This window comes from Megalobrama amblycephala, linkage group LG22, assembly GCF_018812025.1.
Source record: "Megalobrama amblycephala isolate DHTTF-2021 linkage group LG22, ASM1881202v1, whole genome shotgun sequence".
NCBI classification, from domain to species: domain Eukaryota; kingdom Metazoa; phylum Chordata; class Actinopteri; order Cypriniformes; family Xenocyprididae; genus Megalobrama; species Megalobrama amblycephala.
The window spans coordinates 23,650,968-23,795,146 of record NC_063065.1 but is presented as its reverse complement, the minus strand read 5'-3'; the positions used below and the strand labels follow the sequence as shown (position 1 = coordinate 23,795,146).

Sequence of the window (144,179 nt, the reverse complement as noted above, 5' to 3'; positions counted from 1 at the left end):
GGGTATTAACCCTCTACTTCACACATGTTGTTGACACATGAAAAAAAAAAAAAAAAAAAAAAAAAAAATTTTTTATATATATATATATATATATATATATATATATATATATATATATATATATATATATATATATATATATATATATATATATATATATATATATATATATATATGCCACATCATTTTTTTGGTTCATTTGGGAACATTTTATTGATAAAAAAGATGTGTCCTCCCCCAACCCCAAAATATGTTTTCGTTGCTTCAGGGCAACGTTGTGCGACAATGGTACAGAATCATAGAGAAAATTATCATCAAAATCAAAAAAATAAAAAATTCAAGAAATCATTAAGTAAAATGGGAAAAACACTTGAAAGACATTGATATATTGAATTTGATACATGCATAGGTCTGTATCGTGTAGTGTGCTATGCCATATACAGTGGCATGAAAAAGTATGTGAGCCCCTTGCAGAATCTGTGAAAATGAGAATTATTTTAATAAAATAACCATTGATTCTCAATACTGTGTGTGGTTACCTGATGATCCACGACTGTTTTTTTTTTGTTTTGTGATGGTTGTTCATGAGTCTCTTGTTTGTCCTGAGCAGTTAAACTGAGCTCTGTTCTTCAGAAAAATCCTCCAGCTCCTGCAGATTCATCAGTTTTCAAACATTTTTGCATATTTGAACCCTTTCCAGCAGTGACTGTATGATTTTGAGATCTGTGTTTTCATACTGAGGACAACTGAGGGACTCAAACTCAACTATTAAAAAAGGTTCAAACATTCACTGATGCTCCAGAAGGTAACACGATGCATTAAGAGTTGGGGTGTGAAAACTTTTGAACAGGATGAAGATGTCACAATTTTTCTTATTTTGTTTAAATATCATTGTTTTTCATTTAGTACTGCCCTTCGGAACCAACAGAAGATACTTGCATGTTTCCCGGCAGAAAAATTAAGTACAATTTACCTTGATATTTGAATTCAAAAGTTTTCACCCCTCGGCTCTTAATGCATTGTGTTTCCTTCTGGAGCATCAGTGAATGTTTGAACCTTTTTTAATAGTTGTGTTTGAGTCCCTCAGTTGTCCTCAGTGTGAAAAGATGAATCTCAAAATCATACAGCCACTGCTGGAAAGGGTTCAAATATGCAAAAATGCTTGAAAACTGATGAATCTGCAGGAGCTGGAGAATTTTTCTGAAGAGCAGAGCTCAGTTTAACTGCTCAGAACACACAAGGGACTCATGAACAACCATCACAAAACACAAAAACAGTCGTGGATCATCAGGTAACCACACACAGTATTGAGAATCAATGGTTCACATACTTATGAATGAGGTTATTTTAATAAATTCAGCTATTGTTTTGTCTTGTGAACTAAATGCAAACATCTTTTATGTACAATATCTTACTCAGGACAGTACTAAACAAAAAATAACATGCATTTTTTATTATCCCTCTTATTTTATTAAAATAATTCTCATTTTCACAGATTCTGCAAGGGGTTCACATACTTTTTCATGCCACTGTAATGTACTTCATGTAATGAGATTTCACTCTGTACGAAACCTCAAAAAACAGTTTTTCTCTGCTGTGAAATAGTGGTGTATGTTACAATTTTTGCACATCACTTTGCGTGTTTCTGCACACCCAGGAACCCTGCATCTTCCCTTCTTATATTACATTATAGCCAATGTGAGGTATTGTTCAAAACATCCTCGAAAAGTACCCCTTATCGCACAATGTTGCCCTGAGGCAACAAAAAAAGAAACTGAATTTCTGAACATGCAAAATAAAAAAAACTTCATAAAACCTGACTTCTCTAAGGCTTCTCTATACCTTCATACACACACAAATATTTTTTTATGTACAGTTCATGTCATTTTAAATAAGATTACTAAAGCAAATAATCTTGCCTTCTTCTCACACCATGTGCTCCTGTGACCATGTGTCAGAACAGGACATCCCACCTTCAAATGCTGCTTGATAGTGAGTCCCACACCTCACTGGACTGTTCTTTGGTACTTTCTCAACCTTTCTAATCGGTTGTAATCATTTAAAGAAAAACGTACAAAACATAGGGCTTAAGAAAACTTTCCATTGCCTGAGGGCAACGCTGTGCTGTATGAGTTTTCAAAGTTGGAAAGCTATGGACAGACTGCTGATAAACAGGAATTATTGATATGAAAGTTAGTCCAACATTAGCTATGCCTATTATACAGTGATGGTTATATCCCAATACTTCAGTTGATCTTCAGTTGAAAAACGTAATCCTGGATAAACAAAAGATGTGTAAAGGAGATGGCAGTGAGGCAATATTTGGACCTGAAATACAATCACTGTTTACAAATATATTTGGCTCAAAAGATTCAGATTCTGGACGAACAGCTTCAGCAGTGGTCATTTCTAAATTGAAATAAACAATAAGTAAAAGTAAAACAAATAATTTATCTGTGTACGCGGCAGAAATTATCGCAATTTTGTTAGCTATTCAGAGGGTGGAAGACATGAATCAGCTGAATATGGTAATCTGCTTAGACTCCATTTCTGTGTTAGTAAATCAACTTTTGGAGCCTTGCATGTGGCTATGCAGAGATTGTGGCTCTTCTCGCACATCCAGATCAAAGCTTTTAAGACACTTCAGGTTGGTACATGGACACTATGGCCACAGACACACATCCATGTGCATGTTCTTACAGTCCATGCACTTTTAAAACCTGTAATGCCCTGCAGTCCCACTTATGCAGATGACATATCAGTGAGCGGCAACCTGAACAACAAAATTCTAGTGAAGGAATTTGGAATTACATACAATAACTATCCAAATAATTAATCACAGCTTTTACATCACATTTTAACAAGGGAACAATGAAAACACAAGAGGTACAAAGGATATCTGATGACATTCTTTCAAACAAAGAACCGGATACACTTATGTTAGAGGAAGATTCCAATAGTACATACAGGAGAGATTCCAGAGAACTTCCCAAAGTTTGTAGAGCATAAATTTGCTTCCTTGCTATTAAAGCTGGAGAATCACTACCATGCCCCAGGCACAACTGTCAATGAGTTGTTGTTGGACTTTACTTACTGAGTGATGCTTCTTTCCCTTTGTCTTACAGAATAATTGTAGACAAATGCACTTGAATGACAAGGATGAGTTGCTAGTTAAAGATCTTGCTACATCTTTACTGAGCAAGAGCTAATGTCAGCTGTGATTAATTATTTGGATAGCTGTTGTATGCAATTCCAAATTATGAACTGAAGTCTTTTACATGTAATTCAGGGGCCGTATTCACAAAACATTTTATCTTACCACTAAATGTTCTCCTAAATAGCAGTAAAAGTTCTTAGCTAAGAGTTTTCTCTTAAAACCTATTCACAAAGCTGATGAGAAAGACTTTTAATAAGGAATAGAGAGAAGTCTTAAGCTAAGTGTAAGGGCGGGGTTGACCTCGTTGCTATGGTGTATATACACAGTGATTGGCTGATGGGGAGGAGTCAGTGATTTAATCATAGAAATATTGTAGAATGAGGTGTCATGTTTCCATATTAAAATAAAGGTTTTAAAATACAAATGTTGCCCTATTCAAATAAATATTTTTAAAGGTGCCCTAGATTCAAAATTTGAATTTCCCTTGGCATAGTTGAATAACAAGAGTTCAGTACATGGAAAAGACATACACCGAGTTTCAAACTCCATTGCTTTCTCTTTCTTATGTAAATCTCATTTGTTTAAAAGACTTCCGGAAAACACGCGGATCTCAACATAACACCGACTGTTACGTAACAGTCGGGGTGTACGCCCCAATATTTGCATATGCCAGCTAGGGCTGTGTATCACCAACAATGTCACGATACGATACGCATCACGATACTAAAGCCATGATACGATACGTATCACGATATGGTTCAATTTAGAATTTAAATTTATTTTGAGCAGAGTTTAGTAACAGTAATATGTGTTTATTGAATAACCAGTGTTATAACAGTCGTGATAACTGAAAAACTATTTTGTTTTTGTCATTAAAAAAAAAAACAATGATTTAAATTAAATATAAAAAAATTGTCACAAAAAAGCTTCTTTTAAAAGCTTGCTTTTAAAGTCACTCCCTCAGTAACTGAATTGACAATTATAGTGACACTGAAGCATATCAACAAAGCTCAATGACTAATTTCACTTGCAACAGTAAGTTGACTGTAAGAAAACTAAGTTGGTTAATTATATCGGCTATAATATTATAATAATGTCTATACTGCCTGTTTTTTTCCATCTGTAAAAATGATTTTTTTGGATATCAACTCAAAATATGTTCTAGAACAACATTTTTTTTATTAACGTGGTCTACAAAATATGGGCTACATGAGTTTACAATACACACTCAACAATAAGGTTCATTTATTAAACATCAGATAATGTATTAACATGAACTAACCATGAGCAATACATACTGTATTAGTTCATCTTTGTTAATGTTAGTTATTAAAAAATACAGTTGTTGATTGTTTGTTCATGTTGGTTTACAGTGCATTAACTAATGTTAACAAGATGATGCGATGTGACTGCAAAGGGCACTTTCACTTTCACGATCAAAGTGCACGCCACTGATAAGCATTGTAAATGCAGTATTACAGTATACACATACCAATGAAATGCGCAGGTCTCCTCTCGTGCGTCCTCCCCACTGGACGAGGCCAATATCACTTTCGTTTCACTTTCAGATATCTCTATTATATATGTCATCACTGCTTTTACCTTTCTAGATGTAATTACCGAAATCAAAACAATCCATAAACTATATCCTCACGAAAACTTAAGTCAAGCCAGCTCGCGCGTCAACCTGAGAGATCGGCCTCCAAATTTCTCGGTTTCTAAATGAACGGTTTGGCTTGATTGACAAACGCTAACGTTCGGGCATGATTTATATACCATCGACCTGTCCTAAAACGTTAGCAAGCTTTGATCGATGATTTGGAGATCGCGTGTTTCTCCGTTCGAGAGCGCATTTCCTGTTCACATTCGCGACAAAACAGCTGATTATTTACGAATGAAAGCTCACAGAAACGTGAATGTCTGCTTGCATTGCTTGCTAGCGTCAATTGACATCACGTGATTGGCTAGATTTAAAAGCAAGACAGACTCGATACGGCAGCTGCTGTATCGATACGCGCATCGTCAGGAGTTCATGACGATGTATCGTTGTATCGATATTCTGAGCACAGCCCTAATGCCAGCCCATGTTCCCAACATTATGAAAGGCATTAGACAAGGGCAGCCAGTAACGTCTGGATGTGCACAGGTGAATCAACAGACTAGGTAAGCAAGAACAACAGCGAAAATGGCAGATGGAGCAATAATAACTGACATGATCCATGATAGCATGATATTTTTAGTGATATTTGTAAATTGTCTTTCTAAATGTTTCGTTAGCATGTTGCTAATGTACTGTTAAATGAGGTTAAAGTTACCATCGTTTCTTACTGAATTCACGGAGACAAGAGCCGTCGCTATTTTCATTATTAAACACTTGCAGTCTGTATAATTCATAAACACAACTTCATTCTTTATAAATCTCTCCAACAGTGTAGCATTAGCCGTTAGCCACGGAGCACAGCCTCAAACTCATAGAGAATCAAATATAAACATCAAAATAAATACTTTACTCACATAATTCGAAGCATGCATGACGAACATCTTGTAAAGATCCATTTGAGGGTTATATTAGCTGTGTGAACTTTGTAAATGTGCTGTAATATAATCGAGAGCTCGTGTGGCAGGGAGCACGCGAATTAAAGGGGCGGCGCGCTGAAAAAAATCAGTGCATAGTTAATGATGCCCCAAAATAGGCAGTTAAAAAAATTAATTTAAAAAAATCTATGGGGTATTTTGAGCTGAAACTTTACAGACACATTCAGGGGACACCTTAGACTTATATTACATCTTTTGAAAAAGCATTCTTGGGCACCTTTAATAAAAATGTTGCCATATTCAAATAAAGGTTTTAAAATGTAGGCTAAGTGTCACTAATTAAACTAGTATATACAGTCTGCCTCTTGGATGTCTGCATCTCAAGAGAATGCAGAATTCAAGTGACATATTTATGTTTTATAAACAAAGTTTGGGAGGAACACATTCAAACAGTCTAATCAGCTTGAGAGGAGGAATATATACACAGATGAGAGCCGACTCGCCTGTAGTTACTTCAACAGTTTTCTGCATCGCCCCGCCACCCCGCTCCTCACTCTCGGCTGGGGATACGGGGAGAACTTTGGGTTTGAGCTAACTTGGGTTTGGGCTAACTCTTAGCTCAGAGCCCTCGATCCCCTTGGACAGCACAACAAATATGCTTAATTTTACATTTTTTTTTTTTTTCAACTATTCAATCATTTGTAAATGTGAACTCATGAAAACCACTGCCACAGGTATTGTCCATCAGACAATATTATTTATTTGTTAAAGATTTATTTTTGGCACCTCATTGTAGATTCAAATTTATAAATCAAAATGTATTGCATTTATGAAGAAAAAGTTGAGCACCTAAGGCTTTATCGCTATTGCCTCAATGGTGTTCAGTGTCTTTGGGTGGATTAGGACTGTTTGTGATTTGGTCTTAGTGACTTAGGAGTCCTCTTGACTACTCCTAACGTTTCACAGATTTAGGAGCTAGTTTTAGTGCTAAAATGCTTTGTGAAATACTCTTAGAGCAAAAATTTAGGACTCCTAAAATTAGGACTGACACGCACATTATTTTTAAGAGTTTCTACTAAATCGGCAATTTAGGAGCTACTTTTAGCCTTAAGATGTTTTGTGAATACGGCCCCAGGTTTATGTTCATTTGTAACTATGTTGTATGTCATCTGTAAGTGCTGATAAAGAAAAACTGTAAGTGTAAGTGTTGGTGTATGATAATATTGTTAGGGATGTCACAAAATGATCAACAACCAACCTGATTTGTTCTTTTTAAACTATTTGTTCTGTGGAATTCAAAATAATTACAACAATCCCTTTGGTGTTTAAATTTATGGGTCTGTTTGATCATTTCTCAACCCAGCTCCTCAGAATTTTCAAAGAGAAAAGAGGGAACAGCGACACAGAAGATCGCAAGCATCCTGTCAGTTATGATTCAGGTATGTTCTGCTTAATTCATCAGCATTTTAAATATGACATTAATTCACAATAGATTAAATTCAGCATAAGAAAATTCAGTTATCATTCCCTCAGACACAATGTTCTTCGAAAAAAGTTGTAAAAAGGCACAAGTTAGGAGGAGGATACAAAAACATTTAGAAGACTTTAGCTATCCCTCTGAGTACTGTTCAGATCATCATTAAGAAGTGGAAAGCATATTGCACCAACACATTGCTTAGATCAGGCCGTCCGTCCAAGCTGGATGACATTGATCAGAGAGGCTAACAAGAGGCCAAAGGCAACTTTGAAGAACTTACAAGGCTTTATGGCTGGGACTGGTCGGTCAAGTATCTTACAAGCTCTGCACAAAGCTGGCCTGTATGGCACGGTGGCAAGAAAGAAGCCTTTTCTGAAAAAGTACCACACTTCACCACACTACCACACCACACAGTCTTGTTTGCGCTATGCAAAAACACAACTGGAAGACTCTGATGCCATCTGGCAAAGGGTGCTATATTCTGATGAGACCAAAATTGACCTTTTTGAACTCCAAGCGCTATGTTTGGCTAAAAGCAAACAGACACACCAAAACACACCATACCAACTGTGAAGCATGGAGGTGGCAGCATTGTGTTATGGGGGTGAATTCTGACTTAAATCCAATAGAAAATTTGTGGATGGACTTGAAGAGAGCATCCATGCCACTCACCACAGAATTTTACTGAAGTTGAGCAATTCTGCAATGAAGAATGGGCAAATATTCCCAAATCTTGGTGTGAAAAGCTACAGGCATATCCACAAAGACTAATGGCTTATTAAATCAGGGTTTTGACTTTTCCAACACTGTTATTGTAGTTTTTCATTTTTTTTTAAATTTTTTTTATGATTATTATTTTTATTAATTTTCAGAACTGTTGCTTTTTTTTCTTTTCTTTTTTTGTGAGGCAAAATTTGTAAATAAAGCTGGAAAAGGTTTTTTTTTTTTTTTTTTGCAATGGGTTTTGATTTCAGGCTGTACTATATAAAAGGGGTATGATGATTTTCTATAGGCACTATATATACAGTATAAAGAAAACGTATAACAGATAAACGTAATAACAATTTATCCAAACATGTTATAAAGCAGTACCAAAGTAGTCCAAAGTAGTGAATAAAGGTTTAAATATATGGGACTGTTTCTCACACAAAGCAATAACATAAATTCCGAAAATATGGATTACAGCGCACAAATGAAATACTTTAATGCTCATTTTATAGTGTGTTTATGGTGTATTTTATGGTCATTTTTGAGCCACAGCATGTCCTACGGCATCCTAAATATTGCATGACAATTAATGGTTAAATGATTACAGAAAGTTGAATCATTTTAACATTTTGAAGTGCAGTCTTCTTTAAAATTATGAATGATCTTTGAACGAAAAGTTATCATTTGAAATTAAGTAAATCATTCAACTGCGTTCAATTATTCTGTTATTCAATTATGCATTCACTTATCAATTACTCTCAGTATATTTGCTAACAAGAAATTAATTTTGGAATTCTTTAAAAAATCTATTTCAAATGTGGCCCAAGGTCACAAGCCTGATTTGGGTCACATGATTAATGGACTGATCTTGGCCCACACACCTCCCACCAGCAATCGGTCCTCACGTTGTTTGCCATCATCCATGCTGTGCCATCATTGCCACACATGGCCCAGCTAAGTTTAGGGCACATTTTGGCCATCTCAGATGTCCACAGTGCATGAAGCAGAGTTTACTTCCAAACATGGTTTGTGAACAAAAAGTGCCCAGAGTTAGCTTTATTCTCACATTAGTAAACTTCCCAATATATTTGTCTGTTACAGGCTACAATTCAAAACAAATGGCATGCAGCGTCACACCATGTACTGTATAGAACAAGTGCAATCATGTGAATCATGACTATTCGGCACTTCCTTAGTTGCCGGTATAGTCAGCTATTCGCTGCAAACCCTGCATTTTTTAGAAAAACATTAGTTGTCCTGTCATTAGGATGAAGACCTGTTTTGTATACCAGCTGCTACGGCTAATGCAGTCAGTATTCCGTATTTGTTGCCGTTTTCTAAACACTCAATAAGGACTGTGTGACAGACTGCAGAAAATGCAATCATTTTATTGCCATCTCTGCACTTTTACACACTTTTTCAATCATAACTTCAGAGACCAGAGCTGAAAAAGCAAGTTGAGGCAGAAATGCATATACGGCATATCAGCTCATTAAGAGGGAGGGATTGAAACACTGTTAAAAGCTATGAATTGATGCTGGCAAATATCAGAGAAATGGCATTATTACATTACCAGTGGCCTCAGCACACTTCCAAAGGGTTTGCAAGATCGCTTAAATGGTTTATCATTCAAAAAAGTAAATAAAGGAGTTCCGGTAATGGCACGCGAGGAGTAGATAGCTGCAAACTTCTTCTTTTTTTTTTTTTTTTTTTTATGTTTAACCCTTAAAGCCTCGCAATTTACAATATCTTCTGCACTTGATTTCTTATTGACCAGTGACCTCACAAAAGGCTTGGGATGTCGAAGGGGAAAAGAAAACAGACTGATAAAGACCGAGAAGTTTCTCCTCAATCCGCGGCTAACGTTACGCTATAGCTGAAATTAGCCTATTACACGAAGAACATAAAGCTTTTACTTGCTGCAGATTTTTATAACATACAATCCAGTCTCAGACCTTGCTCAAAAGGTGAACTCTTTAGAATCCAACGCTGCTGAAGTTGATCGACACTTCGTGCAACTGGAGTCTTTGTGTTCATCACTACAGAGAGATAATGAATGGCCGAAGACTAAAGTCACTGACTTGGAAAGGCGCAGCTCCTCTTCGACATTCTGGGATCTCAGGTTCTCTCTTCGTCTCCTGAACTAGATAGAGCTCATTGGAGCCTGGCACCCAAACCAGAACAAAAACCACTCGTACACCAAGGTCACAAATTTTGCGTTTACAAGGACTATTGCTCTGATGTTCTGAAGTTGTGCGAAAAATTTAAAGGGGCCATGTCCTCAACGGGGCTTCAAACCTGCTCTTCTCTAGCCGGCCAAGTTGAGTATCATAACTTCCGAATGGAGAGAAGAAGCTGTTTGTAATGTCTGCTGTATTGTCTCAAATGAAGAAGGGCGACGATCTAAATGCAAGCAGTTTATTCCACCTTAAAACAGTCACATGAATACAAACTTGGTTCCAGGCATGACAAAGTAATCCACAGATTAGCAAGGCATGAATCCAGGCATGGCAATAACATGAACTCCAGACAAGACAAGGCATGAACACCATGGGAGAACAACACACAAACACTAAGTTGAGGAACTCAAACAATAACCAACCAACTTAGACAGAATCAGGGATCTATTTATACAGAGGCAGACTAACAAGATAACGAGGAAACGAGGGGCGTGGATAATCGTCAGGGAAACTAACAAAGGTAACTATGCCTGCGTCTCAATGTGCATACTATCCATCCTAAATAGTATGTGACACTAGTAATATTCAATACTATTTAGAGCGGATAGGGTGGATAGTATGCACATTGGGATGCAGGGTATGACAATAAACAAGGCAGTGAAAGCAGGCACATGGTGAAGACAATGAACTTCAACATAAAAGTCCTGAACATTTGACAGTTACCCAGTCTTAAGTTGCTGATGTGTGATTTTGTTTTGTGATTACTAAGACCCAATGGGCCGTTATTTTACGGCTTACCTGTTTGGTTTGGCTTGGCTTAGCTTAATTTAGTTATTTAATTCTTTTTTTTTTTCCTTTAGTTTCTGATTATATATAATGGTTTATCAAAAAAGTCAATAAATTAAAAAAAAAAAAAAAAAAACCTTTAGGTTAAAGGGTTAGTTCAAAAAAGACATAAACAAACGCACTCCGTCTGAGGTGCAGGTCAAGAGAGATAAATCTAAATATATATATATGAGATATGACTGCACACTCACTTGCAGAAAGTTTTTATTGACCAACGTTTCGGCACAAAGCCTTTGACAATAAAAGTCAATAAAAACTTTCTGCAAGTGAGTGTGCAGTCAAACTGAAGGTTTAGTTCAACCAAAAATGAAAGTTCTGTCATTAATTACTCACCCTCATTTCGTTCCACGCCCGTAAGACCTTCATTCATCTTCGGAACACAAATTAAGGTATTTTTGAATATTTAAATATCTTAATTAATGACAAAATTTATTTGGGTGAAATAACCCTTTAACAGCATCAAATCAAGATGTAACTGACATATTTATCTTATTTTACTTCGCTATCTCAACAACTGTCATTTTTATCTACAAAATAGGGGTCCAATGGTCTTAGAAAACGAGGATATGAGGGAATTTTACAAGTATGATTTCCATATGAAGTGTATGAAGTGCCATAATTAATATAATATTAAAAAGACATGAAGATTTCCATAATGGATTCTTTTTCTAGTTTTGTCAAGCTCTAAAACATTTTATTACGTAGAAACTTGCAATTTCAAATCTATTTTTGAGGACAAAATATTTTGACCATGAGTTAAGAAGTTCCTACAGGCTTGCTACCATATTTTCCAGGAGTAAAAGTTGAACTGGATAAAAATTGCATTGTTGAGAGGAAAACACACATACACACACAGGTTTGTTTCGCTATCAAAGTGAGGACATTCCATAGGCGTAATGGTTTTTATACTGTACAAACTGTACATTCTATCCCCCTACACTACCTACCCCTAAACCTACCCATGACAGAAAACATTCTGCACTTTTACATTTTTAATAAAACATTGTTTAGTATGTTTTTAATGAAATGTCCTCATATTTCATGTTTATGTTGTAATACCAGTGTAATACCTATGTCATTATACAAATTAGTGTCCTCATAAATCACAAAAACATGCACACACGCACACACAAATAAGTTGTAGTGTATAAATCATAATTTATTATTACATTCACAAATAATGAAAAAACATTTTGCAAACATTATAATTCAGTATTTATTCATTCCCTCATTTTAGTTAAAGGTGCCGTAGAACGTCTTTTTAAAAGATGTAATATAAGTCTAAGGTGTCCCCTGAATGTGTCTGTGAAGTTTCAGCTCAAAATACCCCATAGATTTTTTTTTTTTAATTAATTTTTTTAATTGCCTATTTTGGGGCATCATTAAATATGAGCCAATTTAGGCTGCGGCCCCTTTAAATGCTCACGCTCCCCGCCCACGGAGCTCGCGCTTGCCTTTAACAGCATAAACAAAGTTCAAAAAACTAATTTAACCCTCAAAATTGTTCTTTACAAAGTGTTTGTCATGCAGCATGTCTAATCGTGCAAGTATCGTATTTATTGGGATGTTTACATTTGATTCTGAATGAGTTTGATGGTGCTCCGTGGCTAAAGCTAACATTACACACTGTTGGAGAGATTTATAAAGAATGAAGTTGTGTTGAATTATAAGTTGTGTATTAATTATACAGACTGCAAGTGTTTAAAAATGAAAATAACGACAGTCTTGTCTCTGTGAATACAGTAAGAAACGACGGTAACTTTAACCACATTTAACAGTACATTAACAACATGCTAACAAAACATTTAGAAAGACAATTCACAAATATCACTAAAAATATCATGATATCATGGATCATGTCAGTTATTATTGCTCCGTCTGCCATTTTTCGCTGTTGTCCTTGCTTGCTTACCTAGTCTGATGATTCAGCTGTGCACATCCAGACGTCCTGCCCTTGTCTAATGCTTGAACGTGAGCTGGCATATGCAAATATTGGGGGCGTACACCCCGACAGTCAGTGTTATGTTGAGATTCGCCTGTTCATCGGAGGTCTTTTAAACAAATGAGATTTATATAAGAAGGAGGAAACAATGGTGTTTGAGACTCACTGTATGTCATTTCCATGTACTGAACTCTTGTTATTTAACTATGCCAAGATAAATTAAATTTTTAATTCCAGGGCACCTTTAAATCATTACCATGTTGTACAGCTTTGTTCCCTTGTTAAATCAGTACAACGTGGCCACAATTTAACTAAAACAAGGGAACAAATTAGCATAGTATGGTCATGAATTTGTCATTGCAGAAGATGTACTGTATAAGAAAAATCTAATCTAGTCCACATATGAGGGGCCTTTGGATATTGTCTAGGACAAAGGTTGAGAAAACTGCTTTATACAACAACTTGCCAAACCAGTCAGGGTTATGAAGCTTTGTAAAATTGAACTGCTAATAAACAGAGCAGACAGCATCAGCAATGGCTGTGCAAACGCTAAAAGCTTTAAAATTGCCATCCAAGGCCAAGTAGCACCAGTGTTTGATACTAGGCATTTTACTATACAATGTCCTCCTCCTTAACAACCGTTTCATTTGGATTCATGGGAGGGGCTTGGACAACCACATTAGCTCTGCATTAGAAATAACCATTAGCAAGAGATCATCCTCACATCCAATTTGCCATCGAAAAATAGAGCCACTATACGCAATAGCCTATGAAGAGCTAATGAGCCACATCAAACTCTATTAGCCCTAATGGCAATGTGTCATTTTGGTTTAGAACTAAAAGATGACTGGATTTCCTGCCAGTGAGCACAAAATAATTGAAAGCTGAACAGAAGTTTGCTAAAAAAAATGTCCATGTGAGATGAACGGTATGTGGTATAATAGCATCTGTCAGCAAACACTGGCAACAAAGGCGAGAGCTAGACAAAGATCACAAGCACACTTGAAGGAAAAGCAGACAGTGGGCGAAGAGACCAAGAGCAAAGAGGCAGCGAGGTGAGCGATCTTGCTCAGGGAAAAGCAGAACGGACCGGGTGATGTGGCAGCGTTTTAGCAGGTTAAAGCTGATCTTTAAAAGTGGGGAGAGCAGAAGGTCACGTACCTCTGACAGCTCGGCCTCAGCAGTCTGATGTTTGATTAAATGCCGCGTTGACCTTTCAGAAGACTCTGGGGTTGGATATGTCTTTACCCGCAGGCTACAGTCAAGGTCTTTTAACAGTGAACATATCTATCAATCTGAAGGTCTTCACCGCATCTCAAGTGCTAAATAAGTGATCTATGAAATACTGGGATGAGAAGTATTTTATACAGAGGCAGATGTTACACGTTTTAGAAAAATAAAGATATCTGAAATTGCAACAGTGTCCTTGATGTTCAGATGTGGAAAACTAACAGACTGCAAGATCTGGCAAGATTCGGCTGACATGGCCAGCTCAAATCTGACTCACTATCTGACTCGCTACTTTGTTTTCTGTGCAATCTTGAATGTTCAGTGTGCACAGGTTTTTATACTGACAGGAAACAATACGTGGAGGTTGAGATGCAAGAACTGCTGGATTTGATGAGTTTTGTTGAGTAAACAAAACAAATCCCTTTATTTACTTAAAGGGATAGTTCACCCAAAAATGAAAATTATCCCATGATTTACTCACCCTATGTGTATATGACTATATTCTTTCAGACAAACACAATCTGAGTTATATTAAAAAATATCCTGGCTTTTCCAAGCTTTATAATGGTAGTGAATTGCGCTCACAATTTTGAAGCCCAAAAAAGTGCATCCATCCATCATAAAAGCAATCCACACGGCTCCAGGAGGTTACCAATGGCCTTCTGAAGAGAAGTGATGGGTTTTTGTAAGAACAATATCCATATTTACAACTTTAAACTATAATAACCAGCTTCCGTCGAACATCCGTACGCAAGTCGATTTACGGCGGAAGCGTAACTTCTGATGCGATGCGTGACTTGTTGACAAACGCAGAAGCGCAGAGGATAGAGCAAAACAAAACACCAGTAACGAATTAGAAGTCTAAAATGAGAATTTTTAAATAAATAGAAATGTCAAAGGATTTCGATATAACACTAGAGGAGCTTGATTTTGTTGCCCAGCCCTATTTGCGAGAGGTATCTACTCTCACCTACTCCTACGTCATACATCGCGTCAGAAGTTACGCTTCCGCCGTAAGTCGACTTGGGTACGGATGTTTGCCAGAAGCTGGTTATTATAGTTTAAAGTTATAAATATGGATATTTTTCTTACAAAAACCCAATGCTTCGCTGGAGAAGGCCTTTGATAACCTCCTGGAGCCGTGTGGATTGCTTTTATGATGGATGGATGCACTTTTTGGGGCTTTCACTACCATTATAAAGCTTGGAAGAGCCAGGATATTTTTTTATACAACTTAGATTGTGTTTGTCTAAAAGAATATAGTCATATACACATAAGGTGAGTAAATCATGGGATAATTTTCATTTTTGGGTGAACTATCCCTTTAAGTAAATAAAGGGATTTGTTTTGTTTACTCAACAAAACTCTCACCTACTCCTACGTCATACATCACGTCAGAGGTTACGGTTCCGCCGTAAGTCAACTTTTCGTATGGATGTTTGCTGGAAGCTGGTTATTATAGTTAATAAAGTTGTAAACATTGATATTTTCCTTACACTGTAAACCCAAACAGTACTACTAACTTATAAAGATTGAGTATGCTGCAAAAGTATGCTGTTAAATCATTGATGGAACTTAAAACAATTACATTTTCTGAATGAGGAGTTTCGTTTTATTTTTGTGTAGCTCAACATTGTTGAGTAAACCGTTATACTTAAATTATTATTTTTAAGTTTACTGAGCGACATAAAGTGACGTCATCCATGTCACTTCATTGCCGATGTTACAGATGTAACCGAAGTTATCGAAAGAGTCCATTCAACATTAAACTGGGTTAGAGCAGATTTCAAGTTCCCAGCATGCTTTGTGTCACACTCTGTAAGAGAGAATAAATGTTGAAATTGTGTGTTATATTGTGTGTTTTACACAAGATTAATACAGGGGAAGATGTTTTATTGTTTAATGTTCTGTTATTTTGGTTTTCAAATGTGTTTCTGTGATGCTGAAGTTTTTAGGGTTACCATCATGGTGAAGAGTAGTGCCTGTGGTTAGGTTGAGAATGGGCTGCAAAACTTCAAGGCATGTTGATTAACAGTTCATGCAAGTAAATAGTGAGTCTCTTTGATGGTTGCATTAGTGCATGCTGGTGCTAACTAACACTTAACTGTAAAGATTAGGTGTTAGTTTATTCAATATTTCAATTAAAGTATAATTACTGAATTTGTGAAGTATACTTTTTTTTGTTTTGTTTACTTAACCCTTAAATGCATACCTCGGGTCTTTAGTGACCCGGGACATCATTCACTACCCTCCTCCTCTTTCATTTTTTAAAGTTAGACATCAACCTTCTTGGTATTCCTCAATCAATTCATTATAAAGAATATAACAAGAAAAAAATCATAAAATTATAAAAGAATGCCTATTTTTGTATTCATTTTTTGAAAATTGTATAGGGTCGCAAACGACCCGAGCTGTGTATGAGTGTACATATATTTTTTTCTGCACAACAATAATCTAATCTTAGATGACAGAATCAGTGCAATTCACCTTTATTCCACAAGGTGGCAATGTCTGATACACAATGCTGAAGTGACGACTCATTTAGACAGAAAATGAAATAATAAGAGAAACATGAAATGGCTCAGCGATTTACTGCAGAGCAAGTACTGAACGCAATCAAATATGACTAACTGTCAATGGATCTGGTGAAGCTCTTAGTGATCGAAATATTGATTTTGAAGATGTTGAAAATTATATAGTTCTGAGAATATGTTTGAGATCCCGAATGGGCTCATATTAGTGACCGCAAACATAAAACTAGCCCATTATTTGCTGAATTTACTGGGAAATGAGCTTTGACGAGGAAAGTGATGATGGCATAAAACATCTGCTCAAACGGAGCCCTTTCAAGCTCCAAAAGGTAACAAAATACGATTTATTTTATTCTTCTGTAATTGTTACTCTAATATCAGAGGAGTTTTATATTATCACGACAGGTAGAGATCCTTCCATGTTAATTATAGATCCGGGTCGATAAAGACCCAAATATGTAAGAATGATTGGCGAAACAGTCATGTCAACTCAATTTATTGGGTTTTACAACCACTGCATCAAAATTGAAAAATAAACAACATTACGTATGGTCCAGTGAATCTCAACCTTTTTTGAGTAATGGACCCCTGTCAGATTTGGAACCATCCTCAAGGACCCCAGAATAAAATTTGCTTATTGGTATCATTAATTTCTTTGTGACAACCATATGCAATAAAGTATAATTTACTACTACGTTAGTTGACTTGGCCTATATTTAGTCATATCGTCAGTTATTATACACATATATTTTCTTCTTCTTTCACGTCAAAACATACAAAAATTCATATTCAGATAAGTGATATAAGGACCCTCTGGCATTATGTCAAGGACCACTAGAGGTCCATGGACTCCTGGTTGAGAAACACTGTAGTAAACAATAGTTTTAAAGGTGCCCAAGAACGTTCTTTCACAAGATGTAATATAAGTCTAAGGTGTCCCCTGAATGTGTCTGAAGTTTCAGCTCAAAATACCCCATAGATTTTTTTAAATTAATTTTTTTAACTGCCTATTTTGGGGCATCATTAACAATGCACTGATTTACACTCGGCGCCGCCCCCCTTAAATCGCGTGCTCCCTGCCACACCAGCTGTCGACTATATTACAACGCATTTACAAAGTTCACACAGCTAATATAACCCTCAAATGGATCTTTACAAGATGTTCGTCATGCATGCTGCATGCATGCTTCGAATTATGTGAGTAAAGTATTTATTTGGATGTTAAAGTTTTATTCTGAGTGAATTTGAGGCTGTCCTCCGTGGCTAACGGCTATTGCTACACTGTTGGAGAGATTTATAAAGAATGAAGTTGTGTTTATGCATTATACAGACTGCAACTGTTTAAAAAATGAAAATAGTGACGGCTCTTGTCTCCGTGAATACAGTAAGAAACGATGTTAACTTTAACCTCATTTAACAGTACATTAGCAACATGCTAACGAAACTTTTAGAAAGACAATTTACAAATATCAGTAAAAATATCATGCTATCATGGATTATGTCAGTTATTATTGCTCCATCTGCCATTTTTCGCTGTTGTTCTTGCTTACCTAGTCTGATGATTCGGCTGTGTGCAGCTCCAGACGTTAACTGGCTGCCCTTGTCTAATGCCTTTTATAATGTTGGGAACATCATGGGCTGGCATTATGCAAATATTGGGGCGTACACCCCGACTGTTACGTAACAGTCGGTGTTATGTTGAGATTCGCCTGTTCTTCGGAGGTCGTTTAAACAAATGAGATTTATATAAGGAGGAGGAAACAATGGGGTTTGAGACTCACTGTATGTCATTTCCATGTACTGAACACTTGTTATTTAACTATGCCAAGGTAAATTCAATTTTTGAATCAAGGGCACCTTTAAGTACAGTGGACTTAAACATTAAATAAAACTAAAATTAAAAAAATTCAGTTTGACTTAATTGTTATTTATAATTATTCTTTACTTAAAAGATTTGAGTTGCTTTACTTACATTTTGTGAGGTAATTGGTGTCTACAATAATTTTGAGTACTCTGAACTTATCGGGTTTTACAGTGTACAAGAACCCATCGCTTCACTTCAGAACACCTTTATTAAGCCCCTGGAGCCATGTGGAATACTTTTATGATGGATGGAAGCACTTTTTGGGGGCTTCAAAAAGTAAACACACACAAAACAAATATTTAGTTCAATTCCTTTCAATGTACAGTGCATTTCACTTTTTTTTTTTTTTTTTTTTTTTCACTAAGCTACGTATTTATTTTTTTTTTTGTTTGTTTTGTTTTGTTTTATTATTATTTCTTATTTGACATTAAAATGACTAATCCCTGACTGAGACGGTCCCTTCCTGTCTAAGGTCTTGCGTTTTGGCTGGAAGAAGCTGCAATGTGGACAAAATGTTATGCTGATAATAAAAGGTTTGGGAATGCGAGGCTACACCCGACAATGGATCACAACATTTAAACTTATCTAAAGGCAAATCTGCAGCACACACCATTCTATTCATTGTCCCCATCAGTTTGTTGGGACTACTAGACAACAATAAAGTCACTCGTGGCAACTGCACAAAGTCACAAATATTTTAAAAGGTCATCTGTCATGTAATCCAAAGCAACTGTAAGCAATTTGAGTCTTTATATGTACTTTTGTACTTTATATGTTGGATTGTATACATAGGGTGAGGCTGTTGCTAGACTTGGTTTAATTGCTTGACTCAATCTCAAACGTACAGTATGTACCACTATACAGTGGTGTGAAAAAGTGTTTGCCCCCTTCCTGATTTGTCACACTTTAATGTTTCAGATCATCAAACAAATTTAAATATTAATCAAAGATAACACAAGTAAACACAACATGCAGTTTTTAAATGAATGTTTTTATTACGAAGGGAAAACAAAATCCAAACCCACATGGCCCTGTGTGAAAAAGTGCTTGCCCCATTAAAACAAAACTTAACTGTGGTTTATCACACCTGTGTTCAGTTTCTCTAGCCACACCCAGGCCTGATTACTGCAACACCTGTTCGCAATCAAAAAATAACTTAAATAGGACATGCCTGACAAAGTGAAGTAGACCAAAAGATCATCAAAAGCTACACATCATGTTGAGATCCAAAGAAATTCAGGAACAAATGAGAAAGAAAATAATTGAGATCTATTAGTCTGGAAAAGGTTATAAAGCCATTTCTAAAGCTTTGGGACTCCAGCGAACCACAGTGAGAGCCATTATCCACAAATGGTGAAAACATGGAACAGTGGTGAATCTTCCCAGGAGTGGCCGGCCGACCAAAATTACCCCAAGAGCGCAGCGACGACTCATCCAAGAGGTCACAAAACACCCCACTACAACATCCAAAGAAATGCAGGCCTCACTTGCCTCAGTTAGGTCAGTGTTCATGACTCCACCATAAGAAAGCGACTGGGCAAAAATGGCCTGCATGGCAGAGTTCCAAGACAAAAACTGCTGCTGAGCAAAAAGAACATAAAGGCTTGTCTCAGTTTTGCCAGAAAACATCTCGATGATCCCCAAGACTTTTGGGAAAATACTCTGTGGATAGACGAGACAAAGGTTGAACTTTTTGGATGGTGTGTGTCCCATAATGTCTGGCGTAAAAGTAACACAGCATTTCAGAAAAAGAACATCATACCAACAGTAAAATATGGTGGTGGCAGTGCGATAGTCTGGGGCTGTTTTGCTGCTTCAGGACCTGGAAGACTTGCTGTAATAAATGGAACCATGAATTCTGCTGTCTACCAAAAAAATCCTGAAGGACAATGTCTGGCCATCTGTTCGTGACCTCAAGCTGAAGCAAACTTGGGTTCTGCAGCAGGACAATGATCCAAAACACACCAGCAAGTCCACCTCTGAATGGCTGAAGAAAAACAAAATGAAGACTTTGGAATGGCCTAGTCAAAGTCCTGACCTCAATCCTATTGAGATGCTGTGGCATGACCTTAAAAAGGCGGTTCATGCTCGAAAACCCTCCAATGTGGCTGAATTACAACAATTCTGCAAAGATGAGTGGGCCAAAATTCCTCCATAGCGCTGTAACAGACTCATTGCAAGTTATCGCAAATGCTTGATTGCAGTTGTTGCTGCAAAGGGTGGCCCAACCAGTTATTAGGTTTAGGCGGCAAGCCCTTTTTCACACATGGCCATGTGGGTTTGGATTTTGTTTTTCCTTCATAATAAAAACCTTCATTTAAAAACTGCATGTTGTGTTTACTTGTGTTATCTTTGATTAATATTTAAATTTGTTTGATGATCTGAAACATTAAAGTGTGACAAACATGCAAAAAAATAAATAAAAAAAATCAGAAAGGGGGAAAACACTTTCTTACACCACTGTATGTACTTGCAACTGCATTTTCATGCAGATTCTGTGTGACTCTTAGGTGTTCAGAAAACAGCTTTTACGCAAACCAAATTTAGAACTCAAGTCTGCAGTGGCCTAAAATATGTCACCACATGGGTAACATATGAACTGAGCAAACATGCAAATAATGAGTTCCATTGCTGCTCAGTAACTGTACAACAGAAAAATAAGTCTCCATCGCAAACAACAAAGCCACTACAGAGGAACATTTGGTGCCTTTCTAAATCCACTCCCACTTGTCAAGTGCCAGCTTTGTGCACTCTCCAACACTGCCATTTCCTATGAAACTCTGAGTGCCAAAAGTTCTTCTGAGAGACTGTCACTTCAGAGCATCTCAGACAAGACGAGTTGGAACGGAGACGTACCCATCTCCTCTCCTAAAACCTGCTTCCTGTTTGAGGAAACCTAATTAATAGGTGTGTGCCAGAGGCTCATCGACTGCCAAGGAGCATCTGCCCAAACGGTTGGATTTGGAAAGGCAGAGCGAGACGCCACAGCCTGCCATTAAGCAAGCATCAGTGGCTCCATGTGCACCCAGCACTTTAGGTGAGCGCGGCCGCTCGCAGACGCCATGCTACGGCCCAATATGGCCCGGGCTCTTCCGTACACACTTCCTGTGCTCAGATCCCTCGCCAAAGCAGACTTCAAACAGAGATGCTTTCGATATCAATCAGTCAAAGCATGCATAAACAGTCACTGTCGCCCCTCTATGGCTTTTACAAAGATTTCTTTCAAATAAAACCCTTTGAAAGTGTTTTAAGGTCAGTAACTGAGCTTGCTCGGGTGGCGGTTGAGATATTGCATGCCTGACGAGTCTGACAAACAGAACAGAAGACATTTGGAAGTCATGACTCTCACCTTCACCCTCCTCTCCTTATTATGTGCATATGATTGGCAAGGCATTAGATATCTCCAGCACTCTGGAGGGGGCCCAATGCCAATTGAAATGTAGCACACATTCAGGCTTCAATCATACAGATGAATATGAAACAACTGAATGCTTCGGCAGAGAGGACCCGTCTCACCTCTCGCCACTGATCCATAATGCGCCCTCTGCGATCATTTAGTCCCATCTCTCCATTGACCATACTTTGTTTCAGTGAGATGCATTAAAATAGTTCACCCGACATTGACTATTCTGTCATTATTTACTCACCCTCAAGACATTCCAAACCAGGACTGTTACTAACGATTATTTTGGTAATCAATTGATTATTTTGCAGATTAATCGAGTAGTCACATTTTTTTTTTTTTTTTTGTGGTACTGAAAATAGACCTAAGTGAACAATACCCTTTAAAATACATTTAATACCATTAAGGCAATAATAATTGGTTCAAATAAGTATCAAAAGCAAGTAATCATATGGTTTTATTGAACAACACTGCTAAAATACATAATGTGATACACATAATATAAACAGTCAACTTATGTCCATTATGTGTTACAACAAATGCCTGCAGAGGGCGTCAACAGCCTGGTGATTGTTGTTGTTACTCCTTACAGCATGATCAACAGTGTTGCCATGTCTGCGGTTTTCCCATGGAATTGGGCTACTTTAACACTGTTGCCGCGGGTTGTTTATCATGTCTGTGGGTTGAAGCGACCCCAAATAACACGATATTTAGTCTCTCGAATGCAAATTTTACCAGGGGAACCCCGCCAAAAACACAGATTTTACCCCCTGAATGCAATTTTTACCGAGGACCCCTCCTGAAACGTGATCGGGATAGTTTTGGGCTAGTTTTGAGCAGCAATTGGGCAGGTTTTGTTGTGAAAACCTGGCAAACCTAAAGATGAAATCCTTGTTTAATAATGGCCAAACAACTTTTCATTCAAATGTCGACTCAATATTTAATATTGGGCCACTTATTTATGATAGAAATGCTACTGCCACTGTAATTTCTTGAACAAGAATATGTGGACATCAAAACATGCAAACTCAATGAGGGTTTAAACTTTTATTTTGAAATTGCAATGAATAGTTAGCATATTTAGAAATATATTGATGCATTTTCCTGTGTTGGCATAGGTTTATACATTATTTACCTTACAACTGTTCATGTGTTCATGTGGAGCAGCATATACTGTGAACGGAGCCGCTCTGAGAAACATGTAATCTGAATGTAATTAATACATATATTTTAATATATATTTTTTAAATGTAATACAGCCTTTGTGAATTCACAATAGCATATACTGTGTTATGATTTTTAAATTGTTTTAATATATTGTCCAGTCTTTGAAAATATATGTGGTTCATTCTTTTGTGGAATGTGACACTTATTTTTCCGGTTAATCGAAACGGGTAAATTGCAATTGAGGATTAGTCGTTTGAGAGTACTCAAATTTAATTGAGGAATCGTAACAGACCTATTCCAAACCCACTTGCTTTTATTTTTCCTCTGTTTAACACTTAAGGAAAATGCTTGAACAATTCTTCTTGTAGCTCTTTTCCATACAGTTGTACAGTTCATACAGTAGTGACACTATGAATTGGTGGTAAATTTGTATGATTTAATTTTTTTTTTTTTTTTTTTTTTTTAAATAGTGAAGGTCCACACCTAAACCTCGGCAGGGAGTATGCAGAAGAGATCATACAAATTCACCACCAATTCGCCAAAATGTCAAAATAGTTACGAATTGCAATGAGAGTGTGTTGGTCCATACAACTTATGCTCTATATTCCAACTGTTCTAAAGCCATACATTAGCTTTGTGTAAAGAAAAGCCAAAAAATGAACCTGTTTTTTTTTTTTCTCTTCCCAAAATCTAGTAATCTAGTAATTTTAAAATATATTAAAATGCACTTTATACATACAATGACTTGAATACACCTCTTCTATGATGAGCATGTAATTAATGTTAATACTAGGTAACACTTTACTAATTATTATTATTTTTATTTATTTTTTTTAACTGTTCAATGATCGTAATGAAGAAAATGTCTCATTAAAAGGAAATATCATGTATTGCGGAACAAAAGCATATGATAGAAAAGAAATTGAGCCTGTTTTTTTTTCTATTCAAGACTAATTGTCCCAAAGTTTCAGCAATACTTTTAGAGCATTTTGAGCCCAGTCCTCAAAGACCATTTTTGTTAAACAGTCATTTTGTTTCATGGCCAAGTTCTAAGTTCAGTCCCTGACCATGCTCTGAACATGGATGAAACACACCCCAGGGAACCTTTATGGGACTGGACTTCAAAACCAGGACATCAATCTTGTGTATGCGACCCTCAACAAGGGCCTAATTTTCATTCCCATTATCTTTTAAGCCTCTTGAGTGAATTCCTTAAGCAACAACAGACACTAAATGGCAGCGTGGCTGAAATGCAAGGCGCTGCCATGCATTTATAAGTTAATTTAGATGTAGTGAGTGCTCCCATGATAAAGCGCTCTCATAATGGCCGGGGAATATTCTGTTCAGGGTCTAACAGGTGTTATTTAATTTTCTGTCTGACCGCCATGCAAGATCTCATTAAAATTTTATCCTGAAAGAGTGAGGCCTTATAGAGACAAACATTATATGCAAACAAAATAGTCATGTTGCATGGTCTGTTAAAGTTTAATGTTATTGCTGAAATCCAGTTATTTTAGTGCTTGCAAGGCAGCGCTGTATTGAAATTCCTCCTCCTTTAATTCTTTTTTTTTTTTTTTTTTTTTTTCAGTTCTCCTGAATTAATTCAGCTTAAAGTGCTTAACATACAGACCCCATTTAAACTTTGTTTTGTAATCATTTAAGCAGTTGGTGAGCATTTTAAGAATTAAAGTTTGAAAAATCCCTAGTGAGTTAAATATTCACTCTGACAAAATAATTTGCATACTTAAAAATGATTAGGGTCAATGACAAAAAAGAATGTCTAAGATGAAGAAAAATAGTTTAAAACACGTGACACTTTATTTTCTTAAAAATGTTGGTTTCATATGGGGGCTTGATTGTGAATGTGAAAGGGCTCTTTGCTGTCGCATGGCGTTGCCCCTGCGTGTTAATTCTAATACCTGATATGATTTGTAATGATTCGTGTACGGTCAGATGTTCTTTGTCTATGTGTCAGTAAATCAAACCAGTGACTAAACGCTCAACTTCACATTGTTTCTCTTAGTAGGATGAAAATAATCTGTATTTAAATTGTGAATAAAATATATATAGAAAGTGATCAAAGTATGCTCCTTTTACAGTCGGTGGAGCTGTCAATCAAACAGTGACTGAGTTCGGGACTCGTGCCAAAACTCACATTTTATTCAACAAATCTCTTAGTTAGTTATGATGAAAGCATTTGTTAGTGTGCAGAAATTGAGTTGCAATGATGAGATCACTGCTTTCATACGCTCAACAACATGTCTGTGATTGGCTACAAAGTTCATCACCGCAATCTTTCAAGCCACAGTCTAAATATAATCCCACAGATCTAAATGTAATGCTATAATCAACACTTTTCATGATTAGTTAACCCTGCATTTTCGAGAGAGTAATACTTAGCTATTTCGGTAACACTTTATTTTACCGTCTTTTAACTAGTTGCTTATTACCATGCATATTGATATTGGCTATTTATTAATACTTATTAAGCACATATTAATGCCTTATTCTGCATGTCCATATTCTACATTCTTAACAACTCTACATAACTTAACAACTACCTTACTAACTATTAATAAGCAGTTAATTAGGAGTTTATTGAGGGAAAAGTAGTTGATAGTTTATATGTGTTTCTTATTCTAAAGTTTGACCGCTATTTCATATGCAAATATGTTAGCCAATCACAGCAGTGGGCGTTTACACTGAAGTCTCACAGCAGTCGCGCCCCTTAAAGGATTAGTTCACTTTCAAATAAAATTTTCCTGATAATTTACTCACCCCCATGTCATCCAAGATGTTCATGTCTATCTTTCTTCAGTCGAAAAGAAATTAAGGTTTTTGATGAAAACATTCCAGGATTATTCTCCTTATAGTGGACTTCAGTGGCCTCCAAACGGATGAAGGTCAAAATTATAGTTTCAGTGCAGCTTCACAGGGCTTTAAATGATACCAGATGGATAAGGAGCTTATGCTGTATGTAAAATGGGGATGGCGTAGGACATACAGCGTAAGCTTTTTGAAGAATACAAAAGTGCGGTTTTGGCGGAAACACTTGAATTTTTTTTTTTTCATTTAATTTAAAAAAAATTAAAAATAAAAATTCTTACTGACCCCAAACTTTTGAACGGTAGTGTACATAACATACAAATGTTACAAAAGCTTTGTATTTTAGATAAATGCTGTTCTTTTGAACTTTCTGTTCATAAAGGAATCCTGAAAAAAAGTACACAACTGTTTTCAACATTGATAATAATAATAACAAATATTTCTTGAGGAACTAATCATCATATTAGAATGATTTCTGAAGGATCATGTGACACTGAAGACTGGAGTAATGATGCTGAAAATTCAGCTTTGCCAACATGAGAATAAATTATTTTGTAAAATATATTCAAATAGAAAACAGTTATTTTAAATTGTATAATTTTTCACAATATTACTGTTTTTATTGTATTTTTAATTAAATAAATTAAGCCTTGGTGAGCAGACAAAACTTCTTTTAAAAACATTAAAAATCTTACCGATCCCAAACTTTTGAGCGGTAGTGTACATTCAATTGTATTTTTTTCGAAAATGACTGATCGTTTAACTAGATAAGACCCTTATTCCTCGTCTGGTATCGTTTAAATCCCTTTGAAGCTGCACTGAAACTATAATTTTGACCTTTAACCGTTTGGAGGCCATTAAAGTCCACTATAAGGAGAATAATTTTGGAATGTTTTCTTCAAAAACCTTAATTTCTTTTCGACTAACGAAAGAAAGACATGAACATCGTGGATGACATGGGGGTGAGTAAATTATCAGGAAAATTTTATTTGAAAGTGAACTAATCCTTTAAAACGGATTGTTCAAATAAGAGGTCTAAAATCAGGGTAGGAAAAATGCCTTTTATTTCGAAAAATATGAAAATTTTTGATGTAAAAATATTCTAACAAATTGCTGTCTATTTAGAAGGTCAAATACCTCTCGGATTTCATCAAAAATATCCTGATTTGTGTTCCAAAGATGAGCGAAGGTCTTACAGCTGTGGAACGACATGAGGGTGAATAATTAATGACAGATTTTTCATTTTTGGGAGAGCTAACCCTTTAAAAGCTTGAAATTCATTATTATTTTTAAAAAAGTAAATATATTTGATTATGTATAAATTAATAAATATATGAATTAATACATTTACATTAAAAAGCAAACACACAGCGTTATATATCCTGAACTAACCTATACATGTCATAAGATATTTAAAGAAATACTTATATATAATAATAAAAGATTATGCTAAACTACTTCAGTTTTTATTTCATACCCTAAGATGGTGTTGTGTGTTGATATTCTCATGACAGGAGGCTCTGATGCAACATTTCCTTTATAGAGGATAAAACCTAAACTACCTAAAAAACGTTCTTTGGCTGCCTTGCAGGCAATACTATTTCCTTTAGGACATGCTAGTCACAGCGCTAATAAAACACATTGTGACATTTCAAATCAACATGAAACACTTTGCTATACTTCAGAAAGCATTTCAAAGTTCAACAATATTTTTTAATGAGAAAAATGTAGAACAGGACCTGACTTTGTGCAATGGGAATTGATTGGATAATGAACAAATCAGTGCATACCAGAATGGAGTCAGGTGGTTGGAGGGGAGGGGTTGAAAAATGAGAGGAGGAACAAGTTATTAGAATATGGTCCAAGATTGCAACGAAAAACATTTTTTCTTTGAAATAATTTGCTCCCATGAATCACAATATGACTAAGAACATGTACTATGAAAGTAAAGAGGGTCAATTTTGATTTCTCTTTGCCTTGCCTAGCTCTCTTAAAAAAAAAAAAAAAAAAAAAAAAAAAAAAACCCTGTTAAAAGCTTTAAAATGGTTTTCCTCAGCTCAGTATGACTATCCACAATGCCTAGCTCTGGGGGAGACACAAATGAAGAGTTCCATTAAAAGAGTTATATATCACAGAGAGACTTTCCCAGAACTTCACTCACTCAGAGACAAAATGGTGTGTATGAAAAATGGTGTGAATCTGCTGGCTGAAATGCGTGTGTGCATCTGAAAAGTGTGTGTGTGTGTGTGTGTGTGTGACAGAGAGAGATGGAAAGTTAAGGAAGAGGAATGGCACAGTGGCTGAGCTTTTAACTCCACACTTCTTTCTACTAAGATGCCTATGAAGAGACCAAAAGACGGAAAGAGAGAGAGAGAGAGAGAGAGAGAGAGAGATGACAGGCTGACGTGTTGATTCAGGAGAAAGTGTCATCACATTAGTGAGCATCACAATACACTTCAGAAATTCTGCAATTGTGCAAACCGTCAGCAATGTGAAAGCATGTTTCAAGAAGTTCTTTGCAGTTAGTTTGAATCAGCAATAGTTGCAAAAAGTTCAAGTCAAGTAAATTAACTTTCCGAAGGACGTAGTTTTCATTAACGCAAAGCAAAAGACAATGAAGTCAGAAACAAGGAGGAGGAGGATAAATACCAAAGATCCCACAGTGCTCTAGCATCTCAACTGCTGATTAGGAAGATGAACAGCGATATCCGTGATCAAGGTTTTTGGCTTGCAAAGGCATTATTTGAATGCCAGTTGAAGGTTAATGAGGAAAATACCAGTGCCAGCCGCCAGTAACAGAGAGACACAAAAAAGTAGTGTGACAATGTGTAGCATGTTATTGTCAATGTGATGGAGCGTGTTGGAATGTTATTTTGTTTTTTTCTTATTACATAGCTGCATGCAATGCTTGATTGTGATTGTGAAGTCATGTAATGACTGCTGAACTGTACACTTGTTTGTTATTTCATGTCTCTCGTATCACTTCACGCTCACTTATGCGCTCTCTATCCTCACACATAAAATTTACATTTAAATCAATGTAATTTCATGTCCATATATTTATTATGTGTTAAAGGTCCCGTTTTTCGTGGTTTTTTGAAGCTTTGATTGTGTTTATAGTGTGCAATATAACATGTGTTCATGTTTCGCGTGTAAAAAAACACAGTATTTTTAACATAATTTACTTATCTGTATACCGCTGTTTCCACTGTCATAAAAACGGGCTGATGACTTCCTTGTTCTATGAAGTCCCTCCTTCAGAAATACGTAACGAGTTCTGATTGTGCCAGCGGTTCCTGTGTTGTGATTCGACAGCAGTTTAGCGCATCTTGCCCGGAAAGGTCACGCCTCTTACCATAACGTGGAGATGCACGCGCTCAGTGTTATTGTAAACATGTCTTTAATTTTACCCTATTAATTTGAGCCGGAATCAGACCCGGTGATTGGACTGCGGGATGAAAATAACAGCGTTTCGACGACATGGCGACAAACACACTCTACAAACGCAACTCTTGTGTATTCCTGTGGGCGGAGGTTAGACAAAAAACTGTTTTAGTGACGTCATTAAAGAAGGAAGTAGAGGGATGTAGTCCAAACTGGCCGTTCGATGTAGGCGACTTCTGTTAAATAAAATATCTCGCTTGGCATTGAACTTTGAGCTTTAAAATTTTACAGATTTTATTTATACTCTAACAACAACATTACACACTAACTAAAGTTTGAAACATGGGATCACGAAGAACGGGACCTTTAAGTAAAACGTAATAAGTAGGATATTGTACGGTCAGTCTGTTATTATTGCAAAATATTTGGTGTCAAAAAGACATTAATGTAAAGCCTAAAAATAACCTTATCCAACAACAACGCTTTAGTTTCAGAGTGTGTGGAGTCTCTCTCCTGCACATGTCACTCAATACCCACATCTCATTGGCACATTTAGCGTTTTACTCTGCTGTCACTCACAATCCGTCCCTACTGACTGAGATGTACAGCCTGATCTGGTGGCTCCTGCATTGTGCTGTGGAGATTACACACAATAAGCACCTCTGGCTTTATCATTCAGTAGGCATAGGCCAGACTATGAAAAACAATTACACTCAATGGTATGAGTGAGTGGTAGAGGGGAGCTTATGACAGCAGATTCCTAATGAGCATAGCAGAGGGAAATCATCATTAATGCTACTCGCAAAAGCAATTTCTTCATCATAAAGCTGGACTCCACCCCCTTCGCTTTCTGTGTTAATGCAACACCGCAAAATGGGGAACCAAATATACTTGAATTAAAGGATGAAGGCTTGGTAGGGTTTCCTACAGTATATCTTGTGTACTTCAATTCTTAAAAGTATATATATATATATATATATATATATATATATATATATACAGTGGCATGAAAAAGTATGTGAACCCCTTGCAGAATCTGTGAAAATGAGAATTATTTTAATAAAATAAGGGATAATAAAAAATTCATGTTATTTTTTGTTTAGTACTGTCCTGAGTAAGATATTTTACATAAAAGATGTTTGCATTTAGTTCACAAGACAAAACAATAGCTGAATTTATTAAAATAACCCCATTCATAAGTATGTGAACCATTGATTCTCAATACTGTGTGTGGTTATCTGATGATCCACGACTGTTTTTTGTGTTTTGTGATGGTTGTTCATGAGTCTCTTGTTTGTCCTGAGCAGTTAAACTGAGCTCTGTTCTTCAGAAAAAATCCTCCAGCTCCTGCAGATTCATCAGTTTTCAAGCATTTTTGCATATTTGAACCCTTTCCAGCAGTGACTGTAGGATTTTGAGATCTGTGTTTTCATACTGAGGACAGTTGAGGGACTCAAACTCAACTATTAAAAAAGGTTCAAACATTCACTGATGCTCCAGAAGGTAACACGATGCATTAAGAGTCGGGGTGTGAAAACTTTTGAACAGGATGAAGATGTCACAATTTTTCTTATTTTGTTTAAATATCATTGTTTTTCATTTAGTACTGCCCTTCGGAACCAACAGAAGATACTTGCATGTTTCCCGGCAGAAAAATTAAGTACAATTTACCTTGATATTTGAATTCAAAAGTTTTCACCCCTCGGCTCTTAATGCATCGTGTTTCCTTCTGGAGCATCAGTGAATGTTTGAACCTTTTTTAATAGTTGTGTTTGAGTCCCTCAGTTGTCCTCAGTGTGAAAAGATGAATCTCAAAATCATACAGCCACTGCTGGAAAGGGTTCAAACATGCAAAAATGCTTGAAAACTGATGAATCTGCAGGAGCTGGAGGATTTTTCTGAAGAACAGAGCTCAGTTTAACTGCTCAGAACACACAAGGGACTCATGAACAACCATCACAAAACATAAAAACAGTCGTGGATCATCAGGTAACCACACACAGTATTGAGAATCAATGGTTCACATACTTATGAATGAGGTTATTTTAATAAATTCAGCTATTGTTTTGTCTTGTGAACTAAATGCAAACATCTTTTATGTACAATATCTTACTCAGGACAGTACTAAACAAAAAATAACATGCATTTTTTATTATCCCTCTTATTTTATTAAAATAATTCTCATTTTCACAGATTCTGCAAGGGGTTCACATACTTTTTCATGCCACTGTATATATATATATATATATATATATAAAAAACACTGTACTTAATATTAATGATGTAACATTAAAGAAATAAAAGTCCATATTTAGAGTACATTTCTATGACTATGTTTCTTAACACACTAAAGTACACATTAAATGGTTAGTTCACCCAAAAATGAAAATTCAGTCATTAATTTCTCACCCTCATGTCGTTCCACACCCGTAAGACCTTTGTTCATCTTCGGAACACAAATTAAGATATTTTTGATAAAATCCGATGGCTCAGTGAGGCCTCCATTAACAGCAAGATAATTTACACTTTAAATGCCCAGAAAGGTTACTAAAGACATATTTAAAACAGTTAATGTGACTACAGTGTTTCAATCTTAGACGAGAATACTTATTGTGCGACAAAAAACAAAATAATTACTTTATTCAACAATATCTAGTGATGGCCGATTTCGAAACACTGCTTTATGAAGCTTCAAAGCTTTACGAATCTTTTGTTTTGAATCAGTGGTTCAGAGCGTTTATCAAACTGCCAAAGTCACATGACTTCAGTAAACGAGGCTTCGTTACGTCATAGTGTTTCGAAAAGTTTTGAAATTTCAATGGTCTACCACTGAGGGGCAAAGATCTCTGTGCAAACCCATTAATCAAGTCTATATGTTTTACCTGATCTCTGATCAGTTTTATACATTTGTAGACGTTTTAATTAAACATTAGTAGGCCTATAATTAAAAAGAATAATAGTAGTTAATAGTCTCTTATTGGCCTGTTTAGCTGAGCCATCCATGGAACAAACAAAACAATCTCTGAGAATTGATAAAAGAGGCATTTTATACATACACTTCATATTCAATCTTTTTATATGATTTATAGATTTAACTTTCAATAAAACATTTGCAATGGGTTTGTAAAAGGTGTTTATTTGCATGAGTTTTATAGAAAAACACCAGGATTCAAACCCAGTCGAGAACACTCCACTCCCCACACACTTCCTTGTTTGGCAAAACCACATGCACGTTATAATTCATCAACGCTTGTCTGAATCGCTGTCAAGGTTATTTCAGATCAACACGTGCAAGTGACCACTAAAAGTGTCACTGTGGAGACGGGTGTCGGATTGTTTCAAAGCCTCGGCACAATTTGGCTCATTTGCTTTAACTGTTTCAGTGTTTCAAGAAGCCTCGCTCTCGCCATCACTAGTTCACAGAGATCAGGTGAACCACTGAAATTTCAAAAAGTTTCGAAACACTTATGACATAATGAAATCATGTGACTTTGGCAGTTGGATACACGCTCCGAACCACTGATTCAAAACAAAAGATTCGTAAAGCTTTGAAGCCCCGTAAGACCTCCGTTCATCTTCGGAACGCAGTTTAAGATATTTTAGATTTAGTCCGAGAGCTTTCTGTCCCTCCATTGAAAATCTATGTACGGTATACTGTCCATGTCCAGAAAGGTAATAAAAACATTATCAAAGTAGTCCATGTGACATCAGTGGGTTAGTTAGAAGTTTTTGAAGCATCGAAAATACATTTTGGTCCAAAAATAACAAAAACGACTTTATTCAGCATTGCCTTCTCTTCCGGAATCCTTTCCATTGAATTGATTCCATTGAATCCTTTCATCTGTCAGCTTTGGTAATGCACTTTTACATCGTTGTTTTTGTCGATTAGGACATCCGCGACATGCACACTTATGCACCATTTTAAAAAATATAGCAATACCAAAATACAAACAATGTAGAATAGCTTGAATACAGCGTGCGTCTCCCTCAGATTGTAAATGAAGCTCTGGCGCACCAGATAACACGTCAGCAGCGTCACTGCGGAGTCGTGAACCCGGATTGACAACAGACCCGGAAGAGAATACAATGCTGAATAAAGTTGTAGTTTTTGTTATTTTTGGACCAAAATGTATTTTTAATGCTTCAACAAATTCTAACTAACCCACTGATGTCACATGGACTACTTTGATGATGTTTTTATTACCTTTCTGGACATGGACAGTCTACCGTACAAACATTTTCAATGGAGAGACAGAAAGCTCTCGGACTAAATCTAAAATATCTTAAACTGTGTTCCGAAGATGAACGGAGGTCTTACGGGTTTGGAACGACATGAGGGTGAGTCATTAATGACATAATTTTCATTTCTGGGTGAACTAGCCCTTTAACATTTTCATATCCCTTACCATGCTAAAAATCTTCAGAGTTGTCATGATAGAAATTACATTAGTATGTATGCTAAAGTGTACTTCTTTTTCATAAGGACAAGCCATAACAAATTCTTCATCATCCTGGTTTGTATTTATGCATTACCTCATGTTTCTTTATTGTTCTCATGTGTACTAAATAAATAGCTAAATGTCCATCAGCCATTTCACAGATTGTATGTACAGTCATGCCGCCAAACCTAACACACACTAGTGAGCTTTTTCTTGAAAACATTTATATTTCCCTGTGTATACATTATGTCATCACACACCCTAATAGCTTCCTGCCAAATTAGCTTTACTATATAGGCTTCATTTTTTGACCGGGTAAGCAAACCTAAAAAAGTAAATAATAGAAAATAATGAAAATTACATAAAATTGCAGACTTGTATAATGGTTATTTTTGAATGCTACTAGACATCACACATTAGAAATGGAAAATCACAATAGCAATGCATTAATATACAGCATACATAATATACTGTATGTGCAGTCACATGTATATAGTGATTTAATAATGTCTTCAAACATGATTCACTGATTCATTCATTAATACTGATCTTTTGTATGCCATAGAAAATAACTTGATACTTCTTCAGCTTTTTCTGGATAATCTTATTTTGAGTTGTTTGATTAACTTTTAACTAACTTTAATAAACTATTGTGTATTTTCTTCCCTCACACCAGATGTTGTGAAAAAGGACTACAACCTAAAATTGCATTATCAGTGTCAGTGGCATCCGTTACAGATGTTTAGATAAACTAGTATGCATTACCACTAAATACCAAATGGCATGAGGAATTCATTTTAGCAAAGCCTCAAGCCATTTGAATCAATTATAATGTATTACTAGTATCAGCTCATCTAATCTGTGTGTGAACATAAAGGCACAGGGTGAGGCAAAAGGCATGATGAAATATTCATCTATTGTAAACTCATTATTTTGCTTGCAGACTGGCCCACAGTTGTCTTGGTGAGTGGTGATGGATGGCTTTGGACCAGAGAGCATTGGAACAGACAGAAATGGTTGGCATGGGAAAAGAAATGCCTTTATATGAGCAGGATTCTGTGCATGGCACAACATCCATCCAATCCGAATACCTCAAGCAGGAGAGCAAAATCACCGCACAGAGAAAAAACATCTTCCTCAGTCAGCTTTTTACATGAAAAACAAGGAAACACTTTAAAAAGTCATGTTTTTTAGAACAATGTGTGTTGATGAAAAATATATTTTCTTCATGACAGGTGATGATACAACTTTAAAGATTCGCTTCAGAGTTTCAGAGCCATTGAAACAACACACATTTGCAGGAAACATAAATCACAAATGAGATCTCAGTTGTTACTCCTAGACAGCAATGCTTTTCAGATCAATCAATCAAACGTAAGAGATCTCAGCATGAACAGCATTTTTCATCAAGTTACGCTATCCAAATGAATTGTATTCAACTCTATAACAATTTATTATTCTAATTCCTATTTTTAAGAGAAACATCTGAGACAAAGTTGATAGTCAAATGAAACACTGCTGGAAACTCAATTAGATCTCCTGAGCTATGAAAGAGCAACATCTGAGCAATAAATGTTGAAAGGACCACTTCCTTTTAACTTTCAGCCAACTATTCCGGTATATGCTTTCTCCAGCTAGACTGCCCCAAAAACTTAATGCTTTAATCTCAGTTTCCCTTCATATTCAAATTAAGTAAAGCTGGCAAAGTATGCAAAGATACATGCACCTTCATGGTGTGCAATAGAAGGCAGCACAATATCTCCCGACATAACTTTCAGCATATGAAATTTGGTTATGAGACTGTTGAAATTTGCATTTGCTTTTATAGCAAATGCTTTCTTGTCTCTCGTACAAGAATCATTTCGGTGAAGTTAGTTACATTTGTGGATGGGAACAGGTTTTAGGAAGATAAACATCCAAATATGCACCTCACCAACTCTGTTTGCTAATCTTGTTTGAAGTGATGGTCTCAACAGACTGGTGCTTCAAACATGTTTGGCTATATTTTCCAGGCCCACAATGTCATGATGATGTCAGTTGAAATTAAAAGTTGTTTCCGAGACAGAGGAAGTAATTCTGGTGGAAGATCTCTTATTTGGAATAATGTGCACCAATTTTTATAATCTGTCAGTGTTAGCAATGTTACAGCCCATAGCATGTGAATGGTGAGGAGTGAAAGTGGAGTGGGAAATGGAGCTGTGTGATTTTGCCTGGAGCAAAGAAAAAAATATTAGTGTTTTCACTTGCTTCAGGAACGCTCAGAGCAGGGTTCTCACTATTGAGTACAGAGTGGTAAATTGAAAACCTGGAGTGACATACTGAGTTCCACTCACATTCTGTGTCCCTGGCCGGCTTTGCGAAACCCAAACTTTGATGCCTTTTTCTTTTATTGCAACAGTTTTATTGGTTGAGAAAAAATAGACCTACAGCCAAATCACAGCTATGCTATTGCTACACTCTAAAAAATGCTGGATTAAAAACTGGACGAACCCAGAGATTGGGTTGTTTTGACCCAGCAGTTGGGTTAAATGTTTGCCCAATGTGCTGGGCAGTTTTGTTTAACACAACTACTGTTTAATAATTGCTATATGGCTAAATTAAAAAGTTAACCCAAAATTGATTGGGTAATAAATGTTTATATAATTATTATTCATTAAACTTATTAATAAACGTTCATTTTAAGCAAGCAATACAGTAATTTTAAACAATAGCTGAGTTAAATAAAACTACCCAGCAGGTTGGGCAAACATTTAAAGATGCCGTATATTACATCTTTTTAAAAGTCTAAGGTGTCCTCTTCCTCTGAATGTGTCTGTGAAGTTTCAGCTCAAAATACCACATAGATTTTTTTTTTTATTAATTTTTTTAACTGCCTATTTTGGGGCATCATTAAATATGAGCCGATTTAGGCTGCGGCCCCTTTAAATGCTCACGCTCGCCTTAAACAGCATAAACAAAGTTCACACAGCTAATATTACCCTCAAAATGGCTCTTTACAAAGTGTTCTAATCGCTTAAAGTATGGTATTTATTTGGATGTTTACATTTGATTCTGAATGAGTTTGATAGTGCTCCGTGGCTAAAGCTAACATTACACACTGTTGGAGAGATTTATAAAGAATGAAGTTGTGTTTATGAATTATACAGACTGCAAGTGTTTAAAAAAATGAAAATAACGACGGCTCTTGTCTCCGTGAATACAGTAAGAAACGATGGTAACTTTAAACACATTTAACAGTACTTTAGCAACATGCTAACGAAACATTTAGAAAGACAATTCACAAATATCACTAAAAATATCATGATATCATGGATCATGTCAGTTATTATTGCTCCATCTGCCATTTTTTGCTGTTTTCCTTGCTTGCTTACCTAGTCTGATGATTCAGCTCTGCAAAGATCCAGACGTTAATACTGCCTGCCCTTGTCTAATGCTTGAACATGGGCTGGCATATGCAAATATTGGGTTCATACATATTAATGATCCCAACTGTTCCGTAACAGTCAGTGTTATGCTGAGATTCGCCTGTTCGTCGGAGGTCTTTTAAACAAATGAGATTTATATAAGAAGGAGGAAACAATGGAGTTTGAGACTCACTGTATGCCATTTCCATGTACTGAACTCTTGCTATTTAACTATGCCCAGATAAATTACATTTTTAATTCTATGGCACCTTTAACTCAACCGCTGGGTTAAAACAACTTAATTTGACAACAAACAACTTGTTTTTAACCCACCAGAATGTATTAAGTTACTGCTTAATTCATTACTAAACTAAAACTAAGTAATGATTTTTTACTTCAAAAACAAATATTTTTGAGTTGGCTCATGTTGCCAGCTGTAATAATGTGGATTTTGATTGGAATGAGAATGATGAAAAAGCTTTGCGATGCTACTAGTACGAAAGTGAGAAATATGACTTTTATGACTGTCTAAGAATGTTAGAAAGTATAAAAATCTCTCTGACAGTAAATGACTGTGTGTTCATGCATAAAAGTCTGATGGCCGTGGAAAATAACTTGATATTTACGTGCACATGTACCTCTTTAAATTGCATGCAGCATTGCATTGAGAAAAACATTACAGATGATGGATTCCAGCAGGCCTAATGAAACGCTGCGGATGCCAGATCCAGATTTGAGAAACGACGGCCCACTTAAAGGTCACTATAAATCACGGACCTCTTTCCCTGGTTGTGCGCTGCACTCGTCCAGCGGGCCAACCCCAATCAAATAAACCGCTCCGCGGAGCCCAGCCGTATGCAAGCCTGCATTTACCAGCGTGAACATGCCACTTTATCTGGGCTTGTCGACAGACAATCATGTATGTTCTTCTCATATTTATGTGTGACTTTGACTGACGCAGACATGTCACATATCCAACTCCAATCACGCTGGTTAATGATCAATCAATCCTGGAGCAGGCATATAGTTGTTAAAAAAAAAAAAAAAAAAAAAAGCGTTTCTCTTCTATATAATTATGCCAATATGCCTCCATTTTATCCTCTTTGCCACTAAGTAACCAAAGTTCCCATAAGAGGCCACTACAATGCTTCAATTACAGTAATCAAAGCAAAGTGCTGCATTACCACCAAGTTTGTTCAATATGAGGAAAATCGGACTCCAAAGACAAATGACCAGTGGATATATGACCACAAAAGCACTCTTGACTCTTAAGGGAATATTGGACTCTCAGAACCTATGAATTCATGCTTGAAGTCAAATTCAAGCCATATACCAATCCACTGGCATTCACATTCATCTCAATGGCAGTTGCTTTGATGGCACATGCAGTATGCAATTTAAATATTACTTTGCTCATGTGCAGAAAAAATTACATCATGACAACACTAACTCAAAAACATCAGACATGATTTCAACATGAGTGCTCAAAAATATCAGACAAAATTAATCCACAAAACAAAAAAGAACTCATCCGTTAACTTCATATATACTCTAGAGTAGACAGTCCTTCAGTCTAGGAATAAAATCTAAATGCTATTTTTAAAGAGAGCAACTTATATACATTTATTCCTCACACATTTATTCAAAAGATTCTTAGCATATGTAATTAACTTCCTATTTCAAGAGCAAATGCATTGAAATCTACGAATCAAAGTTGTGATCAAACAATCAATCAGTGAAAAACAGTTGAGGTCAGTCAGGAAGGTTTGTATCTTTAACCATCACCATTGATCAGACATCTCTTTAAATCAAGCTGAGGGTCTTTGTCTGAGAACACAGTGTAAGCTTGAGAAATTCAACCACCTCGAACTCATGAGGATAACAAAAGCAGACAGGTTGTCAGATAGGTACAAGGCTCAAACTGACATTTCTCATGGTTTGCTGGACAAGGATCTTGTTCCTACATGAAGGGTAGAATTGCGCATCTAGTGGTAAAAGTGTATTAGTGTACGACTCAGTGGAGGACACTCTTTAACATTCTGTGTTTTACAATAATAAAAACAGCATTTTTCTCTTAACAGTAAACTTACAAACATTACACCAAAAAGTATTTTAGCAGGCTATCTTTTATATTAGTTTTAAAGTCCTGTTTGTTTGTTGTAATATAATGAAAGACTCAAGTTCAGGCACTTTCAGAGTACATTCTGTAAATCTTTTTCTTCTTCATTTTAAAGAAGGCAAATACTTCTATTTCTCTGGTCTGATTCATTGCAGAGTTAAGTTATTTTCAGCCTTTGGTATCAGAACAGTCTAAGTTTCAACTGAATGAAGCCTGACGGACCGTGAGGTTTGTGTCTGGACCTCAGTCTTTGCAGGTCACTGACACATCGAGCCTGGAGCTGTAACATCCCAATATCCCACTGTGCTTTAGGTGCGATCAAATTTTAATGAATTCTTTCTCATCTGAACCCCGGACACTAAAGGTCACCTCTGCGTTTAATGCAGGCTAAAGCCCTAACATAAATAAGATCCCACGTGTACTGCTTGAAACGTGTTTAAATGTATATCCTACAACAATTATTAAAGTTTTCAATTATTTCTTATCTGGCTACAGAATCACTTGCTATTATTATAAAGAATAACTTAGAAACAAAAATGATATATATTATAAATGTAAGTTCCTGCAGCTCAATGAGCACCAGCAATACCACTGTAATGGGTTTAATTCGCAGGACACAAGAAATTTATATTAGAAACAGCACTAACAAAACCTACGATAGTGCTGTGTGTTTTAGGCATTATATATATATATATATATATATATATATATATATATATATATATATATATATATATATATATATATAAAATGGCGTGCAAATACTGTTTTTTTTAGCAAGATACCAAGTTATCAGTAAGTTTGGACATGGTAATATCAATGTTTATTTATTTTTTTTTTCAAGTTTATTTGTTATTATAGTAATATCGTGTGTTAACAATGGCAGTGCCATGTTTTTATTGATTGATTGATTGTAATCATAGTAATACGATGGTATTCTTTGAATCACCTTGGAGTACCACATGGTAGGCTATGGTTGTAATATGTTAATCATTAGATCATATCATCAATCATGGTATATCATGGTATTAGGACTTTTTTATTACAGAGTGTAAAGTAAACACTGTTCTTGCGTTTGCTCGTGAGGAAAAAACAAAAAAACAACGCCAAACAACAAATCTGTTATTCACAGAAAGTCACTTTCAGTAGGCTCTGAAACGCACACGTCTGGTAATAAATATGTTCCGCTTACCATCATGTTTCCCTGCATTTTGGCAGTTTCGATTAAATTCTTCTCCTTCATTTGGTTTCTTCGGTGTGATGGATGTGTGTGTCAGTGTCGGTGTCTCGGCTGGTTCCGCCCGGTCCGGTTCTTCTTTCTCAGCACCCTGTTGAGCGCTCCGAGACTAAACTGCTTCTACAGTCATTCACCGTCGGCTGTTTTAGACGCAAGCAGCGGACGTTAGTTCTCAGAAACACTCCACTGTGGCTCAGGACGGCTGTTTGGTCGTTTCAGAGATGGATTAGCGGGTGATGGTTTCTATCGCTCTCCGTGAACTCGACGCGAGTGAGAGTGAAGCTGCACATGACAATCCCGCTGCTGTGAGAGGAACAGCCCTCGCGCCTGTTACGGGCTCTATTGCTTCAACTTTACTGTTGAGGTCGTATCTTTGTGTTATTCCGTTGCATATTATGAATTATTAAGCGATTTTAAATCTGAGGATCTTGTTTAAATGCTGTATCTCTGTTGAAACGACCTGTAGGCTATTGCTGCTATTGCTGTAGGCAAGATTATTCTGGTTGACCAGCATTTTTATTGGTGAATAATATGGCTGTGCTGGTCCACAGTGGTTTAAACTGGTCTAAGGTCTCAAAAGGACTAAATAAGCGTCATAAAAGTTCCTGTCAAATACCATTCAAGCTTTATTCACGTCAAAAGTATTTAAACTTTTTTTCTGTCAATGAAATGATAAAATCAAAGTGTTCACAAGCATCACTATTTCTGATATCCCTGTTGAATCATGAAATGAAAGCCTCTGTTAGATGACCCAAAGTGGCCACTGTGGTGTTGCCAAATCTTTTAAGGTCAAATAAAATCTGTTGCATGGAGGGTTTACTTGCTGTAGGCTTTTATTTATTTACTTGTTTATTGATATTTCAACCTGATTTCATGAGAATGTATAAGTGTTGTACAAGCTGACGATGTTATATGAAGTTGTGACTTGATATATGACTTTATGTTAAATGTCACCTTGAAGGTTCACTCCTACCCGAAGAAAACACTTTTATTAGGTGGTGATTTTGTATGAAACGGTACAATGTGATTTGTACAGAAAAAATACATAGGCATGCATCTAAACCCAACCTCTAAACCTAACCGTCAGTGTGGCATAAGGAGATAACAAATCAGATCATACAAATTCATAGAAATTTGCCACCAATTAGCCAAAACATAAAATAGTTATGAATTGCTATGAGAGTGTGTTGCCTAAACCCTCAGAGAGTTTTGAGAAAAATGTACAAAAACACACAAATGAGGTACAAATTAGTTGTATATTGTATATTTATATGATTTTTTTTTATTTCTTATTTTTTTAATGAATTAGCATGAGAGTGTTGGATATTTAGAGAGATGGTGGCTGATATAATGTTGACAATAATACAGTAATACAAATTGAGATGCACAAAATAATAATAAAACAAAAAATATTTAAATATTTTAATAAGGCTATTGGCTGATCTCCAATTGGTTACATTCAAATGTCTGTGTTATTAATGTGTTATTATCCTGGTATTACACATGTCAACCTTAAACTTCCTCAGTGAGCTTCTCTTCAAACTATTTCTCTGAGTGCAATGGCAGCAGATGACCTGATAGTAGACGGTTATAGCTTATACTAATGCCCACTATAGTTCCTTTCACGGCAATGCTGAAAAGTTCAACGTATAGGCTTATAAACTGCAGTTAGACTAAATGTATAAAATCAGGCTTGTGTAAGTGTTACCTTCAGGTTCAGTTTCCCTTCTGGCTATCTAACACTGTAGTCTTTACAGAGGATAGGCAACTTTCTCAAGCAAAGAAGATGTTCCCACCACAAACAGACTTTAGCTGGTTACAGTCAGTTGCTCCAGCAAAATTTATTACTACTAATAAGTAAGAGTTTTTCCAGTCCATCCACCAGACTGCATAGTCAGCTGTGCTGGGTCAGAAACTGGGCCACCTGCTCAAAAATACAACCTGTAAAGCTGAAGTGTGTAATTTCTGGGTCACTAGCAACACCATATTGAATTGCAAAAATAACCAGTTTTCAAACAGTTGAGTCAGGTGTGTTAGATTCAGGAGACATCTAAAATGTGCAGTTCTTTCAAGTTCCATTTTAAACTGCTGTATAAATATGAATTTAAAGGAAACAAATAATCAACATTCCTTGTAGGGCGAGCAGACACGTACTGTATGAAAATGAGCCATTGGCCATTTGTATTAGTGTACGACAATAAATTGCAGACTGAACATAAGGAGCTATAAAACAAAATATAAGGGAAAAACAGCTTGGAGGACGCACTACCCTGAATAAATAAACTGTTGTTAACAAGGCTGTTATGCTAATTTAAGAATTGAGGGACACAATCAATATATGGCAACATTGTGGAATGACTCCCTCAAGGACATTAATTATGTCTGCATACACAAAATAGAGTTCGCTACATGGTGGGAAAAAAAAAACAAGGAGAAGGACAATGATTTAAGGACATCATTTTTTAAATGTTTCACTAAATTTCATGGTGACAAGCAAAAATTGACTAGTAATATTAAGGTTTCTTCTGCAACAAAGTATGTTGAATCTACAGTGCGCTGGAATCCAACTGGAATTTCTGATCTTCAAGATAACTGTTGTCAGTGGAATAATGGTACATTCATTGCATTGCAGTATGTATGGATTGCTTCAACATTAAAAGCAAATGAATTCTACTCTATCTTGGTTTGGTTCAAAGCAGTAGACTTTTGATGTAATTCACATCATATTTCAAACATTTTGGTCATAATTTTAAAAAAATGCCAGTTTTATTGTCCCTCAAGTGAAAATGGTAAGTTATTGGTTAGAAAAGTAATAGCATGCCTCTCCTCAACAAGCTGTACAGTTTAAGGTATAATGTCTGTAGCACAAAACATCTGATTAAAAGCAACGCATCCATTTACAGACTTTTTCAAGGCACTATTTCAATTAAGGCACATCATTGTGTTTTCAACTCCAGGTGTTTCCATTAATTAAATATTTCCTCAAAGCTCAAATTACTCAATTCATAGCATGTGCACTTATACACACATGTGTGATGCGCATAAAGATAAAGCACTTCATCATTTGAGCAGTCAACATTAGGATTCCAGTCATATGAGCGCTCAAATTTGATGGCTGTCTCTGCACTGTTGATTAATCGGCTGATGTGTAACTTCTTGCGGGGTTCTTCAGGAGTACTTTGTAAGTAGAGCCGGGGTAATTTAGAAGAGTCAGTAGCGCTGACCTTCCGTGCCGTGCCCTGTCAGATGTAGAAATAATTACTTTAGTTAATGAAGACAGGTGCAGACGAAATGTGTAGAACGAACGTGACATCATAGTGCTCAAATATGTGGTCCACGAGTGATTTTTTAAAGAGTGCTTTGTTACTCTTATTTGAACATATTGGGCCCTGTTTTAATTATCTAAGTGCATGGCGCAGGTGCACTTAGGGCGTGTTCGAATTCACTTTTGCTAGTTTAATGACAGAAAAAATGGTTGGCACGCCAAGTGCATGATCCAAAATGGTTGTACCTAGTCTCTTAAAGGAACACTTGAACAGTTGAGTTTTACCCGTGGTACAGCAGCAAGGTTCCTTGATTATTACACCAGAATGAGAGTATAGTTCCTAGCCATATCGGCCTAGAAAATCACAACTTTTCATTTTCCGTCGGTCTTAGTACACGATGTAACTGCAGAAGAGTAGTTTTAAACAGGAAAAATATCGAAACTCTTTGGTCATTTTTGAGCGAGATGCTAATGGTCTAATCAGTTTCAATGAAGTATGCTAATCTATGCTAAAAGTGGTACCGCCAGACCCGGAGATCGGCTGAATGGATTAGAAAACGGTAAAATTCAACTGTAGGGGAGTAGGAAAAGAAAATGTTCTTTTAAAGAGTCATGGGTGTGTTTTCGGCGTAACACGCAATAAACCAATCAGAGTCTCATCTCTCATTCCCTTTAAAAGCCAGGTGTGCTAGCACCATGGCGGATTGCTATTTACATGGCAGAATATAGTCACCCTCAATCTGACGAGTCAGTTTAAATACGTGTGTATTTCCACGATTGGTCAAACAATTAGCCAATGTTTGTATGCTGCTGCATGTCCCTTTGTGTGTAACAAGCAGAATGTACACGCATTGTGTACCAGCTGCATATTATTAACGCACCCTTTAAATAACAAAAAAATAAATAAATACTGCGCTATTGACTTCAGACCAGTTTTTTGTTGGTCAATAGTGCAGTTGTATTCAGTTGTCTCAAAATAGCAACACGCCAACAATGCGCCTGAATACACCTCTTTTTCAGACCAGCACACCTATGGGTGAACAGATGGGCACGAGTGCATTTGCTATTTAAACAAAGTGGGCACTGGACATGAAAATGATAACTGCGTCGGGCTGAAACTAGCAAAAAACACTTACATCGGGTGTTTGATAGGGGCCATTGGATCTAAAACTGCCAATCATATTTTGCCATGACAAAAAACCCTTATCTCTTTAAAACTGAAATTGTAATCAAGACAAAACGAAGAGTTGAAACACTATTCTGTGAAACTACTCAAAGTCCATGCACTATTTATGATTTAATGAGAGAAAGAATGAATAAGTCTTAAGCAATTACCAGTCTTTTAAGACACAGCCTGTTCTTTTGAAAGCAAAGCGCTCTGCATATCTGAATATTAATGGAAGAGTTTCCTGGGAACAGCAGACATATGCCATAAACGCATATTAAATCCATCATTTTAACCTGCTTTGCTGGGGAGATGAATGATGAGGTGAACTTTCAGAGCAGATGTTTTTCTACCTCTGGGCCAGGCTGACAGGAGAGAAGAACTTAAGGAAATGTTCCAGAAAAGTTGCCCACCCCAGAGCGGAGTCAGAACGGATGGCAGGGGAGGTCGTCAGGTGCTGCACGCTTGATAAGGAAAGATGCAGCAGTTGGAGAGCTCATACAACAGCACTTGTGTTTCAGTGTTAAACTGGTTTCAAGTTAAACTCACCAAAGATAATACCTAGAGAATGTTATCAGATTTTATTCATTTCAATCACATTTTCTTGGCTGGTGCATTCCTCATCAGAAGTGTGCAACCTGCATACTGTCACATGTGCTAAAAGCTGCTCAATTGTGGACACAGTTGATTTATTTATTTAGTTTTTTTTTTTCAATCACCCAAGTCTTAAATGCTATGCCATCATGTCATGAAAATGCTGACTCGCTGGTGGCAACACAAGAACACACAGTCCCAAACTCTGTAACCTCAAAGGCTGCAGACAGGGAAAATTTAGGTCAATTTCAAGCTTTTTATAATCTCCAAAAAATCTGACACTGGTAAATCATAATGAAATACACTATAGCTCAAAAGGTCTTGTTTATTTGGTTTGTTTTTAGAAAGAAATTAATACTTATTTAGCAAGAACTTGTCGAATGATGAAAAGTCACAGTCAACAGTTGACAGTTAACTCTTTCAACATAGATAATGTTTCTTAAGCATCAAATCTGCATATTAGAATGATTTCTGAAGGATCATGTGATGCTGAAGGATCATGTGATGCAGTCTTGCTGTGCATAAGAAATTTTAAAAATATATAAAAATCTTAAATGACCCCAAATGTTTGAATAGTAGTGTTCTTGTGACTTATATTAGGCATGCAAGAAAATACTGGTACCTAATCAAACAAGTAAAAAGGTGTAACAGTTCCATTTTGTTTGGACTTCATCTTTACCTTGTTTTCACTGTCTCCCTGCCTGAGTTAGCTTGTTAATTTGTCACCATGGTTACTAATTTGATTAGTCATTGTTTTCAGCTGTTGTACAGCACCAACGATCACCCTGGAGCCAAAGCCCAACTGTGAGTTTGACCAGGGGTGTGAGCCGGCAACATCTGTGCCAGTGGGAGTCTTGGTGGAGCTTGACACTGAAGACTGGCTGATCGATTAGGACACTGAGGTATTGCTTCCTAGCATGACTCGCCCTGAATCATCTGTATCTTCATCACTGCTGGTCCTGCCCAGCATAAATACTGTTTCATCACCCTATATTGAGACTGTATCATTACTGCTAGTTTTACCCAGCCTAGAGACTGTTTTATGACCAGTGATCCTGCCCAGCCTCCCTCTGCCACCTCCATTGCAAGATTCAAGTCATTCAGCCCCGTCTCAGCCGGTTCCCTTCAGCCCCTCATCTTCTCCCCTAACACCTTGCTGTGTGGACAAGCCTCAGGTCTTACAGTCACCAGCTTTGCCCAAGCAGGTGGATCCCCCGGCTGCTGAACTCCACCTCGGCCTGTTAACCTGTTGGTTCCTCCTTAGCTCCTCCCTCCATTGCCTCCACCAGAGACCCTCGGCCTTGTGGCTTCACCAGGCTCCTCATCCTTCAGGCTCCACCTTGGTCAGCCTTCACCCTGCCTGTGTCATGGATTTTCAAGCCATCCGCTGCGCTCCGTCTTTCCACCCCTTCGGCTCCGCTGGGCTCCGGCTTCCCTCTGGCTTCACCTTGGTCCTCAGTCGCATTGGCTTCGCCTCAGTCCTCGAGTACTCTGTTTTCACCTTGGTCGCTCGTCGCCACAGCTCCACCTAGGTCTCCAGTGCCATCGGTGTCGCTAGGACCCACTGGCTCTCCGTCTGTGCCTAGAACTCCTCTGACAATGACGTCATCTCCGTCATTCATCCCCAGGTTGTCGTCTACCAAGTCTCCATCATGGCCCCTCCCTCCATCGACTCCGACTCATCTGTCGTCCTGGCTGCACTCTGGGTCAACACCACCTGGCCACTCCTTCCCATCATCTCCTCCATGGCTGCCACCTCCATCTACTCCTTCTTGGTCTGTGCTGCCTGCCCATCTGCCATCTCCTCATCCACCTCCTTCACCTGCTCCTCGTCCACCTCCAAAGACCCCACCCTCCCTCCCTTATCTCTTGTGGAGCATGGCTGCGCCTTCCGGGAAGGGGGCGTATTCTAGCGGTTCCACACCCGTAAGACCTTCATTCATCTTCGGAACACAAATGAATATATTTTTAATGAAATCCGAGAGTTCTCTGACTCCTCAACAGACACCAATTTAACCACCACTTTCAAATTACAGAAAGGTAATAAAGACATCGTTAAAATAGTCGACGTGACTGCAGTGGTTCATCTTTAATTTTATGAAGCGAATGAGAACAAAACAAAAACAAAACAAAAATAATGACTTTATTCAACAATATCTTCTCTTCTGTGTCATTCTCCTACAGTTATGTGATGCTGATGCAGGAGCCTGTGAAAGTGGTGGTTAAATTGCTTTCTACTGAGGAGTCAGAGAGCTCTCGGATTTCATCAAAAATATTTTAATTTGTGTTCCGAAGATGAACAAAGGTCTTACAGGTGTGGAACGACATAAGGGTGAGTAATTGATGACAGAATTTTCATTTTTGGGTGAACTAACCCTTTAAGTGAACTATATTAGTGGACTAATATAGAGAATAATGAATGATCCTGAACAGCTGGTTGAGATGTATTTGATAAAATTTGGAGCTAAACTCTGCAGGACAGTGGGTCCCCAGGAGCAGGGTTGAAGACCTCTGGCTTACATCTAACATTAGCTTAAACCATTTAGGGCTCCTACTGTTACAAATGAAAGCCTCTGTGTATCCAGTGTTCAAAATGTCTCAAAGCTTGTATGGGACCCCCTTGAGTTAAAAAATAAAAATAAAATAAAAAATAAGACAGCAATCTGATTTATTTTTTTCTTTTCTTTTTACTAGTACCTTTTTACTTGTTTACACAGATCCACAGAAAACAATGTACATATATTTTTAGTTGATTTCCTAACCTAATTTAAATGTGGTCAATGCATCATATTTTGTTTCTTAAATGTAATAAATACAATTCAGTTAGAAAAATAAAACACTATGGGGTTGTTACCAATCAGATTAAATCTGTAACAGCAAGCACCAGGTACACAAGGCACAGAAGCTGCATTTGAAGTGCCATTAGATGTATTTACACTGTGCAGCTCAAAGGTAGTATGAAAGCACTTACATTTCAATTACAACTAATAACAAAGAACCAAATAAATTATATGAGATTAATGCTTTAAAAATAAAAATTTGGTCATACTTTATTTTAGGTGTCCTTAACTACTATGTACTTGCATCAAAACATAAGTGCACTGTACTTATTGTGTTCATATTGTATTGTAAAACATTTTTGCTGCTATTGAGGAGGGATACTGCTAAGTTTAGGGACAAGTTTGGTGGTATAGTTAGGTTTAAGGGAGGGTTAAAATGTAAGGGAAGGGTCAACACTGTGATTATATCTGTAATTACAGAAATGAATTACAGCTGTAATTACATGAAGGTATTTTTTTTAAATAAAAAGTACAATTAATAATCATGTACACACAAGGGCGTAGATTTGGTTTCAACTTGGGGGAGGTTGAACATTGGTATGGTTGCATTGTATTGGGGGGGTTGTAACTGATGGCTTTGAATATTGCCCCCCATCCCCCCCACAAACTACGCCCCTGTGTACACAAGTGCATTGTATCAAATTATTAATTTGAATATTAGTTCATAGTAGTTAAAGATTTGTTTGGAACTATTTATGTTGGCAAAATGACAAAATATTGGATATTGGCTGCCTTCAGATATTCTATTAACATGACATTCTCTCATTACCGATCCAGACAGCTGGTCTAGGATTAAACTTCACATCCCCACCTGAAAGATGTAGTGTTGAAGAAAATATGCTTTATGGGCTGTTACTGGGAAGATATACAGCTCATAAATGATCCTCAAGGTGGTTTCTGGGGCGACTGAAAAGAGCATCAATCTATTCGTGTAATCTCATGGACAGTGCTTTGCGAATGCAAATTATCGTCACCTTTACCAATGCTTATCCAAGAGCCATACTTATTTCAAAGGTCTCGTAAATAATTAAGCATCCAGCTATAGGTGTCGAGGGTGAAGTGGACTGTTTAAAAAGGCTTTCTAAGACAAATCCACCCAAACAGCAAGAAGTTGAGGAAAGACTCCACATCTCAAGTGAAAAAAACAAATGCTGCTAGAGCACAGAACTAATTCTGCTTTTCTAAGCTGTTTTTTGCAATGACTTCAAGGCAACTGGTTTCAAGGTGATTTTTATTGGACGTATGAAGATAACTTCAAATAAAATCCACTCAAATTCAGACCAAGAGGGTTTATAATACCTGGAAAAACCATTAGCATTCCCTTTCATCTCTAAACATCTGGGTATACTTTATTTTCTGCATTCCGCTCAGTCTCATGCACAGTCCTGTCCACGCAGCTTTCAAAGTATACTCTACCATGGATGACCAAGGATAGATGAGCTCAACACATAGCAGCACTTTGTCGTGTCATACACAGGACATTCGCTCAGAAGGATAGAAGAAAAGTATTCACCATTGCATGCAAAGTTTAGAAGAAAAACCAAAACAAGAACGATGGAGAACAATATGCTGCTTTGTTTACTGGTTCTTGGAAGAGTGTGTTGTTTTGTATCACGCTTTCTGCACTTTTCTTCGACTACTGCATATCACAACTGTGAATTGTCACCTAGTGGACTCTTGTGTCTCAATATTCACCTTGTGCATGTGGGAGTGAGGTTTAGGGGGGGTGAGTGTAACAGACACCAGCTAGTAAAGAGCTATGCAGGTAACCTCACTCCCATGTCCTCAAGAGGTGTGCTACCGACTGACACTAAAGGCTGCGGTCTTTAGTGTCCTTGTTAGCGTGCCCGCCTCCATTGCTGCAAAACGCCGGTTTGAATCCCGCTCGGAGTGGAGCTAGTAGAACTGGAGGGGTTACGTTGGTGCCGTGACCCGCACTGGAGTGAGGTTTAGAGGGATGAGTGTAACAGATGCCAGCTAGTAAACAGCTGTGTAGGTAAACCTCACTCCCCTCCCCTCAAGAGGTGCGCTAGCAACTGACACTAGAGGCTGCGGTCTTTAGTGGCCTTGTTAACGTGCCCGCCTCCCATGCTGAAAAACGCCGGTTTGAATCCCGCTCGGAGTGGTGCTAGTAGAACTGGAGGGGTTACATTGGTGCCGTGACCCGCACTGGAGTGAGGTTTAGAGAAATGAGTGTAACAAATGCCAGCTAGTAAATAGCTGTGTAGGTAAACCTCACTCCCCTGTCCTCAAGAGTTGCACTAGCAACTGACACTAGAGGCTGCAGTCTTTAGTGTCCTTGTTAACGTTCCTGCCTCCCATGCTGCAAAACGCAGTTTGAATCCCGCTCGGAGTGGTGCTAGTAGAACTGGAGGGGTTACATTGGCACTGTGACCCAGATTGGAGTGAGGTTTAGGGGGATGAGTGTAACAGATACCAGCTAGTAAATAGCTGTGCAGGTAAACCTCACTCCCCTCCCCTCAAGAGGTGCGCTAGCAACTGACACTAGAGGCTGCGGTTTTTAGTGTCCGTGTTAGCGTTCCCGCCTCCCATGCTGCAAAACGCCGGTTTGAATCCCGCTCGGAGTGGTGCTAGTAGAACTGGAGGGGTTACATTGGTGCCGTGACCCGCACTGGAGTGAGGTTTAGAGAAATGAGTGTAACAAATGCCAGCTAATAAATAGCTGTGTAGGTAAACCTCACTCCCCTGTCCTCAAGAGGTGCGCTAGTGACTGAAACTAGAGGGTGCAGTCTTTAGTATCCTTGTTAGCGTGCCCGCCTCCCATGCTGGAAACCCCGGTTTGAATCCCGCTCGGAGTGGTGCTAGTAGAACTGGAGGGGTTACATTGGTGCCATGACCCGGATTGGAGTTAGATTTAGGGGGGTGAGTGTAAGGGAGGCCCGCTAGTAAAGAAGCAGGAGGAGTTACACATGCACTGTTGTTTGCGCACCGTGCAGACACAAAAATTGAGGCTGCACGCTGACAGCTTGTGAGGATGTCCACTCCTGATGTGAAAATTATGTTGTGCGGAACATGGGCGGCCGAGGTATACTTTGGGCTTAAGGCAGCTGCTTGGCTGGTGTGTGATTCTCAGAAGCATGAGGTTTGAAATTTACCATTATAATTACTATTACTCTGAAAAAAAAAAGATTTTTAGTATAGGTACTCAGCATTTTATATATATATATATATAACAAATATTTTTGCCTAATGTAATGTCCAAGTATTGTTTGGGGCCACTGTATATTTCTAATGTACAACTGAAACACAAATAGAAGACATTTACAGAGAAGTTAGACGATTTCACTGACATAGATTGATCAATGAATAAAATTTATGCTGCAAACCCCCAGGATCTGTGGTGACATAGATAAAATGCTTCTTCACATATGATAGAGTGTCAATTGCTCAGGAGCGAACACCTGTCTCATTATTCTCGAGATGACAAAGCTCTCTTTGAGTTTTATTATATTCTTCACAATAGTTGTGCGTTGACTAAATCAAGGCATTGACATCTAGCTCCGTAAGGTCTAACACCTGCTCCAGTATGACATTTAAAATCACCAGAGAAGACTCTTTTCTACATTATTTATTTAATAACTTCCTTATTTTATAATAAAGAATGTGTTATATAATCAGTTTATATGGAATGCTAGCAAGTGAGAAATCCAAGAAAAAGAAGACACATGGTAAAAATGAAAACAAACTGAAAGTCCATGAAACCGAAACTAACTGAAGATAAATCAAGCGTTAGCGTTAGTTCTGGCAGGTCAAACTCGCATCAGCTGACAACACTCAGTTGATTCACATTGACCTATAGGAATACGACAATTAATACCGCATTCGTATATATATGATCCATTTAGTATTATCAGCAGCTTAATCGCATTGCTCAGGAGCAAATTAAATGGCGAATTTGGCAGGCAAGACCACTATGAATTGGGTAATCAGGACTTTAGCAAATTCTTGAACAAACACACAAATTCGCCGCATTTTAAGCTGCTCGATTTGGAAGTGACCTGAAACAATGTTCAGATGAGATCTGCACTCATCACATAAAAGGGAAGGATTTTAAGAAGGAGATAAAGAATCCACATCACAGCTTGCTGTATTTCACCCTCCATAAATCTCAATGTCTTCACAAAGCAAAGTTTCCTTTTCAAGCTCTTTGAGTGCCTCCTGCACTTTGTGGATGGGAAAACATAGATTGCGATACCTGATGTGATTACATTTCAAAAGGCTATAATTTCATGCATATGCTGCACGTTTCAAAGTTAAATGTGGCGCTGTTGCGTGTTCTACCTGCTCAAGCAGCGCTCAAGACTCCTCTAAGTGGTTCGCAATCAATGTATAGTGGTGCCTGTTCATGCCAAGCGATTGCTTATGCTGATATGACTTATGCTGTATTGACAACAGTTTACTTATGGTATTGTAAAATATTGTAAACGGTTGTAAGAATGTATATTTTTATCTACCTCATCTAACTTGAATGAGCAGCCCGCAATAGTAAGTATACACATCTCAAAATAAGAGTCAGAGTGTATTTGGGTCTTGTTGATAAATAAGTCACTAAAAATCTATACTCCCCCCTGGTTATTATTTGTTTACACAAACTGTATTTAATTTGATTGAAATTCAATTAATTTATATTAACTTCATTTAATTTCTCTTTAATTCAAAGTTAACTATTGGAGATTCTGACCATTTTTTTGTGCTGTGGGTAGAAGGATTTTCCATACAGCTACAAGTATTTAAAATCTGCAGTTTTGCTGACTGCTATCAGGTTATTGACAACATGATTTTTGAGGCATCTGTTTCTTAAGGTTATCCAGCTTGTTCCTTAAAGGGTTAGTTCACCCAAAAATGAAAATTACGTCATTAATGACTCACCCTCATGACGTTCCAAACCTGTAAGACCTCCGTTCGTCTTCGGAACACAGTTTAAGATATTTTAGATTTAGTCCGAGAGCTTTCTTTCCCTCCATTGAAAATGTATGTATGGTATACTGTCCATGTCCAGAAAGGTAATAAAAACATCATCAAAGTAGTCCATGTGACATCAGTGGGTTAGTTAGAATTTGTTGAAGCATCGAAAATACATTTTGGTCCAAAAATAACAAAAACTACGACTTTATTCACCATTGTCTTCTCTTCTGGAATCCTTTCCATTGAATTGATTCCACTGAATTGATTCCATTGAATCCTTTCATCTGTCAGCGTTGGTAATGCACTTTTACGTTGCCGTGGTTGTTTTTGGCGATTAGGACATCCGCGACATTTTGAAGCATCGAAAATACATTTTGGTCCAAAAATAACAAAAACTACGACTTTATTCAGCATTGTATTCTCTTCCGGGTCTGTTGTCAATCTGCATTCACGACTCCCCTTCTTCTTTCCTGTTTTACGGTGGTTGGCATCCAGCTTATTGGTGCATTACCGCCCCCTTCTGCTGTGTGGTTCACGACTCCACAGTGACGCTGCTGACGTGTTATCTGGTGCGCCAGAGCTTCGTTTACAGTCTGAGGAAGACGCACGCTGTATTCAAGCTATTCTACATTGTTTGTATTTTGGTATTGCTATATTTTTTAAAATGGTGCGTAAACGTGCATGTCGCGGATGTCCTAATCGCCAAAAACAACCACGCTGACGTAAAAGTGCATTACCAATGCCAACAGATGAAAGGATTCAATGGAATCAATTCAATGGAATCAATTCAATGGAAAGGATTCCGGAAGAGAATACAATGCTGAATAAAGTCGTAGTTTTTGTTATTTTTGGACCAAAATGTTTTTTCGATGCTTCAAAAAACTGACCCACTGATGTCACATGGACTACTTTGATGATGTTTTTATTACCTTTCTGGACATGGACAGTCTACCATACATACATTTTCAACGGAGGGACAGAAAGCTCTCGGACTAAATCTAAAATATCTTAAACTGTGTTCCGAAGATGAACGGAGGTCTTACAGGTGTGGAACGACATGAGGGTGAGTCATTAATGACATAATTTTCATTTTTGGGTGAACTAGCCCTTTAAGCTTTTGGGTATTGGCCACAAGATGTTGTCTTAAGCTCATTCAGGTAACTGCTTTTAAAGGGGCGTGCTGCTCTCCTCAGCTGCTTGTAAGAAAAGCACCCCTCGCTGCTACTCTCCGTCTGTAAGGGGCATGCTGCTCTTCTCAGAAGCTTGTAACAGAAAGAGCACCCCTTCGCTGCTACTTCCCTCCTGTAAGGGGCATGCTGCCTCCAGTTTCCTATTCAGAGGGATATGCTGCTCCTTTCCATTATGTCCATTGTTTTCTGTCTGCCAGTATACTATTTTCATTCAGATTTCACAGTCAGTTTGTGGTTGGCAGGTTGTCAGCATATGGTTTTGTTTTGGGGGGTTATCACTGCTCACCCTGCTCTTATCCATGCTAGGCTGCATGGATGGGAGGGAGTTTTTGCCCAGAACAGATCCATACCGCCAATCCAAAACTGTATGCTAACTGCCAGTCATCTTTGACAATGCCGATCCTGACAGAACTGTGACATTCATGATGTTTACATTTTACCACTGTCAAACTCAGTAGTTCAACTTTGATTTTTTTCTTTGTTTTCTTGTTTGTTTGTTTTGGAATAAAGCATAAGAGTAACTGTAAATAATGCCATGTAATGATATTTACTAGATAAAACAGTCATTTTACATTTTGACATTATTTGACACACTGACCTTCAACCCTGTAACATTCAACCCCAAAACATCAGAAGAAGTGTAACATGTTTAGTACAATTTATACATTGGTTACAAAAGTACATTCACCCCATGAAACGTGATTTTATTTTATTTTTTCAGCAGCAGCAGTAGTTTATGACATACATATATTTATTGGGACGTTGTAAAATCTGTAGAAATTCAAAGAAAATGCAAATTAATAAAACATCAGTAAACACCAAGTCCATTTAAAATTCTATACCCTAATTCTTATGCACCATGACCCATTACTTTTTAGCTGTTTGTGCTTTTGTAACCACACAAATGTTCCTTGGGGCAATCATTCAATGAAGGAATGTCAGTGAATGATTTAAAATCGTCTGATTGGGACGATTCTACACCTATAAAACCTTCTTTATGTTCCAGCACGTGGCATTCCTTGTCACATCCAAACGACTGCTCATTTGCACTCTTGTACGACATGAGTGAGGTTTAAGTGTGGTTCATACTCAACAAATCATTTCTTTTAACGGCCACGGCCATGTGGGCTGTCTCGGCCCGCACAGCGGGTTATTTGCCAGTCATTTTCAAATAGTCAATAAAACACTCAGCTGCAGTTATAGGAAGATGGCAACACTGTGCATTTCAATGAAAGGATTACTGTTCCAAATACTAAGCTGAGGAAACACTTGGGGAATGATATTTGAGGTGAGACCAGGGGACTGTATTGTGTGAACGTACTCTCCAAATATTTAAGGAGAAATTGCATCCGATATTCCTAGTGTGCATAGGTCAAAGGGGTTGTTACTGAGGCATAATGCATTCAGTGTGCCTGTTTAGGCTGGCTTATGTGCTGTGTGAGTGTATATAAATGGTTAACAGTTTCACTTTGAGCACTGCCTGGAACAGTTGGGTGTATGACTGGCTATATTTATTAGTAGATGGGAGCTTTTCTAAGACTATACCTCTTGTTTATCAGTCACTTCAAATCCAGGTTGGCTTTTAATTTTCACAAAGAAGGATCAGAGAAACAGAAAAATATATCTTTGATCTTTTTTTCTTTTTCTTTTTAAATCAAAAGACAGGATGATTAAAGACTTGATTAAAAATGGTTCTTAGACTAATTAGATACTAAGGCTGTACCTAGTTGTTTTGAACCAAAGAAAACTTAAAAAAAAATGTAAAATTACATCAAGAAAGACAAATATTGGATATGATACATTATATTTTGATTATATAATTACTGGCTTCTTCATTAGCATATATTTGCTAAATGACTACAGTATATAGAGTATGTACTCCATGTAAACATCTGAATGCTTTAGGATTTGGCAAACCCCTGTAAGCATTTTAAAGAAACTAAGTAATGGTAATAGTCTGTAAGTTGAAAAATGTGTCTGTCCTTCTAAATGTGACTTGTAGCACAGCAGTGAGTTCCTCTCCTCGAGCTGGCGTCAACTTGAGAGTGTGTGAAATCACTGGCAGACAGACTGTCATGACCTCGGCGTTTAGAGGAGACGGCCGTTTACTCAGAGGGCAGAGAGATCTGTGTGACTCATAACACTCCTGCTGTCAATCACCTTCACATTGAAAACACTGTGAAATCAAATTAAAACCACAAACATTGACATGTGGATAGATAGATGAACAGGCAGATGGATGGATGGATGGATGGATGGACACAGGTGACTGAAAGAAAGACAAACAAACAGACAGAAAGATAGATACAGTAGATCAGTGGTTCCCAAACTGGGGTACGCATACCCCTGGGGGTACGTGAGGTGACAAAAGAGGGTACGCGAACAAAATGCTGAGTAGTTAATTTAATTCTACCTTAAAGTAATATTAAAATAGAGCATGTATTTCTAACTGCCAAAATGTCGTAAATCTAGTACATTTAATCAAATTACCTCATCATTTGCAGTCAAAAATGACTGTATCCACACAAGCAGCATGCATATGATAGATAGCGTGCAGAATCTGCTGCCTTAAATCGCGCTAAATTACTGTCATTCTCGACAATGCACCTTTGTAAAAGTGGAGATTTAGCACTTACTCGCATGAAGAACAAATATAGACACAGATAATGGATTAATTTCGATTTAAGACTCAAACTTTCTCCGATACAAAAACATACCTTGTGTGAGTTCTTGTATTTAATGATGATTACAAGCAAGAACGCAATTGTTCCCAAAATCCACATGACTGCAAACGTGACATTATTATACAACAGGTCAAAAAACAAAACGTACATTTTAAACAGAGTACTGTCAGTATTTACTCTATTTTGCAATGAAATAATAGTTCTAACGAAACCCACAGCAGAACTACAACACACGTCTGTTTCGCGAACAATTCTGCGGCTTTGAACGAATCGTGAGAGTCAGTGATTCAATGATTCATTCACAGCCACTTGCTTCGTTACTGAATGAATGACTCGATGACTCACTCATAAAAACAGTGACTTGCCGCATCCTACTGGCGGTTTTAGTTTAATATTTAAATGTTTTACTTAGTTTTACCATCATTGCATATTTCTCTATTGAACATTTTTATTTAAAACATTATTTATTTTATGAAGTTATTCATAAAGGTAAAAACATGCACTGGAAAATCAATTTAGGGGGCAAATATTGTCCCTTAATGGTAAAGGTGTGACTGCAGTCGAAGTGGAAGAGAAGGGGCACGCGGAAGGATGGTAATCCCTTCAGGGGGTACTCCAAGCTAAAAAGTTTGGGAACCACTGCAGTAGATGATTGTCAGACAGACGAAGACAGTTAGACAAACAGACAAATAGACAGATACATAGATAGAGATGGGTTAATGGACAGACAGATGGATGGACGGACAGAGAGACAGACATACAGACAGATGGAGACAGGTTAATGGGCTGACAGACAGTTGATAGAAATACAGTTATAACAGATAGATAGATAGATAGATAGATAGATAGATAGATAGATAGATAGATAGATAGATAGATAGATAGATAGATAGATAGATAGATAGATAGATAGATAGATAGAGATGGGTTAATGGATGGACGGACAGACAGACAGACAAGACAGACAGACAGACAGATAGAGATAGGTTAATGGGCAAACAGACAGATAAATGTGTTAATGGGCAGACAGACAGTTGATAGAGAGACAGACATGGACGAATGGACAGATAGAAAGATAGAGCTGGATTAATGGATGGACGGACGGACGAACGGACAGACAGACATACAGATAGAGATGGTTTAATGAATGGATGGACAGACAGATAGATAGAGATGGGTTAATGGATGGATAGATGGACAGTTAGACAGAGATGGGCTAGTGAACGGACAGACGGACAGATAGAGACGGGTTAATGGATGGACAGACAGTTGATAGACAGACAGACAGATTCACGGACTGACAGACAGACAGAAAGAGACAGGTTAATGTGCAGACAGACAAACAAATAAATAGGTTAATGGGCAGACAGTTGATAGAGAGACAGACACAGACGAATGGGAAGACAGACAGAAAGACAGATAGTGTTTTCTATTTATGCTTATTGAAGAGTGATTTTGCTCATTTGGCCGGAGCACCTGTTCTATGCTTTATTACAGTATAGGGCCAGAGCTAAACCACAGCAGCTGATCAAATAGTTCACAGAACTGCTGTTGCAGCACAATCTGCAGCCAGCAATGCACACACACAATAAATCACATCGTCCGTCTAGTGGTTTTACGACAACATCGTCCCAGCGGCAGTCCACCACAGCAGCGATGCTTCTCATCTGCTCCTCTCTGCTCTTTCTCTTGAATAAGTATCACCTCCATCACCCTCTCTCCCCAGCAGCGATCCGCATTAGCTTACAAAAGTGTCACTAATCACTATTAATATGAGGCAGAGGTGGAGGAACGTCGGGCAGGAATTTATTAAGCAGAGTTTATGCAGCCGATCCGCTGGGTTTGAGGCCTCAATCAGTCGTGTTTGTCAGCCTGTGGTAAAAGCAGTGAGCTGGTGTGTGACACAACAACCTCTAGTAATTAAAAGCTGCCTTCCTCTGTCTGAGTCAAAGCCAGAGACTGTGAACCCAACCTGAGCCTGGCCTGACCCAAAATTCCTTCTAAATAGCCACATACAGCCATAGTCATAACTTTTATTTCTTCAGCGCAACATAAAAGAAGAATTTTTCAAAGATGTCCATCACTGTGGTTTATTGTTGTTTTGGACCCCATTGGCTTTTATTGTATGGACAAAATCAATCATTTTTCTTTGAATACATTGGCACTAACCATAGAAAACCATAGGCACTACTAGGGACTTGATCCTCCCTTTGCTTGAATTTGAAATTGAATTTAAGACATTTTTAATTACGGAGTGTCTATTTACACTAAGTGCAAATAGTGTCCCTTGTTGGCAAATGCTATTTACACTACCTCCGCCCACCAATGTCTGGTTGGACCACTCAAGTTTTAAAGGTGCCCTAGATTCAAAAATTGAATTTACCTTGGCATAGTTGAATAACAAGAGTTCAATACATGGAAATGACATACAGTGAGTCTCAAACCCCATTGTTTCCTCCTTCTTATATAAATCTCATTTGTTTAAACGACCTCCGAAGAACAGGCGAATCTCAACATAACACCGACTGTTACGTAACAGTCGGGGTGTACGCCCCCAATATTTGCATAATGCCAGCCCATGTTCAAGGGATTACATAAGCCAGTATTAACGTCTGGAGCTGCACAGCCGAATCATCAGACTATAAGCAAGAATAACAGCGAAAAATGGCAGATAGAGCGATAATAACTGACATAATCCATGATAGCATGATATTTTTACTGATATTTGTAAATTGTCTTTCTAAATGTTTCGTTAGCATGTTGCTAATGTACTGTTAAATGTGGTTAAAGTTACCATCGTTTATTACTGTATTCACGGAGACAAGAGCCGTCGCTATTTTCATTTTTTAAACACTTGCAGTCTGTATAATGCATAAACACAACTTCATTCTTTATAAATCTCTCCAACAGTGTAGCATTAGCCGTTAGCCACAGAGGACAGCCTCAAATAAATACTTTACTCACATAATTCGAAGCATGCATACAGCATGCATGACGAACATCTTGTAAAGATCCATTTGAGGGTTATATTAGCTGTGTGAACTTTGTAAATGCGCTGTAATATAGTCGAGAGCTCGTGTGGCAGGGAGCACGCAAATTAAAGGGGCGGCGCGCTGAAAAAAATCAGTGCATAGTTAATGATGCCCCAAAATAGGCAGTTAAAAAAATGAATTAAAAAAAATCTATGGGGTATTTTGAGCTGAAACTTCACAGACACATTCAGGGGACACCTTAGACTTATATTACATCTTGTAAAAAAACGTTCGATGGCACCTTTAAAACAGAACAGAATTAAACATCTTCAGTGGCGCAGCAGTAGCGAGTATTTTAACACAATCGACGTGAGTTCGAATCCGCCTTTTAACGAGATTGCATTTATTTTCAATAAAAATGAAAATAATCTTCTAAAAGTGGAAATAAACTTAAATAATATTAAAAGTGTTTATCTGGTAGGGTTAGGGGAAGGTGAAGGGAGGGTTTTTATTCTCCCAATAAGGCAACATCCATAATAATTTTATACATTTACACTCTATGATATTATTGCATCCTGTTAATACTGAGGTCAAATAGTATCTGCCAAAATAGATAGCATCTAATAACTATTTACTCTTATTGTAAAGAACTGATACTTTTACATGGTGTAAATAGAATCTATCGCTATTTTCACTTAGTGTAAATAGCATGTTGCTAATAGCCACTGCCTTTTAATTATAATCTCATCAAGTAATTTAGAATACTGATTGAGACTATTAATACTGCAGTTATATCATTCCATGAACATTTGATTCTAATGCATATAATATGATATTGGGGAATGGTTTGTTCATTTGCATTTATTTGAACTGTTGGGGGCTTGACAGATATTTAAATGTAAAAATAAAACATGTTATTAGTTGCACATTTTCTAAACTAAAAATTAAAAGAAAATACACATAATCATGTCTTTTATTGCAAATTATTGAGCAGGAACTATTAGCTATCATTTAAATGTAAAATATTAAGCAAAAAGCATATTTTTTCCCTTAGCAGCCATTCAAAACCTGCCAGGAATTCTGACTGCATATTTCAATATTTTATTGTACTATAATTTATAGTAATTGTTTTACCAGCAATGCAAATGCAAATCTCGGTAGAAATAGAAACCATGTGACAAAACGTCCTGTTCCTCATCACTTATCATGGTTGTGGCTGATAAGGACAAAAACTCAGACTTATATGGGAAAGATAGCTTTTATCGCTTGTCGCTTCATCAGGTCACGTCTGGTTAGAACACAGTGTTAGTTGACATGCAGAAAGATGCTTCACTAATTAAGTGTCTGAGCTTGTGAATTATAAATGGTCTTCTCTGTATCTTGCTGTGTCTCTACTCAAGGTCTAATTCCCTAAGTTATCCATGTCTGTGACTCAGTGCTTTCCAGCCTTTGATAAACTCATTCTTAAGGGTCGGTCACAATTACCATTGCTCGGTGAAATTTCAGCCATTTCAATACAAATCATTTTGCTTAAGGGCCAAAAAGGTTTCCCACACAGATTTTGCTCATGTTCACAGCAACCCTTTTTTGGCATTAAAAAGTACTGTCAGGATTAATAAAAGCACGCAGTGAAAAATTACCAATGAAAAGGCATGGATGCAGTTATTTTTGCGGCGGACCTTATCGCATATGCATTTGTAGGGGTTTGCCTTTCAGATGCAAAATGAACAGGAGGAGAATTGTTAAATATGTCATGCAACATGAATGAATTACTAAGGTTTGTGGTAGTAAAAAAAAGTTTTTTTTTTTTTTTTTTTTTATAGGTTTAAAAGGTGCAGTATGTAGGATTTCTGTCCGCTAGAGGCCTATTCAAAACAAAGGCGTAGCTTGATGACACCAAGTTTGGAATCTTGGGAATAGGGATAGAACTCGGGAAGAAATCATGTTAATGGATGTGATTATTAACGTTACTGTAGTATGAAGCAGAGCAGGAGCGAGTGTTGTGGGAGCTGAACGAGGCCGCTGGAGCGATTGCGCAACACACGCCTCACGAGCAGCAGAATTTTTATTATGCCGCTTCCGCTTTTCTGGTCATGAGTATGAGGTAACGCAGCTCTGTTTATCATATTAGATACATTTGAGAGTGCTGAAAATGATGTTATAACGTTACTCTGTGCGTTTGTTCGCTCGGTGGCTGCTGTGAGACACTTGTTTGAGACACACTGCAGTAAGCTAGATCGATTTTGAATATCATATTAAATGCTGGATGGCTTGTGTTGATAAATGGCATGCAGTTAATCTTGCTATGTTAGCTACTTCACAAAATAGTGTTTTTCTCTGAGGCATGGTAAAGCATGGTATTTGCAAAAAATCAAGAAAATTAGATTTAAACAATAAGACTAAACATGTTGAGCTATATAACAAGAATTAGTATTCTGTCTATAAATATATCAAAACTGTTGTTCCCTTGCCTATTAAAACGTGTAATACATTAAAGCGTTTTTGGTGTTTCCATGGTTTCTACAAAATAAAACCAGAAACCGAGGATAACGCGGGTATGACGTAATTGATGGCGACTCCTCACACGTTGGTTAAAATTGCAATTTTCTCACGATTTACAAATAGTTGGAAACATTTGGGATATTGTAAGTACTCAAGTGAACAAAATATATAACACTGGCCTAGTGGTGTTTGGATATTTTACTGCAAAAATCTTACATATTTCACCTTTAAGGGAAAGCTAAATTTTAAAACTTCTAGCTTTAACTAACATATATTCTGCTAATATTTTATTAAGGCATGAGTCAGACAGCTTTACTGAGCATTGCATTAGGTTGATGATGTGGTTTCCCCTCTCCAGTCATTAAATAAAAGACTTAGGTAATGAGTATGAAAACACTTCAAAAGCAATAATTAGGCACATTGCAAACAATAAATTAAGTACTCCACCCCAACGCAGACTGCTCTCTCAAATCAATGCTTATTTCAATAAGTTGTGCTATGGAACCTCCAGTGATAACTATAGATTGGAGCAGACTGAGTAATGAATTAACGCTCGATAGCTGGCACGTTTGAATGAGCTCATTGCTGCGCAGTTGGCTAATCTTGCCACTGTAATTATGGGATACACTTCAATGCAAAACACAGCGTGACTACCATCACCTCTGAGCCTGGGTCAAGTCCTTACTTTCAGTTTAGGTTAGTAGATTAGTTAGAAGATTAAAAATAAAATTAGATTAGAATAAATTTTTCCTCTTTTTTTTTTTCAAAATTAGCCTTTAAAAAATTCAGAAAGTCCAATACTGCTTCTTTTACTGATTACAGAACTATTACTATGTATTTAAATAATAAAAATAATAATAATGATAATGCATGTATATCAGTGAATAGCAATGTTTTAATCATATCCCAAAATAGAGAGACAAAATGAAACATGTATTATTTAATTATCATTTCAGGATAAAAGCTTCTCTCCACTCTCTCTCACACATGACTTTAGAGTAAACAAACTTGGCTGATGATGGGCCAGAGGAAATGATGATAATAGTGTATGGACTGCTTTTTACAGAAATTGGTGAAAAAAAAAGAAAAAGGTTTGGATGAAGTCATGTTATGCTTCCATCTTCCTTTAGCTCGCTTTCTGACTGCGTATCGTTTCGTTCCACGTGACAATCTATAGCGTGTGTGCATTTGTCCTCTGTGGGTTCCCCTACACAACAGGATTTCTGATTTGAGATTGGTGCAGTCCAGACGTTCTTCCGAGCAGATTCAATCACTCTTAACACACATCACACCAAAGGGAAATCTGATCAAATTATCTGTAGAACCATCCAGATAATCTGGACATTACTTAGGATTGTGAGAGATTTGGGCCCAAAATGGGTCCAATTATGTTGTAGTGTGTGAGTGCTTAAAGGGATAGTTCACCCAAAAATGAAAATTACCCCATGATTTACTTACCCTCAAGCCATCCAATGTGTATATGATGCATAACCTGATATTGCTGAGTTCAACACGTTCCTGGGTCAACATTTTTGTTGATCCTGGAACAACATTCAAATCAACCAATCAGATTTGAGGGACAAGTTTACAGATTATGTTAAGTTTAGGCTTAAAATCATGAATTGGTGCTTCTACATCAGTGTTATTCATCTATCATCCCCCATTGGGATAACTTATGGGTAGGGTTAGGTTTAGGGGTAGGAATAGGGTTAAGACTAAATTTTCAGACTAGAATGTTGTTCCAGGATGAACAAAATATGTTGACCCAGGAACGCATCTAACTCCGCAATATCAGGACGTGCTGTATATGACTATCTTCTTTCAGACGAATACAATCTTTGATATATTTCAAAAATATCCTGGCTCTTCCAAGCTACGTATATAATGATAGTAAATGGGGTGCCTGATTTTAAAGCTAAAAAATTCATTGTATTCATCGTAAAAGTGGGCCAAAGTAAAAGATTTAAACAAGCAGGGCTGTGCAACAAATTCAAGCTCCTATTCTCTTAAGCCCTGAACTTCACATACTTTTGAAAATCCAGCATTTAGTTGATCCTAGTAAGCGCTCGTTGTCACAGTTGTAAACACAACAGCGTTTTTCTTCCACAAGGGGGTTTGGAGTCACGGCATTTGTTTTTAGGCGGACCGTTAAAGAACACGACACGCGCGTCTCCGGACGTCCTATAGAATTCAACCAACCAGATGACGACTTCGAAAATCCTGAAGTGTTAAGTGTGCCATATTCATCAGACATGCAGCCAACGGTCCATGGGCGTGACGCGTGAGGCTGAGACTATATACACCAAGGATAGCTTGAGGGTGAGTAAATCATGGGATCATTTTCATGTTTGGGTCAAATAACACTTTAACTCTAGTCGGCCATCATCTGTTATTTAGATGTATTCATCATCCTCCAGGACTTTTGTGATTTGTGTTCTCTATGGAATAAAACAACTCTTTCATTGCACTCAGTGTTTGGGTTCTGTCTGTTTACAGAGTGGCACTATTAATATTGCTCATATGGCCAGTGATATGAACAAACATTCTGCACCATTTCTGCTACAGACATGAATGATTACTAACATCATGCAGCTTTTTGAGGTTGTTTGATGCATTACTTTTCAAAGAAACTAGATATAAGATTCTCAAAAATATATTGGGTGCAGAAATCCCATAGACTTACATTAAGGGAGGGACTTGAGCCATATCCAGAGACAAGAATATCATAATAGAAACTTAAAGGTGGGCTCTCAACCACTCAAAAGCACTCAAAACATCCTGGCAACTGCATAGCAAAATGCCTACAACCACTCAGGATACATTAGCAAGGCAAATAGCATAGCACAACTAACATTTTCTATAGAAAAATGCAAAATCTAGGTATATTTTAGTCACGGTAAAAACCTGGTAAAAGCCTTCCATCTCTGATTGTCACGACTGGCTGTTTTACTAAAAGCGCATGATGAAGAACTCAAAAAAAGAACAGTCTTTAATCCAATAATACATAATGGATTACACAGGAGCACGGAACAATGAAAGATAACACGGGGGTAAATGAGGAAACTAAATGAACGACAGGTGAACTTAATTAGTGACTAACAGGCACGCTAGGAAACTAGGTCAACATACAAATGGTAAGGAACAGGAACAGGAACAGGAACAGGACAGAATCAAACCAAAACACAATGAACTCAAACATAACCCTTACACTGACAGGGTAAAAACAGATTTCTTTGTATGGAGAAATGCAAATCAGCCTTTCTCACAAACAGCATGTAAATTCTATTTTACACAGTCTATTTAGTGAGTCGTCTCACTTATACCAGGTGTCAGTAGACACCAAAGGAAATTGCTGGTGTTATTTAGGTCAGGAACTGTCCAGCACTTCAGCACCAGGACTCAGCAGCACCATGGACAGTGCCATAGAACCTACATCAAAGCATTAGAGGTCCTCCTGAAGGAAATGCTATGGTATTTGCCCTTGCTAATTCACTGTCACAATACAAGTGTGTTGCTATATGGTTGCTAGTGTGTTCTGGATGGTTAATAGGTGATTGCTTTCAGTTACTAACCTCTAGTTTCACAGACAAGGCTTAAGCCTAGTCCCAGACTAAAATGCATGTTTGAGCTGTTTTAACTGAAAGCAACTTGCACTGATATATTTTAAAGCATTAGTTCACTCAAAAATGAAAATGAAAATATATTCTGTCATTAATTACTCACCCTCATGATATTTTTAATGAAATCCATGAGCTATCATGGCCTCTGATAGACTGCAACACAAATCACTTTCAAGGCCCAGAAAGGTAAAGACATCATTAAAATAGTCCATGTGACTACAGTGGTCCAATCTTAAAGAGTCAGTTCATCAAAAAATGAAATTTCTGTCATTAAGTAGTCACCTTTATGTCGTTCCAAACTCTTAAGACATTTGTCTTTAACTTTAAAGACATGGAAGTGCTGAACTGCTTTCACTGCGTAAACTGAGTAAGAGTCTAACATGGTAGTGAAGAAATTGTTGAATAAAGTTGCTATTTTTGTTTTGTTTTTGTGCACAAAAGTATTCTCATCAACATTAAGGTTGAACCACTGTAATTACGTTGACTATTTTAATGTCTTTAGTACTTTCCTGGACCTTGAATGACAGTAATTACATTGCTTTTGGAAATTGCATTGGATTTCATCAAAAATATCTTAATTTGTGTTCCGAACATGAACAAAGGTCTTATGGGTTTGGAACAACATGAAGGTAATTAATGACAGAAATTTCATTTTTAGGTGAAATTACCTTTTAATATTATGAAAAGGTGAGAATAAATTTTTTTGTGCAAAAAACAAACAAAAATAACTTTATTTTGGTTCACAGCGCTTCCGGGTTCTACGTCAGAATGCCGGCTCATTATTGGCCAATTCCTGCGTCAGCATCATACGCATGCGTCGTGCTGCTCACGTGAACAGCGTCAGCCAATACCGAGCCAGTGTTCTGATGTAGAACCTGGAAGCTCTGGACTGTGTTTAATGATGTCTTTACTACTTTTCGGTGGTCGTTGTGTTGCAGTCTATCGCTCACGGATTTCAAAAATATCTTAATTTGTGTTCCAAAGATGGATGAAGGTCTTACGGATTTAGAGTGACATAAGGGTGAGTAATTAATGACAGAATTTTCATTTTTGGGTGAACTAACTCTTTAAAACGTGTCAGTGCCATTGTTTCGTCTCAAGATGCACACCAGTAATGTTTTTTTTTTTCTTTTCTTTTTTTCTCTAAGGCACGTTTATAAAAACTAAGGCCTAAGCCTGGCTTAATCTAAGCCCTGTCTATAAAACCAGGCCTAAGAATTCAACCCTAAGTCTATAATATTCTGGTCTCCTCTTTCAAGGAAAGTAGTTTTGATAGAGATTTTTAGACTGTTTTATTGCCTAAAATCATAAATCTCTGAATTTGAAAAGCCTCTGAACATGCCATGAGTTGAGGTATCCTTCAAGTATAATTATTACACATTTACTCTGTGAAAACAACAAACTCTTCTACTAGCCACCACTTTCATATGTTTTTCTGTAAGCAGTGAAGCATTCCGACGCTTCCAATCTCTGAATGTAATCAGGAAACTATGACATAGCCTCATGGTGAATATACAGTACAACTCTTGTGTGAACTTGCCTCCAGGTAAAAATGAAAAATGAAACTAACTGTGTGTCTTTCCAGGGAGAGTAAAGCAAGAACCACTCAGGTTTACAACCACAATCATTTAGCAGATGTTGGGAAAGTCATGGGAGACTCAGATTTCCTCCAAGCAGGTGTTCTTTAGTGCTTGTTTTAAAAGTTTTGGAAAAGTTTGGAGAGCACTTGGGGCCACTTCTTTCTCATAACAGCGGGTGTTGTTTGTTCTTGGTCTTACTTTCAAAGGAAACTGTCTAGACATACACTAACAAGTGAGCACGGTACCACAGCAAAGATACCCTATGCTTATTTGTTGAGATGCTTTCCTCCGACGCAATAAACATGTTCCTCCTCAGCCCTATTTTAAAGTTAAGCTTAGCCTTATAGCTCAATATATGCGCAGTCATGTACAATGTTTACTTCAGTGAACTGCTGTAATTCTGCCTGCACATAATCAAATAAGCATCTACAGCTCTTTATCTGTGTTTTTATGTACATCGGGCTCAATTGATGGCATACATTCACAACCGTTTTCTTATTAAACTGTCACATCCGATAAGCAAAATCAGCATATGCTGCAAAACCATGTCCCAAATGTACAGTACCAAACCTTTCCCTATATGAATGTATTACAATAGGGACCTCTAGTGGTTAACTGCTGCTACAGCTTGCCAGCAGGGGAAAAAAAAAAAAAAAAAAAAAAAAAAAAAAAAGTACAAGCTATTATCAAGCAAAGTGCAGAATAGCTTACCTTCTTTCCAGGTAATGCAAATGTGACTGAACTGTTTTCACCAAACTACGTTTTTGTATTTTTACAAAATCATAAAAAAGGAAAAAAAAGAAAAATAATAATAAGAAAAAAAGAATGAAAACCACACTGAGGAACACTATGTTATTTTGCTTTGCCCATGGGTTAATTAGCTTTCTTCCTACTGAAGAGATGTTTCATAGATTTTGCCACATTATTCACAAAAGTATCCGGTTTCACCAATGAGTTTCCACAACTTTTCCAGTCATTTCCTGGAAAAAGATTTTGAAAATAAATTTGACTGATTAAATATATTTTAGAATATAAATAGAATCTAGTGGGGGGAAAAAAACTATTTATGAAATAAATCCATTCCATGGCTTTTCTATGATTTTTTTTCCAATGAATTTTTCACAGACAATATTCCCTGTTATTTCCAGTTTTCATGAATCCCTGCAACTACTGAAAAAAGCATGAAAAATGACCTCAATAAATTGATCCAGACCTCAATGCAAACAGAGTATAAAAACTGTACCTCTTTCACACACAGAGAAATGTTTTCTTCCTGCTTTACTAAACCAGGCAAACCTCATGGGTGAGCCAATGGTCCTGACCCAAACATAACTCACACGTATCCATGAGATCAAAGGTTGACCCGTGAGTGATAGACCATATATTGTCCAGACTGAGGGCAGATTATTGATTAACAAAGACTTATTTTTGCGTGGTTCCTTGCACAATACTATGACCTCAAATTACTTTTACCACAGCGCATGATTTTTAAACTGATAGCCTAAATTTTGGATGTGTGCATCACATAACCAGCTGCATGTGTAGCCCTATGCCTTTTCTGATGCAATAAACTTTCTCAGTAGCTCATCTGGTACAGCATTGTGATGCAGAGCACTTGGGATTGAGTCTCGCTAAAAGTCATGATAAAAGAGAAAGACTTGTAGAAGCAATATAAAATGGCACGGTTGCTTCAGCCAATGCGTTTTTATCTCATGTTAAAACATACCCTAAACCTAACTGATAGTGTTGACAAAGGGTTAGTTCACCCAAAAATGAAAATTTTGTTATTTATTACTCACCCTCATGTCGTTCCACACCCGTAAGACCTTCATTCACACTACGACTACAGTGGTTCAACCCTGAGAGCGTTGAGAATACTTTTTGTAAAACACTGCTTCATGAAGCTTCAAAGTTTTACGAATCTTATGTTTTGAATCAGTGGTTCGGAGTGTGTATCAAACTGCCAAAGTCACGCCACCCCATCCCCCAATCCCCCCTCCCCAGTGGTGAACCATTGAAATTTCGCAACACTTATGACATAACGAAGCCTTGTTTACTGAAATAACGTGACTTTGTCAGTTTGTTACACGCTCCGAACCACTGATTCAAAACTAGAGATTCGTAAAGCTTTGAAGCTTCGTGAAGCAGTGTTTTGAAATCGCCCATCACTAGATATTGTTGAATAAAGTCATTTTTTTTTTTGTTTTTTTTTTTTGGTGCACAAAAAGTATTCTCATCGCTTCATAACATTAAGGTTGAACCACTGTAGTCACATGAACTGATTTAAATAGTCTTTAGTATCTTTCTGGACATTATCTTGCTGTCAATGGAGCCCTCACTGAGCCATCGGATTTTATCAAAAATATCTCAATTTGTGTTCCGAAGATGAATGAAGGTCTTACGAGAATGAGTATTTAATGACAGAATTTTAATTTTGGTTGAACTAACCCTTTAATGTAGAGGGTGTGTTATTTTCAAATGCGCTAGAGCATGCAACGTCAACTGGCGGCCCGTGGGCCAAATCCGGCCCGCCAGAGATTTCCATCCGGCCCCCAGAATAATACTGAATTCAGGAATAGCCTTGTAAGAGGAAAAAAGTTTAGGGCTGGTCCGAATACCATTTTTTGAGCTTCGAAGCTTCGGTAGTAATGAACGTATTTTTCTCTCTAATAAAGGCAGGAATCTGTGTCTGTATGTCCGTTTGCATTTTTATTATTTCGAGAACCGTTCATCCAATCGACTTCACAAGGCAGTGCAGTGTCGCATTTGGTGCAATATAGATGGACACGTGAGACGCGACACATTCAGAATTAATAAACTTTTAGTAAACTACAGTCAGAACAGCGCGAGCGGGAAGCGGCGCACCTCATGCGGGCAGGGCTTATGCTCCGAGAACGGACACTGCACTAGTGATATAAAACGCACACACACAGGTCTGTTAAATTAAGCAATACTTTTAAGGTAGTCTAATATTTTTCTGACTAACAAATTGGCACAGTAAGGGTAGATTTAAATAAAGAAAAACGAAATTTAAATAAAGAAAAAACGAAATTTAAATAAAGAAAAAACGAAATTTAAATAAAGAAAAAACGAAATTTATATAAACAAAAACGAAATTTAAATAAAGAAAAAACTAAATTTAAATAAAGAAAAATGAAATTTAAATAAAGAAAAACGAAATTAAGTTAAATTAAAAACAAGATTAATTTAGATTGATAATAACGGGTAAAAATGCTAATACATTTTGTTTCTATTATTGTATTTTCCACAGTGTCAAAGCAACAAAACACAAGCTCAGACATGCACTTCGGTCCATACAAACTCCGCTGTTCTGAACACTCCCGTTGCTGGAACACGCGTCGGTTCTATTTCTAGCATGCACGCGTTTTCCGTGTCTCAGTGTGCAAACTCCAACCTGTTAAATATGGGAGCCGAAATAAAAACGGACATGCCACGCAGCTGAGACGCTCACGCAGCCAGTGTGTCGCCGGCCTTATTCAAGGGGAATGAGAATCGTTTCGCGGGGGATCCCAGGTGTGCAAAAAATGAAAATAAAAAAATATTCGAATGTCAAATTTTCAAATCGAATACCAACCCACCGAACGAATATTTCAATATTCGGGTCCGTTCCATATTTATTTATTTTTAAATCTAACGAAAAAAAAAGCCTTCTGAAAAGTAGCTTGTGCCATAGCCTGCCTTCAGTCAAGAATGACGATAAACGCGTTGCTCTCATTGAACATCTTTTATTGTTTCACATGCTCATTTTTTCACAAATGTCAAAATTTTCCTTGCCTGGGATTAGCGCACAATTGCGTGACAGTGATGGACAGCTTGACAGCCTCACAAATATGAAGCCTAAAATATCGCTATCGCCCCCTGGTGGCTTGCTGCAGTACAGGTAATATGTAAAAAATAAAATACATTTGGAATTAGAATTAGTATATCAAATAATAACATATTAGGATACAATTCGAATTTTATTTTTTATTACGAGTATCTGGCCCTTACAGTGTCTGCAGAGAAAAATTCTGGCCCTTGGACAAATATAGTTGATGACCCCTGCGCTAGAGCATATAGTGCCTCTCACCCGACATTTCATTTCTGAACTGCCAAGATACGTACCAATAACTATCGTAATCAAGCTTGTTTCCACCATATTTTTTTTATTGCATAATTCTGACTTTTTTCCCCTCGCAAGAGTAATAAATTCATAAATGCGAGAAATAAAGTCAGAATTATGAGATATAAACTCGTAATTGTGAGTAAAAAGGACCTCACAATTCTGACTTTTTCTCAGAATTGTGAGATATATGCTTGGAATTATATTAAAAGAAGTCACAACAGTGAAAAATAAACTCGCAATTGTGAGGGAAAAAAGTCAGAATTGTAAGATAATAAGTTGCAGTTATGTTTTTTAATTGCAAGTTTATATCTCACAATTCTGACTTTTTTTCTTACAATTCCGAGTTTTTATATCACAGTCTTGAGAATAGTCAGAATTGTGAGACTTTTTTTTCTCATAATTGTGAGATATAAACTTGGTAAAAACTAAATTTACGGTAAATAAATAAATACTGACAGCTGGGGTTGCCAGAAATTTACCATAAAAAATATGGTAGCAACACTTTAGGTTTTACAGATTTAACTTAAATTTACAGTAAAAGAAAAAAAAAAGTATTTCATGATATAATGTTAATTTACCAGTCTATTGAAGAACTAATATCTGTTTTGTACCTTTGTAATACACTAACAACCTCCAAACACAGTTGGTGATGAGAGTCACATGATGAATCAAAGCTCATCACAGGCAGCTCTTCCACAAGCTGAGAAAGTAAATTCTAATATATAGAAGGCGCACATTGTCATTCACACAAACACTAAACACCATCATAGTAACACACGACATTAAAAATTGCAATAAACATTAATTTAAAAACATCAGATGTAACATAAAACCCTAATGTACACAACTGATTAGAGAAAAACTTAGAAGAAACAACTATTTCATTGAAAATACAATAAATATGAAGTGTCACGCAGAATGTCAATTTACATTTTTTACACTGTGAATTATACAATTATGTTCTTTTTTACTTTCAAAAACTGTAAATTTAATGGTATTTTACTGTAAAATTACATTAAATGTAGAGTTAGATCTATTACAGTTATTTACCCTATATAGTATGGAAACTTTCTGTAAACAAATTAAAGGTGCCATCGAATTAAAAATTTAATTTACCTCGGCATAGATGAATAACAAGAGTTCAGTACATGGAAATGACATACAGTGAATCTCAAACACCATTGTTTCCTCCTTCTTGTGTAAATCTCATTTGTTTAAAAGACCTCCGAAAAACAGGCGAATCTCAACATAACGCCGACTGTTACGTAACAGTCGGGATCATTAATATGCACGCCCCCAATATTTGCATATACCAGCCCATGATCAAGGCATTAGACAAGGGCAGTCAGTATTAACGTCTGGACCAGCACAGCTGAATCATCAGACTAGGTAAGCAAGCAAGGACAACAGCGAAAAATGGCAGATGGAGCAATAATACCTGACATGATCCATGATATCATGATATTTTTAGTGATATTTGTAAATTGTCTTTCTAAATGTTTCGTTAGCATGTTGCTAATGTACTGTTAAATGTGGTTAAAGTTACCATTGTTTATTACTGTTTTCACGGAGACAAGAGCCATCACTATTTTCATTATTAAACACTTGCAGTCTGTATAATTCATAAACAACTTCATTCTTTATAAATCTCTACAACAGTGTGTAATGTTAGCTTTAGCCATGGAGCACTATCAAACTCATTCAGAATCAAATGTAAATATCCAAATAAATACCATACTCACAGGAATCGATGCATGCATGCAGCATGAATGACGAACACTTTGTAAAGATCCATTTTGAGGGTTATATTAGCGGTGTGAACTTTGTTTATGCTGGTTAAGGCAGTCGCGAGCTCGGGGCGGGGGATTGTGAGATTTAAAGGGGCTGCGCGCTAAATCGGTGCATATATAATTATGGCTCAAAATAGGCAGTTAAAAAAATGTATTAAAAAAAATCTATGGGGTATTTTGAGCTGAAACTTCACAGACACATTCAGGGGACACCTTAGACTTATATTACATCTTTTGAAAAGGGGTTCTAGGGCACCTTTATACAGTTTTTACCATAGAATTTTTACAGTCTTTTTCCATTAAAATCACGATCATTTTATAGGCTCCTACCCAGAGGATAAATAAATCCTGTTGTTTTCTGCAGACAAACAAGGCCCTTACAAGTTCATGTGTCTGTCAAATATTCTCTCATTAATCCTGCGTCTCCTTTGTATAGATGCTTTCTGCTCCAGCATAGTGTCATGAGATGTTTCCTACTGAACAATTCGTCAAACTCCTCTTGAGCCTCAGTTGAGAGGACACAAAACCCACACAATGTGACACTCTCCACATCTGTCCACATGATACACTGAATCCTCAAAGGCTTCAGAGATAATACAGGTTTCCCTTAACACCTCTGTGTTCCTGTCATTGTCACACCTTGTCAAAAAGATAATAATACCATGATGTGTGTCCTACCTTAGGGACAAAACTGATGGTGTTGTCCTTACATATACCTCATTACACTGTGAGGAACAGTGGCCAAGGCTGCCATCAACCAATAAACACAACGGTCACGGCAGTTACAGACATAAACAGTCCTGTAGACCTCAGGCGTCAGGTAGAAGAAGTCAAGAACTTGATGTTAGGCTGTTCAAAGACTACTGTAAGGCCTACAAAATAACATTCAATCATTCATACAGCTAAATCACTACCTACTGCACATATTCAAAACTCATCACACAGTCGGCTAAACAGCAGCGTCTGTCAGCAGAGGATCTTTTTAATTGCTTTGCAAAAGCATTCAATAACCATATCCATCAAAACACATGCCATTTTTCTTTTTCAAACTGAATCATTAGCAAAAATCCAAGCATCTACTACAGCTCATTTTTCAAAAATTTTAATTTATGTACAAAAACTGAATCGGAGAGCAATGTGGTTGATATGTACAGTAATTCTGCATTTCTGCAAGAATATTCAATATCTACAAAAAAAAAAAAATCTATTCTTGTGAAAACGTGCTTAATAGAATTCAATGTGAACTTGTAGTGTACTTCACATCTTATAAGTATAAAATGTGCTTGCAAATAATATAAAATTAATGAAATAAAAGATACTTTTGTATAAAGTGTATTTAAAAAGAATATATGTACACACAATACATGTTTCTTAACACACTTAAAGGGATAGTTCACCCAAAAATGAAAATTATGTCATCATTTACACTGTAAAAAGTAATACGCTGCATCTACTCCGCACAATTTTGGCAACAGATTACAAGCAATATGATTAATTAAATTCAACAAATAGAATCAAGATAGAATTAATCAAATTAATTCCTTAAATGTCAACCATTTAAAACGAGTAAAATTTAAGTCAAATTTAAACAAAATATCTGAATAACAGACGGACGTCAAAGATGAATTAAGGACTCTTTATTTTTTATTGCCAATATTGAAGACACCTGATGATAACAAGCAGAATCACTGAAGGAAAGAGAAACACAACAATTAACAGAGGTTTAGATGTTGATTTTATTGAAAATGTGTGGTCATCATCATGGTGATCGGTGTTTTGTTTGGCAGTTTGACTCTTTGCTTTTTATGTCAGTTTGTGGTTTTTGTAATGGTGTTTGTTAATTTTACACATTTTAAATTGTTGACTTTTAAGGAATTTGTTTGATTAATTCTAACTCAATTCTTATATGCTGAATTTAATTAGTAAAATTGCTTGTAATCTGTTGCCACAATTTTATTGAGTAGCTAGAGCATATTACTAAGTTGTTTCAAACCTGTATGAGTTTCTTTGTTCTTCTGAAGGAAGTTTGTAATCAGGCTGCTTTGGGGCACCACTGACTTCCATAGTAGGATCAATGTGCCCCAGAACTGTTCAGTTTCCCACATTCTTCAAAATATCTTCTTTTGTGTTCAACAGAACAAAGAAATATATACATGTTTGGAACAACCGAGGGGGTGAGTAAATGATGACAGAATTTTAAATTTGGGGTGAACTATCCCTTTGAGTATGTGCACTTTAATAATAATGGGCCTGTCCAAATACCCACACTTGCCGTCTTTGCATTTGTCTACTTACATTATGTCCTTTATTTGGCCCAAGTGTTCAAGTGGGAGAGAAGACCGCAAATGTGTGTAGAACTTTTGATTATCCAATGGGACGCACTTATAGTGTTGTAAAAATGCAAGTGTTTACAGAGATTTATTTTAATTTTTAATACTTTGCATTTTAAAATAAACTTCTAAATGTCTGTTCATTGGTCCCAATGTAACAGAAGACACAATTTAGTAATTGTGGTGCTTCCAATTAAGTGATGAAAAGCAGTTGCAAATGTTGTACAAAATACACATACACACCTCTTTGCAACAATAAAATGTGCAACACATGCTTTACTACCAAATAATATGTAATACAGTGCCCTCCACAATTATTGGCACCCTTAGTAATTATGAGCAAAAGCAGCTGTGAAAATAAATATGCATTGTTTATCCTTTTGATCTTTCATTAAAAAAATTCACAAAATTATAACCTTTCATTGAAGGAAAAGAATTGAAAGTGGAGGGGAAACTCACATTATGAAATAAATGTTTTTCTCCAAAACACATTGGCCACAATTTTCGCACCCTTGTATTCAAAACGTTTTGCAAACCTCCTTTTGCCAAGATAACATCTCTGAGTCTTCACCTATAATGCCTGATGAGTTTGAAGAACACCTGACAAGAAATCAGAGACCATTCCTTCATGCAGAATCTCTCCAGATCCATCAGATTCCCAGCTCCATGTTGGTGCTTCTTCTCTTCAGTTCACTCCACTCGTTTTCTCTCAGTGACACATTTTTGTGTTGGTTTTGATGTTTGTTTTGGATCATTGTCATGATGGAAGATCCAACCACGACCCATTATAAGATTTCTAGCAGAAGCGGTCAGGTTTTGATTTTTTATCTGTTGGTATTTGATAGAGTCCATGATACCATGAATCTGAACAAGATGTCCAGGACCTCCAGCAGAAAAATAGGCCCACAACATTAAAGATCCAGCAGTATATTTAACCGTGGGCATGGGGCACTTTTTATCCATGTGTGCACCAAATCCATCTGGTGGGTTTGCTGCCAAAAAGCTCTTTTTTTAGTTTCATCTGACCATAGAAGCCGGTCACGTTTGACGTTCCAGTCGTGTCTGACAACTGAATATGCTGGAGATTGTTTCTGGATGAGAGCAGAGGATTTTACTTGAAACCCTCCCGAAAAACTTGTGGATGTAGGTGCTGTTTGATCATTTTTTTAGGCTTTCTGAGACTCAAGACTCAACTAATCTCTGCAATTCTTCAGCTGTGATCCTTAGAGAGTCTTTGTCCACTCAAACTTTCCTCCTTACTTCACATTAGGATGGTTTAGACACACGTCCTCTTCCAGGCAGATTTGTAACATCTTTAGTTGATTGGAACTTCTTAATTATTGCCCTGATAGTGGAAATGGGGATTTTCAATGTTTTAGGTATTTTCTTACAGCCACTTTCTATTTTGTGAAGCTCAACAATCTTTTGCTGCACATCAGAACTATATTCTTTGTTTTTACTCATTGTGATGAATGATTAAGGGAATTTGGCATTTGTGTTTCCTCATGTTTATACTCCTGTGGAACAGGAAGTCATGGCTGGACAATTTCATGCTCCTAGTCACCCTGGTGTGCTAAAAAATGTAAATATGAATGGGAATATACTTCAGAGATATTTTACTCATAAGAATTTCTAGGGCTGCCAATAATTGTGGCCAACATGTATTGGAGAAAAACATTTATTTCATAATGTGAGTTTCCCCCCACTTTCAACTGTTTTACTTCAATGAAAGGTTATAATTTTGCGAATTTTTTGAATGAAAGATCAAAAGGATAAACAATGCAGATTTATTTTCACATCCATCTTTGCTCATATTTACTAAGGGTGCCAATAATTGTGGAGGGCACTGTATCTAATAAATTTAACTTAGGGTACATTTACACAACAGCAATGTACTAAACACAGAAAAGTTTTTAGCTTTTTCATGTACAGGTGACAACATTGTCAAAATGATCCCTGTCATGGATCTGTGAAAAGGACTAAAAACAGTGTATTTTGCATGCCAGGCCAGTAGTTGCCGATGTCACATTGTAAAGAAACACTACTTGCCTATAGACTGAACATGTAATATGCATGTGAATGACATCAGTTTTTACAAATTCGCATTTTTGTAGTTAACACAAAGACAATAAAAGTATCATATTCAAAAACTTGCACTTTGAACCAGTTTTCAAACGTTTACGTTTTTAGGCCCCCAAAACGCCATTGTTGTGTAAATGAATGCCCAAAACGCATAAAAAGTTTTCCCTTTTTAGTTGAAATCAGTGTCTTGTAAACATCCCTTACACAATGGAATGTTGTCCTCTACATCTTGTGATTTTGGGTCACGCGAGTTCCTGAACATGATGCATGATGGGATACGCTCCGAAGAGAAATATGAGATAGTGTGGGTTTAATGTGCATTAAAGGCACATTTGGACAGGACAGGACCAATGTCATATTGTCACAACCCCTGCTCGGGACTCGTTTTGTGTTTCTGTTTTGTTCCCGTTTCCTGTTTAGCTTGTAGTCTGTTTGTAGTTTTCTTTGTTGATTTGTTTCATTGATTGTACCCAGGTGTTTCTTGTTATGCTTGTTTGCCCTTCATCCCTGTCTGTGTTTAAGTCTTTGTGTATTCCTTGATCAGTGTCTGGTGTTGACCTGGTGTGTGTTGTTTTCAGTTCTGTTTTTGTCCTGCCTCTCCCCTAGTTTGGATTTACTCTTGTTTTTTTGCCCGTGTTTCTCCTTGCTTGGATTTACTTTTTCCCTATACTGCATTTGGATCCTACTCTCTGTTATCCCTGAATCAACCAGCATTACATAAGTTTTTCTTTAAAGTACATTTCAAAATCAATATGTTTTAATGATCTTTTGTCATGCTTTAAATAAGAACACTTATTTTGTTTACTAACATAAATACATGAGTAACATACTACATGAGTACTTGATTATAATTTTAACTGTAACTTGTTATTCAATATTACATTTAAAGTTAATATATTTTAAATGTACTATACTGCAACAAGTTGCAATAGAAGTGACATTTTAGTTTACCATGAATGCTTGTCAGTACGTGTTAACCATATTTCAAAGACACTAAGTAATCATGAAATTGAATATAATAAAGATGTTGGTTAAAAGGTTAGTTCACCCAAAAATGAAAATTCTGTCATTTATTACTCACTCGTGTCGTTCCACATCCGTAAGACCTTCGTTAATCTTCGGAACACAAATTAAGATCTTTTTGATTAAGTCTGAGAGGTTTCTGTCCCTCCTTAGAGATCCAACGCAACTACCACTCCAAGGTCAAGAAAGGTAGGAAAAATACAAAATTAATTTACTCCATTTGACTTAAACTCAATTTTATGAAGCAACGCGAGTGCTTTGTTTGTGCAAAAAACATAATTTACCACTTTATTTACAAAATAATATTATCCAAAGTGTGTTCACACAACATCAAACCCTCACATGAACACAAAATCCATGTGTCGTGAAGCTCTCGTGAACACGCGTTACAGATCAATATAAATTGGTAAGTAAAGTGGTAAATTATGATTTTTTGTGTGCAAACAAAGCACTCACATTACTTCATTAAATTGAGGTTAAACCACTGGAGTCACATGGAGTACTTTAATGATGCCATTCCTACCTTAAAAATGTGGTACAGTAGTTGTGTTGGATCTCTATGGAGGGACAGAAAGCTCTCAGACTTCATCAAAAAGATCTTAATTTTTGAACAAATGTCTTACGGATGTGGAACGGTAGGAGGGTGAGTAATACATGACAGATTTTTCATTTTTGGGTGAACTAGCCCTTTAAGGGTAACTGTTCAGACTGATTCCATTCATTTGCCACTATCAGACAAACAATGACAAAAAAATGATGTTCATAGCAGGACAGTAAGTAGGAAGCCTCTGTTCTAATGCTCGCCAAAACATTTCCAAAGACTATGTGATTTAATCAGAACCGTAATAATGTTTTGAACAAAGAACAAATCCAAAATAGTACTTTTTGATTTAATAAAGAAATGCTACACCTCTGCATTCAATAATAGGAACTTCCTCTCAAAACTTTAGCAATATAATAGTTTGGAGCTACTTTGCTGCCTCTAAACCAGGACGTTTATCATTATTGATGGAAATATGAACTCTACATTATACCAGAAACTTCTAGAGGAGAACACTGAATGATTGTGAAGCATGAACTATAGGTGATCCTGCAGAAAGACAAGTATTTACATATATAAACAAATACTCTTAGAATATTTGTGTGTTGCTTGTTTGATTTTCAATGCGACAGATCTTTTTTTTTTAGAAGACAGAGATGTCTTCTAATGTCTTTTACATCACACTGAAGAAAATTGAAGATTTAATCTCAATGTAGTTTAAATATATGCACAGAATTTTAAAAATGTTCCTAACAGTACTATACTTGTATCTGTCTCTGCTTATTTAAAAAAAAAAAAAAAAAAAGTATTTTAACTTCAAAAAAATAGGAGCTTTAAATTTAGTCATTTTCTTGCAGTTAATTACATCTTGACTTCAGCCAAGATGTCATGTTTACCTGAATCCTGTCGCTCCCAATGTCATTATCGAAATCGGCTGAGAAAATGTCACAGACACAAACACGCTTATTAATTTGATCCAAATGAAACATGACAGTTTCTCTCTCAGTATCAGACGGGCATCTCTCAGCAGCGCATACCTCACATACTCTCGTTCAATCAGTGACCTTTCAGAGCATATGCAAAGCAAGAGTGGCATGTATGCAAATTAATAAGCAATTTTGGGGATACTGCATCAATAAATAAACCATTTGAATAAATTATTTCAGCTTCATGATACTAAATCTGTTTGGGGAACCAGCTCTAGTACAGAATAAGTGTTGGTTGAGAGTGTTTAGCATACTAGAAAGGCAGGAAAGATCAAGATCAATAAACACATATCTTATTCTGCACTGCAGCGCACATAGCAGAAATTCTGTTTTAACTACAACAGCGATCATCTGAGTGGTGGTGCATCAATCAATAAGAAAGAATGAAAGATGAGAATTGTTCCACATTTATAGCCATGTCTAGCAAAAGTAAAATTCGCTTCAATCACTCACCATCCAGTTTCATCATCAAACCAAATTTATTGTCAGTAAAGTTCTGGGAATACTAAGAGAACAGAGTGAATTCCCAAAGCACTGCGGCTCTTTTGGGAACTCCAGCAGAGAATTCTGATAGCCTGAGGGGGAAACATACTGTACATGCAACATTCCATTGATACAACACTCTATTTGAATATTTGCTATCAAACTTCAGGGGGAAAAAAATCTATACGCACATTTACAGGAGCAGGAGTGACAACTGTGAGGTGCAGATGTGCTGCATGTTCTGTACTGTTGTATGCAGCTGTTAACAGCTTTGAATGATAATATGCAATTCCTTCTTACCCTGTCAGAAGACCATCCATATTGTCTCTATTTACTGTAGGTTACACTGTGTCTGTGAATGGTACTGGATGAAATGATGTGTTGTACTGCATTATATATTTAAAACATGTGTGATCTACAGAAATTCAGATAAATCAAATAACTTGAATAGCTCAACCCAAATGAAACTTGGTATTGATCCCAACTCATGCTGTTTTTCCCCCCATGGAACAAAGAGGAGAAATTGCCCATACAACAATAGTTCATAGTGATTATAGCTATCAAGCTCCTAAAAAGAAAAAGAAAACTCATCATAAAAGTAGTACACATGACTTGTATACCATGTGACTCATACGTTATATTCTTCTGAAGTCACACAGCAAAATCTCAGAGTACATATGGTCCCTCTCTAAATAGTGTTAAAATAACACTGAAGCAGAGTTACAAGTTAATGAAGATAATTAAGCAATTAATTACGTGAATGATTGTACATTAATGATGAACACCTGCTGTTAACAAGCAGAATCACTAAAGAAACACAAAACAGCCTTATTAATTGCTTAATTATCTTATTAACTTTAACTCTGTTTCAGTGTTACTTTAACACTATTTAGAGAGGGACCAAATGTACTCTGAGCAGAGTTGATTTAACTCTGGGGATTTTACTGTGCAGCTTTGTGTGAGGAACAGACAAAATGTCATCATTCACTGATAATCTTTGCCTTCCAATGCAATTTGCAAATGGCACTGTCTGTTTTTGCATACTGAAATTGCAAATCTATTGTTTGACCCCAGAACTCCTAGAATATAATGCATCATATGAACTATTTTTATCATGTTTTGAACTGTTGTAAGAAAACAAAATGGAAGCCACATCATTCAGAACAGCTAATTGTCCTTTTTTGATAGAGGCATCAGCAGAAATTATTTAGCATACTCTTGGACTGGCATGGGGGGAAAAAAAGACTTTTTAGCAATATTTTAGCTAAAGAAGCTAAATTTATGATAGTATTTTTGCAAGCATATATATTTGTAAACTTGCAGATCCACATAGGCTTACCTGCGGATCCACAAAGCCACAGGTTGACCTTTTAAAGCTGCATGGTTTGCTTTGTTGCAGGGAAGTTATATTTTTAGCATTGGTATATTTTATATTTATTATATTAGGTTTTATCGTTTATTAAAACGTTACATACTGGGGGGTATTCCAGAAAGCAAGGTTAACTTATCGTCACATATACCCTGAACTCTCGGTTGATTTAACCCAAACTTTGCTTTACTTCGAGGTATGCTGGTTCCAAAAACATGAGTATGTTCCACAACCCAGACAAGACGTTCTCAACCAAGCGACGAATCGATGATTCACCATGGAAACAGATGCTAAGAAAAAGCGTGCCATTCTACTTCCTTCTTCTTCTTTTGTTTAATGGTGATCTGCATAACCTACTTAGTGCATGTCTCCACCTATTGGGTGGTTGTGCAGTCATTTTTTTCTAATCTTTTTATTTAATAAGTAATCTTTATTCACTGAGAATAAGAATTATAATGTTTGTTTGATGCTAAGATATCACATATGTATTTTATTATAGAAATTATAGCATAGAAAACGCCCTGTTACAAAAAGGATAAAAAGCAGATCCATGTGTGAGATGACAATAAAAAAATACATATATTAGAATTGAATAAACATTTAAACATTACAACTTTATACTAGTGCTTTATTATACAGTGCTCAGCGTAAATGAGTAAATCCACTTTGAAAAGTAACATTTTAAACAGTATCTCAAGGAACAAAATGACAATTTCCAAAATGTTGACAAGACTAAGTTTTATATAACATCTGTTTAACTTATAACATGAAAGTAAGGTTAATAATATAACTTAGATTACACATTTTTCAGTTTTACTCAAATTGGGGTGATGCAAAATTGAGTACACCCCACAACAAAAACTACTACATCTAGTACTATGTATGGCCTCCATGATTTTTAATGACAGCACCAAGTCTTCTAGGCATGGAATGAACAAGTTGGCGACATTTTGCAACATCAATCTTTTTCCATTCTTCAAGAATGACCTCTTTTAGAGACTGGATGCTGGATGGAGAGTGATGCTCAACTTGTCTCTTCAGAATTCCCCATAGGTGTTCGATTGGGTTCAGATCAGGAGCCACTGAATCACTTTCACCCTGTTCTTCATAAATCCAACAGTGGCCTTAGATGTGTGTTTAGGATCATTGTCATGTTGGAAAAGTGCACGACGACCAAGGGCATGGAGTGAAGGTAGCATCTTCTCTTTCAGTATAGAGAAGCTCCCCAACACCAGCAGCACTCATGCAGCCCCACATAAGGACACTGCCACCACCATGTTTCACTGTAGACACCATGCATTTTTCTTTGTATTCCTCACCTTTGCAACACCATACAGGTTTGAAGCCATCAGTTCCAAAAACATTTATCTTGGTCTCATCACTCCAGAGTATAGAGTCCCAGTAGTATTCATCTTTGTCAGCATGGGCCCTGGCAAACTCTAAGCAGGCTTTTTTGTGCTTGGGCTTTAGGAAAGACTTCTTTTGTGGACGGCACCCATGCACGCCATTCCTCTGCAGTGTATGCCGTATTGTGTCACGGGAAACAGTCACCCCAGTTTGGCTTTATACTTCTTTAGATAACTGCAGTGAACTTGCATGCCAATTTTCTTCAACCTTTCGACCTGGACACGTCTGTGAGATGGTTGCAGTTCCATCTTTTTTAAATTTTTGTACCACTTTTGCTACAGTATTCTGAAGTAAAGCTTTGCTGAACTTCTTGTAGCCATCAGCTTTCTGGTGTAAAGAAATTATTTTCTTTCTCGGTTCTTGTGACATTTCTCTTCCATGTGGTGCCATTGCTGACAGCATGAAATGGGACAGGGTTTTAACTCCCTTTTATAGTCAACTGTCTGCTGGACACCTGTGTAATGAATAATTAGACTCACCTGTGGTTGAATTCTTGTTAAATTAGACATTTGTAGTCTAAAATTTAGCTTTGCTCCAGAGACTTTCAGTGGGGTGTACTCAGTTTTGCATCTCCCTAATTTGAAGTAAAACTGAAAATTTTGTTCTCTAAGTTATATTATTAACCTTCAATTTGCAATTTCAGTATGCAAAAACAGACAGTGCCATTTGCAAATTGCATTGGAGGCAAAGATTATCAGTGAATGATGACGTTATAAGTTAATTGTTTTTGTGTTCATTGAGATATTGTTTAAAATGTTACTTTTCAAAGGGGGTGTACTCATTTATGCTGAGCACTGTATATATACAGTACAGTCCAAAAGTTTGGAACCACTAAGATTTTTAATGTTTTTAAAAGAAGTTTCGTCTGCTCACCAAGGCTACATTTATTTAATTAAAAATACAGTAAAAAACAGTAATATTGTGAAATATTATTACAATTTAGAATAACTGTGTACTATTTAAATATATTTGACAAAGTAATTTATTCCTGTGATGCAAAGCTGAATTTTCAGCATTGTTACTCCAGTCTTCAGTGTCACATGATCCTTCAGAAATCATTCTAATATGCTGATTTGCTGCTCAATAAACATTTATGATTATTTTCAATGTTGAAAACAGTTGTGTACTTTTTTTTTTTTTCAGGATTCCTTGATGAATAGAAAGTTCAAAAGAACAGCATTTATCTGAAATACAAAGCTTCTGTAGCATTATACACTACCGTTCAAAAGTTTGGGCTCAGTAAGAATTTTTATTTTAATTTTTTTGAAAAGAAATTAAAGAAATGAATACTTTTATTCAGCAAGGATGCATTAAATCAATCAAAAGTGGCAGTAAAGACATTTATACAAAAGATTAGATTTCAGATAAACACTGTTCTTTTGAACTTTCTATTCATCAAATGAATAGAACGAATGATTTCTGAACGATCATGTGACCCTGAAGACTGGAGTAATGATGCTGAAAATTCAGCTTTGCCATCACAGGAATAAATTACTTTGTGAAATATATTCAAATAGAAAACAGTTATTTTAAATTGTAATAATATTTCACAATATTACTGTTTTTTACTGTATTTTTAATTAAATAAATGTAGCCTTGGTGAGCAGACGAAACTTCTTTTAAAAACATTAAAAATCTTAGTGGTTCCAAACTTTTGGACTGTACTGTATATTATATATTATATATATATTATATATTATAGTATAATATAATATTGTTTATATAACTGTAACTATATAACAAATTTAGTTACATTATTATAACTATATAAATTATATAACACGCATCTGAATACCTCATAAGCAAACTAACCCTGGAACATAACCTGCTACGGAGCAGGTTATGTTAAAGGGTTAGTTCACCCAAAAAAAAACCCATAAGACCTCCGTTCATCTTCAGAACACAGTTTAAGATATTTTAGATTTAGTCCGAGAGCTTTCTGTCCCTCCATTGAAAGTGTATGTACGATAGACTGTCCATGTCCAGAAAGGTAATAAAAACATCATCAAAGTAGTCCATATGACATCAGCGGATCAGTTAGAATTTGTTGAAGCATTGAAAATACATTTTGGTCCAAAAATAACAAAAACTACTTTATTCAGCATTGTCTTCTCTTCCGGGTCTGTTGTCAATCTGCGCTCACGACTCCGCAGTGACGCTGCTGACGTAAGACGCTGCTGATGTGTTATCTGGTGCGTTTACTAGGGCTGTTCGATTCCGATTCCTGTTTCTGGGATTCTATTTACATACATACCTACCTACACACACGTATATATACACTTATGTATGTGGATAGATTTTTATTTATTTGTGGTACATATATTTCATCCAGTATCATAAAACTATAGCTAAAATTCCTATTAAATTCTAAAAGCATTTTGTTCAGGAACAGACTCATGCACACTTTACACATATAAACTTTTTTTAGGGCCTTTACACATATAAATATTCTTCGCGTGAGTGTGATTGATTGTTGTTGTCGATTGATTTATTCTTCTTGTCCTAAACTACAACGAGTAAGATCAAACCCCGCCCAGCAACCAATTCTAAAGATTTCATTGGGTCAGTCATTGCGCTGATTGCCTACACAATGCTGAAATAATCATCCTACCTTAAACCATACTCTGTGTCACGACTGGATCCATTTATTTAGTCTGAACTTTATTTCTTTACATGTGACATGATTGTGTTGACAAATGAAATCGGCTACAGGCCGCGGTTTGTTTTAAAAAAAAATATTAAAGAGTTGTCGATTCCCCTTAATGGAATCGACTCTCAATTCCCAACACCTCGGAATTGAGGAATTGAATTGAATTGCTGGAATCAATTCCCAGCCCTATCGTTTACAGTCTGAGGGAGACGCACGCTGTAAACAAAACAACCTTCGCAAACATGTCTAAGGATTTCGACTCAGAGGAAGACTTGCATTTTTTTGCTCAGCCATATTTATTTGAACCCGAATACACGGACGAAGAACTAAAAACGATGGAAGAAGCTCCTACACAGCAGCAACCGCTGTCACAAGCAGCGTCACTGCGGAGTCGTGAACGCAGATTGACAACAGACCCAGAAGAGAAGACAATGCTGAATAAAGTCGTAGTTTTTGTTATTTTTGGACCAAAATGTATTTTCGATGCTTCAAAAAATTCTAACTAACCCACTAATGTCACATGGACTACTTTTATGATGTTTTTATTACCTTTCTGGACATGGACAGTCTACCGTACATACATTTTCAATGGAGGGACAGAAAGCTCTCGGACTAAATCTAAAATATCTTAAACTGTGTTCCGAAGATGAACGGAGGTCTTACGGGTTTGGAATGACATGAGGGTGAGTCATTAATGACATAATTTTCATTTTTAGGTGAACTAACCCTTTAAGAGAGTATGTTGCTCTGGCCACTTACATACCCTGAAAGTTACCTTCGTTTTTGGAACCGAAAGTTGAGGTTATCCGCTTACTTTCTAGAATACCCCCCAGGAGTGTGATAGTATATCCAAATGACAGCAAACTAGATTGACAGAGTGTGTGTTTCATTGGCTAAAAAGTAGCCTGCCACTCCCTCAAATGTTTTTTTGACATAGACACGTGATTTCTCACTATACCTAGCCTATTTTAACTATAAAATACAATTTTAGCCTATAAAATCACGTTCAATGTAACTCTTGTTGGGTTTGAACCTACATCTTATTAGTTACCAGGATACAGCTTCTACAATTTCCCATATTGAAATGAGACTCAACTCTCAATCAGTTGAATAGCTTTCAGTGTATCTAACACTTCAGATTGTTTTAACATTTTTTCAAACGAAAGCACAGTTAAAGCCGCGACTTACTTTTCCTCCTTTTGAGCATCTTCTGTAAGTGTTTGTGGCTCCTGCGGTTTGATTCATTTTCGATCACTGGAACAGCAGAGGAAATAAATCATAAACAAACATCCAAGATCACACCAACGCCGCGTCTACACCGTGACGCGACGCGTCAAAACTAGAACACTGCTGTTAGCTCTAAATTACACATTTTAAAAGCACAAGGTTAAAAAAACACGCGTCACGCTGATTTTTAAACGTCTAGTGTTTTATAACCAGGCACATCAAGTTAAAATAGTTTTAAAAACGCGTCTCGAGAAGCTTGTGTTATGTTGAGCTGCGTCTGTTTTTTGAACGCAATTACGCGTCCCATGTGAAACTATCCAAGCTGTAGAAGCGTACAGAAGCGTTCTTGTTTACGCGTCGTGTTCAAGTGCAGACACCAAAACTAAAGCGTATTAGAATAATTATCAACTTTACCTGTATGTTCAGTCTTCTTTGAATGTCTTTGGGAATTAAATTCAAACACTCCTCCTGGATATTCCCACTGATAAACAAACACAGTCTAGAGAAAGTGTTCCAAATCAGTTTTGTTTTCACAAGCCAAACGAGGTGAATGAAAATGTAAAGCGGGTCGTGCTGTCCTTATATTATTGTTAAGTCCTCAAAAATCCCCCGATAAGGAGTTATTAGATGTCAAAGTGAAATCAGAAGACTGTGTGGTCATAATCGGATGAGGAGAGATGAAGCAGAAGGTTTTGCTGCACATGGCTTGAAGAGATTGCTAGAGTTACTCGCTCTCCTCGTGCGCTTCTGAGAGGAGGAAACCACCAATTAAAACATTGCATAAACCCACTTACATACGTGTGTGTCTTTGAAGAATATGCACATGTAAATATCATTATAGTTACAAAATCCTAAAGGAATGCAACTGATGTGATTCATATGATTAACGTTTAATCCCAATTTTTTTTCCCAGAGATGACATATATGAATTTGTATGGTATTTGTAAGGATATTAAACAATCAATGTCAATTATGTAAAAAAATAAAATAAATAAATAAATATTGAAAAGTCCATGAAAAAATGGGTTTTATGTAGTAGAACACTAGGTCTATGGTGTCAATGCATTTACAAAATGACCAACCTCCAGCAATTAGTTTAAAGATTGGGTTAAATAGATGAAATTAGTGTTTTATTCCATTAACAAAGAAGTAACCATTGTCTGACTCAGTTTAAAAAAGGACAAAATTCCTATGCAGCAGTACAGCACAAATAATCCATAAAATTATGACAAAATTACATAAATTGTAGGAAATTGGAAGAAATGTTATAACTTCATTATAAACTGAAATAAATAAGTACAGACAGACAGTCAGATAGATAGATAGATAGATAGACAGATAGATAGATAGACAGATAGTCAGATAGACAGACAGACAGACAGATGGACAGACAGATAGATAGTCAGACAGACAGACAGATAGACAGTCAGACAGACAGACAGATAGATAGTCAGACAGACAGACAGATGGACAGACAGATAGATAGTCAGACAGACAGACAGATAGATAGTCAGACAGACAGACAGACAGATAGTCAGTCAGACAGACAGACAGACAGATAGATAGATAGATAGATAGATAGATAGATAGATAGACAAACAGATAGTCAGACAGATTGATAGGCAGACAGATAGTCAGACAGACAGACAGACAGACAGATAGATAGATAGATAGATAGATAGATAGACAGATAGACAGACAGACAGACAGATAGTCAGACAGACAGATAGATAGTCAGACAGACAGACAGACAGATAGATAGACAGAAAGATAGTCAGACAGATTGATAGACAGACAGACAGATAGTCAGACAGACAGATAGATAGATAGATAGATAGATAGATAGATAGATAGATAGACAGACAGACAGACAGATAGTCAGACAGACAGACAGATAGTCAGACAGACAGACAGATAGACAGACAGACAGATAGATAGACAAACAGATAGTCAGACAGATTGATAGGCAGACAGACAGACAGACAGACAGATAGATAGATAGATAGATAGATAGATAGATAGATAGATAGACAAGACAGATGGACAGACAGATAGACAGGCAGATAGTCAGACAGATAGTCAGACAGACAGATAGATAGACAGACAGACAGATAGTCAGACAGACAGACAGATAGATAGACAAACAGATAGTCAGACAGATTGATAGACAGGCAGACAGATAGTCAGTCAGACAGACAGATAGATAGATAGATAGATAGATAGATAGATAGATAGATAGATAGATAGATAGATAGATAGATAGATAGATAGACAGACAGACAGACAGACAGATGGACAGACAGATAGACAGGCAGATAGTCAGACAGATAGTCAGACAGACAGATAGATAGTCAGACAGACAGACAGACAGATAGTCAGACAGACAGATAGATAGATAGACAGACAGACAGACAGACAGTCAAGTCACCTTTATTTATATAGCGCTTTTTACAATGTAGATTGTGTCAAAGCAGCTTTACAGTGATAACTGGTACATTATTTTGGCTGCACAGCAGCTCTTAAAGAATAGTGTCAATGCAGGCAGATCAAAGCACTGTTGAATATCAAATGTCAAGTCAAATGTCAAGTGTCCCCAACTAAGCAAGCCAAAGGCGACAGCGGCAAGGAACCCAAACTCCAACAGGTGACATCAGGTGGCAAACAAGTGGCAAATAGGTGTTAAAATGGAGAAAAAAACCTTTGGAGAAACCAGGCTTAGTCGGGGGGCCAGTTCTCCTCTGGCGAACAGTGCTTTGTTACGACTCAGGTTGCTATCATTCACAACATTCAAAGTATTTAATTCAGTTCCATCCAGTTGAGGATCATATTCATCACGCCGGTATGGACAGTTGTTGAGGAACTGTGCCACTAGTTGTCGTGTTGATGAGGCCTTCACAGTGGATGATCTAGTTGACTCAATCTCGACAGAAAGACAGATAGTCAGATAGAGAGACAGACAGATGGACAGGCAGATAGTCAGACAGATAGCAGACAGACAGATAGATAGTCAGACAGATAGTCAGACAGACAGACAGACAGATAGTCAGACAGACAGACAGACAGACAGATAGATAGATAGATAGATAGATAGATAGATAGATAGATAGACAGACAGTCAGACAGATTGACAGACAGACAGACAGACAGATAGATAGATAGTCAGATAGACAGACAGATAGTCAGATAGATAGACAGACAGTCAGACAGATTGACAGACAGACAGACAGATAGATAGATAGATAGATAGATAGATAGATAGATAGATAGACAGACAGACAGATGGACAGACAGATAGATAGTCAGACAGACAGATAGATAGTCAGACAGACAGACAGATAGTCAGACAGACAGACAGATAGTCAGACAGACAGATAGATAGATAGACAGATAGTCAGACAGATTGATAGACAGGCAGACAGATAGTCAGACAGACAGATAGATAGATAGATAGATAGATAGATAGATAGATAGATAGATAGATAGATAGATAGACAAGACAGATGGACAGACAGATAGACAGGCAGATAGTCAGACAGATAGTCAGACAGACAGATAGATAGTCAGACAGACAGATAGATAGATAGATAGACAGACAGACAGATTGACAGACAGATAGTCAGACAGACAGATAGATAGATAGGCGAACAGTGTTTTGTTACGACTCAGGTTGCTATCATAAGTCTGATAGGATCGCAACACTCAAAGTATTTATTTCAGTTCCATCCAGTTGAGGATCATATTCATCACGCCGGTATGGACAGTTGTTGAGGAACTGTGCCACTGGTTGTCGTGTTGATGAGGCCTTCACAGTGGATGATCTAGTTGACTCAATCTCGACAGAAAGACAGATAGTCAGATAGAGAGACAGACAGATGGACAGGCAGATAGTCAGACAGATAGTCAGACAGACAGATAGATAGTCAGACAGATAGTCAGACAGACAGACAGATAGTCAGACAGACAGACAGACAGACAGACAGATAGATAGATAGATAGACAGACAGACAGACAGACAGACAGACAGATAGCTAGACAGACAGACAGACAGACAGACAGATAGAAAGACAGACAGACAGACAGATAGATAGATAGATAGATAGATAGATAGATAGATAAATAGATAAATAGATAGATAGATAGATAGATAGATAGATAGATAGATAGATAGATAGATAGATAGATAGACAGACAGTCAGATAGATAGATAGATAGATAGATAGATAGTCAGATAGACTGACAGACAGACAGATAGTCAGATAGACAGACGGACAGATGGACAGACAGATAAAAACTACAAATGGAAATTGGCAAAAACATTTTAGGGGTTCACAGAAGCACATTCAACGACGCCTGTATGGGCTGAATTAGGTTTGTACCCACTGAACATTACAGTTTTTCTCAGTCGCTTTGGTGCATTTCTCACATCACTATTTACACAACAGTTAGTTCAACCTCCACAACATTTAGTCATTTGTGCACATCATAGTAGCAGTTTCTCATTCCTTCGAACAAATTGCAAATGCTTTTGGACATGCATCAATTGCTTTCATACAACTCTCTGCTGTTTTATAACATTATCATTTGCTTATGTCATGTCAGTCAAAATTAACTATACTTGTGAATGCTGAATAGTCATTCCCTATAAAACTAATAGTCCTCATTTCATTGCTTGAGTCATTACATACAAAAATGTTGAACTAGTTGTCAAAATCTGTCAAGCAAATTTTACACATTTTTTAAAAATCTTTTTTTCCTGAAAATGTCTCCTAAACTTGAACAATTTCTCTCAAGTGAATCTCAACTTTCACTGATGAGAAGGGGTGTGTGAAGCATTAGTTGCAACCAATGATAAGCCACTTCTCTACAATCACTGTCAGAGATGAATCCCATAAACCCCCATTTTACAAGCATATACGAACCAAGCAGGACATAGTGTGTACCATTTCTACAATACCGTGACACAGAAATGGAAGGTCAGCCTCGTGGAAGAGGGGTAAGGGTGCGGGGAAGAAGGAGAAGGGGACAAAACAGTGGAAGAGGAAGAAGAGGCCAATAGGCAGATCCCTGATGAAATCAGGGCTACAAATTGTGGATCATGTTGTCAATCACGGCCTCACAATGGCTGAGGCTGGTCGAAGGGTGCAGCCAAATGTTGGGAGAACCACTGTAAATTCAATTATGCAAACATTTCGTTGGGAGAACAGGTGTGTATACAGTTTTTCTCAGTCGCTTTGGTGCATTTCTCACATCACTATTCACATTTGCACAACAGTTAATGCAGTTCTCAAAACAATTAGTACAAACTGCAAAACCTAGTTGATAACCTGCAAAAGCGTGTCACTTGCTCAAAATGGATAGGTCATTCCTCAAAAGCAAGTATTCATGTCAGTGAAAGTGTCAGTGTCATCAAGATGAAAAGTCCTGACACCATTGTTTATGAACAAGATAGTCAAATGGCTTTGTCATGTTTTCATTATGACAGTTTACTCTGTCAATGTTTTCCAATGCAAAAAAGTCAGATCTTGGTGACACTACCTGAAAATGCTCAAGACAGCACTATATACTATTTGCACAGCCATTTGAAAAATACAGTAAAGTTACACATTACTGTATTTAGTGAGGTAACTGAGTACAAGACACTGAATATGTATGTTTCACATTTTTACTGCATATGCTCTTTGCAATTCTAATTTGTTCACAGCATTGTGCAAAAGAAAAAATGCACCCTTATTTCAACAAACATAAACTCCCTTTGGGTAGAGCTGTGCACAACTGTAAACAATATTGCAGTACATATGGCAAATCTTTACTGTAACACTACTGTACACTACAATACACTAATGTGTGATGCAGTAAAGCTGTACGTCTAAATGTAAATTGTACAGTGACAAGTTCTTATCCCACTGCAAGCTTCATGTATGACACGATGACAGTAGTGCAGTGCAGATTGTTTAGTGCTGAATTACTGTCCATTTATACACACATGTTCTTCCAACAAAATGTTTGAATAATTGAATTTACAGTGGTTCTCCCAACATTTGGCTGCACCCTTCGACCAGCCTCAGCCATTGTGAGGCCGTGATTGACAACATGATCCACAATTGTGATCCTCTTCCCCTGTTTTGTCCCCTTCCCCTTCTTCCCCGCACCCTTACCCCTCTTCCACGAGGCTGACCTTCCACTTCTGTGTCACAGTATTGTAGAAATGGTACACACTATGTCCTGCTTGGTTCGTATATGCTTGTAAAGTGGGGGTTTATGGGATTCAGCTCTGACAGTGATTGTAGAGAAGTGGCTTATCATTGGTTGCAACTAATGCTTCACACACCCCTTCTCATCAGTGAAAGTTGAGATTCACTTGAGAGAAATTGTTCAATTTAGGAGACATTTTCAGGAAAAAAAGATTTCAAAAAAATGTGTAAAATTTGCTTGACAGATTTTGACAACTAGTTCAACATTTTTGTATGTAATGACTCAAGCAATGAAATGAGGACTATTAGTTTTATATGGAATGACTATTCAGCATTCACAAGTATAGTTAATTTTGACTGACATGACATAAGCAAATGATAATGTTATAAATAGCAGAGAGTTGTATGAAAGCAATTGATGCATGTCCAAAAGCATTTGCAATTTGTTCGAAGGAATGAGAAACTGCTACTATGATGTGCACAAATGACTAAATGTTGTGGAGATTGAACTAACTGTTGTGCAAATGTAAAGAGTGATGTGAGAAATGCACCAAAGCGACTGAGAAAAACTGTAAATGGACAGTAATTCAGCACTAAACAATCTGCACTGCACTACTGTCATCGTGTCATACATGAAGCTTGCAGTGGGACAAGAACTTGTCACTGTACAATTTACATTTAGACGTACAGCTTTACTGCATCACACATTTAGTGTATTGTAGTGTACAGTAGTGTTACAGTAAAGATTTGCCATATGTACTGCAATATTGTTTACCGTTGTGCACAGCTCTACCCAAAAGGAGTTTATGTTTGTTGCAAATAAGGGTGTATTTTTTCTTTTGCACAATGCTGTGAACAAATTAGAATTGCAAAGAGCATATGCAGTAAAAATGTGAAACATACATATTCAGTGTCTTGTACTCAGTTACCTCACTAAATACAGTAATGTGTAACTTTACTGTATTTTTCAAATGGCTGTGCAAATAGTATATAGTGCTGTCTTGAGCATTTTCAGGTAGTGTCACCAAGATCTGACTTTTTTGCATTGGAAAACATTGACAGAGTAAACTGTCATAATGAAAACATGACAAAGCCATTTGACTATCTTGTTCATAAACAATGGTGTCAGGACTTTTCATCTTGATGACACTGACACTTTCATTGACACGAATACGTGCTTTTGAGGAATGACCTATCCATTTTGAGCAAGTGACACGCTTTTGCAGGTTATCAACTAGGTTTTGCAGTTTGTACTAATTGTTTTGAGAACTGCATTAACTGTTGTGCAAATGTAAATATTGATGTGAGAAATGCACCAAAGCGACTGAGAAAAACTGTAAGATCCAGAAGAGATGTGTTCAGTTCTGGCATCACCTCCATCAGTCTGATCCTGATTCAGTCCAATATAAAGCCCTCCTCGCCAATGAAATCTCAGCAGAATCTCATCCTCTAATCCTCTTCAACTTGTCCATGAAACTCAATTCCCAATTGACCACAGCTACAACCCCAAAACTATTATTAAAGAAATTGACAAAAATCTAAAAGATACTCATGATGAATCACTAAAAGCACATTTTGAGATCCAAAATAAACTCCAATGTTACTCAACCCTAAATAGAACCATTACATTGGCAAAATAGAAGATTTAACATAAAACAACATCTAGACAACATCTAGACAAAGCTTTTGTTGAATTTTGTTTACTGTCACCTGAATCTGAGGAAAATTCAAGAGGAGATAAACACAGGACAACTCTCTGCAGAAAGGATATTCATGTTTGAAAGGATAAAGGATAACTTTAAGCAACAAACAACAACAACAACTAAGAAGATAGTCAGTCAGTCAGTCAGTCAGTCAGATCAGTCAGACAGACAGACAGACAGACAGATAGATAGATAGATAGATAGATAGATAGATAGATAGATAGATAGATAGATAGATAGATAGATAGATAGATAGATAGATAGATAGATAGATAGATAGATAGATAGATAGATAGATAGATAGAGTTTATGAGTTTATGAGAATAACATATATGGGAAATAGAGTCCCTGTGTTATACCACCGGTCACAATTGTGACTGTCTTCATTTATCTGCAGTCTGACAACAGAATAAACCATGTATTAATATAATTTCAATATGTATGTATAGATAACCCTTTCATTATGATGTGTGCAAAAATGTATGAGCTATTAAAAAATTTACTTAGAAAACTTAACTGTCATTTCTGAACTTTAACGTCATCATTGTGTTAAGATGGCAGTACCAGGAAATAAATGTGTGTGGTCACATGACCAAACTACACAATAATGTTAGACCTGCCCAGAACTCATGCAGACATCTTAAATTTGCGTTATAAATGAACATGTGCTTCATAATAAGAGTTGCTTTTTAATACCACACCAAAATATGTGAGGAAAATTTGTGGTCACATTTGTGACTGTGGGATTAAATGGGTTAATAGCTACAATAAAGGTTCTGACTGAAAATGACACAATATCTGTCTAATTGTAAAAAACAAATAAAACAAGACCCCACTGGATAATCAGGATTTGCAACAGAATTCTCCATAGATTCATTTAGCCTTATGAGAAAATGGAATCTGCTTCAGATTTGTTTAAAAGGATCTGTTTTTCCCAGTTGTGAGAAATGACATGAAAACAAAACAAGATTTTACGGGTTTAGATCGGTTAAGTTTAAAACTATGCTACATATTTATTTTGATGAAATTCATTAAAATCAAACGAAATGAACCTTTTTTAGGCCTTGGAACTGGTGTTAGATGGTAGATGTCTAATTGATAAGCAAGTTTATCTGGGTCAAGTTTATGTATATCTTTCATCAAAATAATTACTTGTTCTGCCCCATGACTTTTCAGCTGATTTTTAAAGTGCCTCTATTATGCCTTTTTTAAGGTTCCTTAATATTGTTTTAGGGAGTCTCCTACAACAGGTTTACATGCAATGCAAGGTCAAAAAACACTTTAGTTTTCTCATAATATACATTTAATTTCACCTCAGTTCACCAAATATTGGTAAACGATTCGTTTGAAGCAGTTCAATGAATCAATCTCTCTAAACCCCTCCTTTCTGTGAGCCTACACATGCTCTGATTGGTCAGATGGCCCAATCCTTCGTGATTGATCTACTGCGCGCACAGCGCACCCATTGCTATAACTGAATGACAGCTATCAATTCGCAAGACATTGTATACAATAGACAGAAAAATAGCATACGATTTTACTGTATCAATTCGAGCATGAGTCCGACGATGAAACGTCTGAAGTAGTCGATCAACCAGAAACGATTCGCGTTCACAACTGGAGTATGACGGTTCTGTATGGTAAGTGTCATCTAGTTATTTATAAGAACGTGATAGCAGCGTCACTGTTATAATTTATGTTGGTTGCACCTGTGGGAACTGTATCAGAATGTCAAGCAAAGCTGAAAACTACGGTGACCGGGAGGGTACATGTTCGGTTAACTTGGTTTTGTCGTGGCCACGACATATAAACTCGTGGGAACGTGATAATATCTCGTGGCCACAATATATTACAAGAACTAGAAAACCTCTAACATAAGATAAACATTTAGGCCAGATGTGTACAGACCTTTTCGTCATAATAACAAAAAAAAAAAAAAAATGGCCTATATCATTGTTTGACATTACAATGGGTGTTTACCGTTCACAGAGAGAATACTTCAACTAGTTAGCTCGGACTAGCATCTTAAAGGGTTAGTTCACCCAAAAATGAAAATAATGTAATTTATTACTCACCCTCATGTCGTTCCACACCCGTAAGACCTTCATTCATCTTCGGAACACAAATTAAGATATTTTGATTCAATCTGATAACTCCGTGAGGCCTGCATTCACAGCAATGACATTTCCTCTCTCAAGATCCATAAAGGTACTAAAAACATATTTAAAACAGTTCATGCAAGTTCAGTAGTTCTACCTTAATATTATAAAGCGACGAGAATATTTTTGTGCACCAAAAAAAAAAAAAAAAAAAACCCAAAATAAGGACTTTTCAACAATATAGTGATGGGGCGATTTCAAAACACTGCTTCGGAGCTTTGCGAATCGAATCAGTGACTCGGAGCGCCAAAGTCACGTGATTTCAGCAGCCGTTTGATAGGAGATCCGAGTCACTGATTCGATTCGTAAAGCTCCGAAGCAGTGTTTTGAAGGTCTTACGGGTGTAGAACGACATGAGGGTGAGTAATAAATGACATTATTTTTATTTTGGGGTGAAAAAAACCTTTAACATCATGTCACATCTTAACATGACGTCAAAACGAAACGGCTTGGGATTCGGTTCGGTTTACAAATGACTCGTTTAATTGACTCTGAGTTGATCCTTACTTTTGAGAGACAATAACTTTATATGCGGTGCACTTTCAGATTTAAAACTTTGCAGGATGTTTTCATTCACTTAGAGCTATGTTACACACTACATGAAAGGTAATTTTCAAAAATCCATAATAGTTACAGTTTTTCTCAGTCGCTTTGGTGCATTTCTCACATCACTATTTACATTTGCACAACAGTTAGTTCAATCTCCACAACATTTAGTCATGTGTGCACATCATAGTAGCAGTTTCTCATTCCTTCGAACAAATTGCAAATGCTTTTGGACATGCATCAATTGCTTTCATACAACTCTCTGCTGTTTTATAACATTATCATTTGCTTATGTCATGTCAGTCAAAATTAACTATACTTGTGAATGCTGAATAGTCATTCCATATAAAACTAATAATCATCATTTCATTGCTTGAGTCATTACATACAAAAATGTTGAACTAGTTGTCAAAATCTGTCAAGCAAATTTTACACATTTTTTAAAATCTTTTTTTCCTGAAAATGTCTCCTAAATTGAACAATTTCTCTCAAGTGAATCTCAACTTTCACTGATGAGAAGGGGTGTGTGAAGCATTAGTTGCAACCAATGATAAGCCACTTCTCTACAATCTACAATGAATCCCATAAACCCCACTTTACAAGCATATACGAACCAAGCAGGTGTACCATTTCTACAATACTGTGACACAGAAATGGAAGGTCAGCCTCGTGGAAGAGGGGTAAGGGTGCGGGGAAGAAGGAGAAGGGGACAAAACAGGGGAAGAGGAAGAAGAGGCCAAGTACATAGGCAGATCCCTGATGAAATCAGGGCTACAATTGTGGATCATGTTGTCAATCACGGCCTCACAATGGCTGAGGCTGGTCGAAGGGTGCAGCCAAATGTTGGGAAAACCACTGTAAATTCAATTATTCAAACATTTTGTCGGGAGAACAGGTGTGTATAAATGGACAGTAATTCAGCACTAAACAATCTGCACTGCACTACTGTCATTGTGTCATACATGAAGCTTGCAGTGGGACAAGAACTTGTCACTGTACATTTTACATTTAGACGTACAGCTTTACTGCATCACACATTTAGTGTATTGTAGTGTACAGTAGTGTTACAGTAAAGATTGCCATATGTACTTCAATATTGTTTACAGTTGTGCACAGCTCTACCCAAAGGGAGTTTATGTTTGTTGCAAATAAGGGTGTAATTTTTCTTTTGCACAATGCTGTGAACAGAATTGCAAAGAGCATATGCAGTAAAAATGTGAAACATACATATTCAATACAGTAATGTGTAACTTTACTGTATTTTTCAAATGGCTGTGCAAATAGTATATAGTGCTGTCTTGAGCATTTTCAGGTAGTGTCACCAAGATCTGACTTTTTTGCATTGGAAAACACTGACAGAGTAAACTGTCATAATGAAAACATGATAAAGCCATTTGACTATCTTGTTCATAAACAATGGTGTCAGGACTTTTCATTCTTGATGACACTGACACTTTCATTGACACGAATACTTGCTTTTGAGGAATGACCTATCCATTTTGAGCAAGTGACACGCTTTTGCAGGTTATCAACTAGGTTTTGCAGTTTGTACTAATTGTTTTGAGAACTGCATTAACTGTTGTGCAAATGTAAATAGTGATGTGAGAAATGCACCAAAGCGACCGAGAAAAACTGTAATAGAATCCACTTTAAGGTTTTACTGGTTAGAATGAACCTGTTAACCCTTTTGGTAGATGCTGTAACTACACCAGCTAGGTCTTAAAAGCATAATTGTACATCAACAGCCAGTCAATAGTAACTGTTTGACTAAAATGCCTCCATTCTCATATATAACACATGGTCCAATTAATTCCTGATGATTACATCAAGCTCACCCTACACTCTAAAAAATGCTGGGTTAAAAACAACCCAAGTTGGGTTGAAAATGGACAAACTCAGTGGTTGGGTTATCATACAAGTTTAAATTCATTTTTAATTGATTATTAAATTGTTTAATAAGGTTTATACATGCCAGTTTCCATGACAGAGTTCAAGATAAATGTTTTCATTACTACTGGAGCACAAACTATGCAAAAGCAGCATCCCTTTCAGCACACTCAGTGTCCGAATTCACTTACACGTTTTCATTCACTCCTTCAAGGGGACTATATTAGTGGATTAATGTAGAGAATAATGAATGAGGGTATAGGGGGTGATTTTGAACACAGCCTAAGTTTGAATTTGTTGGTGCTTCAGAATGAATGCTCTGATTGGCCAGTGACAGCTCTGCTGTAATTGACACAATCCATAAAAACAAAACAAAACAAAAAACAGCATAAATAAAATAGAGACAATTAACAGAATACCAGAGCCTTTGGAAACATTGACAATATTTGAACCATCTAGCTAAGCAACTTCAAAAGTTCAAAAGGAATACCATAAGACTAGATTCGTGTATAATGTATCTTTTGTACTTTGGCATCGCGATTCTCAGGGCTTAGCATAGAATTCTATCATCTACAGTTCAGTGTGACTTCTAAAGCCATATCGATCCAAGGGCTTATGATGTTTGTGTGTGTGTAGAGTTTAGTGTACCATCAGCAGGTGCAGAGAGGAACAGATTAATCAAACTGCAGGGTAAATCTATCCCCTAATCACAGAGCAGGAAGTGTTTGGCTCTTACTCTGTTCTGCTAAATTTAAGGGCCAAACATGGTGAGCCTGTCCATCTTAGATAACTGATGGTGATATCGTGACAGGTATGATGTGCTAAGCCATGAAAAATGGCAAAACTACAAAACTGCTATCAATCTTCCTTTGCTAAGAATACCTGGGTGAGTTGAATTTGACATTTTCTATATAACTCATAAGATTGAGGTATTAAGAATCTTGAGGTTTATATAGGATTATTGTCAATAAAATATGATGGATGAAAATTATTTTAGGCATGCCTGTTAAATGTGTACTCTAATTGTTTTGTCTTGTATTTTAGTTTCAAAATATGACATTTGGAAAACACTTGTAAATTAAGGGCCAGATTTACTAACAACTTGCGCCTGTGCATACCCTCTTTTGGCGTTAAAAAAACTACTGTTGGGATTTACTAAAGACACGCAGTGCAAAATTAGCCCTGAAAAGGTGTGGACTGAGTTATTATTGCAGGTGACCTTATTGCATACGCATTTATAGGAGTTTCCCTTTCAGATGCAAAATTTATGGGAGGAGAGTATTTAAGTGAATCACGCAACATGGTTTACTAATGTTTGCGCTAGTCAATTTACTGGTATTTGCGCCATTATTTAACACCCAAAAATAGCATTTCTTAACCCATTTTGCAACATGGCTGCAATTGTTGTTGCTAGGAGGAGACACTGTGGAGAACAGAGAGCATGTGAAGGGAAAATATAATTATTTCTTTGGAATGCCAGAGGAAGACATTATCCGAACATATCGTTTGCCAAATATGTTATTTGCGACCCAACGCTAATTTGCACTGCTCTTGGTAGATTGCGTTGGCCATTATGTAAATGATTTGATTGCATCTGTGTTCTTTAATTTGCACGTCAGCAGTAAATCACGCACAAAACTTGACACTGCCATCGGCGCATTTGTGGAATTCTGCTCTCACTCTAATTTGCCCCGTTTAGTAAATCTGGCCCTTAAAGTCACCATGAAATCAGAATCAAGCAATTCATATTTTTTATGGAATATTGTGGTATTTATTATAAAATATTTGTCTGTGTACATCATTATTATTATTTTATTTATGTGCCCTCATAATCTTTTATCAAAATATCTTACCCTCCCTCTTGCATTTACATCTCTTCTCTTCTTTGATGATGTGTTTACTAGCGTGAGGGCGGGACAACCTGTCACTCATATGAGATCACAGCAATAGCAAACCACAATGATCAAACTATCCAAACAATTCCCGATGGACAAAATCAATTCCCGCCCTACATTTTTTATTGTTTGAAAAGCCGTCTCACTCGGATATACGTCACAAAAGGGAAGAAAAGACTATGTTTTGGAAATTTACTTTTAAAAGTAATGCATTACAATATTGAGTTAGTCCCTAAAAAAGTAATGTGTTACTTAGTTACTTTTTTGGAAAGTAATCTGTTACGTTACTTTGTGTTACTTTTTCTCACCTGGGCTGGGCTTGCTTGATTGTTTTTTAACTCTCAGGGGTCGGCGGTCGCGCTGGCAATATCACCTTGTTTTCTTTGTTTTTTTCTTACCAGTGTGAAAGAGGCTCAAAATACTCCGTCAATTTTGGACATACAAATAAGAGTTATACATCATTCAAAACTGTGAAATGTCTTCTTTTATTTGTGTACACTCACAGTAAAAATAAAATGTTGTGCTTTTTTGCAAAATAAAGGAAACTAACATGATGCACAATCTGTCATCTCTCTCTCTGAATGAAGTCCATTCTGATACTCAGAAAATGAACTGTAACTTAGTGAAAACAGACATCTGGGCATCGAGGTAATGAGTTTCTGGAGTTTTGATTTTGAAATTTGGTCCCATTCATGCCTGATATAGGTTTCCAGCTGCTGAAGAGTTTGTGGTCGTCTTTGACGTATTTTTCGTTTAATGATGTGCCAAATGTTCTCTATAGGTGAAAGATCTGGACTGCAGGCAGGCCAATTCAGCACCCGGACTCTTCTACGACGAAGTCATGCAGTTGTAATAATGTGGTTTTGCATTGTCCTGCTGTAATACACAAGGCCTTCCCTGATAGATGTAGAATGTCATCTGGAAACCTTTATATACCTTTCAGCATTCATAGTTCCTTCCAAAACATGCAAGATGCCCATACCGTATCCACTTATGCACCCCCATACCATCAGAGATGCTGGCTTTTGAACTGAACGCTGATAACACGCTGGAAGGTCTCCCTACTCTTTAGACCGGAGGACACAGCGTCTGTGATTTCTAACAAGAATGTCAAATTTGGACTCGTCTGACTATAGAACACTTTTCCACTTTGAAACAGTCCATTTTAAATGAGCCTTGGCCCACAGGACACGACGGCACTCACATATGATGGCGATGTTCACATACGGCTTCCTTTTTGCACAATAGAGCTTTAGTTGGCATCTGCAGATGGCACGGTGGATTGTGTTTACTGACAGTGGTTTCTGAAAGTATTCCTGGGCCAGTTTAGTAATGTCATTGACACAATCATGCCAATGAGTGATGCAGTGTCATCTGAGGGCCCAAAGACCACAGGCATCCAATAAAGGTCTTCAGCCTTGTCCCTTACACGCAGAGATTTCTCCAGGTCTCTGAATCTTATGATGATGTTATACACTGTAGATGACGAGATTTGCAATTTGACGTTGAAGAACATTGTTTTTAAAGTATTCCACAATCTTTTTATGCACTCTTTCACAGATTTTCACAGACTCTTTTCACTTCTGAGAGTCTCTACCTCTCTAAGACATCTCTTTTATAGCTAATCATGTTACAGACCTGATATCGATTAACTTAATTAGTTGCTAGATGTTCTCCCAGCTGAATCTTTTCAAAATTTCTTGCTTTTTCAGCAATTTGTTTTTGAGACCTGTAGCAGACATCAAATTTGAAATGAGCTCATTTAGTGGTAAAAGTGTAAAATATCTCAGTTTAAACATTTGTTATGTTATCTATGTTCTGTTGTGAATAAAATATTGGCTCATGTGATTTGAAAGTCACATGACTACTATCATGAAGACTATTTTAGTTCTCATTTTATTCCAATTAAAAAAACGTCCCAACTTTTCCGGAATTCGGGTTGTAAGATTGACAGCAAAAAACATTGGTTAATAGAGTGATATTAAATACATAAAGTATATTTGAATTATTTAATATATTTTACCGGTAATTATTGCAGGTTTGCATAATACGTTTGCATGGCACTGTTTTTAGTCATTTTGAGGAATACTGAATCTGTTTTTGTGCAAGTGAGATGAGTAAATCTACAATAACCATCAATAACCATTAATGCACGTTATTTATTTGAAAAAGAAACTATAAATAGTTTGTTGGAAATTTAAAAGTAATGTGTTATTTACATGTTACTAGAAAAAAGTAATCTGTTAACTCACATTACTTGTAACACATTACTTGTAACTTATGGATGTATATACACACCATATATATATATATATACTTTCATTAATTACATTAACAAACCATTGACCCTTACTTTGCATAATCTTTTACCATCTATACATTATACATTTTAGAAGGTGTTTAACATAAGAGGGTCGCCTTAAAGTAAACAGGAAATCCAAACCACCCTATTATTTAATTATGTTGAATGTTATTCCAAAGAGAGAAAAGTTTTTTTGTCATCTTTCACCAAAGAGTAGTTGCTCCACCTCTAAAATGACTTTTCTGTTAGATAACTTAAATTAGTACAGTACTAATTTACAGATTGTAGTGTATATCGTAATCTAACATCTAATTTTTCCCACAGCCTCATTGTTATTTAAATAAAAGAATTTGGAACCAGTTTTTGAGCACATGCACAAGTCTCACTGAAATTCTCATGTAAGATCACATGCTTTGCTGGTTCTTTTAATTAAACAATTCATTTCAGTTGAACATCATTTGCTTTTCTATTACTCAACCCTACACACTTACTCCCAACAACACCCAGTGCTAAATATTACCACCAGAATGAAACGATGCAGAGTAGCTTATGAAAGATTTACAGAGGAACGCAAAACAAATCCCACTCAATGGACTTTTTGGCATTCATGTATAGAATTAAGCGGTGCATATAAATTGTGAGAGTTTTCCCAAAAGTGCTGAATCAGTAACCCTGAGAGTTTGTTGATTTGCCAACCTTTAGTTAAGCAGGTCCTCTGAGAGTTTTGTCTGTACACTACTTTCCTATATTGAGAATGTAAATGTGAGTCTGGGTTGCATCATGGCAATGACAAGATAATATACTTGTGCATTATAATAGTCATTGTGTATATCTAATTTATGAGGTCTCCTGGTTCTTTTTCCAGCTCATTCCCAAATCCAATAAATGCAGTGTGTGCTGCAATGTCCACATGAAAAGCATTCGATTTATAAAATCAAATATTCCTATAACAGTGTCAGTCTCTCTCATCTGTTAGTCTGAATCTTCCTGTAAGCTTGCATGAATGCACCAGTAAATAGCCATTTCTGTCTTTGACCATCTGTTTCATCCATTTTAGAAGGTGTTTAACATAAGAGGGTCACCTTAAAGTCATCCATGAATTCAAAACCATCCTATTATTTAATTATTGTGAACAACTAATTTGGTGAAAGTTATTCCCCTTTTTACATCTAATCAAGTCTGTTTGATAAACTGAATTTCCTCTTTCACTCAAATATCATTTTACAGTAAAATGTGTTTGTGAACGCAGTTTTATATGGACTTTAAACTTCTTTCATCTAAATTTTTTCAGATATTGCCCTGATCAACCATTTCAAAGAACCATTTTCCATCTGTGGCTGAAATGTTGTCACACTTCTTCAAAATATCAGACACTAAGCCAGTGAACTAACTATAAACTTCTCAGCCTGTTGAAAAATTAATACCACAATTTTAGGCTGCTATTGGTTCAAAGTTTTGAAAGAATTACAATATTGATGTGAATTGTATTTAGGAAAATGGTTGTGAATAATGGTGATGTCAGGGGTTGCTTGACAGTAAAATCCAAAGATGATGTGACACAGAAAGAACGATAATATAACTTTAATCAACATACAGAAGAGGAATTCTATACAAGGGAACATGATGTTAACACAAAACAATGAACTGAGGACTTAAATACATAGGATGATAATCAACAAAGCAGGTGAGGACTAATTAGGGCCCATGGCAACTAATGAAAGACTAGGGGGGCGTCTTAATTTGATTGTGTTTCTAGTGTGCAATATAACATGTGTTCATGTTTCGCGTGTAAAAAAACACAGTATTTTTCACATAATTTACTTATCTGTATACCGCTGTTTCCACTGTCATAAAAACGGGCTGATGACTTCCTTGTTCTATGAAGTCCCTCCTTCAGAAATACGTAACGAGTTCTGATTGTGCCAGCGGTTCCTGTGTTGTGATTCGACAGCAGCTTAGCGAACCTCGCCCGGAAAGGTCACGCCTCTTACCATAACGTGAAGCACGCGCTCAGGAATTGTAAACTTTTTAATTTTACCCTATCAATTTGAGCTGAATCAGACCCAGTGATTGGACGCGGGATGAAAATAACAGCGTTTCGATGACATGGCGACAAACACACTCTACAAACGCAACTCTTGTGTATTCCTGTTAGTCAAAAAACTGTTTTAGTGACGTCATTAAAGAAGGAAGTAGAGGGATGTAGTCCAAACTGGCCGTTCGATGTAGGTGACTTCTGTTAAATAAAATATCCGCTTGGCATTGAACTTTGGCTTTAAAATTTTACAGATTTTATTTATACTCTAACAACAACATTACACACTAACTAAAGTTTGAAACATGGGATCACGAAGAACGGGACCTTTAATCAGCTCCCTAGTTCAGTAGCCAGGGCACTGATCAGGGAGTCATTATACGGGCTGTTTCAGTGAAGTAGAACTTTCGCTGACTTCGCTCCCGTACGAATCTCACAATGCACCACAAAAACCAAGGAGCATTGATGCTCACTATGGTCCCTTACCGGATATTGTCATTTTTTCTGAAGCTCAAAACATAAAACGCACGATAAATAAAATAAATGTAATGACAAGCGATAGAAGATTTGAAAACTTTTTTTTTTTTTAAATTATATGTCAGCATAAACACACATGACGCTACCTGTCTAAACGCTAGACAGGTAGTGAACACATCTTTAAAAGATTAGTTCACTTTAAAATGAAAATTACCCTAAGCTTTACTCACCCTCAAGCCATCCTAGGTATATGACTTTCTTCTTTCTGATGAACACAATCAGAGTTATATTAATAAATATCCTGACACATTCAAGCTTTATAATGGCAGTGAATGGGACCAACAAGTATGAAGCTCTAGAAAGTGCATCCATCCATCATAAACGTACTCTACATGGCTCCGGAGGTTAATAAAGGCCTTAATCATTTCGGAAATTGAGTAATCACTGTCCCAATGTTTAGTGAGCCAGGGTGCTTGCCAGTGCCCAGATTCGTGCACACAATGTACTGATTCACGAGCTCGGGAGCTAGAGAGCTGATTGAGACACACCCTAGCAATGTTTAAAGTTCAGGGAAGAATGTTCATCATAACTTTATTAATAAAAGAAACAAGTAAACTAAAACAAAAAACACCAACATAAATGTCACAGATTTAATACATATTCAAAGATTTAATACATTATCTCATTTGAAACCCATTAATGCACAAACAAACAATGACAATGTCAATGTCAAAAACAATGACAAAGATCACTGTCTTGGAGTGAGATTTCAATGTTGCAGTCACACCATACTACGAGTCAAAGGCACAGTGTAGACTCTTGTTTAATTGATTCTGACTCAAATTCAGAGAACTCACTGTAAAAACTGATGTCAATGAAAAGTCCATTTAAAAAATATGAAGCTATTGTTCTTAGTTCCAGTGTTGGTATAGTTATGGCATTTTGCCTTTGGCAGCATACATTTGAGTGCTATTTCAATATCCTATTTTTCCCTATGAACAAGTATACCAAACAATTAAACTTTAATGATTTCTGGTTGCACTACATTTTTCATAAATATTGCTCATACTGTTGAACAAAGCAAAGAATTTTATACACAAGTGCCCTGGTTTTATATTAAATGAGCAGTTATAATAAAATAAAGGGCGTTGTTAGGCACTATGCGAATCAGTGCAACTTTCATGAAGTAAACTTTCACTAAAAGCCTTCTTTCTGCCGGAAAAAATAGTCCCTTAACCGTGAACAGCAACAGAAGTTACATTATTACGCCATTAGATGGCAGCAAAGACTGTCTTTATGAGTGTGTCAGTTAGTAGCGAAGACTTTTATATTGAAAAGACTGAATTGTTGTGAACACGGAACAAGACGCAACTGACAAATGCTTTGACTATGCGCTGTCAGTCATGGGAAAACCCCTTAACTGTTAAAAGGACAAGATAATACATCGGACATTTAAACAGATTTTTTATTATGAACATAGGACTGACCTGAAGGAAAATAATAAATCTGAATTCAGGTAATAAACTCACTCACTCTATCTCTTTCTCTCAATACTCTTCCACATAATACAGTAAGCTTCAATGAACAAAATCAATTGAGAACAAACGGTTTATGTTGCTAAGAGTGGTTGCTAAGGGTGTTAGTGACATGATATGGGATGGCAGCTTCAACAGTACTGCAATATTCCATTAAAAGATGAAAAACAAAACAAAACAAAACAAAAAAAACAAGAATCATCCATTTTGATTTCATGGTGACTTTAAGGTCAAATAAAAATACAGTACGTCATGTTTGTGCAGGGCTTTGATATAGTTGCTGGTGACAGTTTCTGCCTGAGGGCTTCCTAGCCTACATGATCATAGTCCAGACCCATGTGCTTTCAGCAGACATGTCAGTAATGTGTCAGACATCATGTGTTTTACTCACTGAGAGAGAGAGAGAGAACTTGCAGTGAGCTGTGTAACATATGTATAAGTAAAGCAGTCAGGCTCTGTGTGTGCAAAGAGATGCTTGCTTCCAAACAGATGGGCGGTGATCTCCTCAACCTGCATCTCTTAATAAGGAGCTTACTCATTGATTCAAGAACAGATGTTGGATAATTCCTTGAGCAAGCTGTTGTGTGGGCACGTCTCAAACCACAGCAACCTTTAAAATGCCAATTAATCTTCAGCCATTTGTAAGGCTGAGGCCCGGGAAACCTCTAGTCCCATGACACATGTCAAAGTGTGTGTTTGTGTGCACTAGGTACTGTATGTGTGGCAAATACACACAAAGCAAGAGTGACAAAAGAAATAGAAAGATTTTAATGGCTTCACGGTTACACAAACCTGACAATAACAATGATAGTTCAACATTTTGACAATTTGACAGGTAAACATAAAAGGATTTAACAATCCATCAGAGAAAATACAAGAGACATTTTTAATGAGAAAAAAATATTTGTATTGTGTGGTAACCGTTTTATAAAAGCAATAAGGTACTCGAGGCTAGTGCTGTATTGTGAATAAGTCAAGGCTGAAGGGCGTTGTTAGGCACAATGCGAAGTGTTGATTTTATTATTTTTTATTGTTATTTTATTCATGATACAGCACAGCCTCTTATACCTTATTGCATACATATATCCATGTTGTAACAAATAACACACTGTAAAACCAGACAGTGAAATTAATTAAATAAAATGGTTCATTTCACTCAAATAATAATGAAAGTTCATTGTACTTAATAGAAAAAAAGTTGTGTGAACTCAAAATTTGTTTGTTGCAAGCTGAACTCAATATTATTAAGTTGCAGCAGAATTCTAATTCCCAGCATGCTTTGTGTTTGACTGGAAAATAAATGTTAAAATTAAAGGCCCACTGAAGTGCCTTGGAATGCGCACACTGTAAAAAAAAAATCCCAGTAAAATTTACGGTAAAAAAAACGGCAGCTGTGGTTGCCAGAACTTTACCGTAAAAAATACAGTAGCAACGTAAAAAAAAATCTGTTAAATTTACGGTAAAATAACGTATTTCATTAACTGATATAATGTTAATTTACCAACCTAATGAAGTACTAATATCTGTTTTGTACCTTTATAATTGTTACGGTATGCTGGTGTAGAGATGAGACAGATACGGATTTCCACAATTACACGTACTATTTAATAAACAAAAGGCAAGGAGAACCAAACATACAATCTATACAACATTCAGAACGGACAAGGAGTGAAGGGAGTGAGTGCAATATAAAGGGAGTGCTGATAACAGAGTCCAGGTGCAGGTGATGAGTGAAGATGAGGAGCTGACGAGGGAAGTGAGTGCAGGTGAAGAAACACGAGGATCATGGGAAATGGAGTTCTGGGGACAAGGGATCCGTGACAATAATACACTGACAGTCACCAAACACAGTGGTGATGAGAGTCACATGATTAATCAAAGTTCACCACAAGCAGATTTTCCACAATCTGAGAAGGACAGCACTAACATATAGAATGTGCACACAGTGTCATTCACACACACACTAAACACCATCATGGTAATATGCATGAAATTTTAAAAATGCAATAAACATTAATTTAACAACATTAGATGTAACATAAAACCCTAATGTACATAACTGATTAGAAAAAAAAAATAGAAAAACTAAGAAGAAACAGAGTTATTTCAACGAAAATATATCAAATGTGAAGTGTCACGCAGGGAATTGTGGGGAATGTCAAATTACGGTTTTTCACTGAAAATTTTACAATGAATTGTTATTTTTCACTTCCAAAAACTGTGAATTTAACGGTATTTTACCGTAAAATTACATTAAATGTACCGTTAGATCTATTACAGTTATTCACCGTATATAGTATGGGAACTTTCTGTAAACCAATTAACAGTTTTTCACCGCAGCATTTTTACAGTCTTTTACTATTAAAATCATGGTCATTTTTTACAGTGCAGCATTATTCAATGTGTTGACGTAATTTCAACTGAAACAGGAAGACAGGGTCAGATTGAGCAGCTCCTCCCCTTTTTTAAAATAGCCAATAGCATTTTGCTTATATTACACCATGGCCAGAGCTGAACACTTTCTCCTCCTAATCTCCTCCATATCCTTTAAAATATAGCATTCTATGCAGAATTCAAGTGGGTTCGATACGTTTTGTGGTCTGCGGCAACTCGTGGATATGATCTGCTATGAGCTATCATGTCTCTGGACCGGAGCAGACTCGTGAAACCAAACTTCATTTGCCTCAATGGAAAGCATATTTACAATTGGAAAGAATGTCTTAATCATTCCTTATCCCCAATATAGTGCACTATGTGTCATTCACCATGTTGAAAGAGTAAATGTGTGAACCGATTTTAGCCGCAGCTTCAGCATCTATTTATAATGTTGGGGGCGGGACGCTTTAGATTCTAGAGAGCATTTGATTCGACAGAAAAACTGATGAGAAGCTGAAGTGCAGTGTGATGTCATCAAAATTGTTGATCCATACTAAGTTAGTGTTTAATGTTGTGCTATGCTAGTTTTGTTGCGTTACCATTGTGGTGAACAGTAGAGCCTGTGGTTAGGTTGAGGATGGGATGCAAAACTTTTAAGACCATATATACTGTACGTTGTTTGATTATATACAATGACAGTCTCTTTGATAGTTATAATAGCATGTGTTATTGTTACATTCACGCCTTCCCAAACTCCGTTTCCCAGAATCCCAGAATTTCCAGTCTTCCCGCCATCTCCCCGGATTCCCAGCACCTGTTGTCCTCGTCAGCAGTCCCTTTAAGTTGGACTCACTCCCTGCACTCCCTGTCCGTTCTTGATGTTGTTTAATGTGTGTTATGCTATTTGATATTCCTGGATTGCTAATAAAGCCTGTTACATTGTGGATTTCCGTACTCGCCTCATCTCTGCAGCACAGCACGCTAACAGTTATTTGCTATATAACATTTAACCAAGATCTGAATGTGATATTTATGTAAATGAACTGTATGTAATTAACATTATGATGAGTTGGGTGAGGCTGAGAACTGTGGGAGTGAAGGGATGTCGGTGACGTGATTGTTAATGAGAGACACTGTGCACCACACTGACCTTGCTCCGCTTCCATGGCTCTCGGCCCCACCCCACTTATCACAATTAAGTTCTACTAACTTAAAAAAAAGTTAGTTTCCTCAAATGTTTTGAGTATTCTGAACTTGAGTTTTACAGTGCATCTGATAATTCAAAGATTGCAAAGCAACATTAACAACTGTCATTTTTATGATTTTCAAGGGGAATTTATGAGTACAGGTCAGGATAGTACAGGTGCACATTTCTGTGTGAATTATTACAATCTAAAGCACATGACTGCAGTTTGATAAATCAGTATTTCTGTTTCCTCATAACATGTTGAGAAATGTAGAAACATGCTTTCCTCATGAAAAACACTAATGCATGTGTTCGCTTGCTTTCTGTAATGTGAAAGAATCTCTACATTTTATGTGCAAACTTCAAATTCTTCTTAACTTAGGAAATAATATTTGCTATGGGGGGTGGGTGAATTTTCATTTTATGGAAATTGTTCTGATAATATAAACCAAGGGATCTCATATCTCCCCTGTCATGTCTTCACAGCAGGGTGAAATATTATCCAAATGTGAATCAGGCATAAATTAGAAATGGGGGGTGGGGGTGGAGGGCAGAGGGGAAATAGTTTTTCTCCTATTTTTCTGTGCAGCGGAAAAAGATTTGATGTGGAATTGGAGCCTTCAGTCCACAAACGAGAGCATGTGCAAATGAGTCAGACTCATTGTGATCGCGTCAGTGGCCGCATTACAGCTCAGTCACAGACAATAAAAGTTCAGCATGACATAGGAACGCACAATTCCATTTGTAGCTCATTTTAATAACAAAAATGAAATTCAATATAATTGCATTTCAAAGCACACTTGTGATCGCTACATAATGAAAACTTCTGAAGGCTAAAAATACACCACTGGATTCTTTTAGAAAAAATAAAATAAAATAATAAAAGAGTTTTAATACATTTGTACAAGAAAGAAAATTGGGCAGTTCTGGTGACAAAAGGGGGTCCAACCCAAACCCAGTACTAGAAAGGTGTACCTAACACCAGTGAGTACTATAGGTATGTGTGTCCGGTGAGTATATACAGGTATGTGTTAGGTACTGTGCACATTGCTAGTACTTAGTTGGACCCCCTGTTTCCTTCAGAACTGCCTTAATTCTTCGTTGCATAGTTTCAAAAAGGTGGTGGTGCTGGATTTTGGTCCATACTGACATGATAGCATCACGCAGTTGCTGCAGATTTGTCGGCTGCACATCCAACCCAGTATCCACCATATCCCAAAGGTGCTCTATTAGATTGAGATCTGGTGACTGCTGAGGCCATTTGAGTATAGTGAACTCATTGTCATGTTCAAGAAGCCAGTTTGAGATGATTTGAGCTTTGTGACATGCTGCGTTATCCAGCTGGAAGTAGCCATCAGAAGATGGGTACACTGTGGTCATACAGTAATGGACATGGTCAGCAACAATACTCAGGCAGGCTTTTGCATTTAAACGGTACTAAGGGGATCAAAGTGTGCCAAGAAAATATGGATGGATGGATCCATGCTTTCATGTTGTTTACGCCAAATTCTGCCCCTACCATCTGAATGCCGCAGCAGAAATCGACACTTATCAGACCAGGCAAAGTTTTCCAATCTTCTATTGTCCAATTCTGTGAGCTTGTGGAAATTTTTGTCTCACTGGATATTTTCTCTTTTTCAGACCATTCTCTGTAAACCCTAGAGATGGCTATGTGTGAAAACCCCAGTTTATCAGCCATTTCTCAAATACTCAGACCAGCTCGTTTGGCACTAACAACCATGCCACATTCAAAGTCACTTAAATTACCTTTTTTCTTTCTATCTCATTTTGCTGTTGTAATTTGCTAGATATTTCCATCATATTTTGATATATGAGTTATATCTATATGGTCATGTTTGCAAATTTACTCAGGGTGGCCAGGACCCCATTGGCTGTTCAATCAATCAATCAATCAATCAATCAATCAATCAATCAATCAATCAATCAATCAATCAATCAATCAATCAATCATCAATCCATCCATCCATCCATCCATCCAACCATCCATCCACCCATCCTTCCAATTAAATTCTGATATGAGTTAAGATTATTTTGTCTCAAGAAAGAGACTTTGGAGTGATATGGAAATCATACAAAAATAGTTATCAGTGATATCACATGTCCAGGATAACGGTCAGTTATACAGCTGAGCTGTCATTAACCACAGAATGCTTGGGATCAAGTATTCCAGAGAGTCTTATTATAAAAAGACAAGCCAATGAAATGTGCATTTCCTCCAATACCTTCATAAAGACAAATATTTATCTGTGGTGCTATGGAGTATATCTCAGCTGAAAGGCCATTTTCAGAAAGCTCTGGAGAGGAGCGCCACCCACTCTCTCTTTTAATCAATCAGTCTCTTTTAAAGGCTTTGATGTATTGTAGAAAGCCTGCCCTGCACTTTACTCAGTGCAGTGGCTGTTGAGACCTGCTGCTGCAATGGAACATCTTTTTCTTGAACCACAGAGGAGCTCTGCAGGACCATTTTGCTCTTTAAGTTCTCCTAGCTCCAGACACTTTTTCAGCATTGAAGACTTTTCTATCTATGGATCTGTTTGGAATGGCACACTTACTTACTGTTTACTGCCCAGTATACAGTGCATACTCCCAACTATTTATTTATTTATTTTTAAGAATAGTGTGTTAAATAGTATACAATATGCAATAATGTTTCGGAGTAGTATGCTACAGTGTTTTCACATGACAAACATTTAACATTAATTTTAGCACACCTGTCCAGGTTGTTACCATAAAAATAAATGCGCTAACCATTCTTTTTTTATATATATATTATGTGCAAACCTGAGTTAAAATGTCAGACCTTTTGACTGTCCTCACCAATGATCTTGATCTAACCTATAAAAATTCTGTTTGTTGGTGTAAAGTCAAGTTGATTCAGTGAAAATAAATAATGCTTTTCACTTAAAATCAGTTGATTAGATTTTATTTTGCTTGGCAAAAAAAAACAAAAAAAAAAACAATGTACACTGAAAAAATGTCAACATAAAAATGTCTTTAATGTGGAAACGTTTGAATCAAATTAACTACATTAGGTTAGAGGCTTCAGGTAACAATATAGCTCCTTACAGGAACCACGTTTTACTGTGTAGAATACTTCAATTACGCACAGGTAAAAATAACTGCTTACACTTTATTTTACAGTGCCATAGTTACATTTTAATTACTCCAATACGTACTTAGTACTATTTATTAACTACTTACTATAGAGTTACAGTTAAGGTTAGAGTTTGGTTTAAGGTTAATTACTTGTAATTATGCATAATTTACTGTTATTACTATAGTAAGTACATGTAGTAACGTGTAACTATGGCACTGAAAATAAAGTGTTACCAAATAACTAATTATAGCTGGGTTTCCCAAAACATCACAAATAATTCTCTTAGGATTTATGGTAGATTATGCCCCACACATTAGGTAAATAGGCTATATTTTGTCAGCATAAAAAAAGTTTTTGATATGCTAATATATGGTTCTGTTTCAAGCCAATATCTGCGCTCCTAAACTTATGGCCATGAGCACATCATGCTGCAAATGAACTACTATGAATACACTTGGTGAATAACTATTGCTTATTTTGGTACACCATTGTCTTTGGTTAACTCACAAAAATGCGAGTACACAAAAATGAGAAAGATTTGTTTATATTGAACATAATAGTCTAAATAGCCTTTGTAGTCTAAGGCTCTTGTTAATTTACAAAGGGTTCAATTGATCATACTTCTAAACAACAATGCTTTATAGCTGAATTGAACTCATTTCATAACAGATGAACTTTACAGTTATTGAACGGATCTGAATCAACACTAAACGGACTTCAACTAAACAATGACACTATTTTCTTTTTAGAGCTCTGTTGAAACATTGAACTCTGTATGCACCAATGAATTGGTGTATACTTTACAGTAACATGTATATGTGTACTTATAAAAGTGTTACATTTATAATTATTCCCCACCTCCAGTTCACTCACGCCGCACTCTTCACGAAGATAAAGCGTCACGTGACGCGTGTTGCGAAAAACAGTTTGCCTTCTAGTGTTCTCAGATACATACATTAGATTTCAGCAAATGTAGGTAATCCGGGAATTCCATGCGAAAATGTAAATACTATTCACAGCATACACATTGCATACTGCAATATAGTAGGAATTGTATGGTATGCCATACAAAGCTTCCAAACTGATTTTGGTGTTCTTGAGTTGTATTTAGCAGATGCTGGCAAATATAGTAGGTCATATAGTAAGTATTCTATGCATACAGAAAATTTACATACTACGCACATCATACACATTGGATACTGCAGAAATAGTAGGAGTAGTATGATAGTATGCCATTTTGAACATAGCCCATCCATCCATCCATTACATTCCTTGTCTTATTATGAACAATTCATAGGTGGATGTAATTCCGGGTGAATAAAAGTTTTTATTTATTTTTTATCAAAATGCAGCGCTCTAAAAACGAAATGTCCAAAATTCAATAATTTCCCGATAGATAAAATAAAATCATGATATCATACCCTGATTCATCAGATTGTGGAAATATACAGGATTGTGAACATGGTTTCTTGTCAACTTTAAGACACAAACTTTGATGTCATGTTACTGAATGCAATGCTCCTCTGTTTACAGATCTTAAAGGTGCCCAAGAATGCTTTTTCACAAGATGTAATATAAGTCTAAGGTGTCTCCTGAATATGTCTGTGAAGTTTCAGCTCAAAATACCCCATAGATTTTTTTAAATTATTTTTTTTAACTGCCTATTTTGGGGCATCATTAACTATACACTGATTTTTTCAGAGCGCCGCCCCTTTAAATCGCGTGCTCCCTGCCACACGAAGCTCTCGACTATATTACAGTGCATTTACAAAGTTCACACAGCTAATATAACCCTCAAATGGATCTTTACAAGATGTTCGTCATGCATGCTGTGTGCATACATCGAATCATGTGAGTAAAGTATTTATTTTGATGTTTACATTTGATTCTCTATGAGTTTGAGGCTGTGCTCTGTGGCTAACGGCTAATGCTACACTGTTGGAGAGATTTATAAAGAATGAAGTTGTGTTTATGAATTATACAGACTGCAAGTGTTTAAAAATGAAAATAGCGACGGCTCTTTTCTCCGTGAATACAGAAAGAAACGATGGTAACTTTAACCTCATTTAACAGTACATTAGCAACATGCTAACGAAACATTTAGATAGACAATTTACAAATATCACTAAAAATATCATGCTATCATGGATCATGTCAGTTATTATTGCTCCATCTGCCATTTTTCGCTGTTGTTCTTGCTTGCTTACCTTGTCTGTGCACAGATCCAGACGTTAATACAGCCTTTCCTTGTCTAATGCTCGAACATGGGCTGGCATATATGCAAATATTGGGTACATATTAATGATCCTGACTGTTACGTAACAGTCGGTGTTATGTTGAGATCCGCATGTTTTCCGGAAGTCTTTTAAACAAATGAGATTTACATAAGAAAGAGGAAGCAATGGGGTTTGAAACTCAATGTATGTCTTTTCCATGTACTGAACCCTTGTTACTCAACTATGCCAAGATAAATTCAATTTTTCATTCGAGGGCACCTTTAAGGTTACACAGAAGATCTTTAAAAAATATATTACAGGTTAAATACAACTTCACCTCTATTAAACTGGCACACATGTTGTCAAATTACAGCAGAAGACTAATTTAATAAAATAAAATCACATGTACAGTAATACACTTGACTACTACAATGAAAGTCTACGGGGTGATTTGTTTTGCAAGTATAACCACAACACTTCAATATTACACATATTTTATTTAACCTGAAATCTTTTAATCCTTTTATCCTTTAATAGAAAGCAGTTGCAATTTATTAATATTTGAATAATTTTACAATTTAATCTTTAATGCAAGCAACACTACACTAAAATATAGTCATGCATGATTATGTAACTGTTTCGTTGTGAATTATAATCTCATTTAATGCATTAATGCATATGGGCAAAAACATCAAATCATCCCCATAACCAAAACACAACTCTCTGGTGGGCAGTGCATCTTCAAGAATAGACCTCCATTTGCATTCGTTGAAAGACTCCCATCCCTCCCCACTGGCTGCTCGTGGCATACAAACACAAACGGAGCGTTAATCAGAATTCTCCATAGAGAGAACGATTGCAGGCTGCCTCCATCACTAAGGAACAGGGAAAAGCAGAGTTCACGCTGACACAGAGGCTCCCAGACTGGATTGGCTTTTCTCAGCATCCACCACTGTTAGCGTTCACTCTGGACTTCCTGCTGTGCGAGCAGACCTGGGCTGACTCTGAAGACCTGAAAAATGAAGATTTTTCAGTGAAATGAGGAAAAGTTAAGAACATGAAACATGCTTTGCTTTGCTATTCTACTTCAGTTTTGCATACAAAAGGTATTTGCATACAATGTTTTATCGTTGCATAACCCATTTCGCCTGGAGTTACATTGCAGAAGTAAATGTGTTGTGAACATTTAATGCTGACTACTGAAACAATCTGACTATATTTTTACATCAATGAAAGTAATTTTTAGGCTCAGATCAGGTCAAAATTACTGATGTCCACTGGTGTGGAAGAAATCAGCTTAATACTGCTTATTGGCATGGTTATGGACACTTATTTTAATATTCTGTTTTGTTTCCTTTAGTTGCTTTAGTTTCCCTGTTCTGTTTAGTTTCGCTTTCCTGGGTTACTGTTTATACCCACATTTGTTTCTATGGTTACTTAATATTTGCACCTGTCTTTCATTATGTTCACCTTGTATTTATACTCCTTGTTATGTTCAGTCCCTTGTTGGTTCTCATTTATGATTTATGTTAGCATTTCTCACATGTTGTTCCTGTGATCCCTGAGTATTTTGCATCATTAATAAAGACTGTCTATTTGTATCTTCTTTGTCTTTGTGCGTGCAGACTACTGTTACAGAAGAACCAACCAACAAAATATGGACTTTCGAGCAAGGGTGTTTGGTGGAATATTTGGGGTGGGTACTCTTAAACAGCGGTTCCCCTTTCACTGTCTGTGAGGCAGAGGAAGAGGAGCCCATCAAATTCACTTATGCTACGGCCCCAGATCGAAAGCCTGCCACATGGGTCATCCCAGAGTCAACACACGCTGCCCAGTCCATCCCAGATTCAGGAGTGAACCACTGCCTTATAGACCTGTGGTCCACGGATCCCGAGTCCCCATCCTCGAATCTACGCCTTCCCCACTGGTCCTTCCTCCTCCAATGTTCCCACCTCCTTCCACTGATGTCGTCCAGCTCCGCCCCTGCTGCTAACTCTGTGCAACTCTCCGGCTCCGCTTCTGGCTTCCCGATTACCCAGCACAGTGTTACAGAATTACCTCGGCCTGTCAGCCTGTAAGCTCTGCCCCGGCTCTGCTCTCCCTCGGCTTCACCATGGTCCATCAGCCCTTGGACTCCTCCGGACTCCCTCATGCCTCCGACTCAGCCTCAGTCAGTCGTCGCTCTGCCTCCGCCACAGACTTCCGGGTCTCCGGCTGTGCCTCAACCTTATACCCCTTCGGCTCCACCGGGCTCCTCCTTCCTTCCGGATTCCCCATCATCCTCACTCCCTCTGTTGTTGCCCTGGTCTGCCGAGCCCCCGTCTTCACCTTGGTCCTGCAAGCCAGCGGCTCCATCTTGGGCTTCTTGAGATTATGGCCACGTTCACACAGCAGCAGAATGCGGTTGTCAGTCCTGTATTTGAGTGCTTAATATGGTTGCATTCACACGCAGTATGATTATTTACGGGAGTGACAACCGCATTCTATAACCGAACTCACACCCGTAAATTTTCAGGACTCACAACCGCATTCTCGGAATATTCGCGCTGTATGAACGGAACAGGACTGGACAACTAGTTGTCTGTCACGTCATACAGTGCGAGAGAGACGCTCTTCTAAGGTGTTTTGTATGAGTGGCTCCTGTCAGTTTTGTGTTTTTTTTTCCAAATTCAAATGCCGTTTCATGCACGAGACGTTGCAAAGGACGTGACGCAGGAATGTGTGCAGCGGTTAAAGACTCCTGCTAGCGCATTTACACATGCTGTTGTTGGTTATTGAAGTTTTGATGGATGAACTCACGGTTCAGTTAGTCTCTTGTCATGGCAAAAGTGATAATACTTTTCAGTTTTATGGACGTCGCCATCTTTAATATTACGTTGGTCACTGTCGTTATGGTTACTAGTAAGAGAATATGGGCTTGACTCTCATTGCACGTTCATACAGACAGTGTTCCAGACGCTACTGTAAGTTGCTGTGTGAACGAGACATTTCAAGACTCACACCTGTAAGTAAATACGGTTGTCAATCCAAAAAACTGACAGTGTGAATGTGGCCTATGTCCTCATTTATTTCTATGGTTACTTAATATTTGCACCTGTCTTTCATTATGTTCGCCTTGTATTTATACTCCCTGTTATGTTCATATATACAGTATATACTGTATATAGTGCTGGGTAGCAACTTATTACAGTACATGTAATCAGATTCCTAAAGTTAAATACTTAGATTATATTACATTTTAACATACTCATAATTAGACAAGTTACTTTTTTATTGATTACATGTTTACTTAATATTCACAAAATGGAAGTAAATTATTCATAATTCACAGATTCTCCCTAATTCTTCTTACTTTTAAAATTCTTCATAATTTTACCTTTTAAATTTTCCTTTCTAAAAAAGGCTATTGCTTATATATGTTCGTTCATCTTCAGGCAGGACCTGCCAGCAAACGTCAAGACCTGGACTAAGAACTTTGTGCTTGGACTATATTGTGGATATATATTTCTATTTCTCATTCATCTTCCGTTGTTTCTTTCTCTCATTCACCTTCTGTTGTTTCATTCATGGAATAAAATATATTCTGCCTGCTGAATCTTTTTGGTAGAATTATAGATGATGATTTACTAAATATCAGCCTATGTTTCTGACAAAGCCTATACCATGATTTCATAAATCATACATCATTAGGGGTGCTTGTTGTTCCTGCTCCAGTTCCTATCCACTTTTTGACATGAGAAAATGATATATACCCATTTATGGGTGAATTACCCCTTTAATGTGTTGTACAAGCAGAATTAAAGAGTCAAGATGAAATAAAGAAATAAGATACTCCATAGTGTCTGACAAGACAAAAGTAATTAAGCAGCAGCATACCTTAGAATTAATTAGGTGTCTTCTCATATGGGGTTTAAAAAAATCTTTTGGAAAGATTTACAGTCCAGAAACAGAGTGGAAGTAAACCAAGGGAAACATGACCAATTTAAAAAACGAAAGATTTCATTTACAACATTAATGGATTGGTTGGAGGATCCAACAGCTTTCCAGCTTGCACACAAACCCTTAAACGGCTACTGATGTCTGACAATGGAAAGTCATTTGAAATGCATAGAAATCGGCGCTGTGGTGGAGGGTATCTGCGGTAGTTGATATCATTTTAGATTAGTACACTGTCAGGGTGAAATTCACATGACCGTTGGACTCCCCAACATTTCTTTCCCAGGGGCCAGATGGATATAGTGATCCCAATCGCTTATCAATATTAAACAGTTAATATTGCATTACTTCCAACCTGCGTCACCATCAGTTTTTTTTTCACACTCCATTACTCAGGGATGAGACTCTAAGACGAAAGATTCATTCAGATCTACTATGTTCTCTCCAGAAAGGCCGAGGTATTTCCATACTGATTCAGCATTAACTTTCAGGGAGGATATTAAAGTTGCATCAGTGTAAATGACATGTCTGTGCTTCAGGAGCATAAGGAAAATGAACTTTAATTCATGAAACCTTGGAACTGTTATTGCAATATCCTCCACATCCAATAACTTAAAGTGGAGAGTAGTGTTGAAAACAACTTTCTTTCTTTATATATATATACATATGCAATACATGTTTTGCATTATGAACTTTTTATTATGAAAAATGGATGATTGTGACTATTATCAATAGCTTAAAGGGTTAGTTCACCCAAAAATGAAAATTCTGTCATTTATTACTTACCCTCATGCTGTTCCATACCCGTAAGACCTTCGTTAATCTTCGGAACACAAATTAAGATATTTTAGTTGAAATCCGATGGCTCTGTGAGGCCTCCATATGGAGCAATGACATTTCCTCTCTCAAGATCCATAAAGGTACTAAAAACATATTTTAATCAGTTCATGTGAGTACAGTGGTTCAATATTAATATTATAAAGCGACAAGAATATTTAAAAAAAAAACAAAATAACGACGTATATAGTGATGGCCGATTTCAAAACAATGCTTCAGGAAGATTCAGAGCATAATGAATCAGTGTATCGAATCATGATTCGGATCGCGTGTCAAACCGAAATCACGTGACTTTGGTGCTCCGAACAGCAGATTCGATACAAAACGGCCATCACTACATAAATCGTTATTTATTTTTTTTGGCGCTTCAAAAATATTCTTGTCGCTTTATAATATTAATATTTAATCACTGTACTCACATGAACTGATTTAAATATGTTTTTAGTACCTTTATGGATCTTGAGAGAGGAAATGTCATTGCTGTCTATGAAGGCCTCACGGAGCCATCGGATTTCAACTAAATATCTTAATTTGTGTTCCGAAGATTAACAAAGGTCTTGCGGGTGTGGAACGGCAGGAGGGTGAGTAATAAATGACAGAATTTTCATTTTTGGGTGAACTAACCCTTTAACAAGCATCTTCCAAACTCAGCAGTCCTTCAGTGTCTTATGACTATAATACCAATTTTTCAGAGCTTTCTAGTTTCAGTTTATGTATTTTTTTATTTTAGTTTTAGTGTTTTAGTACTGCCAAAATGAAAACACAACAGATTTATAATTGGCTGATTTTCATTAACGATAATAACAACCCAAGTTTAAACTTTATTTAGATAGTCAACTATAGACATTCTACTAACTATAAGTAACTTTGGAACTACATGTCAACTAACTCTCAAGGTTGAGGGTTAGAACTCTCTAGTTGAGGGTTAGAGTTATAGTCAAATAAGTTGAACTTGCAAAGTTACTAATAGTCAGTAGAATGTCTGTTGAGGACCATCATAATAAATCTGTTAGCAGATATTAAGCAGACAGTCTACTAATACTCTGACTGGTAGTTGATAGGTAGTTGCAAAGTCACTTATAGTTAGTATCTAAAATGGACTATCAAAATAAAGTGTTAACCAACCTAGCAACCACACAGAAAAGTTTAGCAACTGCCTAGCAACCTCACCTTAGCAACCTCCTAACAACGCCAACAATCACCTCACCTCACCTAAACGAGTATTTAACATGAGGCCTAAATAACCTTCAAAATTTTTTAAACTTATCTTGATAAGTTGATATTGAAGACATTTTTTCTTCTTCATCAGAAGCATAAAGTACAAAATAAGTTTTCTGATGATTCACCAGGCCCTTATGAAAGCATTATATTAACCCTCTGGCATTTCCTTCACTCAGTGTTAGCTGCATTGCAATATCGAGATGCATTGAGATTCATTATTATTATATTTTGAAAAGTACCCAAACTAAGTCCTTCCTTCATAGTCACTGCGTGTCCTAAAAATAAATCAGAAAGCGTTGCACACTTCATAAGCACTGGAAATGGCACTCTGTGACAGAAGAGCTTATTTGAAAACTTCCTTCTCTGTGATGAGCCATAGCATTTCAGCCCACTTGCATAAATTACATTTAAAAATAGCTGAGATATTCTAAAAGAGTTTTCCAGAACCACAAGCCCAACATTGTTATCTTATTAGACTGCTCTTTGAAATGCCCCTTGTGATATATATATATATATATATATATATATATATATATATATATATATATATATATATATATATATGTGTGTGTGTGTGTGTGTGTATTTAAATACACAACACATGATTTCTATGCATGCTTGTGATTGTGAAACATATTTGTCGAAAATGAGTTGTTGATAGAACTTTTAAAAAAAAAAATAAGAAAACAATTTGCATGGCTTTTTGAGCTTAATTCATTTACTTTACATTTACATTATTTAATTATTTACAGTACAGTCCAAAAGTTTGGAACCAATTTTAATGTTTTTAAAAGAAGTTTCGTCTGCTCACCAAGGCTACATTTATTTAATTAAAAATACAGTAAAAACAGTAATATTGTGAAATATTATTACAATTTAAAATAACTGTTTTCTATTTGAATATATTTCACAAAGTAATTTATTCCTGTGATGGCAAAAACATCATACTCCAGTCTTCAGTGTCACATGATCCTTCAGAAATCATTCTAATATGCTGATCTGCTGCTCAAGAAACATTTAATGTGTACAATTGTACAAAATATTTGTGTACAATATTTTTTTTCAGGATTATTTGATGAATAGAAAGTTCAAAAGAACAGTGTTTATCTGAAATCTAATCTTTTGTAACATTATAAATGTCTTTACTGCCACTTTTGATTGATTTAATGCATCCTTGCTGAATAAAAGTATTCATTTCTTTAATTTCTTTTCGAAAAAATAAAAATAAAAATTCTTACTGACCCCAAACTTTTGAATGGTAGTGTATAATGCAAAAGCTTTGTATTTCAGATAAATGCTGTTCTTTTGAACTTTCTATTCATCAAGGAATCTGAAAAAAACAGTGCACAACTGTTTTCAACATTGTAATATATAAATGTTTCTGAGCAGCAAATCAGCATTAGAATGATTTCTGAGGTATGTGAAGAAGACTGGAGTAACGATGCTGAAAATTCAGTTTGCATAAGGATAAATACTTTGTGAAATATATTTAAATAGTACCAGTTATTTTAAATTGTAATAATATTTCACAATTTACTGTTTTTTTACTGTATTTTTAATTAAATAAATGTAGCCTTGGTGAGCAGACGAAACTTATTTTAAAAACATTAAAAATCTTAGTCCCGCCAGTGGGACACCACCCCCCTTGAAAAATTCATATTCAAATTACTCAGCAACCACTGACAGGAATAACACAAAATAGGTATCATTTTAAAGCTTAGAAACTCAGCTTTTTAAGCCAATGCTAACTAAAACTAAAATGTAGCTATCACGTGGCATTTTAGCTTATAATTTCATGAAACATGCATAGATACTTACAGTGGATGGTCCCAACTGAAATGAGTCCAAGATCAACAAAATCCCATGCATCATTGACGAGTTACTCCACGTGAAAAAATGGTTTTAAAAATGCCCATCAGGGGGCACCAATGGCTAAACAAAAAGGCTAACTTAGTTCCAAATGCTGTAACTTTTTATTTACGCGATCACCACAAAATGTGATCCAGAAACAGAGTCACACATAGAGGAACATCACCAAAAAAGAACTGTCCTCCTCCCTTATTTCCTCTTTGAGTTATTGCATGTCAAATATGAAATATATTTAAAATTTCCCTTGAGCAAACATTTATTTTTTTGTATTTATCACAGGTTTCTCAACAAGAGAATGTCCAAATTTAATTAATTTATTTTTTTAATATAAAAATGTAAAAGGTTTTCTTTTAAATGATACCAACCTTTTGACTCTCCTTGCTACAGATTTGGAGTTGAGTCATTATTTTTGTGCATGTCACTCAGAAAACAAAAAATAAATAAAAATGACTACCTTTTTTCCAAATGCAGTAACTTTTGATTTATGCAATCACCACAAAATTTGATCCAGATACAGCTCACATATAGAGGAACATATGTGATCCTGCTACCGTATTTCCTTCATGTGATATTCCATTTTAAAATAGAAAGATATGTAAATTTTCCCTTTTTTCCAGTTCCTTTTTTCCCCTGTTTTTCTGTTTATTTATATTTTTTATATTTATAACATTATTTAATATTTATATTTTAATTTCCACATTTATTGATTTATTTATTTTATTTAAAAAATTTAAAAGTTTCCTTTCAAACGATATCACCTTTTGACTCTCCTTGCTATAGTTTTGGAGTTACAAGACTTTTTTGTGTGTCACTCAGAAAAAAAAAAAAAAAAAACCTCTGAAAATACCCTCAGGGCTTAAGGGGTTAAAGTGCATGACAAATAAAGTTACTGTGTAAAGAAAGAATGGTCACACTTTGTTAGGTGTCTTTAACTAAAATGTACTTATTTTGTTGATGCTGTATTGCAAAACACTTTTGCTACTACTGAGGTGGGATACATGTAAGATTAGGGACAGGTTAATGGTATGGGTAGGTTTAAGTGTGGATTAAAGGGCAAGGAAAGGGTCAACAGTGTAATTACAGCTGTAATTACAGAAATATAAGATTATAATGCAATATAAATAATATAAGTACAATGTTAAAACATGTATGTATATAATACGTGCATTGTATCAAATTATTCACTTAAATGTTAGTACAAAGACACCTAATATAAACAAATTAAAGACACCTAATATAAAGTGTGACCGGAATAATCGATTCTGAATGGCTGACACGAGTCGTCAGCATTACTAGTCTCACTTCCTGTTACATACCCATGTAGTATGTAACAATGTAACAAATTTGCATAATGTAAGCCTATGGTCTTAAATGGCTGCCCACAAACTACGTCTACGTCAAACACTGTAGTTGTAGCTGAGGCCTGGAAGAGTTTGGTTTGTGTTGTTGACATGTTGAGAAGATGTTGGCTCTGCGAATCCACTTGCATGCACTTCCAAAGGATCAGGACTGAGGAAGCCTTCAGAGCTGAAATTCAGAAATGGTAAACAAACTGTTTTCAGACTCAATGAGAAATTAGGTGCTGTGCAATGTATATTATGAGAAAATGTTAGTGTTTTTTGACCTTGAATGCATGTAAACCTATTGTAGGAGACCTCCAAAACAAAATTAGCAACATTTGAAATAGCATAATAGGGGCACTTTAATGAATCGTTCAAAAAGACTCAAATCAACATATGACTCACTATCACTACCATAATTAACTAAATATTTTTCTAATTTATTTACATGATATAAAAATCAGGTTAACAGTATAACTGTTTTAATTTGTGTTTGTGTGTATGGTAATAAAATAAATATGAAGACGATGAAGAAACACTGCTAAAACCGACAGAAAGTGAGAGAAAGTGAGTCTATGTGTGCTGAGAAACTAATTTCACCCTCTGTCACTCGTTTAATCAAAAAGAGCATATCGTATTTCATGCATCTCATTTCTCTGATGGAACTTTGACTTTTTGTTCTTCTAAAAATGCAAGTCAACAAATAATTCCTATGCAAGTAAAACAGCACTAGAGTGAATACATCAAGAAGATCTACCGCAGACAATGAAGATCCCTTAGGCCAGTCTTTCCTCCATCTCTCTTTCCTTTCATCCTCTTCCTCTTATCTAGCCGTTTTAAAGGTTCAGCGGTTTTTGGATGTGATATTGATGAGAAATCACATCAGAGTGTCATCACTACTGTAACGCTGATGGATGACCGTGGGAATGCAGTGGAGGAGGGGTTAAATTATACAACAACCAGTAGATGATGGATGACCATAGTCATCATCACTGCAGTTTCTCCACTGCTTAAGCAGAAACACATGCTGATGACAGAAGAAATGAGAGCTCCTCTGTTTAAGACAAACATCTGCATGTGTACTGCTAATCATTTATGTACTCAAATTACACATACACTATAAATCAAACATTTGGAGGCACCTAATCATTATATATTATTATTTTCTACATTTTACAATAATAGTAAAGAAGACAAAATACATTTAATAAAAATCACATACTCAATATCTGTCACCGTTGGTTGCAACGAAGGATAAATGCAGGATCTAAACGCAAGCAGTTTTAGTATACATTTAATCATAACTCAGAAACCAAAAAAACATGAACAGAACAACCAACGTGATGATAACTGACAATGAACAGAACAAAACACAGGGCTAAATACACAAAGCAAACAAAGGATCTAATTAGATGATTAACTAGACATACCTGAACTGAGACTCAAATCAGTGTGTAACTATGGTGACAAACAACCAGGGGGAACTGATAGCTTGGAGAACAGAAAGCTTCCAGGGTGGCAGTTCAGGGGGCTATGGCGGTGCAGGTAGCTCAGGAGGCCATGGCGGTGCAGGCAGCTCAGGGGACCATGGCGGTGCAGGCAGCTCAGGGGACCATGGTGGATTGGTCTCCGTGGCCTTGACACTATGCTCGGCCACCATGGCCATGGACATATAGTGTTACGATAGAGACACCGGAGGCAGATATAAAAGCAACAATGGTTTGTTTATTGATGTTGACAGCAGAGCAACAGGTAAGGGAGTGATGTAAAGAAGTTCTTGGATGTGAATGAGAAGGTAATACTGTCCTTTCGTTGTATTACAGATGCAGATGGAGACTGGCGCTGGAGACTGATGGCGGAGACACTCACACACACAGGCAGGTAGGAACACGAGGAGTACCGGAGACGAAGGAGACGATGGAGATGAATGGAGCAGGTAAGTATAGCGTCTGGAGTCCTTGAGGTAAGCATACATATAGTTGTACAGTGAGTGTGTGTGAGTGTGGGGTTTATATGCAGGCGGTGATGATGGTGTTGATGAACTTCAGGTGGCGGTGATTAGTAGGCTGGTGATTGAGTGCGTGGGTAAGGGAGTGAGGTGGAACCTGACGTGTCTGTGACATATAGCACCTCCCCCAAAATATTATTGGGAGGAGCTATGGGGCTATGGACTGGAGCCGGCTCTTGGGCTGGAGTAGACTCTTGAATGGGCTCTGGTCAGGGGCTGGAGTCCTCTCTGGACCCTGGTCAGGGGCTTGATCCATCACTGGACTCTGGTCAGGGGCTGGAGCGGATGTGTGTGTGGCCACATAACAGCAGCCACATAAAGGGCAAGAACCACCTCTTCGATCCCACCAAGGCAGATAGAAACGGACTGGAGAATTTCTCTCACAGGAACAGACTCATGAATTTCCCTCACGGCAACAGACTCATGAATTTCTCTCAGGAACAGACTGGAGTGGATGAGAGGCTGGGTGGAACCAGCGGTGACACAGGAGACTTTGAGCTGGGCAGAACCAGCACGTACGGCAGAATCAGGGAAATATCCTCTTTCAAATCATCATAAAAAATTGGCAAAAGCCAGCTGCAGCACACCCACAATTGCGGGAAAGTGGGCGGGGATTTCCATGCCTTCATATTCAACAAGTACTCTGTCATCATGGCAGGCTCTAGCTCTCCATCTGCGGTGGGCTCTGGAGTCATGTCCATGCAGCGGGGTGATTGCTGGCTGGACTCTGGGTCCAGAGTGGGGCTGGTGATGTCCTTCGCTTGGTACACCCACTCCACAAACATGGCAAAATCCTCTTTGGGACTGTTCACTGCAAGACGTGCCTTGGCTAGTGAGTTAGGCATGCCATCTAAAAAGTCCCTTGTGTGGTCCTCCAGTGAGCAGTAGTTGGATGGCAGGTAGGTCCATTTGAGAAAGGGGAAGGGGGAAAAAAGAGAATTGTCATGTGTGGCTGTAATGAAGCGCATGACGAAAGAGATAGAGAACAAAAACAAAGGGGGGATTATCACACTCAGTTTCTGCCAATCTCATGTTTATCGTGAGTACATATAGAGTAACAATGCTTCCTTCATATCTCCGAAAAATCTTTAGTTTTGTCATATTTATAAAAGATAGATACGCTAAACCGAGTCTTTCCGAAAAAAGCCGAGCTCCTGGAGGTGTGCCTGCCATCAGTGCCGTGGGAGGAGTTAAAGAGTCAGCATGCGCAGCTTCTGCGTAGAGATCGCGTCTTAGCTCAGACATCATTATAAATACAAAGGGAACAAAAGTGTTCGTGTTGTTTACATTATATGCACTTGTGCGCCGATTGCCAACAAAACACAGATGCAGCTTTACTCAACACCCATGATCTGCAAATCCAGCTCCGAACTGGGACTTATTTACAAAGTATTCATCACCGAAATCCCAGGAACAAACAAACATACGTGCACAACTCCATTGCTGCACCGGAAAAACAAACTTCATCCTCTGTTCCCTTAAGGCTGGGTTCTTTGGGAAGCTGAAAATGTAATATTTCCCTCACAACCAAAAACACACTGCTTTGTTTACAGGAGCTGCGTCTCATTTCGGAGGCTGTGTCCTCCGGAGGTCGCATTTGAAGGCTGAATACTTCATCAAGGATGTCATATTTAAGAAAAGTAACTATAATAAAATTGACTGATATTCATTGTGAGGTGTAAAATACTGTAATTTCTTTCTTACGTTGCAATCTAATGGTTATTTTTCTTAAATGAGACTGCCTCAATGATGTATGCAGCCTTCAAAGGGTGCAGCCCCTAAATTGGGACACAGCCATTGTTGAAAAATCTCTTGGCTTCCGTATCCCGAACTAAACGTGTTGATGGGCGTGCTCTTGCTCTTGTTCTGGGTGAAATGTGTGTGTGCACGCTTATCAGGGAGAAGTGCCTATACAAGGAATTCCACCCCTTATTACGTTATAAAGGGCCATACTAGAAAAAAAAAAAAAAACGCTCCGAAACCTGTATCGAAACCGGAAGTAGTCATTTGGCACAGAAATACTGCGTCATACGTCCAACTTGTGTTTTGAAACTTTGGCCATGTTTAGCATGAGAATCCAACTCTTCAACAGTGTAAATAAGTCAGAATAGCATTGCACCCCCCCTGGAGTGCCGCTGTCCTGGAGTTTAGCTCCAACCCTCCAGGTATTGACGAAGACATTGATTAGCTTGTTCAGGTGTGTTTGATTATGGTTGGATCTAAAGCAGCACAGCACTCCAGGACCGACGTTGCCTATCCTTGCAGGATCCTATCCACCTGTCTACTGTGTCTACTCAGCATACTCCACGAAAGGTGTGTGCTTGCCTGCTCTGTCACTTTCAAGTCATTAGGTAAAGAGATAGAAGACTTTAGCTAGTTTTCATAATATGTGTCTCTGAGGTCATAAAACTATCATAGCTAATATATTGCGTTTTTTTCTACAAATCTTTGATGTTACTTATTAGAAACATGAATATGATGCATACTGCAACAAAAAGACTAAAACATTTGTTAACATCATATGAGGAAAACAACATTCTATTTTCAATATGATGCTGTTTTTATTTGTCCCATCAATATGATGCACCCAAATATAATTTAGATGGATCAGACAGCATGATTGAGACAATGCTTAAAGGCTTTGCTAATTAAGAAAATCATTAACCTTGCAATAGAGAACCATTGTGTATGCTCTAAATTGCTGGTTGCCAGCCTCTTTATTTGTACAACTTCTAATCAACCACATGTTGATTAGACAATGTTCATGGACTAGCTGGATTTTGCTAAAATAAAACAACACAATTCTGAAAATATAAAAATATGATAGTTATACTTCTTTGTTTTTCTTGATTTTGTTGCATTGATGTTTCCATCAAAAATTTGTGCAATATATTAGCTATGACCATTTACAATTTAAAAGGCTTTGGGTCAGTGTACTTAAATGTTTTTTAATGATTTTTGGACCTGGAGCATGTTTTACTTCAGTAAAATGTTTTCAGTGACTTCTGAACTTCAAGCCTTATTTTACTTCAATTACATGTGTTAAGGGAGGAAAGAATGATCACTTTATATTAGGTGTCCTTTCTAATTACTGTACATTAAAATGTACAATGTACTTATTGTGTTCAGATTTATAAACAGTATAGTATAATATAGTTCAAATAATATAAACTGTATAGACATCTCCAATTAAATCTTAAATTGAACTTAACTCTTAAATGCATACCTCGGGCCTTTATCGACCCAGGATGACATTCACTACCCTCCTCCTCATTCATTTTTTTTTAAAGATAGACGTCAACCTTCTTTGTATTCCTCAATCAATTCATTATAAACAATATAACAAGAAAAAAAAAATCATACAATTTTAAAAGAATACCTGTTTTCCCATTGATCTTTTGTAAAAAAAAAAAAAAAATTGTATAGGGTCGCCAAAGACCTGAGGTGTGTATCAGTGTAAGTATTTTTTTTTTTGCATAACAATAATTGAATCTTTGATGGCGAAGTAAGTGCAATTCACCTTTATTCCACAAGGTGGCAATGTCTATCATTTGCTGAATTTACTGGGAAATGAGCTCTGATGAGGACAGTGATGATGGCATAAATCATCTGCTCAAAATGAGCCCTTCCAAGCTCCAAAAGGTTACAAAATATGCTTTATTTTATTCTTCTGTAATTGTTACTCTAATATCAGAGGAGTTTTAAATTATCGCGACAGGCAGAGATCCATCCGTGTTAGATATAGATCCGGGTCGCTAAAGACCCGAATATGTAAGAATAATTGGCGAAACATTAAAGCAGAACTAAGTAACTGTTTTTACCTTCATAAATAGTTTTCTAAGTCCTTACGATGGTTAATTGACTTGTAGTGGTGTGTTTAAGGCGAGCACTAACCCCCTCTGGCAAGTTTACGCCAAAAAACAGCACTTGCAAGTTGAGCTGCGCCGACCCAACACAATCTCACCTCATGTTCACGTTCACGCGAGAGTGACAAAATGCTTTACGGTAATTCAAAAACAGTGTATATATTATGACTTTATAAGAAAATTTTGAAAATTACCCACCTCCATCGAGATTTCTTGTACTGTCTTTGCAAAACAACGCTGGTGAGCGTTGTAGTCGTTGTAGTCCAGAGCTGAGCTTGGAGTATTTATGACAGTGTTATTCACTGAAGGAACCTGTAGGGGGAGCTTCGCAAATCTTACTGAGTTCCGCTTTAATGCATCTAAGGGTTAATCAAGATGTAACATTTCAGGATAAATAAACAATAAAATATTGTTGTTTATTTATCCTGAAAGGTTGCATCTTGATGGATGCATCTTTAAGGTGATGCAACAAAGATCGATGTGCACTGATGCCTTGAGACCACCAACTTGGTCAAGACTGTGAACAAAATATTTTGTATTAGTGCATCATCATATGAATTTAACTTTATTTTAAGAAGTGGAGAGGGGCCTATCAAGTGTTTTTGTACTGGGGCCCATACAATTTTTACCACTGAATTGTACCATCAATTATACTACAAATGTGTCACTCTGTTGTCACAGGTAGATTTTTCAGGGTATCTTGGAAGGGAGTGATGTCAAAATTACATCAACAAATCAGGGGGGTACCTCAGGGTTCGGTACTTGGCCTCTTTGCCTTTTTTTAATATACACAACATCACTGAGATCTTACATCCATTTCTACCACTGCTTTGGCAACAAGATACAGCTCAGCTTTTAGTTCCAACTTGAGGGTTCTTTAGTGGCTGATTGTTTAGTAGACCTTTCCAACTCTTCCTAGCCAAGACAGAGCTTCTTTTTCATTGATAGTATTTCAAAGCAGATTATCCACAAGCACTTGGATGTGGTTTAAAGCCACATTGCAGCCACACCAACACACAAGCTACAAATCCACATTCTGATTGTTTCTACTGTCTTTCAACTAGATTCTCATGCTGTGCCTTATTTAATTGTGACTCATTCATTTTAACTGTGAAGTGTGCAAATCCTAAGCTGTCAAACCTCTGCAGTTGCCCACAGTTCTTTATCCTGCCAACAGTGGTTTGTGGTTGCTGGCAATTTGTAATACAGTAAATACAATCCAGGCTATTAATGCTCATCTGAGCACAATGGCATTCCCACACTTCTACATTCCACATATCGTCACATTATTGATGTATTCAGCTGCTGCAATTTTGACTTCATATAAAACACCAGGTATGGCAGTGTAGGTGCTCAATATATAAAATATTGATTTAAAACAATAATGCTAGAAATGTTTGCTCATTCATTTTTTTAAATTCCTGAGTTCATCCTCATTATATAAAAGACTGTGCAGTCCTATACACCACTGCTGTAGCTGTAATCAGAATGATGGAAAGCATTTTTGCATAAAGGATTTTGCACTGAAAACAATGCTGGGTAGGCTTATGTGTGGGAGCACAAGGGACGTTTGCTCAGGGATCATTTACATTTTTGACATGGCCATCTCTAAAAATAATCATGCAGGTGGGTGGCTAAGCTTGCTGCAAAAGACAGTACAAAGAGACAAACAGGGCTTTGATGGAAGTGAGAACCCTCATTTTCATTCGGGACACCTGAAAGTTCTTTGAAAGATGCTTACAATTACTTTCGTGGCATCTGTGTAATTCTGATTCACTCTGTCATTCACAACATTCTTATAACTTACCAAACTATTATAAAGTTTATGGACATCATCATCCCAGTCCTTTAAACCAAAGGTCTTCGAACCTGCTCCTGGGGACCCAAGCTGTGTTCAGAATGGCACACTAACTTACTGCTTACTTCCCAGTACACAGTGCATACTGCCTACTATTTTTTTTTGAGAATAGTGTGTGAAATAGTATACAATATGTAACACATAATGTTTCAGAGTAGTATGCTATAGTGTTGTCACATGGCAAACATTGAACATTAAAGGTGCCCTAGAATCAAAAATTGAAATTTAGCCTTGGTATAGTTGAATAACAAGAGTTCAGTACATGGAAAAGACATACACTGAGTTTCAAACTCCATTGCTCAGGAGTTGTAAATCTCATTTGTTTAAAAGACCTCCGACAAACAGGCGAATCTCAACATAACACAGACTGTTACGTAACAGTCGGGATCATTAATATATATGACCCAATATTTGCATATGCCAGCCCATGTTCAAGGCATTACACAAGGGCAGCCAGTATTAACGTCTGGATCTGTGCACAGCTCGGTAAGCAAGCAAGAACAATAGCGAAAAATGGCAGATGGAGCGATTAATAACTGACATGATCCATGATTACATGATATTTTTAGTGATATTTGTGAATTGTCTTTCTAAATGTTTTGTTAGCATTTTGCTAATGTACTGTTAGATGTGGTTAAAGTTACCATCGTTTCTTACTGTATTCACGGAGACAAAAGCCATCGCTTATTTTCATTTTTTTAAACACTTGCAGTCTGTATAATGCACAAACACAACTTCATTCTTTATAAATCTCTCCAACAGTGTTTAATGCTTAGCTTTAGCCACGGAGCACTATCAAACTCATTCAGAATCAAATGTAAACATCCAAATGAATACTATACTCACATGATCCGACGCATACATGCAGTATGCATGACGAACATCTTGTAAAGATCCATTTGAGGGTTATATTAGCTGTGTGAACTTTGTAAATGCACTGTATTATAGTCAATAGCTCGGGGGGGCAGGGAGCGTGTGATTTAAAGGGGCCGCGCGCTGAATCGGTGTATAGTTAATGATGCCTCAAAATAGGATCTAAAAATTAATTTAAAAAAAATCTATGGGGTATTTTGAGCTGAAACTTCACAGACATATTCAGGGGACACCTTAGACTTATATTACATCTTGTAAAAACTGGTTCTAGGGCACCTTTAATTCAGCACAGCTGTCGAGGTTGTTACCTTACAAATAAATGTGCTAACCATTCTTTTTTATGTGCAAACCTGAGTGAAAATGTCCTTTTGACTGTTCTCACCAACAGTCTTGATCTAAGGTGCTTTGAAATCTGTATTGCAGCACTATATAAATAAAGGTGACTTGTTTTGACTTGATCAAAAATATGTCATAGAGATTAAAGTACAATTTACGAATTTACATTTATAATTATTCCTTCAATCCAGTTCACTCACTCCACACTCTTCACAAAGATAAAGCGTAACGTGGAGCGTGTTGCATTGTGGGAAACAGTATCCCTTGAATACTGCAATATAGTAGGAGTTGTATGATAGTATGCCTTTCCAAACACTGATTTTAGTGTTCTTGAGTTGTATCTAGCAGTTGCTGGCAAATATAGCAGGTCATCTGGGTATTCTAGGCATACAGAAAATGTTTAAATCGCATGAACTGCAATCACTTCGATTAAGGACTATCAAAATTGGTAACAAGCATCCACATAGTCGTTGACGGTTTGCTTCCTGAACCTTTTACACATTTTAACCAATAGGGGGCATTTAACACCGCACGTGCTAAGTGAATGCGCCACTCCAGGGGTTTACAGTTGTGCTTTCTAGAAAGGAACTTGTTAACCCGGTTTCACAGACAAGGCTTAAGCCTAGTCCCAGACTAAAATGCATGTTTGAGCTGTTTTAACTGAAAGCAACTTGCACTGACATATCTTAAAATATGTCAGTGCCATTGTTTTGTCACAAGATGCACACCAGTAATGTTTTTTTTTTTTTTTTTTTTTTTCTAGGGCATGTTTATAAAGCTACTTAAATGTCCTAATTGAACAAGGGCATAATCATGGCTTAATCTAAACCCTGTCTGTGAAACCAGGACTTTGTGTCTCTTATCTTAAGCCAGTTCTTCACCTTTTGTGGACAAAGACTCTTGCTGAAGATCAGGAGGGCACTGAGTCTTTCCATACCTCAAAAAAAAAAAAAAAAAAAAAAAAAAAGAGCCACCCAGCCACTCAAGAACTTCTAAATGTTACATCATTCTTAGATGCTCACTTCAAAACAAACTACATCAGTCAAGACAACATCCCAGCCTTAAAAGCAAGAATGATGACAGAGATGGAAGAAGCTGCAAGAAAGGTAAGAAAAAATGACACTTACAGTAGAAATATGCTGAGCATTCATTTCTGTTCTGAAATTTTGTTAAAACTTAAGCAACTTGCTTGTCATGTGTTTTTGAATGTTACAGGAGAAAAGATCACGTGTCACAGACTCACAGGATTTAGCAACAGCCTCGTCCTGTGAAAGCAAAGACACTTGGCAGCTATCTATCTATCTATCTATATATATAGACAATTTTAATTGGTGGGTATATACATATATACATCAAAGGCTCGAAATTGCGAACCATTTTAGTCGCATATGCTCCCTAAATTTAATGCGTGAGATCCTCAAAATATATTTGGGAGCATGTGTGCGAGTGCAAATAATGAGGAGCGACCTGTTTTCATTTTTCTGCAAAATGTTCACTTATTACTCTGTGCCTGCTGTAAGCTGATACAGTTACCGCTCCACCGTTCTATCACACAACCAATTAAACTTCATTTGCATGTTCTTAAGTTTAAAGCAGACTTTAGGCTGGTTAATATAGCTGTCAATCTCGCTTTCACTGCACTCTGGTGTCACGTGACCGGGAGATACCTAGCGTGCAAAAATGTAAAGAGAGAAGATGAAAAGAACAGTTACAGCAGGGCTCCACATTAACACTTAAAAAAACTAGGGAGTCGCCAAAACATGAGAATGACTGATTTTATTACATTTAGTAAGTGGCGATCTAAATAATAATATATAATGTATGTGTATAATGGGTAACACTTTAGAATACTGATCCTTCATTAATGAATAACTACACAGGAACAAATGAGTAATACATTATTAACACTCTAGTAACTACTATTAACTAACAATAAACTCTGATTAATGAATTAGTAAGTAATAGTGTTCAGTTGAAGGCGGTAATTCATTATTAACTAATCAGTAACTTCTGTTGTTTTCATACCTCCTAGATATATACATGTTCGTAATTAATGAGAATAATATACTGTATAATATACTGACAGTAACAAGGTTGCGCAGCCTCTCGAGGAGAAATGGAAACAACTGAGCGCAGCACACAAACTCAGTTAACATACTGCGTTAAAACTTCAAAATGTGGAGTTTTTATATAACATATGATATAGTTAAGCAACATCGCACGACCAAGAAGATCGCTGTCTTCCACCATCACGATTGAAAATGTGACATAGATTTCATTCAACATTTGAATGAACAAGTAGTTACAATTAAATAATTTACATTTTAGACGCAATATTGACTTTTTTGTTCTGTTTCAGCAGCGAAAATAGTTCCAAACAAAGATCAACAGCAGAACCATTGCGCATCTCACAGAAACACTCAGCCGTGTTTTCATTACTGAATGATTCAGCTTTTTGAACGATTCATTTGAGTCAAAGATTCAATGACCCTTTCATAAAGAACTGCCTCATTCTTGAATGAATCAGCCATTTGAACGAATCATTTGAATGAGTTACTCAATGACTCACTCAATAAGATGGTCACCTGCCGCCACCTACTGGCGGTTTAGTTTCATGTTTGAAAGTATCATTCTTTCCAACATTCCTTATTTGTATTCCATATTTCCTTATTTTTTAAACAAACTCATAACATCATTTAATGCAGTTTTAATTTTTCGGTGTAAATGATTTAATTTAATTGGTAACAGCCCCATAGTGTCATTATTCTAGAATTTAATGATAAAATTTAGGAATTTAAAATTTAATAAGAATAAAAAAAGCCCTTTATAAAGGTAAATAAAATGCCCTCGGGGTAAATATCACAAATATGCAGATTTAAATATGTCAAAGCTGATAGAAAACTGATGAGAATATTGCTTCAGAATAAATTGTATTTACAACACAAAAATCCATTTTTTTCCGGGCAAGTAAATGTCAAGCCTTGTCAAATCATGTGTTGCTTAGGAATGAACCAGGAGTAATCAACATACTATTTATTAAACACTGAGGGAACAACAGGAGCTTTAGAAATAGCAAACACTGGTTCAACAAACAATACCGGACAGAGAACTAACTCAAACTGAGGGCTTTAATACACAGACCAAACAAAGGAAACTAGGTGGCACACAGGCGAAGGGAATCAATAATGAAGAAAATCAAATCAGTAACTATGATAACCAATAAGATACAGGAACATAGGAAACTAGATCAAACTAAACAGGCAAACAGGAGCATAACAGAATGTTCACGTTACAGTAGCTCCCCCTCCTGGAAAGTGTGTTCTCACGCCGTAAAGAGTCTATCACAGGAGGGAGGGAGGGGGCTCTGGTGGAGGACGTGGAGCTGGAGAAGTGTATAAACAATTAGTGGCAGCAAATAATCCATGGGGGAGTTGAGGGTTTTGGAGGAGCCAGGAGCAGAAGGAGCCAGGCAGGGATCAAGGACATAGACAGCATGATATTCCTCGGCAGGAGTCGCAGGAGGGGGGAACCATGGTAGAGGCCTCGGAGATGGAACCAGGGATGTGAGTTCCTGCGACAGAGCCGACAGAGGTGGAAACCCAGACGTAGCAGAAGAGACATGGAGTCCAGGGTGACACCACAGATCCAGAGGGCCAAGGAGAACCTGACTGCTCATGAGAGCGAGGCAGAGGTTTGGATCCGGAAGGCTGCAGTGGAGCCAAAGTAATCGAGGACAACCGCAGAGCTGGAGGGAAGGTGAAGCCTGGTGGAGCTGAGGGGATGGAAGGCAGAGGCGGAGCTGGAAGCAAGGAATCCTGTGGTGGAACCAGGGTGACACCTGACCAAGGCAGAGACAGAGGGACAAGGGAGCCCAGTGGAGCTGATGGGATGACAGGCCACGGTGGAGACAAGGGAGCATGCAGCCAAGACGGAACTGATGGGTTGGCAGGGCTAAGGTGCAGTCCCGGCTCTGGTGGCTGGAGGCGGAGATCCTCACACCAAGATGGAGCTGAGAACTAGAAGGCCGGAGGAAGATCCACACCACCAGATGGAACAGGCTGAGGATGAGCCGAGGGAAAGACAGAAACCAGCGGTGGTAGGGCTGGGGAACTGACTGGCTTCGGTAGAAGGAGGTAGGGAGAGGGAGGCTTGGACGAGAACACAAGGGATGCAGGAGACTTGAAGCTGGGAAGGACCAGCAGAAACGGGAGATCCAGGGGTATCCTCCGCAAAATCATCTATTTAATTTCCAGAAGCCAGGCAATACTCATCCACAGCGGTGGGGATATAGTCGGGGCTTCACTTCATGCCCTCAAACTCCACAAGTAATCCCACAGGGATGGGCATTGTTGCTGACTCATGCACCTGGTCAGACTTCGGGGCGGAATATGACTCAGTTGGGTTCGCTGACACATTATCCGCAGCAGGCTCAGGCTCTGTGTCTGTGGTGATCCATTATTAACAGATCCATTATTCCCCAGCACCCTCTCCACCCTGGGGGCCGTTCACTGGGAGATGTGCCTTGGAACACTTGCTGAGGCTGGTGTGCTGAAAAGACGCAGAGCTAGCTGTCCAGATCTAGAAATTCTCTGGTGTGTTCTTCCAGTGAACGGTCACCTTGCTCTAGGCAGAGCAATTGGACAGCTAGCAGGTCCATTTCAAAAATAAAATCCCAAAAAAGTGGGGAAAAAAACACTCAAAAATCACTTCCGGTACAGGTCTGGTATTCTGTCACGTGTTGCCATGTGTTGAGGGCTTAAATAGAGCAAACAAAGGAAACTAGATGGCACACAGGTGAAGGGAATCATTAATGAGGAAAATCAAATAAGTAACTATGACAACCAATAAGAAGCGGGAACATAGGAGAACTAAACAGGCAAACAGGAACATAATTGAATGTACCCATTACAAAATACTGAATGAATAACATTGCACTGTCAAATCAATGCAAGCCAGGTCATTTTAATACCAACTAAAAAACTGCAAAAATAACCAGATTATGTTCAACCAGTAAACTCAAAATTATTAGCATTTCTTGGTTTTTAGGTTAATTTTTGTATAAGCTGTGATGCCAATAGTAAGGACAGAAAAGAAGTCCACTTTATTATGTCCACTCACTGATATAAAATGTTCAAAAACCCCAGTCACTTTTGAGGTTCCATTTGGGTTAGGAACATACATATATTAGTAGATGGCAACAAATTTCACCAGGCTTCCGAACAGTCCAATAAAGTCTAGTTTCCTGGCCTCCATAATATAAAGTTTTCCCCTGATGTTTCCTGAAACTGATTCCCTAAGCAGTTTATCAACAGCAGGGTCCAATGACGTGAAATCCTAAAGTATTCTTATCTCTCCTCTAATAAAGCCATTTTCTTTACTCGTCTCCTGAGCCTTTCTTCCAAAATACAGATGCTAATGTATGTAAGTTAAAAAGAAGACGGGGTGATATCGAATTGAATTTATTCATGTCCTTAATGCTTTTCCCTAGGGCTTGGATCTGGGCTTCCTGCAGTGTGTGGACACCACAAAAAATTACACACAGAGGACAAACAAATACATTTGATACTTTGTCTCTCTGTGGGTGTCTAAGGTACACATAGGGGGGTCTCTGATATGGGTACTGACAAAAGACGAAGGTGTCGTTTTTTTTCTTCTTTTCGGGGGTGGGGTTAGACAGCTAGCTGTGAATCAGGCAGAAAAAGATGCTTCTAAGTACAAATAATACAAGTAAATGCCTCCATCAACATGATTGCCTTTGATTCTCTCTACCAGATGCAGTGAAGGATGCAGTTGTGTTGATTTATTGAGGTCACAAATCTTGTGTCTGTACCCATGATAAGTAGAGCACTGCCACAACAAAACAAATGCAGTCTCAGAGTATGCAAATGATTATTGTGCCTCATATTTTCCTTTTTGTGGTTCTTAAGTCAAACATCATCACCTTTTTATTGTTAATGATATGAACAAACCACTATAACCATAATTATTAAACTGTGATATGTAACTCGTTCCACACATTTGTGCTTCGGACATGCCTTTCTATGTGATCAGTCACATTTTTTTGCCTGGCAGATGATAACATTTGCAAAAACATCTCAAAGAAACCAAAACAGCCTGCTACAATGTAAATACTAAAGGCGCAGATATACTTTGTTTTTCTAATTGTGCGTTCCCATGCACTGTTTTCAGGAAAAAAAAAATCGAGCCGCATGGTACTGCAACTAGTTCATATTTGATGAATGATGAAATAAATCCACAATGGAAAAACATACAATTCCTTGTTCTTTTTACTTGAGCAAAATACAGCATGTATTCAAGGTAAGTATTCTTTACTTAGAATTTTAAAGCCATTGTCTTTGTCTCATTGTCACCTAGCAAACACCCAAATATTTTGGTGATTTATTTTGCAGTAAGCACCTCTCACATTTATACAGGTAATGTACAAATCTAGTTCTTCCTCTCTTGAGGACGGGAATGTTGTGGAATTGGATTTAGTCATATAAACAAACCCACATTCTGAACAGTAAAAATGTTAGTGTTCTCTACTGTGCAAACCATAAGACAGTCGTTCTACCAATAAAATGAAACAAGCTGGACACCTCAATTGTCATGATAAACAAGAATGGTGTGTCTCTGCGGTTCAGGCTTTGGGTTATTTTCCATTTGCTGTACGGCTCAGTGCAATATGAAATGTGACCTGACAGAAGGTCTCCAACATGTATGAGAATCAGCTTGGAGAATCATGAATATCATTTACAGAGTATCTCTTGTGATGTGAGAGTTATTTGCTTTCTCTGATAGTTGTGCAGAGAGGAATAAGTCTCTAGAGTGTCACAGGAATCACAACTATTTGATATTTTTCAAAACATCAGCCATTTGCTCATCGTGTGTGAGAGAGAGAAGTAGAAAGAGGTTCCGGTACTTTGATGAATTCTCACCTTTTTTGATATATTTGCATGTAGAAGAGACTGTCATGCTGTCCCATGGGGAAGTTGTCACACGTGTTATATCAGTTGAATTACAAAAGTGCTTGTTTTCTCTAGCAGTGGTTTTGTTTCAAATGCTTTCTTCAAAGCCCCCTTAAATCAGAGTAACTGTGCAATAAACTAAAATATCAGTATCACCATATTTTTTGCATCAGATTCCTGTATATCATCAATATGCTGTGTAGTGGCAGATTCTCATTGTCACTAACTTATCCAGTATAATGTTTTATAGGTTTCTTTTGTCATTTTTTTTTAAATATATACTTTAATAAACAAATCTACATTAAAATATTTACTGCAATAAAAAGAATGACAACTAATTTTTTATTATTGGTATAGGCTAAGTGATTAAATGCTATTTACATTAAGTGCAAATAATGGCAGATATTATTTGCACCAGTAATTATTGCAAATATTATGCAATAACAACATATTCAATACATATGACTATACTTATTAAAATCATAAATGGATGTTGCCTTATTGGGACAGTACTTGTCCCTGCCCCTAAAGCTGAAAACAAATCAGTTTTTTTTATGGAGCACTGTAAAACCCGATAAGTTCAGAGTACTCAATATTATTGTAGACACTGATTACCTCAAAAAATTTAAGGTAATTTAAGGTAAATTTAAGCAACTCAAAACTTTTAAGTAAAGAATAATTATAAATAACAATTAAGTCAAACTGATTTTTTTAAAAATATTTTTGTTTTATTTAATGTTTAAGTCCACTCAAAAATGTTGTTTATTTTTCAATTATTTTGCTTGTTGTACAATAAATTCAAAAATAAAACAAAAAAAAAAAATAAATATTTTATACTCCTCATTCACTTTAATTGAAAATGTAATTATTCTTTACGGCAAAGTTTAGTAAGTTCTATTGCATCAAAGAGACTCACTATTTACTTACATGAACTGTTAAAGGTTCTCTAAGCGACTGGGTGGAGTAACCATAGACAGTAAAAGAAATGGACACAGCGACCCCATTGGAACTCAACTGAGACAAGTGAAGCCCATTATAAGTTAGTAGTACTGTTTGGGTTTACAGTGAGTACGGAGTCTTTGGCGTGAGCTAGTGAGTATAGAGTAACGTTATTAAGTTAATGCTCCCTGCGAGCTTCTCCTCCTGTCTGTACGGTAATTTCTCTACTGTGCGACAGAGAGTCGAGTGGTTATGACGCAATCGTTAGCCTATTTTTACAAAAACTGTTTCTACGGGGCCATAATGTAACATAGAAGGTAATGGAGCCCTTTATACATTGTTGTGTATCTTTAGAAATAAATAATGGACAAATGGAGTCTTTAAACGCCTCAGATGTAAAGTTATTCGCTGTCAAAGTGCGCCAAAATTAATGGGAGTCAATGGGATGCTAACGCAAGTGAAGTTCTGCTACAAGTGGTGGCAGCGGCCGATCAACTCCGGTCGATTCCTTGGGCACTGGGAGTAACTTCCTGTTGACGTTTGAATGTTGTCAAACAAAACAGAGGCTGCTAGACCCTCCCCCCGCCTCCTCCTTGAGCTTGTGGTAACTACAGAGAGCGCGTTTGTTACAGTGTGTTCAGGGGACAGGCAGCTACGGATATGAGTTGATGTTTGCTGTATGTGACAAAAAATTTTTGCCT

The 144,179-nt window shown here is 37.0% G+C and overlaps 1 long non-coding RNA gene across 1 annotated transcript; it reads right to left on the bottom strand.

Moving 5' to 3' along the window:
* Positions 1 to 41,868: 41,868 nt before the first annotated feature.
* LOC125257510 lies at positions 41,869 to 88,551 on the bottom strand. The gene is made up of 3 exons (XR_007182406.1): positions 88,216 to 88,551; positions 87,763 to 87,828; positions 41,869 to 43,688 (listed from the first exon to the last, which is right to left on the bottom strand). It is a non-coding gene; the product is annotated as an uncharacterized LOC125257510 (long non-coding RNA).
* Positions 88,552 to 144,179: the final 55,628 nt, after the last annotated feature.